This window comes from Crocodylus siamensis, chromosome 1 (assembly GCF_052110815.1).
Source record: "Crocodylus siamensis isolate JL-2025a chromosome 1, ASM5211081v1, whole genome shotgun sequence".
Lineage (NCBI taxonomy): Eukaryota > Metazoa > Chordata > Crocodylia > Crocodylidae > Crocodylus > Crocodylus siamensis.
In genome coordinates, this window is record NC_143395.1 from 182,540,117 (window position 1) to 182,658,263 (window position 118,147).

Sequence of the window (118,147 nt, forward strand, 5' to 3'; positions counted from 1 at the left end):
GAGGAAGAAAAGGTTTTTTTTTTTTCAGAATTAGGGCTGCATAGAGCAGAGACAGAGCCTAATCTTCAACCCTCTCACCCTTCTTTTCTTGCTTAATTAAAGCAGAAACCCAAGCTGCTGCTAAAGACTGGTCTTGTGGTGGATCTAGGATTCTGAAAAGAACTAAAGATTCTCCAAAACTGTGAAACAGGAAGAAAGTAAAAGGAAGAACAGGAACAAGCAAAATTGCCTTAAGGAAGGTCAGCTTGATTACTGGAACATCAAGATCTTTAAAAAGGATAGATGATCATTAATAATTGGACTGAAGAACAATGAGTCAAAAAGTCAACTGATTCCCTGAGCCGCCTAAATTGTAATACAACAGCTGCTGCACTGTAAAGCATTAATTAAACAGGCTGCTTCTATCCTGGTAAGAAAGCCAGGATCCCAGCTTCGTACAAGTTCCCTGATTTTGTGGGGGTTGATTTTGGGGAAAAAGGATTTTTTTGTAGATGAGAAGTTATGGTCATCCTCATCCCACCCCACTATTAAAACATGGCTTTTGGAAAGGATAAATTTAAAAGTTCATTCTTTCTTTGGTTATTATGCATTTTTTAAGAAAGATTTTCCATCTAAGTGTTAGGCCAGGTACAGGCATTATAATTTCACTAGTATAAGTGATTAGAAACCAGTCTATACCCATAACAGAAGTTTGGCAAACAGACTGGTTTAAAAATGGCAGAACCCCGCAAAGGGCAAATGTGTGTTCTGTTTATTTACCAATCTAAACTATGCCAGTTACAAAAATCCCACATAATTTAGATCAAGTCCATCTCGGGCTGTTTAAATGTTTGTTGGAAAGAAACCTATCCTTTAAATTCAGCTTGCAGATCCAGTCTTTTTTTTTTAATCTTTTGGTTTCCTCATTGAAGTTGTCAGTAACTTTAAATAAGAGTATCTCTAATTAGGGGAAATGCAAATATAAGTTTGCAATCACACTACCAACGGCATTAATGTAGTAAAAGTAAGTGATAATATGATCACATTAAGAAAAATATTAAGAAAATTAAGAAAAATAAAATTTATTTAAAGGTGTCATTAAAAATGCTGTCAGTAAAACCCAGGTCATGAAGTGTGGAGTCACTCCTCATCACCCCCTCAATTCCCACTGAAAGAATTGCATTGTCTCATCACTTGAAGTTAATGGGAAGTGTAGACAATCAGTTTGTCACAGAACCAATTCTTTATGAGGCCATTCATTCCACAGAAGTATAGAAAAGCTATACCTCTTGCTTAACTCTTTACTTGATCATATTTCCATAATATCCAATATTATTCACTAGAGAGTGAAGAACATCTACATCTCAGGCCAAATGTAGCTGATTGTAACCTCCTGTGACGTTCACTAGTGCACTTCACCCTTTCTGGTTGTTCGAGAGCAGTCCTTTTGGGTTGACAGCTTGTCTTCCCGTCAGATACCTCAAAAGATCCTCAGGGATTCTCTCCTGCCATGCCTTGCTGGAGGAGGGGCTGTTGGGAGGCTGTTTTTACATTGTTGGGAGGCTGTTTTTAAATCTTGCCTCCCCTGGTTCCCTTCTTCGGCACTCTTCCCTGGATTCCTGTTTCGGGGCTCTGCCTCCCCTACACCCTACCTTGCACCAACCAGAGATGTTGCTCCTTGGCTGTGGCTGAGACAAAGTCTGCTCGCCACAGTAAGGGCTTTAGCCCTTATATAGTCACAGTCCAGTTCGGATGGCGTACCACTCTGTTTCAGGTCTCACGTCAGCCTGGTTTGGCTTCCTATTTGCCCCTGAATGCCTTACTTCCTGGCGTGCACCTTTTGCTCCCAATATCGACTCACAGCATCTGACTGTTTTCTCCTCTCTCTCACCACAGGCTCACCCTTGTTTCAATCTACACTGGCTGCATCTGGGATCCACAGTCTCATCCCAGGTAAGAGTGCAGGCTCCACCAAGCCAACTTTGTCCGGACATTTCCCCACCTGGGGTTGCCACCACTCCCCACTTTTGGGGCTGTTGTACGATTCTGGCAGCACTGGGCCTTCTGAAGGACTCATTTCTGGTCTTCCCTGAATGCTGGCCCCTGAGGTTTTTATTCCTCCCTCCGAGGGTCAGCTGGCAAACCAGTGTCAACACATCTCCATAAAGTGTGCCCACACTGGTGTGGCTGCATGTGCCGGCTCCCCTGCAGCTCCTTTTCTCCCTCTGGTTTCAGCATGGCCCATCCTCCCGTGGCAGCCTCTCTCCTGCTGTGGCTTTGATCCTTGGCAGTGTCCCATCAGCTCTGTCTCGCTCTCCACTCCCGGCCTCAAGGTAAGTCTGGTTTGTGGCGATGTCCCTGCCACACTGATGTAGAAATGAAGTTTGCACAACTTAAATCCAATGTTTCCTCACTTAAAAGTATTCCAAAGGGAAGATTAAAAAAGAAATCCCTGCAGTGCACGTGACTGAAAACCAGTTAATTGTATATGAGGTAAAGCATGACTGATTTAATTGATTTTCTTTACCCAAGTGAGAAAGATTCAAGAGATAATAAACAATGCACTGAAAATAGTAGAAAATGAAGTGGATAGTCTAGGATTTCTTTAATAATGGGGGGAAAGAATCAGGATTTCTGATCAGTGTTCCTTCAACTAATGTCCTATGAGACTTCTGCTGCTTAATTTAATATAAAAAAACAGGTCTTCCTCCTAAGGATTTCTTTCCCTGAACATATACTTTAGGAAGGGGCTAGGCTTTCATTGAGGGCTAGCTTCTCCTTTCCATTAGAAACAGGAAAATAGATAGGTTTGTTGAAAATACAAGGCTATAACTTATTAAAGGGGCCCTGTTACTGTTACATTTCTAAAGGACAGCAGAGGGAAGCTAGCCATACAAATCAGTTTAAGGTTGCCTGCTTACACACACAGGTACACAGAGCAGCTGCAGCGAAAGAGGAAGGAAAACAAAACTAACAGAGGAAACAGATTAATAACTGACTAATGCCCAAGCATTGCTCAGTTTCAGCAAAGGTGCCACTAAAACAGTAACATTCAGAGGTGGTAAAGCCAGTTAATGTAACAGGATGACAGTAATCACCAAGCTACAAAAAGGGCAATATTCGTAAGTACATTCTTAATTCTACAGGCAGCATTTGGTTTGTTACCCACTCTGCTAAAATGACTGAAGCCAGGGAGTTTCAACCCTTTTGACTGGGAACCCCTTTTCCACTTCAGGGCCAACCATCCCCCAAAACACAACTTTTCCCTCCCATTTAACCCCCTGATATTTGCTTGGAATCATGGTCCCAGGTTGACATTCCCTGCTCAAAGCCACAAGGTAGGCACAAAAAAGTAGGATGGGAATCACAAATACTGATGTGCAGGGGCACAGGGCTGAGCAGATGAGAGAGGGGGGTGTGTGTGTGTGTGTGTGCGCGTGCGTGCGTGTGTGCGCGCGCGCGCGCGCTAAGGCTTCATCTGTTTTTGTTTGGGTTTTTTCCAGCAGAGGCATGCCATAATTTACAAATGTTTTCTTACTCTCCCTGGACTTCTGTCCAGCTCTGACCTTTCTTGGAATAGGAGTAATTCCATTGCCATGAACATTTTAATGCTGTCCCTGTGATTTCCAATTACTCCTCAGCCCATGAGCACATCCTCAGATGGCGGTGTCCGATCAACTGCTTGTCTGCTTCCACACAGCCACAGCTGGGTGAGACAAATGGGGAGATGGGGAGATGGGGAGGCAGGCAGAGGTGCTTTTTCATGTGTTCCCAAGAGGGTGGTTGCTGAACAGATCAGCATCTGCTTGGGTCAAGTACAGGTCCTGGCCCCATAGAGAAAAAGAGCAGACAATGTATGACAGACCAGCTGAGAAGAACATAGGAACTGAGTCAGAAATAGAAAGGATCAGGCACTTATGAACATGACATTCCACAATGATATGCTTGTATGTGGTCCAAGGCCACATTTCCACAGTTATTGTTCATATCAAAGCCTTTGCAATTCCCCAAAGACAACAATATGCTGGCACTGGGATATAGCTAATATTGGGTATTTCTAACTCCTTTCAAAGCTCTATTTGCAGAATAGACCCAAGTTTGTTGATTAGTGAAATTATTTTCCCATGCGTCATCATCTGTAGCACACGCTGCTATTGTCTGTAGTGATGACGCACCAAATGGGTTTGGAGCATTTGGTGTGGGAAAGATCTAGCATTGCTTATGGGCACAAACACAAGTGGCACAGTACAAATCCTGCTGTTGCATGAAATGGGAGTCCTGATACAGTGTTTCTTTAAGGGGGAACACATTGATCCTGGCAGCAAAGAAACATTTCTGCTAAGGGACAGCCCACTGTATCGCTGAAGACAGCACTGAAGTCCCTGAACCCTTGTTGGCTCTAGTCACTAACCCAGCATGCAGCCATCACATAGCTACCCAGCACCACACTGTTTGTAAAGCTGGATGTCATGGGAAGGTGACCAGGCTTACAAGGTGACCAGCTTTTGTGCCAGTGTCACGTGCATTTGGAGTGAATGGACCATTCCTTGTTTCCTTAGGCTGCTACCTTTCTGAAGAGGAAACTAGGAAGGGGACGTAACTGCAACTCAGAACACCCAGCACCAACAAAGAAGCTAATGAATTGGCTGTCAGAGGGTGGCAGCGAGCAGGTAAGAAACATACTAGCAGCAAACATCAGTGTGATTCATTAGCAGCCCCTTTCCTACTCTGCAAGCATTTGCTAACAACGGATGTCAAGCTGCTGCTTTCCACCACTACTGACTCCATCAGCTTTCTGAATCTGCAAAGCAAGCATCAGGTGTAAAAATTCCCACCCCACCTGGAATGTCGCAGAACACAGAAACTACCACCTGCTGCCAACTGACTTTCTGTAGCCTGTAACCTTAGCTATCCTGATTAGGCAGCTGGAAGACACTGTTCTTATGATGCAAACCATCACAGATCACTTTCTAGCCTAAAATGTGTGGACCTTAAAGGCTGCTCATTCCCAGGAACATCCTTTGGCAATTTTACTGCAGAAGCATGGTCTTGTGGCACAAACTCATGCTCAGCTTCAATGCTTCATAGCTTCCACTTGTGGTAGCTTCGGGCAATTTGCTCTGGTCACTACCATTTGTACCTACCTAACATGGGAACCAGGGATTGACTTAGGGGCCCAACACGGCAAATGGCACTAACTGCCTTTGACCAACAAGGGTCCCTTGGCTGCAGCTAACAAATGCATGTCCAAGCAGATCACATTAGGAACCAAGAACCCAGGGGGAAGCTTGAAAAACTGCTTAAGTGACTTAATCATTTAAGTCATCAGATCTTTTCTGTAGTTGGGGTAAAGACAGGGCAGAGTGGCACATTAAAGTAACTGATTCAGAGGGATGAACTTTTGTAGGCAACGACCAACTTCATCTGATGCTACAAATGGACAACAAAAGCTTATACCTCTCAAAAAGAATCACCCTGCCCTGCTTTACATCAGACTAACATCACTAACTCAAGTTGCTTTTGAAAACAGGACTTGAGCGCTTTTAAATACTTTACCCCCACCTATTGCATTCTAAACCCACATTCATTTTACAACTTGATCATGAAGTATGTGAAACTTTAAATCAAGTGTGTCAAACGTAAGGCCCATGGAGCCCTGATCCCACCCATAGGTCCCAGGCTGCCGCATGGGCTGGACACAGTGCTGTAAGCACTACACACAGCAAAGGGGAAGGGGGTGTCATTTGGGGGCATGTGCCAGATTGGCTATGTGAGCTGTGTCCAGGGCTGACCTGAAGCATGCTGCACTGGAGCCAGTGAAAAGGGCTGGCCTAACAGGGTGCCCTATGCCATCCCTGAGTGACACCTGCAAAGCGAGCCCCAGAATGGGACTAGTGCAAGCTGCATGTGGCATGCAGGCCTGGACCGGGCACATGTGCTGAGGCCCTGTGCTGGACCAGCCCTGCATGCTGACTCCAGCACAATGCAATCCAGCCTGCAGAACAGCTCAGTGACTTTCATCTGGCGTACTGGGCTGAATGAATTTGACACCCCTCCCTTAGATTAGCAGCCATGTAATTTACAAAGTAAGATCAGGCCTTAAGACAGGACTCGGAGATAGACCTCATTCAAACCTATCTTATCTAAATTGCAAATAACCGAACAGGGCTTTGGTTCATGATCATGCAGTCAGGCAGCATCCATCAGCTATATCAGTTTGCTTCAGAGTTCTGAACAAAGAAAAATCCCAGCTGGGAAGGAGCAGGATGCTTCTATGTTCCAACATCTCGCCTGCTTACAAGAAAAGAAGTGGCAAGCAGCAATAGAGCCTAGAAACACGTGCCATAGGAACCCATAGCATCTTATAAAATCTAATCTCAGGCCTGTGTACATTATTAACATAATGAGGCTCAGTGACTCAGTTCATTCTATGCAGGCTGCAGTTCTTGTTTTCCTTCTGAAGTGTTCCTCCCCTCCTGGAGCCCAGAGGAACAGTGGTGATAAAACATGAACTTCATAAAAGATACGGATTTCTAGTATCATCTGAGGCCATCATACAAATGCATTGCTAAGTGTGCTGCATGCATATGCATCACAGTGACTATAAATGCTGCTTCATGGCAGCTTTTCCACAAATTCTGTTCTTAATTCTTAAGAGTGTGCTTAAGTGAGCACATTCCCGCCCCCCCCCATTTACTATAGTGTTGAATGGCTTTAAAAGTCAGCTGTAAAAAGCAGATTTCTCTTTAACTGGTTCAGAAATGTACAAGTGTTCATTGGTGACAGACTACTTTGGCAGAAAGCACTTGAAGGTAGACTGTCATTTGTGAAAGCTTATGCATCTCTGAACCAGTTAGACACTAAAGGTGCCACCCTGCCCTGCCTTCTCCAATACTGGTCTTGTTGCTGGCAGTAAAGTTAATCTCCAAAGTGCCACCCTGTCCTGCTTTCTGCCTGACTTCAGACCATCATAGCCATGGGCATACTGAGGATTTTGTTAAGGGGAGGGGGGGAAGCTGCATGTTGCAGTAGTTGTATGCCCCTCACTCCCAGCCATCCTCCTCAACACCAGGATGGGTAGACTGCACTGTGGGAGCAAAAGCTGAGGTCTCAAGTCCCTCAGTCTGGTATCTTTCCTCCCCACCTCCCTTCTCCTCCAAGCACAGCAGCACATTACCCTCCCTTGTCCACCACTGCTGCTGTGCCCTGCTGACTGAGGGACAGGAAGGGGGAAAGCTCCAGAGCCACTCCTGCTCCACTCCAGCTAAGTTGAACATGGAGCCAGGTTCTGCCAGAGACAGCCATGGCACCAGTGGCAGGCAGGTTCCCTTCCCCAGGGCCTGTTCCCTGGGCTAGCAGGGAACACTAGGGGACCCAGCAGGGAAGAGAAACCCGCTTGTCACTGCTGCTGTCCCAAGCTGAGCCTGGCTCACCACAGAGCCCACCTGGAGCATACAGAAGCAGCTCTGGAGCCTTTTCCATCCCTGGGACAGCCAGGGATAGTGGCAGCATGGGGAGAAGATGTGCTGCTGAGCACAGAGAAGGGGGTGGCAGGGATTCCTACTTGCTTCAGGGATTAAGTTCCTGCCTGTTGTTCTCATGACATTGTAGACCGAGGGGGGGGGGATGCATCCATGCCATTGCACCCCAACCTCTAGATCTGTTCTTGACTATAGCTAACTACCTCTCTCTACTCAGGCCTGGAGAAGAAACTAATTAGCGTTACTGGATTGTGTAGAAGATTAAGTCAGAGATGTTTGGTTTTTTGTTTGCTTTTATGTTTTGGATGTTCCTTATGCTTCAGTTAGAGAATACTATAGTTTCTACTCGCATCATATTGCTTTTTACTTACCCAAAGGCCAGAAACAAGAGCAGCGGGACCTGCTCAGGGAGCACTAATAGCCAGGATTTTGTCCATCTGGGAAGAGGGCACCATTTCTGCTGGGTGAGAATCTTGCCTTATTCATCTGTGCTTTGTTGCTTTGAGATTAAAATCAGGACCAGAAGACTGGAAGGGACCAGCTGCATCAAACCTAGACCTCTAAACTTGCAGATAGTATCTTCTGTATATTGCTTTCATGAAAAGTTAAGTGAACAGTGGTTGGTTTTTTTTTTTACTTCTATTTATGCTGAGAGGCTGTTTCAACACCAAAATGCTCTAACAGTTAGGAACCTTCTTCCAATTTCCAGCCTAAATTTATTCATGGCTACTTCATACCCATTTGTTCTGGTGCCAACATTGTTGTTTAGCTTCAATACTTTTTTTTCTCTCTCCCTGGCATTTAGTCTCTAGTGTATTTATAGAGAACAAGTCATGTCCCTTCTCAGCATTCATTTTGCTGGACTACATGAGCCAAACTCATTTAGTCTCTTTTCATATGATAGGCGCTCTGCTCCCATCATCAGCATATTAGTCCTTCTCTGCACCTGTTCCAACTGAGTTTAGGGCCTTGTACTATGCTACCAATACTTCTTTATCTCTCCTGGAAGTGGCTCTCCTGATGCACACTAAGACCACGTTTGCCTTTATCAGGGCTGCAGCAGCAGGGTGGCACATAGTCATGCCATCACGATAGTACATCCTGCTCCATCTTCAGTCATCTTCAACTGATGGGTTTTCAGCCAATGATACACTTGGCCCCTAACCTAAAAAGCTCTTGAAGTCAAAAGAGGTGCCAGAATTGGCAGCTTTGAGGGGGTTGTGGAGAAGAGGAATGCTCCCTTTTGAGCAGTCTGGATGCAGCACAAGGAATCCTGCAGTGAAGAGCAGTATTACCCCCTGCTAACCCTGTTTGGATTGAAACTCTATGCAGAAGTGGACACAAAGGCTAAAGAGAAAGGAATGGGAGTACCACTGTCCCAAATTTGGAGGGATTCCTTTCACATGGGGGTAGTCTGTGTCATCATCATAACTCCATTACCCAAAGATTGTATCATTGGATTTTTGTGTTCTAACCAGGGAGAAAAAGTATCTTTCCCACTTCAGACATCTTACAGAGACAGCTCAAATAATACTAATAATTCTTTTGAACTCTGCTAAACCTTTCCCATCTGAGCAGAGATAAATCAAACATAGCAACAGACAATACTGTAATTCCTATTTTTGAAAAGTGTTTACTCACATAGTTTGAATAAATTAATTTGCAAATAAAAATTAAACTACAGTATAATATAGTCTTAATATAAATGATTAGAACAAGTACAATACAGGGGATCCTTGCTGCATAAGTCTCATTACTTAATGCATATAACAATCTGAAAAATGTCAAAATCAGTTATATTTCTATGAAAGGGGTGTAACAGCAGTTACTTGTACATGACAGCTAACTAAACTTATAATACAGACTTCCTGACATGCATTTCCTGAGTGAACCAAACAATATATACTATTTCTTTTTAAAACGTAGAAACAATTCTTGAGAGTCAAAATAAAATCTGTGACTTAAGCAACACAGGTCATTTTGTTTTTACCAGGGGAAGTTTAGAAAGGGTGTGAAGGGGGGGGGAGGGGGAGCTATGCTACAGAGTACAGGAATTTGCTACTGTCAATTTATGCAGTACATATTTCCAAACCAAAAAAAAAAAGTTTAATAGCTGATTAAAAAATGAAACAAAAACACAGAGCTCAACTCAATCCTTAAATATCAGGTTGTACATTTGTCACAAAGTATGGTGGGTTAGCATCAAGCTGCATGTAGTGCACAGCCTCTGCTGGTAAGAGATGGAGGAGGGAGCAAAGACAGGAGAGCATTTTGGGTGGTTATTGAAAGCGAGACTAAGCACTGACTTGAATCAGCTGTAGTGTGAATAGCCTTCATGCAAGCTTCCCACACGCAGCTCTGCAAATCCAACTCAGTCTCAACCTGAGCTTTTCCTGAGCAAAGACTTCCAATTGAGCCAAATAAGTCAATGGCCCTGGGATGTAGCCCATTAGGTACCAGGCTGTTATTTCCTATCACTTGTGGTCTAACTGCATATGTGCACTCACCTCCCTGGAGCTGAAAGGTAAATGTAGTAAAAGCAAGTTGGCCTCCTACCTGCCCTTGTAGTTTTCAACAGAGATTCTGCAATTGGTCAGACCCAATTTAAAGGGGGAAAAAAATAAAAGAACAAGGGGAAAAAAAAAAAATCACACCTTTTTGGCTAATTTGCAAGTTTTTCCAATACTGAAAAAATGGCTGAGCCGTGTTTTAGGGGGGTTTCTATCTGCTCTGTTACTGTTTAAATTAAAACCCCACAAATGTTACTAATACTAAATAAAAAGGATTTTTCTCCCTTAGTATTAGTCTCAAATTTAGATTAAATTGCATATTCAAAGAATTAGGTAAATGCTTTCTTGTTATCAGTACTTTTATTATGTTCCTATCCAATGGAGGGACATTTCAAGAGGTCCATCTTAACTTTCATGTAGTTAAGCACACTTTAACAACAATTTAATTTGCATTATTTTTAAAAAAGTTTTCAGCTATTCTAGGAACTCAGTATTATTTTAAATTAAAAAAAACCTCTACTTTTTTTCTTTCCTTACTTTCCCCACCCAGAACTAATCTACACATCCAGTCGATGGATGTAACACACTACTACCATGCTACTCTAAAACGCTCTAGGATATTTTCAATAATAAAGATAAATAGAAAAAGTTAATATACAGGTTGCTATATTTTACAATGTTTGCATCAAAGCTGTAAACTAATGTCAACTGAGCTGACCATTTTACCTTCTGTTATACAAAATAACTTTTAAGCTACCAAGGGCATGTCATCCAAAAACATTAAATTGAAGGCATCGTATTTCTCTCTGCATAACTCCTTTCCCCACTTTAAAAGTAGTCACTAAACAAAGAGGCAAAAACCCTTGCCCCATAAATTCTCTTTTTTTCTCCAGACTTTTCCTGATGTAGAGAGGGATTTAGGTGCTCTAACAAAAACAAAACAAAACAAAAATCTTAATTTTAATGCAAACTGTCAAAGCCCAGAGAATGAGACAGTTGGTTTAAAATCAGAGCTTAGCTTATAAGTTTAATGCAGTTCTTGATGGCATGTGTGTTAGTCAAGAGGTCCTTGGAAAATAAGTCTGATGTAACCTTGTTCACCAGCCAGCTGATGTGCGCAGAATGGACAGGCTGCATGAAAAGTATGAGTACCATGAGGAAGAGGAATTTGGGACCAATATGCTGTTGTCTTTTCTGAGCACACGTGTCCACATGGGCTGAATGCGTGAGTTGGAGGTCCTGCATCCACATAAAATCCAGCTTCACATCCAAGCCACAGAGGCACGTAGGGGCCAACAGAGCGGCACATGGGACACTCCCGATCCTTCCCGTCTCTCTCCTCTTTGTTTCCCCAGTTGTGATAACCATGTACATGGCCACAGTTCAGATACACCCAAGGCTGCTTTTCATCGACAACATCCTTCCTCTTCATGCTAGGAAATGCCAATGTGTTAAACCCCACTGGACACTGAGGCCTGGCTGCATTTATTTCCTGTCTTAGGGCCTCCAAATGCTTCACTGTAGGAGTGCGTGAAAGGCCTTCTGCAGTGCGCCATAGCAATGTAGCTCCACACAGATCAATCAGTGAGCCATCTTGGAGTTGGTTGGTTTCATTCTCAACCTTTGGAAGGGGATGGAAATATGCAGATGTTACAAAACATGGGATTGAAAGAAAATGAACATAATCACCAAACAACTTAAGAGTCAAATCTTGTCAAGCACCTCCAGCCAAAAGCTGAGTGACTACCAATAGTGAGTGTCTAACTAAGGATGCCTGGAGAGGGCCCTGTGTGGATGATTTCAGAAAAATTCAGGACATTTAAAGACAGGATGACCATCCATCCTGGTTTGGCCAGGACAGTCCCAGATTATGGAGAATGGTCCCAGCCAGCTGGTGAAAAGTAAAATGAGTGTCTCAAGCAGAGGGTGGGAAAGCAGAGCAACACAAGCTATGAAATAGAAAGCTCTATCAGACAGCAAAATTGCCCTAAGAGAAATTATCCTGACCAGTGGAATGACCATTAGAAAGAGATGACTGTTAACATCTTTGCAGTGAAGAACAATGGGTCACTAATAGGCCACTGACTCCCTTAGTTGTCTGAATAGTAAAACCAGAGCTGCACCACTGCTGCCTTGCCTGCAACAGCCCCACTGACTTGAGATGGGCCGAGGAGGGAGAGGGGGGGTCAGTGTCCCACATTTTCCACTGTCCCTTATAGTTATCCTATTTAAAAGAGGTCTCAGATAGGACAACCAAAAGCTGAGACCTTCACAAACAAACTTGCTTATAATCATCTTTAAAGTCCTTCCTGATTATGTTTCTAACTAAGCCAGTTGAACTGTCAGAGAAGAAAGAGCTGCAGATTGGCATGGGACCATGAAAATAAAACTTACTTCATACTCCATTATGCTTACAAAATTGTGTGAAATAAAATGCACACTAATCTCAAATCACAAACAACAAAAAACCAAAAGTAGCCAACATTCCTAAACAAATACACCATAAGAACATAAACAAGTTAGGGGTGCACTGATAAAGATTTTTTTGGCCAACATTGATGGCTAATTATTAACCAGCCATGTCAGTTGATACCTATCCAATAGCTGATATGCAGCCCAGCAGCTTAGAGAGCAGCATCTGGCTGGTAAGTCTGGGGGTAGGGTGGGGAGAGTGTGTCGGGGAGGGAAGGAATGTGAGGGGGGGGCACATTGAGGCTGCTGTGGTAAGGGAGGAAGTGGGACTGGGGCACACGCTGGCCAGCCAAGGTGGGGCATGGAGCAGAGCTGTGGGCGATACATCGCTGCCCTCTAAAAACAAATGAAGCAGCTTGGTCAAAAATAAATAATAAAGACAATGTAATGTCATTCCCTCAGGAACTGTTTTTGAATGGGGCTTACATTTTAAAGAAATCTTGGCAACTTCTGAAGAACCATGAGAAAATTATTCTGGAAAACCATGGAAGTCTTGGGAAAAGTATAAGCAAGAGAGGAAATGCTAGGAGTAATTTTTGCATCACAGGGTAGTAAAGCTTTCTCTGCTCATAGAACACCACTCAATTCAGCAGATCAGTTAGATACGCAGTAAAACAACTAATTTAAAAACAGATTCTGCCAGTCTTACTCACACTGAGTCAGCCCCTATCAAATGGCTTCACCATTCACAAAAAATGTCAACATGAATATGGAGTAAGGCACTTTAGCAAAACAACAGCTAGAATCTGCCTCACTCAGTTCAAGCCAAACCTTTTATGGCTGTATGTCTCAAACATGATGCATAAAACGCTGCTTGCAACACTTACCATTTTTCCTCTCTGTTGAGCAGATCTGGTTTCACGCAGACTGAATACATTCCCACACACAGATATCTCCCTCCACACCCCTGGTTTGGAGTCCTCGGTAAACCCATTGCGTGGATGCATAACAAGAACTCCATTTGTGGTTAATCCATCCATCTGCCCATCTGACGTCTTCCACTTGGCAGCCTTCTCCTGTGAGGAATGACATCAATGAAAGAACTTCCATTCACCTTTAATTCTGAGTTAAGAGCTAGTTGAAATATAAGGCTGCACTGAGCCAGGAAGAGAAAGTGGCTCTTTACCCCAAGAAAGATGTTTTTGGATGAGTCGAATCCTGCAGCATATATTCTTGCTGTGAAAGGAGGGTTCCGTTCACATATGATTCTGCAAGCAAACCTTGATATAGTGCTCTGTACTGACTGTGTATCTGAATTACTCTGACTTCCAGGAACTGTATCCGTCACAACAAAGTCAATTGGGCTTTCTGTTGACCGGCCAATCTGAGCAAGAGAAAATACAAGATTTCAGAAGATAGTTATGACATAATTTTTAAACCCAACAGAATTAGAAACCACCAGGAATAAACCATGACTTCCTGGACACTGAAGGCATTTTTCGACTTGAAATTTAGGTTTTTGACTATTTTGTACTATTCTGACCTGATGAATTACAGAACTCCTAATTGGTCATTCAGGAATCACAATACAGGTAAAAGAAGGGACAAATAATTATGAAGAAGTCAGATCTGACATGGCTTCCCACTGGAAGTCATCTCATCCAGAAAATTATAATTAAGTTAGGCAGACAGACTGTTACAGTGCCACGACAGCCAAAAAGAAATCTGTTCATAGAAGATGACAATTAGTTGAGCTCTTGTGGTTATACAAGCCTAACGTACGTTTTGATACCAAATTTTGGAACCTGCTGGATGTACAAACATCAGGAAAGAACACTTGGAGTATTATACCTGGCATTCCTGTTCTGAAAGAATACTGGAATCAAGATGATACTTGTTATAAGAGACTAGGCACATGAAGCTTGTATTTTAGTAAAAATATCCCTGCCACAGCTCAGTGCAACCAGGAAAAACAGTAAAATGCTATAAACACACCCTTCAGAAAACATTCTTCTGTCTGGCTGCAGAGAGGCTGCCCACAGTGTTCTCTTTCAGTTGCAAGCCATAGGGAATTCTCCCCTAAATTCAGGCGCTTTGAACCCTACTAGCAATTTCAAAGCTGCAGTCATACTATAATGAGCCTGAAGGGAGCACTTTTACAAGCAGCAACTGATACATTTACGTTATTGTAGCCCTTTTGTAGCTATCCCTGATTGCAGAGAAGCTTCCGCTACTGTCTTCAGGGGTTGCCACCTCCTTGGATCTGGCAGTATCACCACAGCCATTAGCTGAGACAGAAAAACATGCCATAACTGATGCAACAAAATCAATGCAGCTTTGGTGCAAGAAGAGACATGAGAAGAAAAATAAAAACTAATTTCTTCGGAAAGAAAAATCTTTAAGAATAAAACAGGAAATAAGATAAGATAAAACCCCCCACTAGGGTCCACTTCTACTCATGGTCCACATGATGTGAACCCAAAGTACATGCTAAACTCACTGGAGTTACAGCACTGCATCACAACCGAGTCCACTGTTCCAACATTTCCCCATTGCTGAAGTCACTTGCATTTAGGTTTTTTTTCTATATCATAAAATAGCAATTAGTCCAAACTACTTGCACTTTGTATTTCTACTTCACTAATTAGAATTCTGTAAGAGTTCAGGAAATCAGTATACACTATATCTTTCAAAAGAAGAAAAGCAATAGGCAGGCTGAATGATCTGCACAAGTAGTTTACAGAAGAATCATGAATAAAATCCTACTCCTGAAATGACCAATCTCTTCTAATCAATTCTCCCTTGGGGCTCTTAAGCAATTTAAATAAACAGCAATTACAAAGATTGCAAGCTGAGGATTGAATGCATCCAGTATTAAACTCCTAAACTGCATGAATGCCACAAAAAGGTATCTTGTACTGTTTTCCGATACAGGAAATGTCTAAAACGTGACGTACCTGAAACATGTCAGTGTTGCTGTCATGTGTATATTCAACCACCACAGTCTGGGCCCGAGATAAGGTATATGATATACTATGTTGGTCCTTGTTGCTTATTGCCTATGGAAAAGAATAATATTTAAGCATCACAAATACAACAGATCAAAGATTAATAGTCATCAACTAATTAATGAGCAACTTAAACATATTGGCATCATAGCAGTTAGCATGACAGGAAAGCACTCTTTATAAGTTCATTTTCAGGCCTCTGTTTCTTAGCACAAGATGTGACACATTCACTTAAACACCATCTGAGCTCAGGTTTAACTGTCTGAGTTTAGCAGTCTAAGACATCCTTGGGATGTCCTGGGAATGACACTTCTGTGTTGTGGTCCACTTCTCCCCAGCACTCAAAGGAAAGTCAACTGGGTGTAGTATCCTGCAAGTGCTGTTCACAGGATGTGGCACATTCAGCATAAAGGATGGCAGTGGGGAGGGTGGCACTAAATATGAATCCCCCCCAAACACACACACAAAGTCTGTTTCACCATCCCCAGTAATAGGCTTATTCTTTTCAATACCATGTGTTTTTGGACCAAAAAGGAAAAAAAAATAAATGTATCCAACTTATTCCCAGGAATAGGAGTAAAAGGAACAAGAAATATGCAATAAAGTGCCACCTTTGTTATAAATCTGTGCAAGATGCAAACATCTAGGCTAAGTGCAAACGTGGGAAGTTAAAATGGGTTCAAAATTGCTATGTCATTTAAACTTAGCTTGTACCAGTGCTGACCTTACACTTAGGCTAGGGAAAGATATTACACACAAACCGGTTTAAGTGATCAGAAACTGGTTTAAACTTGTAACAGAAAAGATGTTCAGTGCACATAAACCAGTTTGAAAATGGCTGAAACCAATTTGAGATTGGTTGAATGTAGTATCAGACTTAACTGATTTGGGTCAAACCAGTTTATGCAATGTCTGTCCCAGACCCCTTGCTGGTTTAAGATAAACCAGACACCCCCAGCTTCCTGGTATGCTCTGTAGGCTGGGTGGCCCTCTCTACTCCACAGCAGCGCTGGCCCCTCCTCCTTGCTCCCTGGTTGCAGCTCCAACACAGACTGTGGGCTGCTCCCCACCCCCACTCCCTGCTAAGCAGGAATTCCTCCCTCCCCTCTGCCTTGCTGAGAAGGTGTCTGTATATTAGCTACTAGACCACATGCTGGTAATGTCCCTCTGTTGTTTTCTTAATGGGTTGATAAACACTTATCAATTCCCTGCTGGGCTAATCAAAGCGTCCTGCCAGGGTCTGGCTATGTCCCCCCTCAGCTCAGTGCTGTGAAAGGGATGGAAGAGCTGCTCTAGCATTCCCCACCCCCCCCACAACCTCCCGCCCCTCCTGCCAGCTTCTAGCCTGAACCACTGCAGGATGTCTGTGCAATTACAAACCAGTTCAGCCCACCCAGGTTAGACTAACTTCCAAAGACTGAATCAGTTCAGGCTCAGGCTTGTTGAACATTTGTCCCTAGCCTTAGAGACCCAGGGTCAGTAACCAGCAATCAGTCTAAACACACACGTTTCATGCACAAAAAACTGGTCTAAAAATTGCAGAATCCAGTTTAAGATAAACCTGGATCTATGTAGTATCAGGCTCATTTAATTTAGGTCAAACTGGTGCATGAAACTACTGTGCACATCCTCTGCCAGCCTTAGGATTGGCACCTAGAGTACTGCGTCCAGTTTTGCCCCCCCACGCAGGAGGGAGGTGGATAAGCTTGAAAGGGTTTAAAGGAGAGCCAACCGCGTGATCAAAAGCCAAGATAGCAAGTCTTACAAGGACAGGCTGAGGGATATGGGACTCCTTATTCACTACTGTGCACATCCTGTGCCACCCCTGGAGAAGAGAAGGCTCGGGGGGGACTGGTGGCAGCCTACAAGTACATATGGGGTTTGCACCAGGATATAAGAGAACAGTTGGTCACCAGGGCTTCCCAAAGGATAAAAAGGTCTAATGGCCATAAACTTCTGGAAGGCCAATTTAGACTGGACATAAGGAAAAACTTCTTTACAGTCTGAGTGTCTGGAACAGACACTCCCCACAGATGTGGTGCAAGCAACTACTCTGACTCATTCAAAAGGCATTTGGATGCATATCTTGCTGGGATCATTTGACCCCAGCAGACTTCCTGCCTATGGCAGGGGGCATGGACTTCATCTCATGAGGTCCCTTTCAGCTCCTAATGTCTTTGAAATCTATGAAAACCCAGCCACTGGCCCTAGCCTTGGGGCTGCTCTTTTCACCCCCCCCAGCCACTCTGGGTGTAACCACTTTTATCTGTGTTCACTGCTGCTGAGTCAAGCAAGTTGGTCCTGGTGGAGGGAGGGGCAGCAAGGATGGGGGGGTGCAGGTTCGCTGGGGGTGAGTGGGGGAATGGGATCCCTCACCCCACCCATGACTTGCATCTGCCCCCTACCCCACCTGTGGGTTGCATCTGCCTCCAACCCCCTGATACCTTTCAGCCTGCTAGACCCCCAATTTCCTCGATAGCCCCCTTCAACCTGATTTACCTGATATTGGTCAGCCATATTGAATTGATGTAACCTCCCCCTAATACTGCCAAATGTTTGTACTTAGCCCTAGAGTTTAAGTCAATGGAAGCCAGCTCCCAAAGTAAAGAGCGGAATGTGCACAGAGCCTCTTGTTTTACTTTTCTACAGGCCAGCTGGTAGTTGCAGTTCCTGCACTCTCCTGAGGACAAGGACCATTCCCAGGTGCTTCTATGAATTGTCCAGTGGAGATGACAAACTGTGAGAGAAAGTATACTTCCCCCTGCAAGGGAATGCTTATTCTACAGGCTGGTAATCTCTGCAACACACTGTAGCTACCTGACACTGGCCTTAATTGCAGCAGTCTCTATTTGTAGAAATGAGAAATGAACGGAAAGATGTATAATGAATGTGAAGTGCCATGTTATCTTAGGTTCTGGTATGAATGAAGAGATAGATACCTCAAAGGAGACTCACAATAGGTCTAACATCACATGTTCTTGTGATGGGGGATTTGTCAAGCCTGCTTCCTCCTAGTATGTGTCTAGGAATTATGCACCCCAGAACACAGTGCTCTTTGGACATACCTCATGTGCACCCACAGAGCTCTAAAGACTGTACCCCCCTCCTCCCCCACCAAATTCCATTCTTGGGCTGGGTACAAACATGCTCTACCCCTTGAGATACAAGTCAACCTTCTGTTGTGCTCAATTAATCTATGAACTCACCAACAATAAGCTACAGGTGTGTGACTTCAACACAAAATTATACAGAAACCAATTCAGCTCCTTCCTGACTGAATCAGAAATAGATCCAACTGGCCCCTTCAACACTGCTACAAAACATGTGTTGCTATGTGACAGACATATTAGTCACGTCTAGTGTTAGACATATGTTAGCCTAGACAAAAGATCTGCAGAATGTTTAAGCGCAACAAAGTTACAAGAATGCCATGTCCCCATAACTTCTGTCCTGAACTTATGCAACACTAAAGGGGAAAAAAAATGTATTTTATTTTAAACCCCCTTGAATTCATGCTGATATTAGCAGTGATGGATAAGCTACACATACAAATTATAAGAAGTGCTGCTAGCAAAACAAAGGAAATGGAAATTTACTTAGTACAGGATGCAGAAGACCTTGCAAAACAGATTAAGCTTTCAGTTTGTCAGCCTGGGGGCTGTGTAGTTTTTGAAGGTTTGTGCCATCTTTGTCTGGCAAAACAATGCCTAGTTGCCTGTAACTGAACAAATGCATCTCCCTTGTTCACTTCTGAATAGAGCACTCATGAGCCTGGAGAAGCAGGGAAAGCAGAGTAGGAACTGAGAGCAAAGGAACTGAGTTAGAGCACCTGAGTCAACCTCATTTTCAAAAAAACTTTGCCTCTGCTACTTTATGCAATTCCCTGATCTAAAAATCTTAAGAACCAATACTCTCCATTATCAGGGCATTTAGGGAAGACAACAAAAAGCCAGAACCTATGCCTGCAAGAGTGATCACACTGGGTGCAGACAGACATGGGAACCCCTTCCTTCTCCCACTCAAAAACACAAGCAGCAGTGCACTATTTCAACCCAGATCTGCAGCATCTGTACAGATTGGGTCCTTCAGCAGGACTTTTGGGCATTTATTTAAAAGCTGACTCAATCAGCTTTTAGATAAAAGCACCAAAAAAGCTCCACTAAAGCACCAGATCTATACAGATGTTGGGAAAGCTGGGTCCAACTAACGCGATGCCTCTTTTGGGCATGTGCTGGGTTCAGTACAAGAATTTACTGAGTTTAAAGTCAAGCACCATTTTTGAGGGGTTTTTTCATGTCTGCAAGCTGCCAATAGTTGTAATGGATTTACTTATGGGCCTATCCTGAAGTATGCTGATATGCTCTCATCAGTTCCCATGGACTTTAGTGGGAGCAGAGGGCCTTGACAGCTCAATGCAAGCAAATACAGCACATTTTACTTAATTGAGTCAGGTACTAAATTCAATCCAAATGCAACAGGGATTCTTGTCTCAATAATATTCTCTGTTCTCATCAGTCCTGTTTCACACAAGTCTTCCCCAGGACTTAAATGTTCCACTGCCCCTTCCTAACAAGAAACTTGATTTTGAAGCACTAGAGGTAGTCTCACAAAGCCCAGATTCTTGAATCACTTCCCTGACCCTCTAGGTGGGCAAGTGGCTTCCCTCCCTGTTCAACTATGCATCTTTGAGAGCTTCACTGGGCAATCATATGTCAACCATTTGACATGAAGACTAGACCTAGCCCTAGACCAGTGTTTCCCAACCTTTTCCAGTCCAAGGCACACTTACATTGATAAAAATGTTCCGTGGCACACCTGTATAAGAATGGGGAATGCTTTAACTTATTGTAGCTCATTACCATGGTAAAATTCTGTGGTGCCCCTGTTCATTTCTGATGGCACACTTTTGTGCCGTGGCACATCGATTGAAAAACACTGCCCTACACTAAGAGTGCCCCTGGGGCTGTATCATCCAGCTCAGAAGGCTTCCTATAGACCTACGGGGAGCCCCACAGGCTGTGGTCCTGTGCACTAGATCAGGCATGCATGGTAGCATGGGGCTTGATCCTGGTTTGCAGGGGCTGAGTGGAGGTGGCACAGGGGCCTTAGAGCCCAAATCCTGGCTAGGCAGAGCCAAAACCAAGAGCACCACTCACTGCCTTAGAGCACGTATGGACTGTAAAACTGGAGAGCTGAAGTACAAGTTTGTAACAAGTTGTGGAGAAAAAACAATGTGTATTATGTGTTCAGCTGACTCCTAGGACCTAGAAGTTCATGTTCCAGACCCACTTATGTTTCTCACGTGGTGCTCAGGACAGGATTTAAATTTTTTCCTGGGTGGCTTGTTTCTTGCTATGTGTGAAAGGCACCAAGACCTGGGACATCAACCACTTTTCCTCCCCTCTCAGGGCCTGATGCTTTCTGACAGCAGTAGGAGTGCAAACGATACACTGAAATTAACTCCAGCTGTTCATGGTACCAAAAAGGCCTAGGCCAGTTTCTGCTCTAACAACAGCTGATTAATCAAGCGTACCTTTGCTGCCTGTGGGGTGCAGGCAATATGTACAGTGCTGGGTTTCACCCCATTTGCCTTGGTTCTTTTAAATAAAGCAAATCTACTTTTCCTTCTTCCTCTATCTCCATTTGGCAGAGAGCCATTGTATCTGTGAAAAAAGCCATAAGGAAACATATTATAGTCCTATATTTATTTTAATATTTATTTATTTTATATGAATTTATTTAAATTAAAAAACCACATCATATTGCAAATAAGTTGTCTAGTAATTAATATATATATATATATATAAAACTAGACAACTTATTTGCAATATGATGTGGTTTTTGGTTCTATAGCTTTCAAGTAATTGCATCAAGGAAAGCAAAAAAACTCTGACACACATGGTGTTCCACACTGTATTGAAAATAGGTTGTCTAGTAATTAATATACTAGGTAAAAAGGAGCAGCAACTTACCATTACTTAAGTCTGAGAACTGATGCAAGTGGTAGTTGGGCACCACTTGGACACATGCACGCAGAACTTAAGTGTGTGATGACAAATCACATTTGGGGTAGATGATGCGAGGGTAACCTGGGCTCATCCTGACCATACCAAATGTAGCACCCCACCACTTTTGCACTTAGCCTCCCTTCTAGGTATGACACACTTACCCTAAAACAATCAGTTCACCATATTTTACTGGTGCTTTAGAAGGATGATTTTCTTGATCAGGAGAAAACATGAGCTTGGTTAGTGACTTCTCAAATTCCAGTTTCTGATCAAGATTGCTGGCACACTTTTTTCATTATTTCCTATAAAAACAAAAGGTAAAACAAATTAGCAGAATGTCAATAAAATTATTTATGCCCATTAAGTCAGCTCTACAAAAGGTTTAAAAGAACCTGTAGACCCACCATATTGTTACGCATGTCTGTCCTGTGGTCTCCCTGTCTGGATGCTCTAGTTCTAATTGCTTCACGTATGCTGTTTTTTCCCCCCCAGGCTTTTGACTTTTCTTGTGAATTTCAGCCATATATGCAAAATAAATATGCATGTATCATACCTTCCTGCATACAGCACATGCTATTTCCCCCCGCCCAACACCCCCCCCCTCCAAATTGAGGCATTAAACAGGGGAACTGATGTTTTGCCTGAGATAAAACCACCATGAAAGCATTAAAAACTTGTGCCAGCCACTTGTTCTGTTTTTTTAAAGCTTTCCGTTAGCCAGGACTAGAACATTCCTCCCATCACACTGAGATAATCTTGTTCCACAGTGCAGCATCTCTGGTATTATTATATTATATTGTATTATACTATTCAGGAAGTTGAGGAAAATAATAGGCCATTTTTCTTCACTTCACAGGCATTAACAAGTATTTCTCCTTTTTAATGGTCATTCCACTAATCAAGCTAACTTTCATTAGGGCAGTTTTGCTGTCTGGTACAGCTCCTGGTTTCTTCTCTTATTTCACAGCTCTTTAGCTCTTTTTAAGATCACAGATCCACCCATGGAGACCAGTCTTCAGCAGCAGCTAGGGTTTTAGTTAAGCAGGAAAGCATGAAAAGATTAGACTGTTCCTGCCTTCTGGAGCCCTAACCCTGGGGGTTTTTTTGTTTGGAAATGCCTTTCAAAAACAAGTTGCATGTTATATTTTGGGGGTATGTTATATGCGAGAAAACAGGGTATGTACCAAGTCAGGTTGGAATTCCTGCAAGTCATGTCTGAAATTTCTATATCCTAGAATATAGGATAGAAGATAGATTTAAGTACAGTAACAAGCATCTGATGCTGCCTTAGAGCAGTGTTTTCAACCTTTTTTCATTTGTGGACCCCTAAAAAATTTCAAATGGAGGTATGAACCCCTTTGAAAATTTTGAACAGAGGCATGGGCCTCTTTGAATTGTAAGTGTGGGTATTCACATACTTTTGATTGACTGTCGGCATCTTTTGCAGACTCCGTAGACAGTCTGCAGACCCCCAGGGGTCCACAGACCACAGGTTGAGAACCACTGCCCTAGAGAAATAGATCATTAATACAATTTTCACTGATGCTGTCCCATCTAAATGGTGTTGAACTCAACCCACTATATCAAGTACAGCTCTCCAATAAGTAAACCAGAATGGAGGGTATTTAAAAGAAATTAGTCCTTTCTGCTTATTAACGGTTTCTGAACATAAAAGTTTTAATCAGATATATTTGCAATTCAAAATGACTTGCCAAATACTAGTTTGGGGCTGCTGACTGAACTGCAAGGTGCTAACATTCAATATAGGAACTACACTGTGAGTTGTGATTGTTCACAGGGGTTATAGAAAACATGACTCAGAGCAAAACTTCCAGTGTGAATTGTGAATACGTGCAATTATAGTTTCAAGGCCTTTTTCCATGGATTCTCTAGATAGCTGACAACAACATTTCTGCAGAAAGTATCCTGAGGTTTTGAGGTTTTTCAGATTTCTTAGTAAGAACTGCCTCCATGGTAGAGGTTTCATTATATATCTGGTTTCTGTGTTTACACTGGAGTTATTCACAATTCCCTTGTCAGCTGTTTAACAGAAACTTTCAGCCACCTCTACCTTGCCTCTTCAGAGAAGAAACTAACAGTTTGCAACTTGTGCCTCAAATAATAAGGCTCATACAATCTGTAGCATTCACCAGGGAGCCTAGGAATCAAAGGCTAACTATCCTGGGGTTTGACCCTGCAAGAAAACCAAAGCATTTTTCACTTCTCTGGGTTGTTGATATTAAGATTGAAAAATCTGTGCCAGCCCCTTGTTATGTTTTTTTTAAGCCTTCCATTAGCCGGGATTAAAACACTCCTCCCATCACACTGAGATAATACTAACTTCTGTTTTTTCATCTTACTGCTAACACTGATATTGTACTCTGTACTTTAAAAAGTGCTGCTTGATAGTTAACTAAATGAAAACCTCTTCCTGGCTCTCTGACATCACCTCATGTCTTGTCATCATTTCAAGTTTAACATGGCTAAAACAGTCTCTCTAAAGCACTGCATCTCAACTATGTCTAGGTCTAAGTCCAGCACATTTTTTTCTGCACAACATCAAAGTTATAGCTTTTTCTATAACTAGAGAGCACATAGCTTTCACCATCTTGTGCCTTATTACTGTAACATCCCATTCTCTAACCTTGATTAATAACATCTTGCCCCATTCAGAGCACTGCCGCACAGGTCATTTTCTTACCGTCTCCTCTTAACCATTGTTATCCTTGTCTCTGCATCTTTCCAGTGGCTGTACTATGTTGAATGCCTGATATGCATCTCTGCTTTCAAGTCCTTTTATGGCCCACCTACCCAATGTCTCTCATTTAATTCGGTAGAGGTCAAATACTTTCTCATGATCAGTTTGTACTGCTAGCCACAACTGCCTGCTTGATAAACTTTCAAATCAGCAATTCACGTTTTTTCCTATGCTGACCCTCCCACTTGAGGTACTTCTCCCAAACACCTGCAGAGCCACTTCACTCTCCTCTTTCAAACTATCCTTTGCCATGAAGACTATAAAGAACTTACACAGGCTGCCAATATGTTGAGAGCACTGCCTATCAAGCTTACCAATACTATCTCCCTGTTTCTTTATACCTTTCCAAAATTTTCAGATGCTATCTCTTGTCTTGAACTATCGTCTCTTGGGGAAGGAAGAACTGTCCTTCTTAACTGTGTTTGTAAAAAGCAGGGGTGCAGTGATTGAGATTTTTGGGGGTGACAGCAATAGCCAATTTTAAGAAGGTATAATCAGCCGATGCTGATCCGGTTTCTGATATGCAGCTCAGCAACTTGAGGAGCTGCGTCCAGCTGGTAAGTCTATTGTAGTGGAAGGGGAGAGGGGAGGGGCAATCAAGGCCCCCACAATGAGGGAGGGAGTAGGGCTGAGGCAGGCACTGCCCAGCTGAGGCGGAGCGTGAGACAGAGATGAGCATCGTCCGGGGGATGCCGGGGGTGGGGAGGGTGCGGATCCCGCTGCTGCACACACTGTGGGTGGGCACATGCCCCCAGATCTGTGGGGCAGGGTGCCACTGTGGGCTGGAGCCAGGCTCTTCTTGGCACAGGATGGGGGGTGGGGGAGGAGGGAAGAGAGGCCAGACCGTGCGACTGTGCTTGGGACGGGCAGCAGCACTGAGATGGGGCTATGGGGTGGGGGAGGGGGCTGCAGCCACCCCAAAATTAAGTGTAGCCCCCCCCAACCTCCCTCCCAGTGCTGCCACCACCTGCCCTGAGCGCAGCCCCAGCCCAGCCCTCCCCGTGCAGATCTGGGGGCACGTGTCCCCTGTGGTATCCTGGGGTGCATGCAGCAGTGAGCCGCACCCCCTCCCCACACTCCCCTGGATGAGCCGGAGCTCTGTTCTGGGCCCCCTGCACCTTGCCCGAGCAGTCCTGGCCCCAACCCCACTCCCTCCCTCACCATGGGGGCCTTGATCTGCCCCCCCAACACACCTTCCTTTCCCCCTCCCCTTCTACCACAACAGATGCATCAGCTGGACACTGCTCCCCAAGCTGCTGGACTGTGCTCCTTGCCACCTATGTGCTGCGCTGTGGCTGCCTATGTACATGGGCCATTTATCAGCCAAATCAGGCTGATTTCGAATACAGTCAATTATCTCTATGTTGGTGCCGATCTGACATCAGACAGATGCATTGGTGCACTTCTAGTAAAAAGCCTAATATGATAAGTCCTAGATGCCTCTTAACTCTGAATTGGGCAAGGACTGGTCTATACTTGAAAACTGCACCAATATAATTATGTCAACGATGCAGACTGTTTTCTTTTTTTCTCCCCCCCACCCCAGCTAAGCTGCTTATACGGATGCAAGCCTTAATGTAGAGGGTGTGGAAGCAGAACATTTAAAGGGTTTTGTTATGGATCCAGAGCAAACTGGAGCCTTGCTGTGGACCTGTACTGAAGATCAACCCCCATCAACTCAACTTTGAATAGTCACAAGGCTGGAGAACCAAAGGCAGCTGGATGTGATGCAGGCCATATCACTCCTTGCACTGTTGGATACAGATACTAGGATGTCTTGCCAATGCTAGGCTGATGAGCTGCCTTTGTTTGGGATGGACACTGAACACCCTATTATTGTGGGCAGTTACGCTGGTACAGTAAGCATGTCAGCCTGGTACAGATGCTCCCCATTCCATATGGAAAAAGTAACATCAGTATGAAATTGCATAAGTAGTACAATCTGTTGGTGTAGACAAAGTCTCCCCTAATATTTACCTCTATCACAGAAGTGTGGAAGGAAAGAGAAAATTTGACATGTTTAAGGCAACACTACATAAAGGAGGGGTCTGAACTGAGGAATTTCTAAGACTAGCTTGCCTTAATCTCTTACATGGATTATAACTACAGTATTTTTTCCTTCGCTTTCTCTGTTTCTCCCAAAGGGAAAGAATAGTAGCACAGTGGTAGTAATGCTCAACAGAAAAAGGATGCACTTCCCAGTCTGCATAGCAGCTTATTACAAACAAGTATTTACAGTTTTGAATAAAACCCCCCTCCTTACACGTCTAGTCTCTTCACATGCCAAACCAATCTTCAAAATGCATACTGGTCTCTCACCAGTCTCTGCCCCTTCAGTTCAATCTTCTCTGCATGCCACCACTTTTGCCTAAGCCATCAAAATAATTTTCTGATGTGAAGAGGGGATGTTACTAAAATTGACACTTTCTTCTTGCAGTTATTTAACTGTCATGGAATCAACAGTACTGCTCACTAAGAAATACCCGTGGACTGGTAAATATTATTAGGCAGTAAATCAGAAGACCTGAATAGTACTCATTGTACCTTTCTCCCTGGACAAGGGCTGAAGATCTCTTTAAACTGTCTTACTGCTAGCAGAAAGACAGGTGAGAGATGGGAATTTTTGGCCTTTTTGTGTGGTGTAAAGAAGGCTGGCATGGCCTCTCTTTGTTATTATTCAGGTAGCAAATTCTCTATGTGGAGAGTTCAGGAAAATGCAGCTGCTGGCCCCCAAAATCAGGGTCTCACCCCAACTCTCACTAACTTTGAATGGGAATTATATATGCATACTGAGAAACTAGACCCTGAACTACCTGAGCAGATGGCCAAGTAATCTCTTGTGGGGAAGACAACCACAGAATAAATGACCAAAGAACTGTAACCATGGACCAGAAACTGTAGATGTTTCATTCTTAACAGTAGCCCAGCAAGACAATAGGTACCCGATGCAACACTTTAGACTTTAAAAACATCATTAACTCTGAAACCACAGGCCAAAACTCATGAATTTTCAAATCCAAGTGCCACATCATGGGAACAGTTTGCTCCTCCACTGTCTAAGAACTTTGCATGACTTTTAAAAAAAGAAGTTTTCCAGCTTTTTCTCTCTTTCTTTGTTAAATTCAAGCCTAAGTATCTAAACACCACACCCTGATTTTCAGAAGTAATACACAGTCAAAACTCCAATGTAAGCCAGGAATGCTACTTCTACAACATAGACAAGTGCGACAAATCCAGAACTGCCTTGCATGTTGACATTAAGTTACACACTGTGACTTACTGGTACATGTACTACAGCCACTTACAAGGAAGGCCAAAGGGAAGGCCCTCAAGCTTTTTCTTCCACCATCTTGGCTATGTTTCCTGCAGGACTCTCCCTTCCATGCCTTTGCTATGCATGTTACACTCACTTAAACTGACATGCAACTCACACCACTGCAATCACTCCAAATTTCACCCTGCATATGCAATTAAACTTGAGCCTGTTCTGCATGAGGATTTTATATTTAACAGAGCAAGCCTCTGCCACCTCTTGAACCTCCAGCTGAATACAAGACAATGGTGTGCTCTTGTTGTAAAAATACAACAGTCTGGTGTCAGCTTTAACAGGAGTGTCTCATGCAAATCAAGAGAAGTGATTCCACCACTCTTCAGGACTAGTGTGACCCACCTGGAATACTGTGTCCAACCGCAAGAAGGAGGTGGACAGATAAGAAAGAGTCCAACAGAGCAATAAGGACTATTAGAGCAGGGATGGGCAAAATGCAGCCCGCCGGGCCATTCTATCTGGCCCGTGGGCCCCTAAAAAATTTAGAAAATTAATATTTTTCTGCTCCTAGCTGCCTACCATGCAGCCCTCAATGGCTTGCCAAAACTCAGTAACTGGCCCTCCACTTGAAATAATTGCCTGCCCCTGTATTAGAGGCTTGGGAAGCATAAATTACAAAGGACAGGTTGAAAGAACTATGGTTATTTAGTCTAGAGAAAAGAAGACTGAATGAGATTTGATAACAGTCTTCAAACACTTGAAGGGTGATGGAAAGAGATTGTTCTCTGTGACTGTATGGGACAAGACTAAGAGTAATGGCTTTAAATTGCATCAGAGGAAATTTATGTTGGGGAATAGAATGAACTTCCTGACTACAAGGTGGTCAAGCATTGGAACAAGCTCTATCAGTAGTTCCCAACCTTTTTTTTTGCTGCGACCTGCTGCTGGGAGCGGAGTGCAGTGGCCTGGGAATGGGGGAGCTCCCAGTACACGGTGTGGCTTGTCCTCTGTGTGCAGCACCGTCGGCATCGCCCCCGCAACCCTCATTTGGGTCGCGACCTAAAGTTGGGAACCACTGGGCTACGTAGACAAGCTGTAGAATTGCCTTCCTTGGAATTTTTCAAGAGCAGGTTAGACAGACACTTGTCTAGGATGGTTTAGTCAGGGTTGATCCTGCCATGAGCAGGGAGCTGAAGTAGGTAACCTTGCAAGGTCCCTTCCAGCCCTACTCTCCTATGATTCCTAAGCTCCTAGTATACACCCAGACTATGCTGAGGTAATACAATTCATACCTGTGCACACTGTTTCTACATAAGAGGTCTGTACCAGCAGCTGAAATTCAACTATAGGCAAAGCCCTCGCATTGTGTTTGTCTTTATATTTACTGATTTTAAGACAATTTAAAAAAAAAAAATGCTTAGAGCATCTCGGTGCCTAACTTGCACTTGAAAACAAAACAAAACAAAACAAAACAAAAAACGTTCAATGATGGAACTGCCACAACTTGCAAAGAATCATTTGCATGTTTTAAAAAAGGAATGCTTGTAGACTCTTCAACAGAATTTGCAGTAATTACATCTCAATGAAATCTTCTAATACAAAGAATAATCCTGCTGAAATTTCACATCACTTGAAAATATTGCTTTCTCAGGGTACTGTCATCAGCTAACAGGCTCTGGAATAACATCCTCTAGGCAGTGGATGAAGGCTGTTTTCATGAATTATTTAGAACTAGACAAAATACGTAAGAATTTACCTTCAGGGAACCCTCCTGAACTGGCAGAGAAAGATGCACTGAATTATCTAATAAGCCCCTTTTGCTTCAAGATCCTGAATTTCTATGATCATCTGTATCATACTTTTAAAAATCATTCATAACCAGACAAACACACCACAAAAAAGAAAAAAGGTCAAACAAGAATAAAAGGCAAAAATGACAGAAACAGAAGTCCTAGAAATGTCACATCAAAAAGATCAATCATCTTGGAACATGGACAGTTAAGATCTCAGCACAGGCACAAGGAAGTTTGGTAGCTGTCTTACTGTTCTTCCTTTTGCTGCATAACAATTCCCAAGCTCAGTTACCAGCAATGTTTTGCAAGTAGCCAAACACAGGTGGCACAATACAGGGGATGTCATTGTCAGGAGTCACTATGAAACTCTTTCTTACAAAGCCCACCAGGATCCAAGCCTGGACGTTTTGGACGCACTATAACATCTTATTTGGGCAGGCATTTAGTAAACAAAACTATGGTATGGGGGCTGGTTTATGCTGATGTTCTAGTTTCCTTTTGGTCCTGGGTATGACTGAAAACTGCACCCTCGTCGGGTTTGGGGTCACTGTGGCAGAACTGCTTGTGGTGGAGTAGCCCTCAGAAAGTGCCACCAGGGTCAAAGCCCAGGGAAGGGCAAGTCTGGGGTGCCCTAAACCCCAGCCCCTGATGCCTTGAGGGTTACCCCTTGGTGAGAAAGGCTAGGGGAGCTAACCCCAAAATAAAAGTAAGAACAGAGCCAGACTGTTGACCAGAGTGGACAGCTACACCTGGCTCTCTGGAAAGTCCTCTCTGGTGGATCAGGTAGCTAAGCAGATATGATCATATCCCCAGCTGTAAAGGCAAATAGCAAGAGCTGTGTGGACAGTGCAGGGCATCCATTTGGGTGCTGCAGGACCTGATGGCTGGCCATCCATCCATCCACGCATTTGTCTCCAGACATCTCAATACCATTGTGCCATTGGATTCAGACAGGCCTAGATGACAGAGCAAGGGTGGCTCTGTACAACTTTCCCTCACTTAAATCTAACTGATGTGCAAGTCATGACATCATCTCTAGACCTCCCATAGACACCCTCAAGTCCTACGGTGATGCGAGCGATGGAGCTGATGTGGATACACTGGGAGTTGTAGCTGCAGACCTGCACATGGCAGCTCAGGGCACAAGGTTGCTTTTTACTAGACTGGAACAGCAGTGGAATTTGGCAGCCCCCTGGGTGAATGAGTAGCCCTATTTAGGATCACACTGCTCACCTATGTAGCCTGAGGAAGGGGCTAGAAAAGGTGCCTTAAAACATTGTCTGCTTCACCTTAACCCTGGTCAGAATACCACAGCTCACTTGGATCCCACTATAGTGGTCAAAAATCACACACAATGACAAAAAAGACAAAGATGACACCACAGGCCATTGGTGGTTGGAATGTGCACACACTAATGGACTGCACAATAGCAGATGGATCAGAGAGAACAGCTCTAGTTGGTAGAGAACTGTCCAGGTTCAACATTCAGATAGCAGCCCTGAATGAAACTCGTCTAGCTGAAGGACAATTCATTGAAAAAGGAGTTGGCAACACCTGCTGGAGTGGCTGTAGTAGAGCAACATGAAACTGGTGTTGCGTTTGCCATCAAAACACAGCTAGTCAGCAAGCATACAAACCTCCCAAAGAGAGTGAATGACAGACTCATGCTAATGAGACTCCCACTGTCTGGGCAAAGATGTGCAACTATCATCAGCACCTATGCACCAACCATGACCAACCCAGATGTGATTAAGGACAAATATTATGAAAAATTTGATTTTATCAAATACATTTTATGAGAAATCACAGAAGTGCTGAAGGCAGACAAGCTAATCATCTTCAGTGATTTTAAATGTTAAGAGTTGCAGCAGATCACCAGGCATCACTGGAAAAAGTGGCCTTGGGAAGTGCAACAGCAACAGGCTCCTCCTGCTGAGGAAATGCACCAAACAATTTCCTCATCACCAACGCAGTCTTCCACCTGCCAAGCTGCAACAAGACATCTTGGATGCATCTGTACTCCAAGCACTGGCATCTCACTGATTATATCATCATCAGGAGAAGAGACAGACAGGATGTCAGAGTGACAAAGGCCAGAAATGCAGAATACTGGACTGACCACAGACTCAGATCTCCAAGCTGAATATCCAGATACATCCTAGTAGACTACCACAAGGCAAAAAAAAGTCAAAAAGCTCAATTTCTCCAAACTGAAACAGGAGAATGTGAGACAGGCATTTGCTGAAGAACTGAGCAACCAGCTAGTAACAACTGATGTCTACTCTAATAACATTGAGGGAAACTGGGCATCTTTCAGAGACTCTCTGTACCCAGTTGCATCCTATATCCTTGGTCCCACCACATGTAAAAAAATCAAGACTGGTTTGATGAAAGTGATACTAACACAGGAAGACTACTGAATGAGAAACACTGGCCATAAGGCCTATTTAGAAGACAGCACTTCAACATCTAAGAACGCATCCTTCAACAACATCAAGAGGTTTGTCTAACACAAACTCAGAGATGCAAAACTCATCGCTGAGTAACAAGACAAATGAGAATCAGTCCTACACAGACAGGAATACTATGAGGAATCTCTATGATGCTCTGAAGACAACAACAGTCATCATCATGAACATCTACAATACTGAGTGCTGATGGCACCACACTGTGCAATAACAAAGGAAAGATACTACAAAAATGGGCAGAACACTTCATCGACATCCTCAATCTACAATTCATCTATTAGTGAGGAGGCAATTGATGGACTGTCCCAGACAGACATTAACATATCTCTTTCAATCAATGTCAGAGGATTAGTGCGTGTGAAAGCAATTCACCAGCTGTCAAATGGCAAAGCACCTGGAGCAGATGCCACACCAGCAGAGGTCTAACAAGACTGGCGGCTCACATGTGGCTCTGAAACTGACTGAACTCTTCCAGTTAATGTGAACTCAAGGAACAATACCCAGGAGTACAAGGATGCATCCATTGTCTACTTGTACAAGCAGAAAGGCAATAGATAATCCTGTGACAACCATCAGGTCATCTCCTTGCTGTCAATAGCCAGCAAAATCCGGGTTTGTCTGAGAGTCAATGTGGCTTCAGGAAAGGACACAGAACCACAGACATGATTTTTGCAGCTCATCAACTTCAACAGAAATGCTAGGAACTGAATTCCAACCTGTATATGACTTTCACCAACTTGACAAAAGCATTTGATAGTCAGTTGGGAAGGTCCTTGATAGATCACAGCAAAATTTGGTTACTCAGAGAAATTCACTGCTATGGTTCAGCAATTTCATGATGACATGCTTGTTTGCACTGTGGATGATGAGTCATCTGAACCATTCCCACTCACAAATGGAGTCAAGCAGGGCTGTATACTGGCCCCAACCCTCTTCAGTATGACATCCTCTGCCATGCTTACAGATGCCTTTTGTGACCGTGACACTGGGATTGACATCAGATACTGAACTGATGGCAAACTCTTCCAACTGAGGAGACTACAGGTGAAGACAAAGTTAAAGGAAGAGACTGTTCATGATCTTCTGTTTGCTGATGACTGTTCCCTGAATGCCAAATCAGAGGTTGACATGCAACGAGTATGGACAATTTCTCTACAAAATGTGACATGTTTGGTCTCACAATCAACACTAAGACAACAGAAGTGATACACCAGCCTGCACCAGGAAAGCCTTACGTAGAGTCTACCATCACAGTAAAAGGCCAAACCCTCCAGGCAGTGGAAAAGTTCATTTATCTCAGCAGTGCACTGTCATGTGTAGTTCACATTGATGATGAAACAAATGCCAGAATTGCCAAGGCAAGCATGGCCTTCGGCAGACTATGTGTAAATGTGGGAGAGTGTCAGTCAACAAACAAAACTGAACATCTACAAAGCTACTGTGTTGCCAGTCCGGAAGTATGCATGCAAAACCTGGATGGTGTATGGACACCATGCTGAACCACTTTCACATGGGCTGTCTGAGGAAACTGATGAGGATAAGATGGCAAAACAAGATCCCAGACACTGAGGTTCTCACGCGGGCAGGCATTCCAAGTATCCACACTCTGTTGATGAAATCACAGATGAGATGGGCAGGCCATGTCACTAGGAAGTCAGATGAGCAACTGCCAAAGATCTATGGCTAGCTAAAGGAGGGAAAGGGCTCTTGGGGAGGCCAGAAATGTTTAAGGACTCCCTCAAGTCCTCCTTGAAATGTTTCAGCATTGACTCAGTCTTGAGAAGATCTCGCTTACGATTGTTCCACCTGACAAAGCCTCATCCATACTAGAGTTGCAGCCTATGAGCAGAAGACAACTGCTGAGGCAGAACAGAAGCTCAAACAGCATCTCTCTCACAACAGCAGTATGTCTGCTGTTAACCAAGCAACTCAAAGCAGCATCTTTTGCTCAGCATGCTACAGACAGTTCAAAGCACAATGTGGCTACTCAGGTGGCTCAGAGAAACCAAACCAACCAATGTCATTGCCATCTCAATTTCAAAGGACAACAGTTTCCTTGTTGAGTTGTTCTGTTTCTCCTGTTTTGTACATTATAAGCCACCCTGAGCCTTTGTTAGGTAGGGTGGCATACATCTCAAATAAAATAAATACATATATAAATACTTTGTTGTTAGAGACCTCCTGATCCACCAACTTTGCCCCTAATTTTTCCACTACAAGGAAGCTTCTGTCAGATTTACCATTTGACTCAGTTCAGTCAGTAAAAACAAGAAAACACCTATTATCAAAGCTTAGAGTACTTGGAGGTAACAGTGTTTTAGACCTGCAGCAATTGAGCACACCCATCCTGAAGCTTCCCCAACGTCTTTCAAGGTCCCCTCCTACACATTTCTCTTTGGAAAGTACAGGCAGAATATACTACACAAATAGCAGAGGATAGATGTGGGCTGAAGGTGAAAACTGCTTCTTTCCCACCAATGTTCATGTTACAGTAGCACCTACTGGCCATAACCAGGTCAGGGTCCACTGTGACAGGAACTCTCCATTAAGCCACATACAAGGCTCTTCATGTGTTCCTAGTCAACTGTACAGAACATAGATCTTTTAAATACAAAAATCAGCAACTTGTCTGCATACATTTTTATAAAGTTAGAAGGGAAGATTATTAGACTGTTCAGAGAGCAGGTAACAGTACATAATTTTTTCATTTAAGAGACCTCTGCTTCAGAGACCAAACCATGCAGACATTTTGCCATATGAACAGCTTTACTTGATTTGATGGGATTACTTATGCCAGTAAAAGTAAAGTCACACACCCAAGTATTTGCAAGGCTGGGACCATGACAATTTAGTACTCACTTTTTCTTTTTTGCCAGCTATACTTCAGCATCAGATTCTCAGTTACTTATTTAAGTGCCTTTTCTGATTACATGGTCCCTTGTATACATATTACACTTCCTTGTGGCTACTATTACAAATCTATAGATTCTGAGTGGCATCTGGCTGGTGCATCGCCTTTTGTGAATTCATTCATAAGTCTACACAACAGCTAACTCAAATGCAGCTTTAATAAATACAAACAAAAATGAAAGCTGAAAGGGGGGGGGGAGTTCAACAGGCCTAAGCAGAGGTTCATTAAATACTCTGCTGTGAGCTAAAAATACTAGAATAAAAGTTTCTTTGTAATAAAATTACCGTCATTTTCTAAACACAGAGCCAGCATTATGGGCTGTTAGCAACTGTATTTAGTGCCAAACTGGCCTTTTCTAAAATCCTGCAAATTGAAAAAAAAAAACAACCTTTCACAGTGTATTCATTGACAGAGTGCTTTAAAGAAAAAAAATGCTGATTCAGTAGCAAAAGCAAAACTAACTGGTATCACTGGGTATTGCAGTATTTTCTTTATGTTCTACATCTATAAAGTCTAAAAATCTTTATTTCTATTCCTTAATAATACAAGGACAGCAGATCTGATGCTTGCCAACTGCAAAATTCTATAAAATGTTAATTCTGCATGAAGAAATAATGAAGTCCTCACAAATCTCATTCCTCATTCACTTGGAACAGGGATCTAGATAGGTGCACAAGAAGCAATTCCAGATAAAAATGCAATTATTTTTACATTTACATGTCTGAGACCCTGGACATGTGACATGTCAACACCAGTATAACTCTGTTTTGCAAGCTGATGCAATTGACATTGGTGTCCAGAGTGGACAGATGATCAGGTCTCTCCTGGTAGCTGCTGCAGTTGTTTATTATATATTCTTTCACCATGAAGTGGTGGGGCACCAGTAATTGAGCAAACAGGTACCCTAGGATAAAAGTGGATACAGGATACCTAAAGTAGTATAACTTCCTTAGTGTTGCTTTGCTTTCCACTCAGTAACTCTAGGGAGTTATCAGGGATAACTCTAGACTGGGTTCCCGTAAGCTACACATCAGGTCTCTACTCCGTAAACAATACATGTTATGCTGCTGGAAGTGCCATGTGTCCAGGCTCTCATTCTTTATTCATTTACATTCAAAGATTTTTACTAGTAAAGAAAAAAAAAAAAACAAGTAGGTACAATCTTGCCCTTCAATTTATACATTCAGTTCTGATAAACTAAAATGTATTTGGTCACAACAATAGAGGTGCTTGTATATTACAGAGAAGTATAAAGAGAACTGCATAGTTAGTGATGTAGTTATACCATTAAAATAGAATTAGACCCTCATTTTGCAAAACAAGCGTATGCTTAAATTGACAAATAGTCCCATCAACTTTCACAAGACAATTTGTGTGCTTGAAGTTCATAGGATCAAGAAGCTATGCTTTTCCAATAATTCATGTATACAAGTACAACACTACATTCTCCCTCACATTCCTATCACTCTGAAGCAGGTGTCTTGTTTCCAAGGGCAGATTACTATCCACAAAAGCACACTTGATGTCCCCAGTTTCTGACATTCCTATATTTTTTCAGGTGATACTTTACCTCCTGGACGAGATTACAGACCTGATTTACATTACTGTAACTTCATGGAAGTTGCAGTTACTTCTGAATTCTTGAATAATAGATAGAAGATCGAGGCCCTACCTAGTATGAAAGTTTTTCAATGCATTAGCTTATACTCTTGGCTTTGGGTTCTGTATAAATGATAACAAACCACACTAATTGGAGAGTTAAATTCTAACAACTGATTATTTTCCCCCATTTTTATTGTAATATCTTTCTCAAAAAAAAAAATCACTACAGTACTGTTTTTACTGAAATCATTACCTGGCTTAAACAGTAGGTAACAAACAAACACTATTGTACAAGGCATACATCTATTTAATCTATTGTTTCAGTATTTCTCTGTTTTTTTCTTAAAACAAATACTTGTATCCGCAAACATATTCAGAGCTTTAAATTCTGTGGACTGTATATAGCACCTGGCTATTAAATTACTTGGGGGTCAGTAAGCACAGTACAATGATAAGACTGACTGTTAGGGTGCTGTGATATCAGTAGTAGGAATTCAGCATTCTAAAAAGGAAGACTGTTTTATTTTTTGTCTCCATAATTTTTCATTACTGAAAATAGAGTCAAAGTTCGTTTTGTATTTAAGATCAGTGGTGGTGGATTGGCCTCACACAGTTTAGACGCTGAGAAAGGGAATATACTACATGTTCCATTCCCTCTATGTACATAGCCAACAAAAAAAGCTTTGGAACTCACTGTATGCACAAGATATTTTTATTTTATTTTCAACATTTTTATGACAGAAAACAGAAAAAAAAAAAGTTTGGATACTGAACTAGAAAGGACTGCTCATCCACTGCCATAATGCATACCAAAAATGACAGATGGCTTGATCAAGATCTACCAACTTCTGTGCCTTTAGACTCTGCCAGTATTACCCCTAATAAATGAAGAGCAGAACTAACATATTCTTGGTAAAAATCCTACTGTTAGCAGGCCGTTAATCTTAAAAAAAGCATGGAAGTCAAATCATGAATGGAAGGCCCTAACCTGGTACTGTTTATGAAGGGGAGTAACTTTATGCATGTGAGTCAGTCTACTGTCTTGCACTGAAATATAGATGGTGAAGTGTCAATACAACTGGTCACTTTCATAGAGTTGACAATCAGTGTGGCCTCACCTCCACATTTTGTTCAATTAACGTAAGTACAATACAAGTATTGTCAGTTACTCTTTGAAACTTCATAAACTAGAGAAAGCATGAAGTAATAGTTCTGTCCAATGAACCAAACATTTTAGCAGATGTGCTGCTAATTTACAAACTATGGTAAAAATTTCTGCTACAATACAACAAAAATCAGTTCTCTTTGGGAAAAGGGGGCAAAAAGACACCTATGTATACTAAAATAGAATTTGATTGTGGTTCTACTGACTTGAAATGTTGCACTGAACTGACAACGATGAGATCATAATCTGGCCAACTGTGCTAAACCCACACACAGGAGAAAAAAAATGTTATGTAATAGCCAATGCACCAGCCTAAGAAACTGATAAATCCATTTGCATTTGAAAATATTTACTGGAAAAAAAATTCCAGCATATTTTTCTGTTATGAAAATTAACAGCTGATCCTCCTCTGAGGAAGCCACGATATACTCCCACGGATTATAAACGATATAATTCAGATACCGTGTGTGGGTAGCTGAAAACATCTATCTTCTAGCAAAGGGTGGCTATTTTAAAGCTTCCACTGTGTTATTACCATATAACCTTGTTAGTTGGGAAGTCCTAGCCAGTCCCAAAGTGGGATATTAACTAGTAGTTTAGCCATCCTTGCATCCAGGTCAGTTTTACGATTAATAATACAAACCATAGAATTTTGCACTAAGCCTACAATTGAACTATAGAGCTTTTCCTGCAGCACTAGTGCCAAATGTTGCAAACTTAACTCAGTTAAAATAACTAACTGTGATGAACTGGACTAAAAATTACTCATAAGCTACTTGCGAAGGTTCTTAAATTTTCAGGTTTCATTGTGCTCACGATTTTTAAAGAAATTGGGATAATCTCTCTTTGGAGCAGTCACTCAGACTTAACATAAGCTGTGAAAGTGGTATGTAAACCCGTGATCTAAAGAAATGGTTTGAGAAGCAGAAAGTACATAATGACGACACAACAACTCTCTTCATTAATACAGTACTGCATGTCTACATCTTGGGTTCTACATTTGTATTACAAAGCTACCAGCCAAAAGTACAGCTTCTCTGCTCACACAGTTACCTATGGTTAAAGACCAGCTTCCCAAGGGGCAAAGATCAGGAAGAATCTAATTCTGTGCAGAACAAAGGTCCATTATATGCTGCTCTGAGTTCTCAGTATTGAAATAAGAGAAAGGCACCCAGAAATTTTAGTGTATTATCATCTTAAAAATGTTCTCAGATTTGATGCTAGTATCAAACTTTCATTTCCAACACTAAGGAATTTTGGACAGGGCTCTGGAAAGACTGCCAAAATACAGAAAAAAAAATGATAAAAAAAAAAAATAATAAAAACCTTCACATTTCATTTTAAAACTTTTTTTTTTAAAGTGGATGGAGAATTCAATGGGTTGTGTAACATGGAGATCTACTGTACAATCCACAGAGGTCTAATGTGCAATATATAAGAATATGTGGAGAAAAGAAAAGAACCCACCCACTTTATGGTCTTGAAAACCTTCCTCCCCGCAACTTGCATTTAATGAATAGGCAGTGTACAAGGTTGTTGTTTAGATAACAGATGCTCTTATGACAATAATACATGTTCACATAACCACTTTATACTAATAGATGGAGAAACCAGCAATCTGCCTTATTTTTAAATGTTAATAAAGAAGTTAAATATTTAACAGCTTTCTCTAAAAGACTGTGCTTAGTAATCCTTTCATTAGAGAATACTGTTTCAATCACTTCTCATTCACAAGCTGGAATGCCCAGTAAATACCTTCACATACTTTCAAAGACACAGGCTGTTCACCATTTAATATGCAATTTGAAAGCCTCTTGCTACTTACTTTGGATGGAAAACCTACAAATGCACACCACCATCTCATATTTTGCTGCATCACTTTGAAGAAAAACACTGCTTTGAATTTCTCACAGAAGGCAACACTTTTTTTTTTCTTTTTTACAAGGCTCTCAAATCAACCTGAAGTACAAGACAGAAATGTGACATTAAAACAAAAAAAGAGAGACTGCTGAGACACCACCTCCAGATACTTACCAGCACTTCTTTCTTCTTCCTGTATTTCTCCACAGTATAAAAAGCAGGAGACTAAATCAGCCTTTTAATTAAAATTAGATCCACCAAATTCCAGGCGAATTCTTTATAAACCCTAGCAACTATCAGACAGAGCCTCTGCTCTGTGTGCTTTTACTTAAGCATTTGGTAATGCATGCTAGCTGAGATGGGGGCTGGCTCTGTGTTACGCAAGCAAGGTAAACACATGATGACAGCAGACACCATTGGCTGGTGTCAAAGCTCGCATCTTGCCTGCTCTCCACAAATCAATCAATCTGTGGCCCCAAAAGGAAAAAAAGGAAGTAGAGGGTGTGTTGAACACTATTTTACCAGCCTGACTCCCAGCAGTTCTCTTGGATTAGTCTCAGAGACACACTGTTCTATTTCCTTGTCAGCCTGCCTTACATAACTGTACCAATACATGCTACATACTGTGGCCTTCAAAAAAAAATTAGAACTTATTAGCCCAACTAGCTTTCCTTGCCCCCAACAGCAAAAATAATTCCCCAATACAGCAGACATTAAGATAGCAAAGGTGAAAACTCCTGAGGCACAGCCACTGCTGAGATCTGAATGAGGCATATTATGACCATACCTGCTCTAAACACATCTGCAGATACCAGTTGTGCTTATTCTCTTTCAAACATGCAACTCCTCTGATCAGCAACTTTTCAGCAGTTCGTTCCTACAGATTATGTTTGAAAAGAAGGAATCTGTACATACCAGGTCAGCTTCTGATCTCATTCCTTTTTATTTCACTAAAGTTAAGGCCACTTCAGTTTAACCAATTAGCTTAATTTGTTATTATCTTGCATCTCCCCATGCCTACACTGCCAGATGGGTCACAAATCGGCTGAAGGGCCGCACCCAGAGAGTGGTGGTGGATGGGTCTTTTTCGACCAGGAGAGATGTGGGCAGTGGGGTCCCCCAGGGCTTGGTCCTCAGGCCCACACTGTTCAACATCTTCACCTGCAGCTTGGACAAGGGGGTGAAAAGCACCTTGTTCAAATTCATGGATGACACTAAGATGTGGGGAGAAGTGGGCACGCTAGAGGAGAGAGACAGGCTGCAACTAGATTTAGACAGGTTACAGGCGTGGGCGGATGAGAACAGGATGGGCTTCAATACCGACAAGTGCAAGGTACTGCAACTGGGGAGGAAGAACCAGCACCATACTTGCAGGCTGGGGAACTCCCTTCTAGTCAGCACAGAGGCAGAAAAGGATCTTGGCATCATTATTGATGCTAAAATGAACATGGGCTGCCAATGTGAGGACGCGGTCAGGAAGGCCAACCGCAGCTTGTCATGGAACCACAGATGTATCACGAGCCGGTCCAAGGAGGTGATCCTCCCCCTCTGTTACACTGGTCAGGCCACAGTTGGACTACTGCGACCAGTTCTGGGCACCACACTTCAGAAGGGATGTGGACAGCATCAAGAGGGTCCAGAAGAAGGCCACTCGCATGATCGGGGCAGCAACGCAGGCCCTACGAGGAGAGGCTATGGGACCTGAACCTGTTCAGCCTTCACAAGAGAAGGCTGAGGGGGGATTTGGTGGCCATCTACAAACCAGACAAGGGAGACCAGCAGGCTATGGGAGAGTCCCTGTTTCCCCAAGCACTACCAGGAGTAACAAGGAATAACAGCCATAAGTTGATGGAGAGTAGATTCAGGCTAGATATCAGGAGGCACTACTTCACAGTCAGGGTGGCTAGGATCTGGAACCAACTTCCAAGGGAAGTGGTGCTCACTTCTACCCTGGGGGTCTTCAAAAGGAGGCTCGATAATCACCTAGCCAGGGTCGTTTGACCCCAGCATCCTTTCCTACCCATGGCAGGGGGTCGCACTTGATGATCTGTTCAGGTCCCTTCTGACCCCATCAACTATGAAACCATCTTTGTGGTCATCTACACCTAACAAAGGAACTAGGGGACAAACGTCAGAGGGGAGAGCAACAAGGTGGTGGGGGTCTGCTACAGGAGGTTTGGGCCAACAGAAATCTCATGAGGTTCAACAAGGACAAATGCAAAGTCCTGCACTTAGGAGAGAAAAACCCCATGCAGTGCTACAGCCTGGGGACTGACTGGATAAGCTGCAGCTCTGCAGAAAACGACCTGGGGTTACAGTGGACAAGAAGATGGATATGAGTCAGCAATATGACCTTGCTGGAAAAAAGGCTAATGGCATACTGGGCTGCATTAGTAGGAGCATTGCCAGCAGACAGAGGGAAGTGATTATTCTCTCTATTCTGCACTGGTGAGGCCACATCTGGAGTATTGTGTACAGTTTTGGGCCTCCCACTACAGAAAGGATGTGGACAAGTTGGAAAGAGTCCAGTGGAGATCGGTGAAAATGGTTCGGGGGCTGGGACACATGACTTATGAAGAGAGGCTGAGGGAACTGGGCTTATTTAGTCTGCAGAAGAGAAGACTGAGGCGGGCCATAATAGCAGACTTAAATTATCTAAAATGGGGGTGCCAAAGAGGATGGATCTAGACTGTTCTCAGTGGTGGCAGATGACAGAACAAGGAGCAACTGTCTCAAGTTGCAGGAAGGAAGTTTAGGTTAGATATTAGGAAAAACTGTCACTAGGAGGGTGGTGAAGGACTGGAAGAGGTTACCTAGAGAGGTGGTGGAATCTCCATCCTTAGAGGTTTTTAAAACAGCTAGACAAAGTCTTGGCTGGGCTAATATAGTTGGGGGTGGTCCTACTTTGAGCAGGGGGTTGGACTACATGACCTCCTGAAGTCTTTTCCAACCCTAATTTTCTATGATTTTAAGTGTAATAGACTGCCAACCAAATCAAAATGGTAGCATCTAGCACTTACTTTGCAGTCACTTTACTCAAGTGTAAACGACAATGCAAGATGCCAGATAGTGGTGAAGATTTAAACCCTATGGGTTAGTTGGATTTGCAGAGTGAGAGTTGGAGCGCAGACAGACATAACTGAACTGTTCCAAAACATCACTGATTTGGAACTGGTTCACAACTCTCTGAAAATACTCTGTGGCTCCAACACCAGACAGCAGGAGTGCACAACCAGCCCAGCTTGCCTCACAGTGGGTGAGGGGAAAAAGATTGCACTTGTGCTTCAAGTCCCAGGGGGTGAGTGACCTGTGGCCGGGGGCATTTTGTCACGTTTCTGCTTTCACTTGTTTTTTAAGCATAAGTTCAATAAACTGAAGCAGGCTACAAAGGACTGAAGCCTGATTTGGGGGGAGAAAGAAAGTGCCTGGATGCCTACTTTTTGGTTCCTAGGGGCGGTGAAGGGGGCATGATGATAAGCTTAGGGTGCATAAGAATGAGGGCACTGCTGGTTGTTAGAAAAATACCATTTACTGAACAAGCAGTGCAAGGGTAAGAAATATACAAAGAGGGGGAGAAGGGGGGAGGGGAGGAGAAAGGGAAGGGCGGAGCAATGCCTGCAGAGCTGACCAGGCTGATGTCACTGAACTTAGGGCACACGTCTACATGTATTGCCATGGCGACACTGTTACTGCACCATGTGCAGGAAAGAGCACTGGGGTTAGATGACCCCAGCCAGATCCATGTCTAGCCTCCTCTTAAAGACCTCCAAGGTAGGGGAGAGCACCACCTCCCTTGGAACCCATTCCAGCTTCACCTCCCTTGGAACCCATTCCAGTTGCCGGAATAAGGTCTTCCAGATATCCAACCTAAATCTGCTGTCCATCAGTATGTGGTCGTTATTCCCAACTATTCCAAGGGGTGCCCTGGTAGACAGAGCATCTCTTATTCCTTGCTGCTCCCCCCCGCAATGAATTTGTAGGTGGCAACAAGATCACCTCACAGCCTTCCCTTGCAGAGGCTAAAGAGCTCCAGGTCCCTCAATCTCTCCTCATAGGGCTTTGCCTATACGGCCCCTAACCACATACGAGTGGCCTCTGAATCCTCTCAAGGTTGTCCACATCCCTCTTGAATTGTGGTGCCCAAAACTGGACACAGTACTGCAACTGCAGCCTGATCAATGCCGCATAGAGGGGACGTATCACTTCCCTGGACCTGTTCTTCATGCACGATTTTACACTTAGGCCTGATTTATACATAGAACAGCTTTACACAGTTATTGTACTGCTTTGGTCTGGGCTGAAGTTTGTTTCAAAAAAATAAAACACACAACTGTACCACCTCAGCCTGCAATATTCAGCAGTTCCAACATAAAGAAACTTTATATAGGTATTGCTTATCTATGGCAGTAATATAGGTCCCTCTATACTGGTATAATTGTGTCCACACAGGGATTTATTAATTTTCAGCTGCACTGTTTTTAAACTGATATATTGTATTTACTCAAATCCAAGACAAGATCCCATTCCCCCCCATTTAACATGGGGGGGGGGGCTCATCTTGGATTCAAGTACAAGTGTGATGAGGGAAAGTGACTGTTGTGACTCTGCTCCTGCCTCCTCAATCCCTACACCCCATGTGGCTGCTTACCCTGCAGCTCTGGCCCTGCTCTAGCCCAGGGCATGGAACACATGGTTTCTCTAGCCCTAGTCCAGCCATGCAGTAGAGCTGCTGCCATTGCAACCACTGCTTCATGGCCTGGCTGGAGCCAGAGCAACCATGTGTTCTATGCCCCATGTCGGAATGGCGCTAGAGTCAGAGGGTCAAGTGGCACCAGAGGTCCAGGGGCTTCGGGGAGCAGAGGCTGAGGGAAGGGCAACGGTTGGGGGGGGGGGGGGGGCGGGGACAGGGACAGGCAACTGGGGCCAGGCCACTCAACTCCCCCACTGCCTGACCGTCACTACTTGCCCTGCTGCAGCCATGGTGAGGATAAATTCGAGATGCTCCCCCAATAATTAATTTATATACATGGCAAATTGTAACAAATTTATTTTGGGGGTCATCTTAAACTCAGTCATCTTGGATTCAGGTAAATATGGTAATTAAAGTGGTATGAGAACTGTTTTAAATCCAAGGGTAGATTTAATTTGGCACACACTAAAATGAAGCTGTCAGTAGCACTGATTATAGTCTGGCTTAACACAGTTGTGGGTACACCTACATAATGGAGACATACCCAAGTAAACTGTGGTACTGGTAGCAGTCTTGCTGTGGGAATCAAGAGCTCAGCATAGCCATCTGCTTTGTTAAGAAGCAGGGTAACATAGGCAGCACAGAGCTTCATGTTGCCAAAGTTAAATGCCTACCAGAACCCTAATTAGCTGGTTTAAAGCTATAAGCCTGGTACCGCTACAGGCCTGCAACAGCAGCGCACACATACTATGTTCTATAACTTTACTTCCCACTAACTGTAACAACAGTGGCCTTTACTTCCTTCTCCCCACCCCTTTCAGTCCAAACACAGGCCTGGAGGGGTCAGAGTCCAGGCTCCTTTTTTCACAGGTGTCAGCTGATACAATCCCATTCATTAACTGTTCAAGAGTAGCTTAATTTTCCAGCCCAGCTACTTCCGAGAGGCTATTCCAGGATATTACTCCTTTCCTAGACAACTTTTCCCTTTCCCAGCCAAATATATTTATTCAGTGCCAGTTTATTCCTATTTGGTATTGTGCCAACATTATCATTATTCTACAGTAAAGCAGCACAGGAATTTTTACTCCACCTGCTAGACGAGAAACTGGACTCACTCCTACCACTACACCAGCAGTTCTGGACTCTTCCCTAAGCAAAAAGAATTGCTGCCAATCATGCCAGACTCTGCAGGTTGTTTGCTGCAAGGACAATGGAGTACCTTTCCCTGCAAAGTACTGCACCAAATTTCACAAAGTGGAGTATAAGCAAAATAAATGGTCCTTTCCTTGAAGTTGTACAACCATTCCCTTTTGTGTTCTTTGACATGGTAACACTAGTACCTAGCTCCTGGGGAAAATCTGCTTGGTTAACTTATGAAGATGTGCATGACATTCAGTTGTGAGCTTTCATTTCAAGGGTACCTAATTTATAGACACTGCATTTAAATGGAAAACACCTCGTAGATGTGAACCAAGTACAAATGAATGCAGCAATATCCTTTCTGGTGCACCGGCAGCTAGAAACAAATCTCTGGGAGGGATGGGTTCTCTTTTTATCCAACCATTAATCTCACTGGAGTGTTAACTCTCAGCTTTCAGCAAAACAAATAGGTGAAAAGTAAAAGACAAATCCAAAGCGCATAGGAATTTGGAGTTCTTGCATGGCACGAAACCCACAGGAAAGTGGTGCCAGAGTGAGAAGCACCAGAAGCCAATGACCAGGGAAGTTTGAGTGTGAATACTTGTTTAGGAGAGGAGCAGAGAGCCTTGGCTGCCCTGTGAGAGGGTTCATTAATGTTAGTGAGTGAAGGCTGTGTATGTTTTGGGCTTGGTGGTCTAGGTTCTGTTTGGCTGCCATTTAGCAAGGTTGTTTATGGCCAGTGTGATAACAGTAGGAACAAGGAGACAAATAAGGAGGCAATGTTTGCTTGATTGTATGCTAGCCAGAGAGCCAGCAACACCAGAACAACAACAACAAAAAATATCAACAAGACAGGAGTTTGCCCCAGCTGCTTCTTAACCTTCCTTCACTGTAAGATTACTGAATAGAAGCAGGCAAAAGAGGAAAAAGGAATTTCTAAAAGGGAAACAGGAGCAGAACTGGGAGAAGGCAGAAGAAAATTCAACTATATTGAAGATATTGTAATGCCAAAGCCACTGCCAAAGCCTCTTCCACATGCATCTGTACAAGCTCTGTCTAGGGAAGTGAAGGAGGTAGAGACCTCTAAGGCTCTCGAACAGGTTGAGGGGATTACAACCTCCATGTTCCTGCCAATGACAGCCAGGTCTGGGAGTGTTTATGGCATGAAAGGTGGCTCCTGGTGGATTCCCTCAGGAACTAGGCAAGGGAGTGGCAGGACATGTTGATGAGGCTCAAAACCATCTGTGAGCATGAGGAGATCCCCAGGATCATGGAAGAGGGATAGCCAGAAGACAATCAAAGACAAAGATGACCTGAACTTTCAGGAAGGTGCAAATTGGCAGGTAGTCACTTCTAGCAACAGACAGTTTTTTTGAGACATGGTGGCTGCTCAGCTAGAGGGGGATCCGGGAACAGACCATTCAGTCTGACCTCAATACCTGGTAAGATTATGGAGCAGGTAATCAAGGTCTGTGTTTCTAAGCACTTGAAAAACAAAGTGACCAGGAACAGCAAGCATGGCTTGAGCAAGTTATGCCTGACCAACCTGATTTCCTTCCATGACAGACTTTATAGATTGTTGGGAGGCAAGGGGGTCAGGACCAACGGATGTGACATGACTTAAGCATGGTCTCCCACAACATTCTCATTAACAAGCTAAGAAAATACAGACTAGATTAAAGTACTACAAGGTGGATACATGCTTAGTTGCATCATTGTGCTCAACAAGCAGTAATCAATGATCTGAGGTCTACTTGGGAGAAGGCATCAAGCAGGGGTCCCCAGGATCCAGATGTCTTGGGTCCTATGTTATTTAATATCTTAATTATTTAGATCATGGGACTGAACATACACTTAGCAAAATTTGCAGATGACACCAACTTGGGTAGATCTTTAGACATTCTGGAGGGTAGGGTTAAATCCAGAACAACCTGGATAAACTGGAAAAGTGATCTGAATATAATCAATTAAATGAAATTCAATAAGGACAAGTGCAAAATCCTGCACTTTGGATGAAACAGTTGTATGTACAAATATACAAACAGACTGAGCAATGACTGGCTAGGCTGCAGCACAGCAGAAAAGGATCTGTAGGTTATACAGGAGACCATAAGATGAATATGAGCCAACACCACACTCTTGTTGCAAACAGAGTCAATAATATACAGGGCTGTTTTAACAGAAGCATCACTTCCAAATGAAGCAAAGTGATTCCCCTACTCTATTCGGCACTGGTAACACCTCACTTGGGATACCATGTCCAGTTTTGGACCCCTGCTTCAAGAAAGATGTGGGCAAATTAATAGAGTCCAATGGAAAACAAGCAACATTGTATTAAGAGGCCTGAGAAACAATACATGAGAAAAGACTGAAAGAACTAGGATTATTTAGTCTGAAAAAGATTAGACTGAAGATTCATCTGACAAGTCCGAAGGCTGGGGAACTGGCTCTGTGGTAGGACCCAGAGAGTGATAGTTGATGGAACCAAGTCAACACATTGCACGGTGACCAGCAGTGTCCCCCAGTGTTCAATATTCGAACCAGTGCTCTTTAATATATTAATAAATGATCTAGATCAGGGGTGCCCAACCTTTTTGAATGTGGGGCCAGATCACAAACTTTTTATCACCCAGTGGGTCGGCAAGCCAGATTCAAAGACCTCACAGGAAGTGGCATCACATCAGGAAGTGATGTCACGTGACCTTTGACACCAATGAAGGTCTCAAGAATATATGAAAGGGTCATGAGCAAACTTTAAAAATGGGTTTTCCTTTAAAGGAGAAAAACATATAACTGTGGCTTTTCTCTTATGGGCTGACAGAGTTCCAGCCTGCAAGGGGCTACTTAGGCACCCCCCCCATACCCCATACACTGGGGCACTCGGGTCTGGAGGCAGGAGCAGTGAGGAACACTGGGTCAGGACTGTGAAAGGCAGGGACCCCCCTGACACACAGGAGAAGAAGCAATGATCTTAACTAACAGTTAACTAACAGTTGAAAAAAAATTAAGTCGGATATTATGAAGAGCTCTCTCACTATGAGGCTGGTTAAGTATCAGATCAGGCTACTCCTTGGACAGTTTCAAGAAGTTAGACACTTGACTGGGATGGTTTAGATAAAGATGATCCTGCTTTGAGCAACAGGTTGGACTAAGATGACTTCCTGAGGTTCTATGAATAATTCTAAGAAGAGAGGGAACATGAAGCGACAGGAAGGAGCAAGAAACTGAAACAAAAGGGCAGAACCTGAAGTTGTCCTAAGGAATCATTTTAGAATGTAGTCTTAAAGGGGAACAGGGATAAAAGTACTCAGAGAAATAATAAAGAATGGTAATGATGAAAAAGGTGGCAGATAGAGAAGAGGATATTCTAAAGCAGGGGCAGGCAATTATTTTGGAAAGACGGCCACTTACTGAGTTTTGGCAAGCCATCGAGGGCTGCATGACAGGCAGCCAGGGGCAGCTAAATATTAATTTTCTAAATTTTTTAGGGGCCCCGGGAGCCAGATAGAATGGCCTGGTGGGCCACATCCAGCCTGCGGGCTGCATTTTGCCTACTCCTGTTCTAAAGCTCTCTGCACACGTTCAAGCCTGTTACCACCAAGTAAACAATGCAACTTTGACTGAAGACACTGACTCCAGACCTAGGGCACCACTCAGAACCTGTAAAAGTCTCACTGTTAAGTTACTGTGAAAAAAGGCCTTTGTCCTTTGTTTCCTACGCACCTCTTTTAGGTACAGCAGGACCTGAACATCAATAGATGTTTTAACATCATAGTAGTTTACCTTATATCCATACCATAGGTCATATATTATAATTAAAAACAAACAAAACCAGAATTTGGTCTACTCTACTGAATGATTTCCATACCTTTGTATTAGATATATTCAGGCTTTTTTAATACCCTGGAAGTATACAGATGCCTTGATAGTCTATGTAGTAGAGAGGAAGCAAGAATAGAGTAGAGAGTAGGCAAGTCTTAAGTGACATTCTGATTTCCATTATCTTTCTAATTCTTAAGCAAGAGACCCAGGAGAGAGCTTAGCTTCACCCATAATGTAACACCTTAAGCATGAACTGAGGAACTCATAACCATCCTTTAGCTTCCTCCTAGTGGCACTATTAACCACCAAATACAATTCTGTAGGAAAAACACTTCTCTCTAGAATCCACAGGCATACTTAAGACTACTAGTGCTAGAGAAAAAAAAAAGTTAATTCTAGTCAAACAGCTCTATAAAAAAAGAAAAGTAAATCTGAAGTGAAACCATTTTATTATCTTAAGGGGTCACTAATGACCACTGGTCCACAGTACTGTTCAAGGCCTCTATATCAGGAAAAAAAACTCTGTACCTTAAGAGACTTTAATCCACATCACCCTGAAGTAATGCAGTCCCTATTACAAGGCAGAGACTTCCCTTCATTGGCCGTGCACCAGAATCAGAATGCTTCCCACATGTTTCTCAATGGCTGTCAGAATAGGCCCTCCTTCTCAGATGGGACCTTGCCAACGTCAAGCTCTTACTGTGTGAAGTTAGGAGTTTGTACATGTAAGTGGACCACAAAAAAAGACATTGATTCTCATAGGAAACAGGAAGGGCAGGGCTTATGTCAGAGAATTCCGGGTACCATATAATCTTTTGAACTGGCGGGGAACATGGTGTTACTGTTAGTCCCTTTTGGCAATTTCTTTAGGTATTTGTTCACAAAAGAAAAAAAAATAATCATGGGGGGGGGAGGGGAAGGAGTATAAACCCAGATGAGAATCTCCTAGGAGTACAAGAGAGTTCCCACCCAGAGATCTACTCAACAGCTGAAATCTACTTTCCTCTTCATTGTACAACAGGAACTACCGGGAAACCCCTATTCTGGAAATCTGCAATAGATGAAACACTTGCTGGAGAGTAAACTGGTGTTCTCCCCAACCGATTAGGGCTCACCTGGGCAGCTTGAGGCTTTCAAGGTCACAGAGTGCCACAAGTTTCCTGTCCACCTGGGCATAAGCTCTTTGTCTCCCTCTCATCTACACTCACACCCAGCCCCGAAAATCATTCAGTCAAGCTACCATAGTGTCATTGCCTATTTGGGTTCTGAATACATTGCTAACCAAGGATTAAAAAACAAAATATTCTTGCCATGTTGTACCAATACCATGCCACTCTGCTATGGTCCCTAATAACTTAAGAAAAGGTTTCTCTGTCAAATTAAAGTACATGAACTATCTAATGGGTACTCATGCTGGAGTGTTATACCCAAGTTGATCACTGTTCAAACATGGCAGTCCAAAGGAAACTCACTTAAATAAAGAAATCATCATCAATCCCCTGAACTATGGTTTGAAGGGACATGCCAGCTTAACATCCCAGACTGCAAAAAGACCATTGTCTTGGGGAAGGCAATGCCCAAAGAGGCCACACACAGAAAAACAACAGGATCAAGTTAATGAGAGCTGCAAACGAGCACCTACTCAGACCAGCTGCTTTTGAGACTCAGAATTTGAGGTTTCCTCAATACCTGGAAAAAATATTGTCAAGGACTTTGTAGTTTTGCTGATGAACCATAGGAATTTGTAAAAAGTTCTAAGACAAATATGGTATCTGCAGTTCAATGAATACAAATATTCCAAGACATCCTACTTGTTAGTCGAGTAAACTACACAAAACTTGGAACATAATGGATCCCAAAGAAGCAACTAATACATTACTTAAGCCACTCCAGCTACCCTAAACATAGAGACAGAAAGAAGTCCAATTCAAATCACTTTCAAGCTTTGGTCTCTTTATCAGAATAACTTGAAAGATGGCTTTCTGACCCATTTTTCTACTTTAGTAGCTGTATCTGCATTATTTGAAATTTTGAACATTTCTGTTTTTAAAGACCTAAAAATCCCTGATCAGGCTAAAAAAAAAAAAGAAAAAGACCAGGCACAAAACAAGTCTGCAGAAAAATCTTAAATTACTGCTGCACCACTAATTATAACCTAAAACATTTCACATAGTTTAGCAAAGAAATATTAGCAAGTGCTGGCCACACCCACCCAGTTAAAATGTATTGCTGAAATTTCCAGTAGGCCCAACTTTACCCCATTTTCTTCTAAAATCCTCAAAAAGAGCCTCACATTGACTAAAAGTTCAGTTTTTTTCCATAATACCTGAAGTGAATTAAAGATTTCTACAACTATAACACGCTAACCAATTTGATAAACAGTAGCAAAATCTTGAATATTTTTATCTGGCTTTCTACAGGGGGAAAAAAAAGAGAGAGATATCACTGAGTGGCAGTTTAGCTTCCCAACACCCAACACAAAAAGGACATTAAATGAATAGAGAGTACTTTAGGAAGCTGAGAGATATTTTGAGAGGAAAAAACGAGTTGGGAAATTCCAAGTCAAAATTATACAGAACAGCCTTCTTTCTCATCCCTAAATCCTTGGCCACCCTATTCTAAAATGCTCTCTTAAATAGTAGGGTTGATTTAAAAAACTTCACTGCATGATCCTCAAGCTTTCTCCTATTTAGTTCTCTTGCAAGACAGAACTGTTCTTCCTACCTTAGTCAACAAACAACATTATAGCACATCCTTTCTAGATACCATTATGTGAGAGGCAAGGATTTCTTAGGGTGGTCAATCTTTTATTGGACCAACTGCATAGCTATGATAGAATTAGGTAAGCTTTCAAATGCCTAACTCTATGTAGCAAACCTCTTATCCAAATAACAAGAGAAATATGCAAACAACTGAATTTTGTAGGAGGATACATTCACCACTCGTTCGTTTCCACATGAATTATAACACTGAATAAAAAAAGATTAAACTGTTGCAAATAAATAAATAAATAAAAATATTTTAAGAAGTCAGTGGAGGGGGGGTGCACACACATGTGTGTGCGTGCGCACACTGCACTAGCCTCACCTAATGTCACTTACTCCTTGTGCTTAGGGAAAAGCAATTCTTTATATTAGGTTACTATCAGTAATTGTTTTTTTTCTACTTAGGGTAGAGGAGGGGAAAAAAAAAAAAATATCAGTGTACTGATTCCTAGCCATGAAAAATGGGACCACTTAAATTGAAAGTAGCATATACAGGCACCAGACTCTACACTTCTATACAGGACAGACCAGTTTTCCTCCAGCCTACTTCCCAACTATACTATCAAAAAAAAGGCAGAAAACATTTTCTACACAATCCAAGTCACTGTTCTGAACTCTGGCACACAGGATTGATCTGAAAGTGTGTGGAATATCATCCTGCCAAAGTCCCATACTCAGCTACTCCAGGTTCCCCAAACTCTTCCCAGACACTGGATAGACTACGTGTCTGTGAAGCAGAGATCTGACCACTTGCGTCTGGAAGTTGCGTATTTCACCTTCCACTCCTACTTCTACTTGCTCCAAGCATTTAGGAGTGAAGGAGATCTACATCTTGGACAAAAATGTCTCTGAGTACCTACAACTGTTCACCCTGCTTGGGACAGGAGAAGAGAGACTGTGCGCTCTCAAGGGTTGTATTTGAGGCTACTCAAATCTTGGCAGATGTGTGCACAGTATGTAATGCACGTTAAGTAACTGTTGCTTTTCTCTTAGGTATGACTAGGTTCATGTTAAACAGCCAATGTTTCTGGAAACTAGGACAGAAACAGCCCCAACGTATCAGAGAGAATTTTTTTCTGTAGAAATCAGGAGACCAACTTTTCCCCTCTTTGTTAATCACTGGTCTAACTGTACCACAAATCAGTAACTTATGGAAATGACTATCTAACTGTGGTTTAATCACCTGCATGGACTATAATGAACAACCAATTCTAATCCCTAATGGGGATGTGACTTCATAACTGATAGCTACATGTCTGTGCTCTACTATGGGTATTCCAAATGTGTCTAAGCTTTGCTGGTTGCTCCATGGGCTAGGAAGGATCCCCCAGCCCCCACTGTTGCTACATGTCAAAGGTTTTTTTTCTTTCTTTTCATTTCCCTTCCACCCTCACTTCCCTCAGAAGCACTGAGTACTGGCAGCAGCCAAGATTAGGAATTTTGAATGGAGTGTACCAATGCTTCTGCTGGAACTTAAATCTTGCCCCTCTGCTCAGGGTCAAAACAAGCACCATATTTGTGGTCAGGAAGGATTTTTACCCCATTGTCAGACTGATAAAGACTGTGGGAGTTTTTACCTTCCTCAGCAGCGTGGGGTGTGGCTCTTTTCCCTCGGATCTCTTGAGCATATTTTACCATCCCTCATAGCATCAGGACGTTGGTCATTGTCCTCCTGCTTTTCCTGTGGCAGGTTAGGGTACTATGGTTTGTGGTAGCACCAGGGCTGACCATGTAGTTTTACTAATAGGTTACACAGTGGATGTGTATAGGATGGTTTGGATAGGGACGATACTGCTTCTGCGAGGGGGTTAAATTGGCTGACCTTTGGAGTTGCCTTCCAGCCCTACTTTTTATGATTCTTACAAATCCTAGTTAGGAATCCAAATGCCTTGAAGACAATGAGAAACATATCACCTCAGGAGGCAAATGAAAGGCTGTGCACTATTCACAGAAACATAGACTCTGATGATGCAAAATAAAGAGAGAATTGAAAGCCTCCTGTAGTTTTAATTTTAAGCATATTGATGGATTATACAGAGGTTATACAATTAATTTAGTGTTTTGTGTTACTATATTGTAAATATATAATTATGCTCAAGTCCTTTTGACCAAACTTCTCTGGAGGAGAGAATTAGGAGTCTAATAAACTTCTAGACCTTGTTGGTCCAAAAATATTTTGAAGTGTTCTACTCACAGAGGACAGGCAAACAAACACTACCATGTATAGGAACACTACCTTGTTGAAACCATACCTTTTCAGTATGTGTAAACTATGGCAGCTTTCAAGGACCACAGAGGAATTGAGTCATCAACCAGCACTTTATCCAGAGAGCTGGAAACTCCACCCAGAGGGCTGTGACAAAGGGTAATAGTATAAGCAGGTCTACATATATTTAGATATACAGGGGAATTTAAATTGCAGTGCTGTCTATCTGACACCTCCATTGAGCATGGGAGGCCCAACCACGAACAAACCTTTTGAGATACTCTATGCCAGGGATGGGCAATTATTTTGGGCAGAGGGCCACTTACTGAGTTTTGGCAAGCCATCGAGGGCCACATGGCAGGCAGCCAGATACACATTAATTTTCTAAATTTATTCAGGGGCCCCACCGGCCAGATAGAATGGCCTGGCGGGCCACATCCAGCCAGCATTTTGCCTACCCCTGCTCTATGCCTATGGAGTTTGAGTCTAACACTAAGTGCTTGCAGGACTGGGAAAGACAACCAGTAGGACAGAAGTGCTAGACTTCAGAAAGGCCAACTTCAATATGCTCAGGAGATTAATTAGTGAAGCACTGATGATCAAGGGCATTAGCAAGATGGGAGTCCAGGAAGGGAGGTCATTCCTAAAGGGAGTGATCTTTCAGGTGCAGGAGACAATCCTATTGTGGATAAAAGGGGGCAAAGGGACCAAGAAACCCCCCTGGCTGAACAGGGAAATCCAGGAAAGCCTTGGGGCAATAAAAGAGGGATATAGGCTGTGGAAGCAAGGGGTAGCTACCAAGGAGGCAGCAAGGGGTAGCTACTTGCAGGGAGGCAGTCAGAAAGGCCAAAGCTGGCAATGAAAATTAAAGACAACAAAAAGTCCTTCTACAGGTAAAACAGAGAGGAAAAAGGTGGCACAAGGTAATACAGGACCCTTACAGGACAGATTAGGGTAACTGGTGACAGATAGGAGGGATAAAGCTGAGCTCTTCAATGAGTTTTTTGCTTTCGTATTCCTGAACACAGATCAGGAAAATCTCCCAACTGGATTACAGATGAGCACAGGAGGGAAAACAGCCCACCAACTGTTAGCCCTGACTTAGTGAAGGGACACTTGGAGGGGCTAGATGTGTTTAAGTCAGTGGGCCCAGATGATCTTCATGCAAGGGTGTTGAAGGAATTGGCCAGTGTCATAGGAGAACCACTGGCATGGTCGTCTGAGCATGCATGATGCTCAGGTCAGGTCCCAGAGAATTGGAAAAGGGCCAATGTGGTCTCTATTTTCAAGAAGGGGAGGAAGGAGGACCTGGGTAACTATAGACAAGTTAGTCTCACCTCTATCCCTGGGAAAACCTTTGAAAAAATTATTAAGGATCATATTTGTGGGAGTCCAGCAGGAAAAATAATGCTGAAGGACATCAGCATGGGTTCACAGCAGGTAGATCCTGCCCGACTAACCTTGTTTCTTTTTATGATCAGGTCACAAAATGCTTAGATGCAGGGGATGGGGTAGATGTCATCTACCTGGATCTTGAGAAAGCCTTCAATACAGTATCTCATCCTATTCTCATAAATAAACTGAGAGGCTGTGATGTAGATGATTACACGGTCAGGTGGGTAGCAAATTGGCTAATGGGATGCACCCAGAGTGCGGTGGTAGATGGGTCAGCATCGACCTGGAAAGATGTGGGCAGTGGAGTTCCCCAACATTCAGTTCTTGTACCAGTGCTGTTCAATGTCTTCATCAGTGATTTGCATGAGGGTGTGGAGAGAGTACTCTGTTCAAATTCACAGATGACACTAAATTATGGGATCAAGTAAACACGCTAGTGGGCAGGGAATGAATCTAGGCGGATCGGGACAGGTTGGAGAAGTGGACAGAACAGAATAGGATGCATTTGTTCGTGCTGAATTGCAAAGTGCTGCACCTAAGGAGAAGGAATCGCCAACAAACTTACAGGCTGGGGGATGACACTCTCTGAGATCCCTTTCTGCTGCAGTGCTGCTGAGTCATAATTGACTCCAAGATAAACATGAGTCATCACTGTGATGAAGTGATCAGTAAAGCTAACTGCACATTATCACGCATTAGCAGGTGCTTGACAAACAGGTCCAGGGAGGTGATACTTCCCCTCTATGCAGCCCTGGTGAGGCTGATCTGGAGTACTGCATCCAGTTTTGGGCGCTGCACTTCAAAAGGGATGAGGATAACTTTGAGACAGTTCAGAGGAAGGCCACTCATATGGTTAGGGGCCTGCAGGTAAGGCCCTATGAGGAGAGATTGAGGGACCTGCATCTCTTCAGCCTCCTCAAGAGAAGGCTGTGAGGTGATCTTGTGGCCATTTACAAATTCATGGAGGGGGGAGAGGGGAGGAGCAGCAAGGAATAAGAGATGCTCTGTTTACCAGGGCACCCACCGGAGTAACTAGAAATAATGGTCACAAACTGACGGAGAGCAGATTTAGATTAGACACCAGGAAGAACTTCACAGTAAGGGTTGCCAGAATCTGGATTGGGTTCCAAGGTGCTTTTTCCTACCTTAGGGGTCTTTAAGAGGAGACTGGACAAGAACCTAGCTGGGGTCATCTAACCCCAGCACTCTTTCCTACGCAGGGCAGGGGGTCAGACTCAATCTGCTGAAGTCCTTTCCAACCCTAATACCTATGAATCTATGACTGGACCTTATATAGACACACACACAAAAGATGTAGTATTTAGCAGACCAGTCCTTATTACCTGAACTGGACAATTGTCCTGTTTTCACTTTTAATTTTACAATGGGACGAAAACCTTCAGATATCATTAGTCAGGAATCCACATGTTTTTGAAGACAATGAGAACATTTTTGCTCAGCAGTGTACATAAGGCACTTTTTTTTTTTTTTTTTTTTTTTTTTTGCAGTACTCAAATTATAATTTTTGTTCCAACATAATGTCACATTGGTTATTTTAAAGTAACCACATTCTCAAATCCACTGTGTTGTTCACTGTCGTTTCTTCATTTGTCTTTATGGATGTGTGGGTGGGAAGAACAGTTAGACAAAATGCTCAGTACAAAATGTTAAGACTTAAGGAAACATATTCTGTGATGTTCGAGGCCAGTGTGTTAGAGCCAAATACTACCCCCATCAGTAGTAGTGGAAACAGAAAGCAAATATCAAATAATTCCAGTGAAGTCAGTGGAATAACACAACATAAAACCAAAACAAGGAAGAAAACAGAATATTAGTAATAATTAAAATAAATAAATAAATCAGCCTTCGACATTAACTGACATTTAAAAAACATTATTCCCAAAAGGCCAAGCCCTGAAGTCATTTTAGTTCACTGAGGTCACTGGAATTTTGCCTAAAAGTGAATTGGACTTCAAATTTGGCCTTGAAGCCACTGGGTTTAAAGAACTTGTTTATTCAGAGTGTCTTCACAAAATAACTGACTATATTACAAAATCAAGAAACAGTAAAGAACAGGTTTGTCCAAAAGCTTCCTTTCACCCAGGCTCTCATGCAACTCTAACATTAACCAATCTACTTTCTGCATGGTCTCAACATCCAAAAGAGTTGCAACCTATATTATCTAGAAAGAATTTTGACGGTGGGGTCTACAAGATGGTCCACTAGGCTCACCATGAGATGATTTCAGTCAAAGTAGCTAGAGTCTGACTGACTCTGCTCCTGGAAGATGTATCAGCACAAAAAATACTTCATAAAGTCTCTGCTCAAATGAGGCAAGACATATTACAGGTTAAGACTGAAGCATCAGGCTTTTATAATGAAGTTTGTGCAGCACTTGCTACATCTCTACATGCAACTTGGAGACACGGGAACACAAGAAATTTTCAACAACACAGTCACACTTTGTTAGACATAAAACTTGGTGTCCCATGTGTGCTTATGCTTGTGGAGAGGCAGGGATCAAACACTGGGGATGTTATTTATTACCTCTCATTTTAAGGAATAACTATTCTTTTGATCAGGAAGCAACCAACATTGCTGGGCAATTACACTGGTATTAAAGTGGGATGGAAAACTCCCTCAACTCTGCTGAGTATAACTGAGAGCAGAGCTTTACAACTGCACATCTGGAAAGAGGGGTGGTGTATTTTTGTAGGGGGGACTGAGGCAAGTAGGGGGCATGCTTCTTTCCATGACTGTAGAATTTGTTTTTTTTTAATATAAATCAGCTACGTGAGGCAATTTGATCTGTTCCAAAGGCAAGAAATTGGCTCTTCACCTGTACATTTTTTGAGATTTATGGGATAAACCACATCTGCCAGAATTGATTTAACAGCAGAGATGGCCGAATGCTGCATAAACAGTATTTATGAACATTTATTTGAATTACAAACAGCTGTTCAGCTTGACCATGTGTGTGCCTCTTATTATTCACTGTTCACGAACATTTGTGCGAAAGGTTGCTTGCAAAATATCTGCTCTTATGAATACCGATATTCACAATTTGTCATCTGCTATTTATTATCATCCTGTTAAAATGTTTCAGATCACCTATTTAGGGCACAGGAAAAATAGCAGGCAAGTTTAGTGATTAATCATGCCTCATGAATAGTGAGTACACTGAAGATAGGCCCAAATCCCAACACTTGGAATGTGTATGTTTGAACTGTTCGGTGAACCATTTGCTAGACATTCAAATTTGTTTATAAATAACCCATAAATAGAAGCCTGGAGTGTGCCTGGTAAATTACTTACACAACTGATATGACCAGCTCCCTTAGCAAGATGCAGTTGTTTCAAAACTCAAGAAAGTTATCACAATTACCCTGAAATATGGCAATAGGATTTTAATCAGGAGCTCCTTGGGAGTCCTCTCCAACAAGCGATACCACCGATTCGTTCCTGAGTGAGAGAGGGGAAAGGAAAAAAATCCCTGGTGAGGCAAAATAGCCACTATGGTGTTTTATTTTTGAATTCCTGTTACTTTCTGTATTTGATAATACAGAGTCTACACCCATGAGAGAAACTAACACAGTCCAGATTAAACACCAACTGGCAGTGGGAACATACACAGCAATACAGATTAGAATACAATATGCACACTCTATGTAGGGGGAACAGGTATATGCAGCAGGTTCGCATATTGGTGTTAGACCTCCAAGAGGATTTGTACCCAAGTTTCGAGTAACAATTTTTAGGGAAAAAAAGGGCTCATCTTATTCTAGACTAAACTGAGATTGCAGTAGCTGCGCTTTGGTGCTAAAAGCACTTGCAGCAAAAAAACCAACCTGGCATTTAGATAACAGATGATAATTAAGGGGCATTGTCACAATTGCCTGGGGACATTTGTAGCGTCTTGCCTGCATCTTAGAGTTTGGCCTTGCTATGCCAGGCATTAACTAGCGGTGTTTTTCAATTTTATTACCACTAAATGGATGTTAAAAAGGATCATACTGATCATACAAGAGTACTAGAATAAAATAACCTGAACAAAACCAAAGTGCAGTACAGACACCAGCCTAACTACGATCGGGTAGAAAGCAGCAGATAAGAACCATGCCTACTGAGCCCTGGTCAAAGCAGTATTTGTACCAGCGTAAACTATTTTGGTTGAGCAGAGATGTAGTTAGCTGTGTTAGTTTGAAGGCAGGCAGAAAGTAGGTTAGAGATGCACCTTATTGATGAACTAAAATAAGAAACGTGTAAGCTTGAGCTCACTTCATTAAATGCTGTGAAAGGACATGCAGAGCAGCGTATAAAATATGCAACTCAAATGGCACATACCCCTAGCACAGAAACAGTTACACTAGTACTAAGTCCCTTACCTTATTTGGCTTATTCCTCTTATTGAACAGAAAAATAAGCCTTCTGACTATAAGAACATATTCCAGCACAGTATGCTGTAAATAGGACCTTGTGTGCGGACAGGGCCAACTGTCCATAAATTTGCACTTAGTAAAAACTTCTGCCCCTAAAAAAAGAAAACCTAAGCAAACAGGAGCTTGACTGAAACGGTCTCTGAATGAGGCTGGATGTTGAAGGACAGCAGAGCAGTGGCAGCAGGTGGCTGAGTGCAAGTGCAGCACCCTGCAGGGAACACTCTCTAATGCAGAGGTTTTCAAACTGTGGGGTGCGCTCCTTCGTGGAGCATGAAGGAACTTGGGGGAGTTGGGTGCAGTGCAGGGGGGTGCGGACACAAAGTTTGAAGGAGCCAGAGCCACTGTAGGCTTGTGGGAGGGATGTGGTGATAGGGATCCCTGGACAGGCTCTGCCAGTGGGCTGCTGCACTTCTGTGGTGGGCACACAGCCTAGAGCTTCAGCGGGGCCAAGGCAGGAGGTGGAGTCATGGCAGGTGGAGCCCACCCCGCCAAGTCGAAGCAGATGCTAGGGTGAGGGGCACCCTGTGCCTGGCTGTGCTGCTCCTATGAGGTGAGGGGCAAGGGGTGGAGGGAGGGGCTCAAAAGGTGGGCTCAGCTCAAAAAGTTGAAAACTGCTGTTCTAATGCAGTGGTTCCCAACCTTTTTAGACCATGGACTGGCAAACCATGGACCAGCAGCCAACCCTTTTTTATACCGAGTAAAAAAAGGGTTGGCTGCCAGTCTGCAGCATGCCAGTCGCTTTTGGACTTCCAGTCCTGCAGCCAGCCCTCCTGTGGACCAGCATCCAACCCTTCACAGCCTAGTACTGGACTGCGGCCCAGGGGTTGGGAACCTCTGCTCTAATAGCTTTGTAGCCCACAGCCTCTTCCTTCCAGTGCTGCTGCTGCATCGCCTGCTTGTAACACTGTTGAGTTGCAATTAGGCAGACAGTGGTAATTCTTTGGGGGTCTGTGCCAGAACATGGAGGCAGAACCAGCAGGGATAAGGCTAGGGGCTGACAGAATGATGCAGGGTGCTGCTGAGAGGCATCAGGGTGTAACGGCAGACGGGACTCCTTGGGAAGAAGGCAGCACTGTGTAGAATAACCACAGTATGAAAGACAGATCAGAACCATTAAAGTAAGACTTCTCAACTCCAACTTTTATTGCGCATCTCATACTCAGTGTTTTTTCTAAAGCCCCTAAAAGCTCCTGAAGTCATGCAGTTACTTGAGGTTTTTTAAGGAGGGGAAAGGGGGAGGATAGAGACAAGTTTTCAGCTGTCATGGTTGCAAGGGAAGGTTCGGGTCAACTCTTAAAAGCCTAAAAGTCAGAACACAAATAAAAGCCACCAATACATTTTTTTTTTTTTTTTTTAAAACAATTGGGTATTTTAAGCCAATCTCACGATTCTCGGAGACCCGATTTATGGGTTTGCAATGCATGAGTTTAGCAATATGCTGTAAAGAAGGGCCAGTTATCTTGTTCACTTCACATTTACCCAAAGAAATTCCAATGGTACAGTATTAGTAAAAATGGCAGTAACTAGACTAATATAACTGAGTCTACGAATCTGACCTACTCCAAATATATTAGGTATCAACTCATATATTAGGACCTAAATGAGATGTAATTAAAGATATATTTAATTTCCAAGATTTTTTTAATATTTGAAAGCTAAAGAATACATGACATAGCCAAACTGCTCAAATGCAGCTGTTTACAGACCAAGTCATAGAACTAGTTTAACCAGAACAGCCAGTCATAATTCAATAGGTAACTCTAATGAAGAGGGCCTGGACTCATATTGCAAAACAGTTCTTAGAAATTAGGCTCCGATTCGTCAAGTAAATATAATATGCTTAACATTCTGTATGAAAGTCATTTTCACTTCTCCTAATAGATATGCTAAGCACAAGCATGGTTGCAGAATTTGGGCTTTAATAGGCCAAATTCTCAATCGTCAGTGGAGCAACTGCAGGTTTATGTTTGTGAGACAAAGTAGAAGCTACCCAAGGAAATAACCCATGCACGTAAGAGTTGCAAACCCAAATATTAACACAACAACCCAATGGTCTTTGATCCTTTCAACAGCCAGAGCCACAGCCAAGCAATTCCTTCTCATCTCCCCCTACGATATGGAAAGGGCAACTTGGTTTGGATTCTAAGACACTCCTTAGCAATTCCTTATGTGGCAATTCACTTGGTGGCAGAGCTCACTATGAAATATAATATATATATATTTTAAGTAAGCATATTGTATATATAATATATTTCTTAAATAAAAACTACAATAGATTTTTACAAGCAGATCTTTGGTAGTGTCTACCAAATGCTACATCTTCCCCATGCACATATTATCTAATCTCTCCCCTCTTCCCCTTAATGGGATACTTAATAAAAATAAAAAGCACAAATTAGGTAAAATCATCAAGGAAAGACAAAGTTAGAGAACTGTAAAGTAGTTGCATATATAGGAAAAATACATGTTTGTTTTTTTTTAATTGGACATAATTGAGACTTACCAAAATTAAGAAAATGGGACTAATAAAAAAAAGGCATCTAAAGACTAAAATCAAAGGCCCCATTCAAGCAGCAGCTGAAAGAAATCAAGAATCACACGTAAAGCCTTTTTGGGATATGGAATCTTTTCTCTCCCGAGCACAGCATAATTTAAAACAGCAAATATGTTGCCAAGATAGCATCCCTTTACAGAATTCCAGTCTTTGCAATAAGTATTTCTAAGTGCAATGTGCTCCAAATGCGAGCCTAACTGTGCCACAAACTGCAAACATTTAATAAAACAAAAGTTCATTCACACCTTATAAAAGTTAGCTCAGACTGGTATACTCTTCCTTTTGGTGATTCTTTAAAGGATGCCAAATCCATTAGTTAAATGCATAAAATAAATAAAGCCATTGTTAAAAAAAAAAAGATAAGTTACATCTCATTATGGCCGGAATAGTCATATGAACCTGGTTACAAGTATGTTTTGTAAAGGGTTGAAAATTCTTGTTTGTTTTTACTTGAGGGCGGAACAAAAAAAAAAAGCTGAAATTTTAGTCCATGTGTTTGGCAGATGACCAATTTTCATCAGCACTAAGGCTTTATTTCTAGTGATACTATCTAGTAAGCTCTCAAATCAGTGTATAGAGAAGGAGAAAGAGTTACAAGCCAAGTTTTGTCCTCCCTCAGTACCGATGCACTACCACCAAGTCAGAGAGTGAACTCAAATATACAGGAGTAACTCAGAAATTAATTTAATTGAAGTAAGTGAAACTGAACCAGTGTAAGTGACATAGATAACTATCATGCCAACTGACATAAGTGAAGTTACACTGAGGCAGATTTGGGCTGTACATAATTTAACTAACCTCTATGGTTTACAATAAATTAGAAATAATTGTAGTGCAAGCATAGAGTTTGATGCAGTATCAGTTACAACTTAAATTTTGTGCACGTCTAAAGACTTAATAGCATGTAGCTTACAACATTTCAAGACACATATTTCTTAAGCAACTGTGCAGCATGCACCTCAGAGCAATTCAGGTTTCTTTGTTAGAATGAATATATTTAAAAAATCCAAACTAAAGTACAGGAAACAACCCTTACTATTCGCAGGTTCAGCATTTGCAGTTTCAAATATTTGTGAATGCTGAATCTGCTGCTTAAATACACTTAAAGGAGCTCCCTGGGAGCTCTGCGCTCGCTGCTGCTGTGCTCCCACCACCACCCGAGCAGCCGTGCGCCCACCCCCCAGCCACTGGGGGCACCAAGTTCATGAATGCAGACAGCGTTCATGAACACAGTGCCTTATTCGTGGATTTCGCCATTCACGGGGATATGAGAACGTACCCCCTGCGAATGGCGAGGGTCACCTGTACACATACTACAGTAGGTACCTGCACTTTTTCCTCTTACTCTACTAATGCTCCTTCGACAAGAAGGTACACAACTGGTAAAGAAAGACTGCTGGAGCTGATATAGCAATGATCTAGCAGCTGCTGCATCATTGGTTCTACCATGTCATCAGTTTCTGGAAATCACTGGGGCCTGCTTAAGTACTGGCAACAATTGGAACAAAGGTGAACAATCTGTGGCACAAGTGGCATGGAGAGCCTTTGTGTGCAGTCTGTGGCAGATCAGGGAGGCAGCACAGAAGAAGATACAGCAGGGAGTAGAGAGCAAAGCAGCAGATATTTAGTCTGCAGAAGAGAAGGTGGGGGGTATTTGATAGCAGCCTTCAACAACCTTGAGTGTGGTTATAAAAGGATGGAGCTAGACTGTTTTCAGTGATGGCAGATGACAGAACAAGGAGCAATGATCTCAAGTCACAGTGAGGCAAGTTTAGGTGGATATTAGCAAAAACATTCTCATGAGGAGGGTAGTAAAGCACTGAAATGGGTTACCTAGAGGAGGCCCACAGCATCTGGCTGGCAGGAATCCCCATGGGTCCAGAGATTTGGCAACAAAGAAACAGTGCCACTGCTCTCCTGCTACCAAATTTCCAGACCTGTGGGGAGCCCCAAAGGTTGGATTACAGTACCAGATGTTGAGCACCCTTGATGTAGAGTCACAGTAAGAGCAAGCTAGCTTAAGCCTAACGGGATGAACAGAGGGAATCACTGCATAGTTTTTAGCTGGCAGTCCCTCTAGAAGCACAAGGAAGTAAAATGAAGGAAGTCTATCCTGTACAGTACCGCATGCCTCCAGGTATCACAGAATTCTGCATCAGGATTTTCTATTAACTTCTATTAGGTATGTTGCAGCTGCTGACACGTTATGCTAAGTATCTGAGAAATGTCTTTTTCTAAATTTAATGAAACAGCTTCCTTCCATCTTCCATTTTTACATGCAGCTATAATATATGAACCATTGGAAGGACACTGTAAAAAGCAGTTAAGATGTGTACCGAGCAAGAGTGAGACAGTGCTAAAAAAGACAAACCCTTAACTTCCAGTCTATATGCAGTACAATCTTCTAATATCCAAAGAAGCAACTGGATAACCTAATCCCAAAGGAGTTGTAGGAGTGCATTTCAAAGCCAAGAACATTACTTCTATATGAACCTGGATTCCACCTAATGTAGACTTTATTCTGGATGAATACAACACACCTATTATTAGGTTAAAAGTGATAAAAGAAAAAAACAACCCTTAAATACAAAATAAAACCCAACTAAGTCTGGGTTGTCATGCTGCAGAACTACATACTCTTAGGCTGCATGAGTATGTAAGTTCACATAGTCCAAGAATACCATGATCCTTAAATGCACTTCCTCATGGAACAGGGGAATGCAACAGGAGTCTCCATCATGTGACCTGATGCTGAAAACAACAGATCCTGTCTCGTGTTGAGATGAATTTGGCTGCTGGTGAAAACAGGAGACAAGAATGTTGAACACCATGATGGTAAGACTAAAGGAAATTAATGTATTTTCTTGTGTACCACATCTACCTCTCTTTCCAAAAATAAGCCCTCCAAAACTAGGATGCACATCTTAAGCAAGGAAGATAATTTTTCTTCACAGAAATAGAGGCAAGGTAGACCAGAAGAAACAAATAGTGAGAGCCCTAAGTCACAAGATGGCTGGCACCTTTTGGGGCTGCAAAGAACAGGGATGGAGTCCAGGGTTGGGTCCAGTGTTAACTCTCACACACACCAGACAAAAAACAAGAGTCAGTTCCTCTCTATCAATACAGCATATGTTGTGTTCAATCAATGTTCTAGTGCAGCGAGAGTCCCACAGACTCAAATCTTAGTTCTTTAAAATGGTTCAAATGAGTAACTCCTGACCTGCTGCAGTTTTAACATGCCAATGATTTAGAGCAGTGGTTTCCAACCTGCGGTCCACAGACCCTTGGTGGTCTGCAAACTATGTTTAAGGGGTCCACAAAAGATGACTATGATCAATCAAAATTATGTGAATACCCACACTTACAATTCAAAGGGGTCCATAAATTCATTCAATTTTTTTAGGGGTCCACAAAAAAAGGTTGAAAACTACTGATTTAGAGACAGACTAAAATTACTAACAACAATGGGAAAGGATAAATGAAAGAGAGGAACTATTATTACAGCTAAACCAACCGCTTAGTGCTTTAGCAGGGCAATACGAGAGCCAGGTTCAATTCACGGGCCTGATCTTTAGCATCAAGGCAATCTTAAGTATACGTTCCCTATAGAAAGGAGCATCAGCCTGTTGAACAATTAGGGAATGACTAGGAGTCACCTGGAAAACAGCTGTTCCTGCAAAAGTGTAATAGCAGGAATATTTCATGTAGACTGCAGCCATAAGAGTACAACAGGACCACACACACTTGTGATGATTAGGCATCAAATAGGCCCTCCTTCTCCCCAGCAGTTACTACAATACCCTTCTACATGGTTTTTGTCCTGATTTAGCCATATATCCTTTTCTAAATACCAGTTAAAAACAAGCAAACAAACAAACTGAACTTAAGTAAAACCACCTCTGTTCAGGTTTGACTGAAGAGAAGGGTAAATAAATAAATAAATAGTCTCCAGCTCCCCTATATTTCCTTTAAATCCACCACGAAAACTTTGATAGTACACCAAAGCCACCAGACATTCACCAAAGTCAGGGCCACCAGCTGCCAAAGCAGCAACATGCTGCAATGGGCATTCCCAGAGAAGTAAGGAACAGTAAAGGAGAGTTAGCCTAGGCCAAGCAGCCACTGCTCTCTTCAGAGCCCCTGTATGGGGCAGTGCTACCCCAGATCTCAGGAGGGATACATAAAAATGCACAAGCATTTTATATTTATTAACAAGATAACATTCAGTTATATGAGCTCACATACCACTATTCTAGAAGACCCCCTCCCTCATTCAGTGCACAGGATAGATTCACTTGAGAGCAGAATCAAGCTTGCTTGATGGATGTGGCATTTCCCGATTTCAAGGGCTTGCCTTTATACTGTAAACATACCTATTTTCCAAATATATGAGGCAACACAGAGGAAGGACTAACACAGCACAGCATCCTTTTACAAAGGGTTAATATTTATTTTATCCAAAAAGTGAGCAGTTAAATTTTGAAGTGAAAGTAAACAGGTGTGAAAGTGTTACAGCAAACTAAATCTTGTATGAAGTCTCCAGGGTACTGCAGCAGAGTCACAAAGATTCCTCAACTCTCATTCTGCAGTTTTCAGTCATCTCCAATAAGCTTTTCCAACATGACAATTACAGTGTTAAAGTTCTGCAATGTTTGGAAACCTATGACTCAGGACAACTAAATGCTCTGAAAGAGGTTTCAATTTAGGAGATGACAGGAGAAGCAGGAGGCAGCAAACTGAATCGCTGACAACATACTCAGGTCCTAAACTTTGCAGCAGCAACAACTCCTTTTGGGGGGCAGCCCATACAAATAACTTCTCAAAATTATTTTGCAGGTTAACAACCATGAAAACTGGTCTAAAGGCTGAAACTGTCCATTGACATTAGTGCTAGATCCTACTCTTCCAGCTTTGTTAGTTAGCTCATTAAAACTGCCTCCCAGCATAGAATGTGGGTGCACACCAAGGGCAACTCTTGGGACCTACGCCTACAACCCTTACTCCTGCCAACATCATGGGCTTAATCCTCTGCCAACTGGGCACACGCAGACCAGCAGGTACCTTCTGCCTAGCCTCTCCCTTCCTATGCACCAGAAGAGAAACAGACGGGGAGTTACGGGATGGCAGTGAAGAACAATGGAAACCTGAGCACTGTTATCAGGGCTTCAGCTGCACCCTCGCTGCAAAACAGCGCCCATCTTAAAAGTAAAACCTGAGCTCAAAACTATACCCCAAGGACTGCATCCACATGAGTGTGGACAATTGTTTCCCCAGGGATAAGTAGCAGTGGCACACCTTGTGCTGCCACTAGGTGTCCCTGGGGAATGCCTGTGTCATGCACTCTGGTGTGCAGCAGGTTACCCCAGGGTGGAGTGGGACAATCTGTGGCCGGTACTGGGCGGGCCCCAGCAGCCTGAACTGGGGTGCAGCAGCAGCTATCCTGCTGTGTGGAGCCTGGCTGGCAGGCGGAGTGTGGCTCCAGCCAGCCAGAATCTGGTTTTGACTGGCATGTGCTGTCCCCATGTGCACTGCTCCCCCCTTTTTTTGTTCTCTTTGCAGCATGGGGAACAGCTGAACATGTGGTATGTGGCACTGCAAACGTGTCTGCAGCACCATATACCACGCAGCCACTTTCATCTGGACACGGCCAATCTGGCCAAGTGAACTCAGATTCAAAGTATGCGAGAGCCCAGGCATGAATGTATTTGGTTGGGATTTTAAGCTAAAACTAGATAAGCAGCCAAACACAACTTGCAAGGAAAACCTAATGTACATGCCCAAGCACACCAACTGCAATAACTAGCATTAATAAGGCTTGTTCCCAAAGTCTTTCAAGGAAACAAAGTTAAAACGATAGCAGTTAGGATGGAGGAGCTCTATGAAAAATCAATTAAAGAAAGTCTGGTTTTGATGCTTTCAGTACAGACAGTACATTAAAACTGGCATAAACCCAGTGGAACATGAAGTACTTGTGGACAATATCTGCCAAGAGCTAGAAATACAGCACTTTGGCTTTAAAGAACAGAGTACCTCATTCTGTTTCCACTCAATGCATTTAAAAAAATTAAATCAAGGTGATCTTTCTGAGGCCATGCTTGTATTAAAGATAATTGGCAGTGTTTATGAAATGCTGAACTGAATATATGCTGATTGGCAGAGAATCAACGCCTGTCATTTTATAACCCATTCCCATCGTTACAAAGGTTATGAACAGATGTTAAACTTCACTACATTACAAACACTGCTCTTTCTTCCTGAATGTCAGGCAGATACTCCACAGTAGCTCAGTGACAACATTTAACTTGCCCCTTGCTCACGCCATCACTTAAAAAGACCACAATAACTGTCTCGTACTGTGTCGAGAAGAAACAGGGAGAGCAAACACACAGCTTGGACTTAAGATTCCCAGTTTCAGTGCCTTATCAATTCACATACCCAACCTTATGTTTAGTTGGTATCTCATTACAGTGCTAAAATATGTAACCTAAAGGACTATACTGAATATCGATTTGCATTTCTATAAGTTTCAAAACATTATGAAATTGAATATCTCATAAGGACATTATTCTCATGCCCCTGCTTTATTTTTTTGATAAACAATGAGCACAAATCAGTTAGCTTCTCTGCACCGCCATTTCCCTACCTGTAAAATGGAGCTAAAATACTTGCTTGTCATATGGGTGGTGTTTTCTCCTTATTTCATTTTATTTCATTAGGATGCTATATGGTTTGTGTTGAGTCAGGGAATATAATCCCTCCCATTATTCCCAGGGATTCACAGTTTGAGCATCCATCCATTAAGAAGTGGCCAATGTAAGGGTCATAACCCACAATTAAAGTCATAACACCACTGTTTTCTGGATTATCTTGCTTCTGGGAGATATTAAGAGGGAGCAGACAAGCTGATCGTTTCAGGCTTCAATGGATATTAGTGTCCAACCCTGTGAGTTGCGGGGGACTGAAAAGTATAGAAGGCATCTACTAAAGCTGACAGTTGTTGCTGGAAGATAGAAAAGGCAAAGCACCCATATCACTTATACATGTTTCCTGTATTCCCTTCACCCAACCTTTACCATCTGAAAGAAAAGGCAAAAATTCACTCCTTATCTTCTTGGAACAGGCTCCTCTCTCTGCTGCTGTTCAGAGATTGAAGGACCCACTACTTAAACGGTTTTAAAAAAAAGAAAAAAAGAAAAAAAAAGAGTTGATTTGCAAAGTAAAGTTGCAGTAACTCAAAGTTCAGAGGAAAATATTTCTGTTTTATTTTTCCTCTTGTATAATCAGGGCTTTCCCCTGCTGATTGTGTGCATCCTTCAAAAAGCAGTAGGTGGAGAGAAAATGTTTTTCAAATAGGAAAAATGATTATGAAACTACAAATATTGGCAAAGAGCCTGAAACAGCAGTGCAGCACCTAGAACACATTTGCTGAAGCTATCTATAGGCTTCCTATAGCTTTCCTCAGCAACCACAGGAAATTTACAAAGTACTATTCTGTGCCACATCTGCTGTTCAGAAACCTATAAGCAGAATTAGTTAAACTAACCAAAAGGAGACATGAAAGTGATTTTACTTAGGTGTATAAAGCCACCCACTCATCCATCTATTTGCAAGAACTGACCCAAGGCTATCATCCACTTCAGTCGGTTGGGGCAGTCAGACACTTGCCAACACACTTCCTCACTTGCACCTAATTTTATGTTATGTGGTATCCAAATGCTCAAACACTTTCTTAACCAAACACTTTCTTAACCAAAGGTATGGGTTGACAGTTTAAGTCCATACCCAGAATGGATCAGTTCTGCTGTAACAGTATTTTACAATCACAGAAAATTATGGTTGAAAGTATCCTCAGAAGTCATCTAAGTCCAAACCCCTGCTTAAAGCAGGACCATCCCCAACTAGATTAGCCCAAATGAGGAGAGAGCTTCTAATCAATCATTACATATTAAAGGTATGTTTACAAAAATTGACATGGGCCATCAGGAGAATAAAACATAACTATAAAAAATATTGCAATAAAAGCACAAGCTGAGTTGTAGCCTCACAGAGTCTGGATCACTAACTGATGACTTGGTTGTACTGGACCTAGAACCACCAGCAAAACACAAGGGAGAGTGATCGAGAATTAAATTAAGATTTTAATGCAGATTCTAACATTCTAACACATTGGAGAGAGTCCAGTGGAGAGCAATGAAAATGGTTCAGGGGCTGAGACATTCTTCCAAGGAGAGACTGAGGGAACTGGGCTTATTTAGTCTGCAAAAGAGAAGACTGAGAGGAGATTTGATAGCAGCCTTTAACTACCTGAAGGGGGATCCAGAGAGGATGGAGCTGAACTGTTCTGTTGTGGCAGATGACAGAAGGAGAAATGGTCTCAAAATAACCAAGGGAAGTTTAGGTTAGATATTAGGTAAAACTCTCACTAGGAAGCACTGGAACAGGTTACCTGGAGGGGTGGTAGAAACACTTCTAAGGCCTGGCATGACAATGCCCTAGCTGGAATGATACAGTTAGGGAAGGTCCTGCTTTGAGCAGGGGGTTGAACTAAATGAACTCCCAAGGTCCCTACCAACCCTAATTTTCTATGATTTTATGATTCTATACCATATATAAACTTGTTCTACTGGCTCCAGAGTATGAAGTGAACAGCATAAGATTATATATTAACTAAATATGAGGATATGCATAGACAGACTATATACAAGGTACCATCTTTATCTTAAAAATTGAAGCATTTTTTTATGAAACCTGCCAAAATATTGCTACTTGCAAAGAAGGAAGGGAAAGGATGAAGTTGCTAATGGCCCATTCTCTTACTGAAAATTATTTTTGATTCCCTGTATGGTCCAGGAGGGAAGAAAGACAATCATCAATAGAGGTGCACTGATATATCCGTATCGGATCAGGACCGATAAAAGGAAGATTACCATTATTGCCTATCGTTGTTTTTTTTTGGCGGGAGTAACCAATAACCTACCAATAAATACAATATGCCTCCTGGCACAGCTGCACGTGACCAGGAACGCAGCACAGCAGCATGCAGAGCAGCACCCTGCAGGTTAATTCTGGGGAAGGGAAGGGAAGGGAAGGGAAGGGACAGGATGGAGGCCCCAAAAGGGAGGGAGAGCGAGGGCAGGGGCACTGCCCAACCAGGGCAGTGAATGAGACGCTGGGGCAGAGAGTGGGATGGAGCCACAGGCAGCTCGTCCAGGAGGCACAGGTGGGGGTCAGAGTGGCTTCCCACTGCTATGCGCAACCCCAGGGGAGGTACGTGCTCCCCCAGATTTGTGCACTGGGTAGATATGGGCTGCCTGCTGTGGGCTCAGGGTTGTCTGCCTTGCTGCTTTTTGCCCTAGGAGCTGTACACTGGCCTTGCACCCCCTGACTGCCCAGCAGCAGCAGGGGCAGCAAGTTGTGCATCCCACCACTGGGCAGGCTTGGGACATGGCACAGCCAGGACATGGCTCCCGGGGCAAAGGACAGCAGGGTGCACAGCCCTCAGCCTTCAGTAGGCAACCTGCATCTGCCCTTGCCCCACTTGGCTCCACCTCTAAAACTGTCCCTGCACTTAAAAATGGTGGCAGCAGCACTTTACTTGATGACCTTTAGTTCAAGTGCCACTACTGCCATTTTTAAGCACCAGGACACTGATCCCTGGAAGAGCTGCATGTAGCTCCATCCTGCTCCCTGCCCTGGCATCCTATTCACTGCCCTCGCTGGGCTGCACCCCCAGTCCCAGCTCCTACCCCACTCCTTCCCTCACTGTGGGGCTCTCGATCTACGCCCCCCTACACATATACACCACTTCTCTCCCCCATGCCCTTCACCTCCCCAGACTTACCTGCAGGGTGCTGTTCTGCACACTGCCAGGCTGTGCTCCTGTAAATCGGTTATCAGATGGATATCGATTGACATACCTGAAGAAACAGCTATCGGTATTGGCCAAGAAAATTTCTACTGGTGCACCCCTAATTATCAAAAATACAATGGCTCACACTTGATAAGACCCAAAAGATTTTACTTTCAAGCATCATAAATATTATCTCCACTGTTCTTACCCATAGGTCTCCCTGGTGGATCAGAAAACTGGAGCTGAAACGCTTAGCCTTTAACTGAAGGGACCTGAGCGACTAGCAAATATTTTCCTCCCAAATGTACACCAGGTGTTTGAGCTCCAAGTGCCAAGATGTCATTTTATGTTGTTTGACTATTTTTCTCTCTCTTTTTCATGTGCGACTGAAAACTGAGCAGCCCTCAAGAATTTCCATATAATCTATTCAACTTGTGCTGGAAGACAAAATATTTTCATAGATTTCATAGACATTAGGGCTGGAAGGGACCTCAGGAGATCATCGAGTCCAGCCCCCTGCCCAAAGGGCAGGAAGTCAGCTGGGGTCATAGGATCCCAGCAAGATAAGCATCCAATTTACTCTTCAAGGTGTTCAATGTAGGTGCTTGAACCACCTCCGATGGCAGACTGTTCCAGACCTTGGGGGCTCGGACAGTAAAGAAATTCTTCCTTATGTCCAGCCTGAAACGGTCTTGCAGGAGTTTGTGACCGTTCGACCTCGTCATCCCTTGGGGCGCTCTGGTGAACAAACGTTCATATTTTATTTCTAATGTAAGAAATAAACTGAAAATATCATTTCCTGAAAAAAGCAATGCCTCTTTTATTTATAAGAGGATAGTTGATTTTTAAATGTTGAAAGAAAAGAAAAAAGGGAATAGGTATGTTGCACTTCCATTTGCTCAAGATTGCAGGGAAAACAAAGGTAGAGCTTTCAATTAAGGCTGAGATCCTTTTTTTTCCTAACTCACCTTTCATCCCAATGCAAAATTCCCTTAGTTATGGACTGCTCATGAGAAGAGGTACAGGTAGGCATGCTGGGCTCAAGCCCAGCAATCTGCCACTCAATCAACCACGTAAGACACGTCGCCAGGGACAGGAAAGTAAAGATGCAATTATGATGGATAACCTATGTAACAATCACATGGGTGGGTGGTGGTGGGGAAAACTCATAGCTTCCCCTGGAACTCTGAAAGAGGCATTTTGCCTCTCAGCTCAATTCTTATAGGAGTTTGAATCATGAACAATGACATAACAGAAATGTTTCATTGGATGCTTGTTTTACATACATAAAAGAAAGCTTTGCATTTCCATGAACAAGATTCTGTCCATGACTTACGTTAAGCCTGACTTTTTGCTTTGACAATATTCTTCCATACCTCAAACAGACAAAGCTGAAGAATACCAAGAACATCATTCACAGTCAGTATGCTAAGTGAACAAAAAGTATACCTCACTTTGAGATACTAATGTCTACTGCCCTAAACACACTGTACACTCACACACATCACTGTTTAAATGTAACATCTTCTTTGATTATACAATGAAATACTGTAGTGAATCAACCACAACATGCATTTATTTCCTACCATGGTTAAGCATTCCTCAGAGTATTTAAAGCAGCTCAGGGAAAAGCAAACTAAAGCCAAATGAAGAAGGGGAAGAAAGTGGATGGTGGGAAAGAGCAAAACTGACATATTTTTAGAATTAGCAACTTATCCCAGGAGGTCCATTACAGAAGGAAAATGAGCTACAAGTTTTCTGAAAGGAAGTGAATGACTTTATATTAAGTCTCCATGTGTGATGCATTTTATTTTTCTCCAAACCTCATACCAAATGTATAGTTTACCTACACAATGACAACAAACAGCTAACTTATTTTTCCAGTTGAACTTAGTTTTAAGGCCTAATTAAGCCAATACTCTTCATCCTATAAATATCATAGTAAAATATAAAAGCATCAGGCAAGTGGAAAGAATATTAAGATGGCATTAGAGATACACAGGAGCAGTGATCAACATGGAAAGAGAATCCACATGTGCATTAACACTTTGAAGAAGAAAAAAATCCCAAGACCCTTCCCTAAGAGTTCTTAAAAGGCTGTTTCTCTGTCCTATGACTTGTTTTGGAATGAAGCAGCTCTTGGACAAGTTTGCTACTATCTTGCATGGAAAGGCTATAAAGCTACTACTTCACTACATATTTAACACTGCTGATTATTACATTTACTGATCATCAATGAATTAGAACAGAAAGATTATGAAAATGGTGCAAAAGGTACAGCCTACAGCAGACTGGTATTTTCAGTATGAAAAGTAAGGAAGCAGAATATTCTACAGGTCTAATGCTGGTCCTGGAATTAATTTAATGGATGGCCTTGGGCACTTGACTAGGGCCTCATTTTATTCTTATGAATGACAAATGGAAAAGAATCAGACCCTTATTCTTTCCACCCATCTCTTTCTTTCCTCTGTAACTTAGGGACATTACCAAAGGGGTAAAGAGAAGGAGAGTAGATTTTTAAATGCTGGTAAAGATTTTTCCAAAGTTATAACTGCAAATGTACTGCATACCTGAAAATAACTATTCATTCAAGGGGATGAATCAGTTCACAGGGAAGGCCATAATCCATTTAGCCTCAGTTACTTTTAGGGAGAATTTGAATTAATTATGGAGTCGTAGATTTTAAGGTCAAAAGGAGACATTGTGACCATCTAATCTTACCTCCTGCATAATATGGAGCATAACGTCTCCCCATGCTACTTTTTCATAAAGTCTATTTAGTGGCTGATCTAGGGAATATATTTTAAAGAAATAGCTAATCCTGATTAAAAGCTTGCTAGATGGAGAAAGCACAACATCTATTGGTAGGATGCTCCATTGGCCACCTTCTACCGTTACTATTTTGCACCTTACTTCTAGCATACATTTATTTGGCTCCGACTTCCAGCAACTGGATCAATTAGGACTTCTTTTCTGCTAAAGGGCTTGTCTACACTACAAAACTATGTGGCCATAAGGAGTTTTTCTGCCAGCATATAGCTACACTAGTTCTTTGAACAACATAAACTGACAAAAAAAAAACCAAAAAAAAAAAACAACTCTTCTTGCAACATAACTAAGTGAAGACCAGCAGTTTGCCAACATAGCTATGTGAGCCAGCAGGCTTGACTTTACTCCGTGCCTCTAGCTGACATAGTTATGCTAGCAAACTTCTGTAGATAGGCTGACCTAAAGAGCCTTTTATTACCAGATTTCTTCTCCTCACATGTACTTACAGACTATGATAATGAGTTTGGTTCCGTCTTCTGTTTCCTACTCCTGTTCCTGGGAGACAGATAACGTGGCTTGTGGGTTCCCAAGAAGTCTGCACGCTGGCAGGAAGGGGAAGCCCTGGCCACTCAGACAGCAGACAGCCCTGCTTTACACTATCACTTTAAGGTAGCTTAGGAGGTTGAATAAGCTATCACAAGGCGGCAAAATGGTAGCCAGGAGTGGTGGGGTGTTGCAGAAGTTTAATCCCTTTGTTCAGGAAAAAAAATTGCCAGGTGTAAAACTAGGCTTGGGTTTGGTCCAAGAATGTTACGTTTTTATCAGACGTACTGACCACACATTGATGCCTCTTCTGAGAGTGATAGGGAGTCAGCAAATAGTGACTATTTCAGCTCATGCTGCCAAGGTCAGCAGGCAATAAATTAGTTTACTATACTCCAGAAAAACAGAGACCCAGATCCTGTTGATCTGAAAATGCCTCCACACAGGCAGAAACAAGCAACTAGAAATGCAGCATTCATCTTCAGCCCTACATTTAAGTGCTCTCCTGTCCCCAAAGTATATCTGATAACATGTTCACCTAATAAGCAACACAATGACAGGATTAAAGCAACTGGTATCAGTACAGTGGTCACGTACCTGCAGCACAGAGTTCCTATCCAAGATGACAGAATATCTTTCTGCAGTGGCCTTGAGATGGTCTAGTCACATTGTCACGGGCACCTTCAATGCCTGCTTGCAGGAAGGGTCCTCTGTTCACTCAAGCTAATGAGGAATTGTCCCATGAAGCTCATCTCAGAAAGCAGTCATAGTCTATATGTTGGTTATAGGATGCGTTTAGAAGTCACGGGTATAAATGCAGGTAAACTTTGGCATTGGCATAGGAATGCCATCACCTTCTCCATTTACACCACTTCTGTTCCTATGACTGCACTCTTGAAAAATCAATAGAACACAATGGATTTTGAGGGAGATTACTGTCCTCTCCACTTTGATGTGTTAATCAAAGTTTTGATGGGACTTTAAAAGATGATGGAAACTGAGGCTTGGCAGGACTTTCTATAAATAAACATACTGTGTAATCCCAGGAGAACAACTTCTAAAGGCTAACTTCTTCACAGAGCAAGAGTTGTACTCTAGTGCAGTGGTCTCCAAACTTTTTTGATCGCGCACCCCCTATCAGCAAAAATTTTTTGAGCACACACCTCCAATATATATACATACATATACACACACACACAGAGAAATAGAAATTCTAATATTTTCTTCCCGTACCCCAAAGGATCATCTTCTTGCACACTCCCTGGGGTGCGTGCACCTCACTTTGGAGACCATTGCTCTAGTGACTTGACTTCCAGATGAAAAGGAAAATGGCCAGAATGACAATGGTATAAGATACTTCCAAGGAGATTGATTAGAGCATAAAGCATTTTTTTAAACTTGTTTTTGTATACATATATATATATAGCTAGCTAGCTAGCTATAGCTAGCTATACACACACACACACACACACACACACACTTTCAAACCGTCTACAATATAATTTTTCTGAGCAAACCATGATTTCAGTTCAAGACCACCATTTTTCTACTAACAAGCTGATGGAAACACATAACCCTTACTGCTTTTAAATGGCAAAGTGGTAACAGGCTAAGGTTCAACTTTTATAAGGGCATTTGAAGCATTAGGACTCGTTTCTGTCCTGTCACAAAACATTTCACTTCTCAAGTTTTCAAGAAGTTTCAAATTCTGTGAAGGTATCAATACTAAGCACATTACAAACTAGGAGTATTGTTTGAAAGCAGGTTGTGTTGAGGAAGGTTTACTGAAACAAATATGGATAACAACATACTTAAATTTTAAGGGAAAATGAAAATACAAGTGTGGCATGCCAATCTGCCCAGTATTCCCTGCTGCCCATTTACTATATTAGAACCTAGTGATAGAGGTAAAATACAGGAGTTTAGGGTCCAATCCTACAGACATATTTTCTGAGAAATGGGGATCACCCTCAACTCCACATAAATTTGATGGAAACCATGGGTGTTTGGCACCTCACTGGATCAGGGTCAACCCTGCCCCCCCCACCAAAGTCTCAACTTCATCACCATTCAGATAAAATGAATTTACTGAACTGAAGACACAAAATACATTTTGGTGAAGCAAAAGGTCTCCTGTCACAGCATATAATATACCAACCAACATATCTTATGACACACAGAATTGAAAGGAAACAGAAACTAGATCAGATGGAAACGTGCTCACTTTTTCCCACTGCCTCAATGGTATTTAGCAGGGCTTGACCTAGTTCCTGCAGTGTCTCTTTGCTGTCATTTCCTTAGACTATTAGTGCAGTTCTTAATCTAGAGACTAATGAAGGAAAGATTGAAGAAAACAAGCTAGCCTTTCTCTGTTAACTTTCACTACCAAGAACTTCTGTGATCTGAGCAATAGGTTTCACAATGCCCAGCAAGTCTCTTTACAGAACAAAGCAAGAACAACTGCTTCCTAACTGTTAATATGATGCAAAAGTTTTAAACCTTAAAGCAACGCTTTACTCCTTTCTAATGAATGAGTACCTGAAGGTAGATTTGATTTCTGACCATCCCCTTAGCCCAGGAGCGGGCAAATATTTTGGGCAGAGGGCCACCTATTGAGTTTTGGCAAGCCATCGAGGGCCGCGTGACAGGCAACCCAGGGCAGATTAATATTAATTTTCTAAATTTTTTAGGGGCCCTGTGGGCCAGATAGAATGGCCTGGCGGGCCGCATCTGGTCCCTGAGCCACATTTTGCCCACCCTTGCCTTAGCCAAAGCATCATTTGTTAGCTATCCACTCCTTGTTTTTTTGGATCAATAAGGGGACCAGAGAGTTTTATTTTTCAAGATAAGTTATGTGCTGCGCTCTCATTTTCTTTTTAAGGAGACTTATTCTTCAATTAAAAAAAAAGCAACAGTAATACTGAATTTGCTGCTCATAAAAGGAAGGTACAAATGCTTTTGCCTTCAGGCAGATGCTGTGCTCCCCTGTCCCTATAACTGTTGTTTCTGGTTCTGGGCTTCCTGATAGCAGAGAACAACATACATATACTGAACTGTATTACTGTTTTCCAAAATACCAAGATTATGAGAAGACTAAACTACTTGCTTTCATCTGGAAACTCAGTACTTATTTTGATCTCAGCTAGCTCAGTCACACAGACACTAACGTTTAACCCAAAGAGAAAGATATCCTCATGTTATTTCTGAGCTTGCTAAGCATTACAATGCTCACTAAGCACTTTCCACAAACATTTCGGTCTGAACATTCAGTCACACTGCAGGCTTTCGTTCTCTGGCACACAAATGCTGAAGAACACATCACCAACAGGTCAGATTTTCTCTGTAAATATGAAGTGTTGCAAAATAGAAACAAGAAATAGCTTTTTTCCTTCCCATCTCTCATTTCCCTGAAAAATTAAAATGAGGAGGATGGGGGAGGAATCTGTTCAAAAGGAAACCCTGGAGTTCAGCCTATTACCAATGACATTTACAGAATGGTACAAAGGATCATATCATTGGGACTACTCCTGCTTTGAGCAGGGGGGCTGGACTAGAAGACCTCCTGAAGTCCCTTCCAACCCTCATTCTCTGTGATTTTAAAAGGTCAGTTACAAGCCCAAACAGGCATCTGGTGGGTAAAGGCAACATGAAACAAAAAAGAGGCAACCTCCCTCCCACCCCTACAACTCCAGCTAAACTACAACCTCCATAAACACACCTGAGAGACTACCTTTTAGAGATCCAGCCAGGACAGATCCGGAGTTGCATGGAGCAAATAGGGAGCTGCAAGTTCTCCAAATTAAGCAATTCATCAAAAATGCCCACCCACTCCCTCACAAAAAGAGGTGTTAATCAAAGAAAACAAACAAACAAACAAAAACTCTTCTCCAAAAATAAAACAATAAAAAAATGCTAGGGGCAAGTGGCGCTCTTGTTTCTCTCTCTCCCTTGCCTTTTAAATGCCTGCCCCACCTCCCTCATGCCTCTCTGCAGTTGTATGCGATGGGGGAGGAGGGAGGCCGGGTTGTTTAGGGGAAAGTTGGGCTGGAGAGATTGTGAGGCGGGGGGAGGAAGGAGACATCTGGCGGGGCACTGAACGCAGCTACAAGGCGGAATCAACGCTGAGCAGACAATAGGGGCCGGCACCTCTCGGCCGGGAGGGAATGGGGACTGCCTGCCGGCGCGGCCGCACGGCCAGCCCGAGGGGCGCAGGTGAGGGCCGGGCCGGCCTTTGTTTTGTTGTGCGGCCTCAGCGCGGGCTGCGGGCACAGCTTTGAGCTGCTAAAGGAAATGAAGTCAGAGTTCAGCGGCAGCCCCTACCCACCACCCCGTACACAGACACACACACGTAGACACACACGCGAGCGCACGTACGTACATACGGATACGGACACGGACACGGACACGGACACGCGCGCCGCGCTGCTCACCGGGGCGGGCGCCGCGATCCCTGTTGTTACGGGTCCCCGTAGCGGCTGGGCCGGGCTGTATGTCTGCGCGCGTACCAGCCGAGGACCGGCGGTGCCGGTGGGCAACTGCCGTAACGGCTGCCTCAGCCTCGCGCCGCCGGGAGGCAGAAGCAGTGGTGGGGTGAAGGGAAGGGGGAGGAGCTGGTGAGTGGAAAGGGGCGGGTAGGCTGTGACATCACGGCGCAGCGCCCCGCCCCGCCCCCCCCGGGCGCCTGGGATCTGTAGTCGGCCAAGGGGCTTCCAGCCACGCCCCCTTCCCCCTTCCCTGTCACCTCGCTTGTAGCGGCGGGCCCATTCCCGCTTTGTCTTGCTTTGCATGTAGTTCCCGCCTCACTTCGGGCTGCCAGAGACCCGCTGCTGAGACACAGCTGGCGCCAAAGGGGCTGGGAGTGGTCCCACACCCCCGCTCCCCTCCCGTGAAGCACTCAGTTTGGAGCTGGCCAGATGTTGAAAGTGCCCCTCCTCAGCCCAGGCACGACAGCTGCTGGACAAAGCTTTCAGGCCGTGCTGTCCAGCGAGCCTGTCTCCCAGCTCAGTTGGGCCCATAAAAGAGACGGCAAAAGGCCACAGCCTCTGGGACATTCCCTGCATCAACAAGGCACCCTGCAGCGCTCATTGGCCTGTGCTTTCCCAGGCGCCAGGAGTGCCTGTGTTTTCAGACTTCAGGGATGTATTTGGTAGCTGTGTTGGTCTGAGACAAAAAGGAATGCTGAACTCCCTCAAACGTGTGGTTCAGAGATGATACCTTTTATCTAACCAACTAAGATAATTTTTTTTGCCATTTCTTGGTTCAGAGATGTTACCTTTTAGACAACCAACTAAGAGTTTGAGAGTTTTACATTTCTTTTTATGTGTTTTCATACTGCTTGCATGTATTCCTCCAAATAAAGGCCTTGTTTTTGGGCAGCCTGTGTCTTTGTCTTCGGCAGCATACTGCACATTGGGAAACTGAGGAAGGGCTGGGGGGGTGCTGACTGGTCCTAGGTCATGCAGGGCATGTGAGGCAAAGCTAGTCAGACTTTCTAGCTTCTGACTCACAGCTGGGATGTAATAGTCATAGAAACAAGGAAGTGCTGTGAGGCAACCTTCGTCATGTGATGATGCTGTGAGAATCCCTGGAAGAGTTGTTTTGCTAAATTATGGCCAAGCCCAGAGAAAACAGCCCAGAATGGCAGTCACAGTTGGCTGATTTTACCTTTCCAGTCCACAGCTCATGGTACATGGAGATAACACTCGCCTGCCTCACAGGGTTATCATGATGCTTGACTGATAAATGTTGCAGCATTGAGATCCCTGGATGAAAGGCCCAGTAGAATACAAACTATTAACATTAGATTTTCTAGTTTCCTCCTCATCTAGTGAATCAGAGCTATTCAGTGGCACAACATGCATCCCACAGACCTGCAGCTCTCCTCATCTTGTAGCTACACAGTGAGCAGAAAGCTGGTCCATGCTAGGATTTTCATCCTGGCTGAGGCAACCCATTAAGATATTCTCTTTGAATTAAAGGAAAAGCAAATAAATGTAAGGACTGTGGGCACATATTTTCGATTCTTAAGTGGTTGTATACACAGAAGAATATTAGGCTTAGCCCTTAGGATCCTGCCATGCATAGTGTTGCATAGGCTGAGCACCCAGTGATGAGGCAGAGAATGATATACTGGAAGAAGTCAGGAAAGAAATCGGCTCAGATCCAAAGGCCACCAGCTGTGATTCATCACCAGCACTTCAGATGCACACATATTTAAATTTTGGAAGATTATTAAAGTATTAAATGGTTTATGAGAATTCCGATGAGATACACTTGAAATGGCAGATTTTTAAGTTATGAGTTGCAGTGACTGTTGATACACATATACATACATATGTATGTATGAGTGTATACTATATAGTGTGTCCACACATATACACACCAAGTATTCTTGCATGTATATCAATTATTATTAATAATCTTTTGTATTTCAATAACCTCCTCTCAGCTGAGATCAGAACTTCATTTTGCTAGGCAATGTATAAACACATAAAAGGGACAGTTCCTTTCCTGGGATCTAAATCCCAGACTGGACAGACAAAGGGACTACAGGGAAAACAGAGTCACAGAGTGACAGAGGTGAATGCAAGTAAATGTAAAAGACTTTTTTCTGATATGGCAGTTTTATACCCATTTTGTTCAGGACAAACAGCTCTACCCCAAGCACCAGGCATGCTGGAACCAGGCCCCTCTACAGAGAAATCCATGTTTAGCAGATTTTAAAATGTTTGAGACCAAATAATTCCTGGTAAAACGAGAACCTAACTGGCATAACTGCAAAAGCATACTGCACATATTGTTAACATCATCTACATCCTGTTATTGTTTCCATTACAAGAGCATAAGCTGGGTAGATAACGAGAACCCTCAAGTCTTGCTGGTTTCCCCTAGCAAGAGGCACTCAGAAGGTTGCAGGAACACTCCCTAAATCTCTCCATCCTGCCATTTTTAACCTGACAAGAATATTTTACACTGAGCTGACATTTCACTTGGACTTGAAAAAACAATCATTCACCCTGAATATCTCAATGTTCTGAAGGAAACGCCTTGCAACCCTCCAACAAACAACAAACTGCAGCATTTATGTATGTTTATTTTATTTCAGCTGTAAATGTGGCAGAATATGAAATGTTTGTTTCATAAAATAAATTACATTTTGAAACATCATATAAATTCTAGATCCTTGCAATCCCTACCATGAGGTACTCTGGGCCTGAAATATTTCCCAGTGAAGTAAATGTCCAAACTTGTTCCCTTCACCAGGAAAAGGGACAGATCTTTTACTTCAAAGGAAAAGAGTGGTAATACAGGGTCTGTCCTACTAGACAAATAGTGCAACAAAGGGTGACAAAAGTGGGCTGAGGCCAGAGCATCAGGACAGCAGAAGCAACAAACAGACGATGAAAGCAGCCAACCATAAACAAATTAGCTTTAAACCATGGGATTTATGGCAGTTTTATTTGATGGGATATAAAACTGCCCACTGTAATGTTCTATTACTTGTCATAACATACAAATCTGCCATTTCAAATATGTCTTATTAGAATTCTCATAAATCATTCAATACTTTAACAATGACAGCTTTAAACCATGGAGTTTAATGCTAGTTTGCTTATGGGCAAAATTATGCCCCCTGGCTGTTCTCAGATGCTGTTTAAGTCACTCAGGCACAGCTGCTCAAAGGCAGGGCTTGCCAACTTGGAGCATGGGTACCACAAGTGGCATGGACAACCTCTGTGTATGACGTGTAACAGCTCAGGGAGTTAGCAGGCAGCACAGTGGCAAATAGGGCAAAAACCAAAAACCAGAATAACAGATTGGGTAGGGAGTACAGGGAAGGAAGCAGAAGACAGAGCAGCTGAACAGGCAGGCATCACAGGGCTAGGAACAGAAAGCAGAGCAGCAGAGCAGGCTGGGGAATGGGATTGGAGTTACACTTGGGGAGTCTGTGGAGCTAATTTGTGGCACTTCTACCAAAAAGATTGCCCCATGGTGCTCAGAGGTATTTAGGCAACTATCATTGAAATCAATAAGATTCTAATGGAAACTTGGCACCTAAATACCTTTGAGGATCTGGCCCTTATAGATTAATCTTTATTAGTAATGGTAGTATTAGGATAGCACATAAGGGCCCTAACTCAAATGAATTGCCCCCAGTGAGAAAGAGCCCAGCTTACACTCAGACGGAGAAAGAGCCCAGTACAGACAGACAGGCTAAGTGCAGACATTTGGGGAGGTTAAATTGGGTTGAAAATGGCTGCCCAATTTAAACTTAGCTTGTCCTGGTGCTGACCTTACACTTATAGACCTGGTCTCAGTGACCGGCAATCAGTCTAAACCTGTAACTTTACAGAAGTTTCATGCACACAAACTGGTATAAAAACTGCAGAACCCGATTTACCATAAACCTGGATCTATGTAGTATCAGACTTGTTTGATTTAGGTCAAACCAGCCCATGGAACTTCTGTCCACTTCCTCTGCGCAGCCCCAGGGCTGGGAAAACCCAGCCACTGGCCACAGCCTTGGGGCTGCTCTTCCCCCCACCCCTGCACTGGGCTAGCTTTTCCCCCCGACCAGCCTTCCCTCTCACCCCCCATCCTACAAGCCACTCTGGATGCAGCCACTTTTATCAGTGTTTGCTGCTGCTGGACCTAAGCAAGTAAGTCCCAGTGGGGGGGCAGGGTAGGAGGGACGCCCCATCTACCCACTGCCTCCCATCCCCAAGCAGATCCCCACCCCCGCTTCTAGCTCCCTCATCTTGACTTACCTGCTATGGGGCAGCCATTTTGAATTGATTTCACCTTGTCCCTGTTCCCCCAAATGTCTGTCCTTAGCCACAAAGTGTATCTGTGCTAAGTTGCTATTGTCCTAAATAGTTCCGGTAATGAAGACAACAGCCAACACTGCCAAACTGCCAGAGCACATGGCACACCTACCAAAGCACACCCTAGGAAGGTACCGACTGCTGAATGGACAGCAGGAACAGAAGTGTCTGCCTTTGCCTTCAGAAAGTCGGAGAAGGTTTACTGCAGCAGGTGGAGGTAGAGCCACCCTGCCTTGCATAACACAGGAGTCTGTTGCCACAAAGGGGCTTTGAGCATGCATGTAAACTAGCGCAGAGTAGCCAGTTAGTGGCAGCCTATCTAAACGCAAACCATGGTTTGGCTGGTATTAACACCTCTGTTAGGGTAACCAGTGCCTTGGGATCTTTGACAACCATAAATGTTTAAGACATCTTGTGTATTTCACATTTTGATGATAAGAAGTCTCTTCAGGAGCTGCAATCTGTTCAAAGCAGTTGCTTGGATTATACATGGTAGAGGGGGTGTGTGTGTGTGTGTGTGTGTGTAGAAAGAGAGGTGAAAGTGTGTGCGTGTGTGTCCGTGTCTGTCTGTGTGTCCAGTGTGTGTGTGGAGAGGGAGAGAGGTGAAAGTGTGTGCGTGTGTGTGTCCGTGTCTGTCTGTGTGTCCGGCACTGCAGGGAGGGGCCAGGCCAGCCTGAAGAGCTTCCATGCGGGGAGGAGGCCTCCAATTTTCTTCTTGCCTCGGGCCCCAAAAATCCTTAATCCGCCGGCCTTCCCCTCCCCTCCGCTGGACTCAGTGCTGCTGTGGCAGCTTTCTAGTGATGGCTCCAAGCCCCACTCCCCATGGGTGGCAGCACCCAGGGAGGGAGGGGCGGTCTTGACTGGCCCAGGGCCCATGACTTTGTTTGCCTAGGGCGCACTAAAGGGTTAATCCAGCCTTACAGTGGGGGAGATCCTGATACCTATGTGCTACTTCCTTGGGCAAACTTCCTTTTCTCCTCTTTCTCTGAGGTTACTGTACAGAACCACAACAACTCTAGCTTCTGTGCATTGTACAGAACTCAGGAATTTTTCCTTATGACCATATGACCATATGAATATGGCACATGTGCCTCTCACAACCCTACCTAACTAGCATTATGTAGTTGAGCTGAGAGACCCTCTTGTGAATAAAATCCACATGCTGAACAAAGCAACAATCAGAAGAAATGTAAGCCTAACTCGGGTCACGTTAATACATAATGAATCGGCACTTGCAGTTTTATATTTTTCTAACCTGACTGCTTCTCATGCGTGAAAAATTCTGCATATCACAGCCATGGCAAGCTGCCAAGATCCTAGCCAACTATATAAGCCTGTGCTTGTATGTGTGTATATAGAGAGACAGATGTTTGTATATCACAAACCTTTATAACTATACAATGAAAAATAAGTATGGCGCACTGCTTTGGCATTATGGCTGATGTTTGTTTTATCAATTTTGCTAGATATTTTGTTCAAATAAAATACATATTTGAATTAAATTACTAGAAATAATATTTCAGCTGATGAACCCTCCTTATGGCAATAGGAAGATATAAGGTATTAGTTAGCTTTATGCTATTTTCCCCCACAGTTTGAAGCCTGAATGTGGCCTCTGATTTTATTTTCTCTTTCTTATATACCATTAAAATAATAAATAACTATATTAACAGGGGAAAATACTAACATATGTAGAAAATGGCTACCAAAATTAGAATGATCTTGAAAAATTGTTTTAAAGGTCATTTTGAATAACTTGTTTTAGTTTTGTTGAAAGAAAACTCCTCCTAGAATAATTAAAGGGGGGAAACTAAATAGCATACAGTACCTATTTATCTCCCACCTTCATGTTAATTACCTTCATTATAACATATAGAAGAGACCATTCATATCATTCAGGCCTGATCTACATTACAGAGTTTTGCTGAGGTACTTGAGGGAGTGAAAAAAATCCCTCCCCCCCAGTCAATGTAGCTGCGCCAGTGAAATTTCTAATGTGGAGTTAACTATGCTGACAGAAGAGGCCTTCTGCCAGCTTAGTTAATGTGGTTCAAGGAGATGCTGTAAATATGCTGGCAGAAAAACCCTTTCTGTCAGCACACACTACATCTTCAGTAGGAGACTGTGCCAACATAGGTATGCTAGCACAGCTACAGCAGCAGAGACTCTATTATCCAGACGAGCCCCAGTCTGACCTCCCATATAAACACAGGCCTAAGGCTTCCCTGAATTAGTTCTTGTTTGAACTAGAATATATGCTTCAGAAAAGCATCCAATCTTGATTTTAAAAAAATGTCTGTGATGGAGAATATACCACAACCCTTGATAGTTATTCCAGTGGTTGATTACTTTCATAGTTAAAAAATATGCATCTTACACTGAGTCTGAATTTGCCTAGTTTCATATTCTAGCCATTTGTACCTTGTACCTGAAGAGTCAATGATCAACGTTCTGTTCCCATGTCAGGATTTATAGGCTGTAACCAAGTTATGCCTTACATTTTTCTTGAAGCAAAATAGATTGTGCTCTGGACTCTCTCATCACGAAGCCTGCTTTCCAACAATAGTAAACATTTTGTTCTTCTTGGAATTGTCTCCAATTTATCAATATCCCTCTTGAATGGTGAACTACAGAAATGGGTGTAGTATTCAAAGCATAGTTACTGCACCAGTGTCAAATACACAGGTATAACCTCCCAAGATTCTTTTGTTTATAGGATCACATGTTAACCACAGAGTTGTGCTGGGAACTCATGCTCATCTTAAGAGTATAATTTCCATACCCTTCTGTAGGTTCACTTCCTGTTCTTTCAGGACTTGATCTTGTTTTCACTGAAATCAATGACAAAGCTCCCATTATTTTCCTGTGTCTCTGCTTCTTATCAGGAAGAGGCACATGTGCCTCTCTAGGGAACAGATGTGTATGAGTAATTGAATGAGCTTGTGAATGTGAGACATAGTAGAGCTGATGATTTCAGTGAGGTTGTGTTGCATTAAGGGCTACTACCAAAGCAGGAGAAAATGATTAGCGACAACATTTCAAATTCACAATTTCCCCCTTACTTTACATTGGGCTATCTGCTTTCTTCTGTGTGGTAAAAAGGGCTAGAAGAGGCAAAAAAATTGCTGAGTAAGTAAGTGTGCGCCATGGGAAAATAATACCAGTGCTATTATAATAGCCATTACTAATACTTAGCACTTATATAATGCTTAACATGTTCAACACTTTTTACATACCTTAACAAATGAATTGCTCAACATACCTTTGAAGCAGGTAGATGGTGTTAATAGATAGTATTATAATCCAATTTATGTAAAGAAACTCAGACACAGCAGTGTGAAAAAGGTGCCCGGAGCAAGGCAGAACCTTAGCTAGAAATTAGGAGATCTTGGGTTCTGGCCCTAACACACAGCTAGACTGCTGCTAGACTATCAGTGGCTGATAGTTGTATCTCTAGATTTTAAAAACCCTGTTGATATTGCGTTGGGGAAGATAAAGCGCTTCCTTTAAAGAGCAGAGCTTGCTGTCTTTAAGATTTGGGTCCCTATGACTTTTGTAGTAGGCAACCTTCTAGACCATATGGTGTACACTTCAGAGATCACCAGGACCATCAACACATATGCTTAGGCAGGAGCATGAAGGAGTGAAGGCTACCCAGATCTTCCATGCCCCCTTTAGACATTACCTGAAGGATAGAACAAGTGCAGAACTTCAACGGCTATAGTGATGTACACGCCCAGGTCTCCCACACGGTAGACAAAGTTTCTACCACTGAGCCACAATAGCAGGTACCCTGGCATTATATCACTCCAAATGACTCCTGTTGGAATTATTTATATTTTGTTATAATGAGTGGGAGTTTTAACCAGTTACAAATTGCTGCTCAGGCCTTGTCCACACTGGGGAGTCTTCTGGCAGCACTTATATAGCAAACAGCAGACTCCATGAGGAAATTGCCAAAGCAATGTGCTACTTGAGGAGCCCAGTGGATGTGTCCACACACACATTTACTTTGTCTTAAATTTACTGCGCAGTAAATTATTATGCAGTAAGCAGCAATAGGCCAGCATCTATACGTGCGACATTAACACTGTGTGGACTGACTTGGGACTAAAGTTAGTCCCAAGTCAGTCCACACACACAGTATTACTGTGCAGTAAGGTGTCTATATGTGCAATACTGCACAGTAACTAATTGGATGTAAATTTACACTCAAGTCAGCGTAAGTTGCCATAATTACTGCACAGTACGGGTATACTCATATAGACACGCACCCATGCTGTGCAGTAAGTTTGGTTACTGTGCAGTAAATGTGCACTTGTAGACACATTCAGTGTGGAGCAGACAGCAGTCCCTTTTGAAGTACCTGATGTGGTTTTACCAGAGTGGTCTATCCACTTTACCTCAGATCATATATTCCCTGGGAGGGAGCGGAGCAGGGAGTTTACAGATTTGTGTGGATCAGGTTTAGACATTTTTTGCCAACTACACCATAAAGAGTCTGGGTGCTGGTTCTGTAGTAACTTTTGTTAGTTTCAGTCCCCAAGCCACAGGAACATGTAGCTCAGTTTTCTTCCCAGTCCACTGCCTTTTTAGATAACAAGCAGTTTATGACCAAGTTTTAGGAGCATCTCATTACTGTCCTCTTTTGTCTACCCCATAGCAGCCAAAAATATTATGATGCTTTGTTCCTGGAAACATTTTGATTCCATTTGTCCTGACAATTTGCTTATCCAGTTCTTGCTTGGAGACAGTTCCAGTTTAGTTTAAGAACGAATCAAATTTGCAAAACTATTCTTGTTCTAGTGGGAATGGTTTGTTTTATTTCTTGAAGGGTTTTTATCTTGTTTTTTTTAAATGAGGACAACCTCAATTTGGCATTCCCATAATTGGGTTTCCTTAAATTATATGGGTCTCTCTAACATGAAAGAAGTCCTTTCAAGTTCCCCTGGAACAAAAGAAAAAAACTTTAATCCAGGGCAAATTTTCATTGAATTTAGTAGAAGCCATTGTTAGAATCCGGTCTTCTTAACTGAGCAACTTGGCAGCACCAAGCCTGGGGGCTGGTTTTTTCTGTTACAGTGATGCATGTCTTCCCATCCACTTGTTCCATTCAGCAGGGTACTGAAATATACAAGAAACTTTCCCATTCAAAAACAAACCAGAGAGGGTGAGCACATCCAGAACCAAAATAAAGCTGGTTCTGGGTGTCTAATTTTAGGCCTGCCCATCTTGAGAGCTCTCTTATATGGAATAGTATGTCTGTTGAGCCATTTCATTTGAGATCTGTTTTCCTCTTAGCATTGGAGCTTCAAGTTGTTACATGGGAAAACACTGCAGTGAAATCATCTTTGATATTTAAAAGAACAGTTTCTGTTTTCTGACAGCTACATACTGTTCTGGCATTTGTGTCTAACAGGCTTTCTGACTCGTATGCAAAACAAAAATGACACATGGAAGCCTCTATTGTTCCCAGCAGACAACGGATGTTTCTATGATCTTCCTGCAGCTAAAGAGGTAAGAAGCAGTAAGGACTTTCATCTAGATATTATCCCTTTCTGAACTTCATTATGGCCCAACTCAGGAAAGTAATTCACTCCCTGAACAGATTGGATACTTTGGTAGGATCCAGATGTGCAGGCATGTGTGATTTGTGGCGCCACAAACCTCTCTGCGGCACCACAAACCTCTCTGTGGCACCACAAACCACACATTGCACTTTAAACAGTGCACAGTGCAGCACTGGGGCAAAATTTGCTACTGGAATTTCCTGGTAGCACCCTCCTCCCCCCCCCAAAAAAAACAAAAAAAAAGTGCTGCAAAGCATGCTAGAGTGTTGCGTGATGGGACAAATGTGGAAACCGCACACTGAAGCACCCTGCATCCTACTCCATGGCTGCCTGGGGCGCAGTGTGCCTTGAGATGGGGCTCCATGTGCTTCAGTGTGGGGGCTCTGCAAAAGAGCACCTGTCCTGAATCACTCGAGACAGGGGAGCAGCCATGCTAGGCCTGCCGACTTCCCCACCTTGAGGCACAATGTGCCCCAGCTAGCTGGGAAGTGGCACAAGGTGCTTCAGCCCTGGGCTGCCTGATCCCCCATCTCCACTTGCCACTCCCTGGCTGGCTGGGGTACAGGGTGCCTCAGCGTGGGGACTGCCTGCCAGCTAGCTCTGTGCTGAGGCACCCAGCGCCGCCTTCCCCCACCTCCCAGCAGAACATGGAGCAGCAGGACAATGTATCCCACTGCAAACTGCACAAGCAGGAGCATGCACTACAGCACAAAGAAGTGGCAAAATTTGTGCCACTACTATTTGTGCTGCTGTAAATACATGCCTCTGCATGTGTGGATTCGGCCCTTGAATCACCACATGCCAGGTCACAGAACTTTCACAACAACAACAACAAAAGAAAACAAATTCATTTTAAGGACTAAAGTGACCCTACAATTTCAATATATCTTCTCTATTGTACCTAAGTCATTTGGACTCACTGGGCACATCTACACAAGATGCTTAATATGAAGAAGGGTGGGCAAAGCCCATGCTAATGCACAGTAGATTTAGTTTAATGTTTGTTTATGTGACTTAAAAAGTGGTTATCTGTACTAATGTGCAACAGTGCCGGTTACAGCACATTGAGTTAGTACCTGTCATTACAGGTACTAAACTTAGTACATCATTAATTATATTTATATTATATTATAATATATTTATATATATATTATATATTATAATTGTGGCACATTAATGAACATGTAGATGCACCCATATATCCTCTCAATCGGCCTAACACAGCCCCTACCTGCTATCCGCTACACCTATACAACACTATTCAAGTTGTTCCCATGGAAATGAACTCTGCATCATGCAGAGACCATTTCCAGGCAATTCTCTCAAGCCAGTCACATTTATGTGCTGTGGAGCCATGATATTTCCTCTGCATAAGGGAACGCCTGTGGCTGAAGAGTAGAGCCCAGAGTTGCCTACCTTATCTTAACTGATCATTTAATTAAAATAGCACAAATTTAAACCTGTCTGAACCAATAACATTTTAAGAGCAGCCAAAACTTTGATCTTAAATGTTTTTGAATAGCATACCATTTGGAATAGCAACTGTTACCATTACAGTATTGTTCTGCAGTATATCCTTGACTGGATAATCACCACAGTTCAACATGGTGATGTGTAATTAAGTCATTAGTCATAGTTCAGTCGCATGAAAATATTTTAGTTCCCACATTAAAGATGAACTCTTAATAAAAGCATTGTCATGCAAATCAACATTTACTCTCCAAGTGGCTGATGTAAGGCCATAGCTTTGTAACAGAGGCTAAAGGACAAAGTAATTATAATAATTAACAGCTATTTGGGGTCTTTATTAAAGAATGATAACATGTACATCATGCAGCATATTATAAACCCAAGGAATATTGGTCTGTGAACATTATTCAACATCAGGTCATCAAACTCATGACAAAGTACACCAAATTAATGAGTAAATCTGTCCTTTTCCATTATTATTTAGTAAATGTGAACGTGTAGTGCACCTGTGGCAGTGTGCGCATGCAGAGTAAGTAGGTGGATGTGTAATCATTGTAGTCAATCAGTCTGATCATGTATGCAGATTAAATTATGTTCTTTTCTACCAGTTAGAAATGTAATTTACTGACAGGCAATAAGCAAATACCTAACATCTTGAAGTATATTTGCAGAGATGTAGATTCAAGGGGCACGTTCCAATGGAAAATGGTAATGACTGAGAGAGCAGTGGAGGAAGATGGGCTGTTGCACCTTGAGTAGCATTTAGCTAGTATTGTGCTTATTTAGTTTATTTATTTATTTATTGAGTTTATTTGTGTTATAAACTCCTAGCTTGCCGAATTAATCATACTTCAGCCATTTCCAAGTATGTTAGGCAAAAAGTTGGGGCATGGAAAAGTACAAAGTTCACTCAAGTTCTTGTGCTCTGCCCAGTGACCAAATTTTGCTGCAAAAATCCTTATTTCCCATAGCAATATTAATTTAGACTGTCCCTATGTTGGGTCCCCTTAACAACAAATCTGAGCCTCCATTGCTTCTCCAAGATGAGTCATAAGAGGAAGACAAAACAATGTTTGCTGTCCCTCTTAACATTTTGCATAGTCCCCAAGAGCAGTGGCTGGCAGGATAGGACAATCAAGACAAACTGAAGATGTGAGAGACCCGCTGTAGAACCAAGTATTCCACAGTGCACAAACATCTGAAAGTCATGCAGAAGCTTCCTCACCAGCACCCAACCTCTCGATGCCACACCCAAGGAGACATGAGTACAGGTGTAGAAGCAGAAGCTGAAGAAAATACCTGACAGCAGAAAAATGGACCTTCTAACAGCTGAGTCCGTAGCACCTGGGGCTGACAAACCATGGGAAAGATGGCCATGTCTCAGTTGCCTATGTACTGGAGCCAGACACTCCAAGGAACTAATGAAGAGGTGAGGCTATACCATTAGTTCAACCACCTGTGAGTATGGCACAGAGCCTTAGACTATGCAACACCTGCTGCAGTGCCTGCTGCTTGAAGGCACCTGTACAATGAAAGACCTTGCAAGGTACAATAAATGAGCACAAGCATGTGTAACAAAATGGTCAAATGTGGTGTACAGACATGAGAAGAAGAAGAATTGCCAAAGGTTGTGATTCAGGGATAGGGTTTGTCATTTCTGCTGACTCAGCACTGCTTATCATAATTGCAATACCTCCAACCTGTTTTCAAGGAGAAAAAAATGAGGCAAGGCGCATTAAAATATGAGGTAAACTTCCTAGATGCTCCTAAGTGTTTTGGGAGTCAACATCCTACTGTCAAAAGTGATTTAGGCACCAGCACTAGTTTCATAATGGTATGTAGGTACTTTGCTCCTTTTTAGGCTCTTAACTTCCCATTGTATGCGTGGAATAGGAGTTAGGAGCCTAACAGCTTGTGGATCTGAGCCCTGTGACCAAATTTCTGAGAGACAGGTGCCTAAATATAAGTAAAACTCCAGTATCTGTGAAGAAACTCAGCAAGTACAGGCTCTGGTGATAGCCCTTCCCATTGCCTGTTCCCTTCGGGTACAAGTGGATTCTTCCTTGGAGTAACTGCATGCTGAACTAAACCTTTGCCTATGGTTAGTGTTCTGGCCTGATGATAAGAAACCTTGTGTGCATACACAAGCAAAGCCTTCACTTGTGCTTAAAGGCCCTGTGCATTTCATTGTCTTCGTAGCATTTGGACATTGATCCAAAGTTCAGACAAGGGCTGTGCTTTGTTTCTAGAGCTGCCCCTTACCTGATCATCTGCCTCATAACACAGCATCAGCGTGTTTCATGCCTTCTGCCCCCTGTATCTCAGTCTCATTACAATATCAATAGTAATTCAGAATGAGGGAGGGGCTTGGCCATCAGTCATCTCACTGGCATGCAGCCGAGTGAGCTGTACATGTGCTACAGACCAGGACAGGCTTCAATTATCCTCCCCTGCTCAAGCTTCCCTGTACAAGTCACCCGGTGATGCAAAGCTTTGTGTATGTTCCTCAACACCCGCCTACTGTCAGGGATAATCTACACGTGAGCATCCTGTACAGTGACAGAAGAAAGAAGCTACGTTTCAGCCTGTCTCACAGCAATCAGAAGTATATTGCAGAAATCAAGAAAGCGAATGCTTCTGTTGTAAGTGTCCAAGGCCTGGGAGCAGAATATGCCTTTAGTGGTGGGCCAAATGAGTCTGGTGTTGCCAATTCACAATACCAAGTGTTTTGTTTTTGTAAAGTCCCAGCTCCTGGAGTCACGTGGCTATTTGAGACTCACCGCTTTTAGAGTTTTTTGTTTTGTTTTCTTTTGATTAAGGTTTTAGCTTTCCAGGTTTCAGAAAAAAAAAGCTTGAAAATAGGGTCCTGAAGGCTGAGAAAAATAAGCAAATAAACACTCACAATTTACTATTATTATTATTTATTATATTTCATCTCATATTTTTAAGTCAGTCTCAGGAATTTTTAGTGCCGACTAACGAATGCTAAATGCACGGGCTGGCAGTATTGAAGTCCTACATACTCCCTCAAAGAACAAGCTGCAGGAGACCAGAACATACTAATATTGCCCTCATACAACCCACAACACTAACAACAGAATGGAAGGGGCAGGTGCTATTTCAGTAAGTCACATGTAAATGTATAATCGGTGAAATGAAAAATAGTCATGTATTAATCATTTGAACTACCATGACTGTCCATTGAATGATTACATAATACTTAACATTTTTATCCAAATCACATTATAAACATCAGCTAATTAACCTGCACAGAACCCACATGAGGGATGCTCACAGTAAGTATAATTCACTTCCTTTTACATTTGGGGAAACCGAGGCACAAAGAAGTGAAATGCTTTTGCCTAACATGCCTCTGCAAGTGAACCTTAGAGTTCGGTTAAGAATGTAGAAGACCTAGCTTTTATTACATGTTCAGACTAATAAGTGTTCCTCACATGAATCAATACATTGTGTGCTATCTGCATTTTAAAATAATATAAAAAGTAATGGAGAAATCTCAGCAGTGTAGGCATCATGGGTAAAATAATTATGCTCCACTTTCTGCTTGCTCTTTGGTTTTTGCGGGGAAAAAATACCTGGGCAAAACCTCATCTGAAGTTGAGGGAACTGCATCCATTTATAGATGTGAATCTGGTTCACAGTCTTTATAATGGGACCCATTATGTGCAAAGTTAATATAAGCAACAAAGCTGCTTTTGAGTTCCAGTATCCCAAAAAAAGCTCATGAAACCATAGACATCTATATTTTTGTTTGCGTTCAACATAAGCAGCCAAAGCTATTTTTTCTTGTGTTTTGGAAAAAAATTCTGTACTCTCAGCCTGAGAAGTCATATGCCAGAAAGCCTGTTTTAACTATGATTCAAGCCACATGAGCTGGCTGAACAGTAACAGTGTAATACCCTTTTTTTTCTTTTTCACTCCAAAATATGATTAAGATGGCGTCTTCAGGCTGGTCAGATTTGTAAAGGAGAAGGAGGTACCATTTCAATTGATCAAAGAAGTTAGTTAAAGACTAGGAGGCACCACTGGGTATGTCAGAACAGAACTAATTAATTTCAGTTCTGACTCCCCTTGAAAACAGAATCACTGTATTTCCTTGGCTGGCAAGAAAGAAATTGTATGATATTAAGTGCTGGCTGCTTGGATAAAATTATGGCCAGTAGTGAACTGACAAGGTTAGCAGAAGATCACAACATATCCAGGGGCTTTAAAGTGCTTATTCCAGAGTATTCCATGTGTTCAAAAATCGAGTCAGAATCCCTCACCAGATCACAAAACTGGCTTTAAAGATCAGGACATTTTACACATAATACATTCTGGGTCTTTTTATTTGCTGTTTTTATTGCGATGTGTTTTATTTCTATGTGCTCGATCAAGTTTGAGCTGTATTGATTCATGCTTTTGCACTTTTCTCTGAAACCATAAAAGCATCCTTTAAGGCATGCCCCTGCTGTGAAGCAGACACAGCTCCCAGCTCCCAGCCCTGGCACAGCTTCTTCTTGTTCAGCCCTGATGTGTTGCAGGCAAAGCTCCCCACTCTTTCTGACATGCTTCCAGAGCCCCCCAAATCTGGGGGCTGGATCTACTAGCTCCATAAACCAGATCCAGCCTATGAGCCATATATTGCTGATCCCTGCTTAAAGAAATGAAAGCTGAGATTCTTAACTAATAAAATGACTTAGCAAGATGAGGTCCTTGGGCCTGCACTGTTCAACAACTTCATCAGTGATTTGGACGAGGGGGTAAAAAGCACCCTGTTCAAATTTGCTGATGACACTAAGATGTGCACACTAGAAGGAAGCAACAGGATGCAATCAGACCTAGACAAGTTACAAGGGTGGGCGGATGAGAATAGGATGGGTTTTCAACACAGACAAGTGCAAGGTGATGCACCTCGGGAGGAACAACCGTAGGGAACTCCCCTCTTGTCAGCACGGAGGCGGAAAAGGATCTTGGAGTCATCATTGACTCCAAAGTGAACATGGGTTGGCAGTGTGGGGATGCAGTCAGGAAGGCCAACCGCACCTTGTCATGCATCCACAGATGCATCTCAAGCAGGTCCAAGGAGGTGATCCTCCCCCTGTATGCGGCACTGGTCAGGCTGCAGTTGGAGTACTGCGTCCAGTTCTGGGTGCCACACTTCAAGAGGGATGTGGACAGCATGGAGAGGGTCCAGAGGAGGGCCACTTGCATGATCAGGGGGCAGCAGGGCAGGCCCTATGATGAGAGGATACGGGACCTGAACCTGTTCAGCCTCCACAAGAGAAGGCTGAGGGGGGATCTTGTGGCCTGTTATAAACTAGTCAGGGGGGATCAGCAGGCATTGGGGGAGTCACTGTTCCCCCGAGCACCTCCAGGAGTGACCAGGAATAATGGTCACAAGCTGGCAGAGGGTAGGTTTAGGTTAGACATCAGGAGGCGCTATTTCACAGTCAGGGTGGCTAGGGCCTGGAACCAACTTCCAAGAGAAGTGGTGCAGGCTCCTACCCTGGGGGGTTTTAAGAGGAGGTTAGATGAACACCTTGCTGGGGTCGTTTGACCCAGTACTCTTTCCTGCCATGGCGGGGGGTCGGACTAGGTGATCTGTTCAGGTCCCTTCCGACCCTAGAAACTATGAAACTATGAAAGGTTTTCAAGAGAACACCAGCTACCACGGGACTTACAATAAAACTACAAGAACAGGTAAGGTTAATTCAAGTAAAGGGACTGTTATCCTTTGGTGCTCTCTTCCTGCTAAGAGCAAAGGCACTGAGGGTGTGGGGGAAAAGAAATTAAAGTATTTGTGGCTGAGCAGTGTGAAGAAATGTGCTTTGGTTAGACAGTCAAACCTTTATGATGGCTGGAGTACAACCTTTAGAACTCTGTTCTGTAGAAGCTCTTCCAGAAAGAACGCTGAAAAAATGTAATACCAAGACTTTACTCATTGTGCAAAAGTTTTTCATTTAGGATCTGACCTCAAGTTCATGGAAGTAATTGAATCAAGTTCTTAATACTTATCAGGTGGGGAGCGTCCATAGCCAAGAGGAGACAAAGAAATAGGAATGACTTCAGGTACAGCTTCTGGCAGTCTCATGTTCAGAACTTCCACCGATTTCAAGGACTGTGGGAGTAGACCAAAATGGGTGTTTCTGCCTTTGATTAAACCCATGCAATCCTATTTGGGATTCTGTTCAACAGATTTTTGCTGGGACTGACATGAGGTTGGGGTGTATGGAGAGACTCACACAAATATAATTTAGGCCAGAATGGAAATTCTCCAACTGACTTCAGTGGGCTCTGATTCATGCCATAAGTGAGTGGTTTGCACTAATTTTCAAATGCAGGTAGGATTAAAAGAATAAAACCAAAAACAAACAAACAAACCCACACCCATCTCCCTTTTCATCATGAAATACCCTACTGTGTGATTGTGGACATGTCACTTCCTCTCTCTGCACTTCTGTTCCCATTTCTACCCTTTGTCTCAAGAGAATATAAGCATTGTCTGTTATGATAACTTGTACAGTACTTAACATTTCTGGGCCCCAGTTGCAGATAGGGGCTCTGGGTTCTACTGGAAGATAAAGAAATAGTAGCCACTGCAGCAGGGATTAATGAGAAAGTGCTCATCACAAGGCCTGAGTTCTGTGGCCTACCCACAAGCACCCCAAGAGGGACCCACCTTCAACTCACCTGCCACGTCTCTGGTCTTATGTAGAAATAGGAGGGTTCAGTGATGACATCAAGGGTTCCCGCAAAGTTATTCACATAGTGATGGGTTAATGGCTTGGGGCTCCACCTCCCAAAAACCCCATTGACACACCAACCACAGTGCTGCCACAACTGAAATTGTTAGTCGAAACCAATGGGCTCATTCAAGGTTGTTGGTGCCAGTAGCATGCCAATGAAATCTTGTTATATGTATTCATAGTTTCATAGTTGGTAGGGTCGGAAAGGACCTGAGCAGATCATCAAGTCCAACCCTCTGCCATGGCAGGAAAGAGTACTGGGGTCAAATGACTCCAGCAAGGTGTTCATCCAGCCTCCTTTTAAAGACCCCCCAGGGTAGGAGCCAGCACCACTTCTCTTGGAAGTTGGTTCCAGATCCTAGCTGCCCTGACAATGAAGTAGCGCCTCCTGATATCTAGCCTAAATATACCCTCTGCTAGCTTGTGACCATTATTCCTGGTCACTCCTGGTAGTGCTTGGGGGGACAGGGACTCCCCCACTGCCTGCTGGTCCCCCCTGACCAGTTTGTAAACAGCCACTAGGTCCACCCTCAGCCTTCTATTGTGGAGGCTGAACCTGTTCAGGTCCCTTAACATCTCCTCGTATGACCTGCCGTGCTGCCCCCTGATCATGCGAGTGGCCCTCCTCTGGACCCTCTCCATGATGTCCACATCCCTCCTGAAGTGCAGTCCCCAGAACTGGACACAGTACTTCAACTGCAGCCTGACCAGTGTCGTATAGAGGGGGAGGATCACCTCCTTGGACTTGCCTGAGATGCATCTGTGGATGCATGACAAGGTGCGGTTGGCCTTCCTTCCCTACACTGTTGGCCCATGTTCATTTTGGCATCAATAATAACTCCAAGATCCTTTTCTGCCTCTGCACTGACGAGAAGGGAGTTCCCCAGCCTGTAGGTATGCTGCTGGTCCTTCCTCCCCAGGTGCAGCACCTTGCACTTGTCAGTGTTGAAACCTATCCTGTTCTCAGTTGCCCACCCTTGTAACCTGTCTAGGTCTGATTGCAGGCTATTCCTCCCTTCTGGCATGCCCACTTCTCCCTACATCTTAATGTCATCTGTGAATCTGAACAGGGTGCTTTTTACACTCTCATCCAAGTCGCTGATGAAGATGTTGAACAGTGCAGGCCCAAAGACCGTGCCCTGGGGGACCCCACTACCGACATCCCTCCAGGTCGAAAATGACCCGTCCACCACCACTCTCTGGGTGCAGCCCTCCAGCCAACTAGTGACCCATTTGACTGCGTAGGTGTTGATGCCACAGTCTCCCAGTTTTTTAATGAGAATGGGGTGAGAGACAGTGTCGAAGGCCTTCCTAAAGTCCAGAAAGACTATGTCCACTGCTACCCCTGCATCTAAGGATTTTGTGACCTGGTCATAGAAGGCCACCAGGTTGATCTGAGAGGACCTGCCTCTGATGAACCCATGTGGGTTGCCCCTAAGCATAATCTCCCCTGCTGGCCCCTCGTGGACATGCACCAAGATAACTCTCTCAAAAAGCTTACCTAGGACTGAGGTAAGATTGACTGGCCTATAGTTTCCTGGGTCCTCCTTCCTCCCATTTTTGAAAATGGGAACCACGTTGGCCCTTTTCCAGCCCTCTGGCACCACACCAGAGCACCATGAGTGCTCGTAAAGCTGTGCCAGGGGCCCCGCTATGACCTCAGCACTCTGGGGTGGAGACTGTCAGGACCTGCTGATTTAAATACGTCCAGTCCCACCAGAATTTTCCTGACTAGGTCCTCACTGACCCTAGGCCTGGGTGCACCTCCCCTGGGACCTATGGGTATCCCAGTGGGGGAGGGTGACCCAGTCCCTGCTCAGAAAAATGGAAGCAAAAATATCATTAAATAGGTTAGCTTTTCTGTCTGGTGCAATGACCAGATTTCCTAGTGTATCCTGCAGAGGCCCCACGTTACCCAGTACCTTCTTTTTACCCCTATGTATTTAAAAAAGGCCTTCTTGTTGTCCTTGATCTGGGTAGCTAGTCCCAGTTCCATCTCTACCTTGACCTTCCTTACCGCCCCCCTACAGTCCCGAGCAACCTAGGTATAGTCCTGGTTATGTCCCCATCCTTCCATTGGGTGTATGCTTCCCTTTTATCTAGGAGACAGTCCCATATGCTTTTGGTGAGCCATGGGGGCTTTTGCACCCTCTTGCCCACTTTGATCAACTTTGGGATTACCTCCCTTTGGGCTTGGAGGATCACCTCCTTAAGGAACGACCGCTCTTCCTGGACACCCGACTCTCTTCCCATTCAGAACCTCAGTGCCTCCCCAACTGTTCTCCTTACCTCATTGAAGTCTGCACTCTTGAAGTTCCGTGAGGCTGTAGAATGCTATATCATTGTTATTAAAACACCCCAGTCTGAGGTATCAAGTGAAATACTCGAGACAAAACAACAAAATAGACAATGCTAAACCTCCAAGGTAGAGGCATGTGATCCCTTACTTCTGAGACTGTTGACAGCTAAGTCACTAGGTAACCCTAACCCCCCTGGGCCAAGATCCTTCTCTTGGTCCGGGTGGCTGCAATTCATCTAGGCCTCTGGCATGTCCCCAACACAATATCCAGAAAACAAAATAAGTTTGATGGGGCTGTCAAACTCCACATCAGCTCAAGGAAATGAAAATCCCTAGGGAATCAGGAAAACTAAATGCAAGCTACTCAGTGCAGTCCTTCAGCCGGACTGAAGCTCTCAGGCTCTGGCACTCAGCTCTTAAGGTTCTTCCTCCCAGAGAAAAAATACCTTGATTACCCCTTACTCAGGTCTGCCATGTTCATGGGGTTGAGTAGGGCAAAATAGCTCTAATCTCTCTTGTGACTCCACTCCCTAAAGACTGACCTGAATACTGTTGGGTCCTCTAGATCCCAGGAGTTGGGACTGTTGGGACCTCATCCTAATCTATAATCATTAGAAATCAGTTTATGGCCCTGAAAGCATGGATGAAAATCCTTTCCAAAACTTTATTTCTATCAAAAGCTGTAATGCTGGGTATTTTTGTTATTTACATTCACTGTGTCTGCATACTTTATGGCCTCAGTAGCGTCTTGTGGCAATTAATTGCATGTTCTAAATCAGGGGTGTCAAAGATACAGCCTGTACAGCCCTATCATCTGGCCCATGGTGTTAGTGGTGTGTCTCAGACCAGGCCCATGGACTGCATCTGGTGCCCATGCCAGACTAACCCTAAATGGTGGGTCCAAGCCTAGTTTGGATCAGGTCCACAGACCAACCCTGTGCACCAGATCCAGTATGCAGCATACACCCCAGAGCAGTCCTCTGCAGGGCTTGTCTGGGATGCATGCTGCATATGGCGCTCATGCGAGACCAGCCCTGTTTGCTGCCTCTGGCACATGGGGCCAGATGAGTTTGATGCCCCTGATCTAAATTATGCTTGGAATTAAAATGTATTTCCTTTGGTCTGTTTCTAATCTGCTACCTTTCTGTTTCAGTTAATATTCTTCTGTTGTGAGACAGGGGAATGGATCTGATCTCTTTTCTCTAGACCAGCTGTGCTCCATTTCCATCCAGTAGAACCATATAATTTGGCCTTCTGCCCTTCCCACAGTTAGAAAATTTGGTGGGGGAGGAGCAGTGGCAGTGTTAAATTGCTGCTCTCATGTTGCCAAATTTCTGGACCGATGGGGAAGCCCAGAGGGCTAGATAGCATGGCCTTGCAAGTTGTAATGGGTATGTGGACCCAGACTCAGGTGGTATGGGCCCAATCAAAGTGCTCCAGACCAGAGAGGCACAAGGCCCAATCATAGCACATGGGATCCAACCCTGCACATTGGCCCCACAAAGAATCTAGCCTATGGACCAACTTTGCACCACTCTGGTCCCCAAGGCCAAAAGCTTGAGCACCACTGCTCTAGACAATTCATTATTTTATATAATTTTATCACATCCACTTCTACTGATCTTTTTAATCATGGCTACACATTGAGCAGGAGTTTGGATGCAGGCACTGATGACTTTGGACCCTTCCTGGCCTGACACAATTAATATAGGACCATGTCAATTGCAGGAGTCATTTAATTTTTTCCCCATGCTTTGCCATATTTTGCATTTATCACCACTGAACTTTATCTGTCCAGTCACCCTCAGTTTGGGTAAGCCCCCTGAAGTTCTTTCCTGTATTTGAGTATACTACGTAACACTGTGACATTGATGGGAAAAGGGAGTCACACAGAGGAACAAGGCAAGTGCTGCACCTAGATTATCAGATTGACCTACAGCCTTGGCATCCTTCTGGATTCAAACAGCTGTGAAACACACCTTCTTCCATCTGCATCAGGCTAGGAGAATGCAGCCCACATTATCCATGCACGACCTGGCTTACATGGCTTTGCCATCTCAAGTCTGGATTATGGAAGCTCAAGGTATGAGGCACAGACAAAAAGAAAAATGGTTCAGTTAATATAGGACACAGCATGCTATCGCCGTAACAAACACCTGATCCTGTGCTCTGCTGACTGTACTAGACCCTCACAGAACACTGAGTTGGATTCAAAGTCTCAGTCCCAATTTCTAAGCCCGCCATGGAACTTGTCTAATTTAAGATTCACCGCTTTGGAGCAGAGCTGACATGCAGTTGTACAAGCAGCAAAATGTGCGTCAGCGCACAAAAAAATTGCAGCAGTGCACTTTTGAAGTAAAGCACCTCCAACATGTTTTAATTCAAAAGCACGCCACTGCCATTTTCTCAGTGTCGACATGCATTTCATCGCTTATACAACTGCAAGCACCGCCGTGCTGAGTGCTTTTCAAAGCATCCTGTGCTGTGGCACCTGCATATGTAAAAATGCCCTTAGAGATCACACGACTCCTGAGCAGTGGAGAATTGATAGAGAAATGGAGTGATGTTGGGAAAGACACAGAAGGAGTGATAGGAAAGGAAGGAGAAGTACAGGAGGAATTGGGAAAGAGGGAAAAGGTAGTATTCAACATACATGTATAGCTCAACTGTGAGGAAAGAAGTAGAGAAATTAAACAATAAAACTACTGGGTTTTTTGCTCATGAGCATTTTGTGAGTCATTCAGATACTAAGGTGTGGTATAAAAAAAACAGTAGCTAGGTTAAGCTGATCCACCCTCTCTGACTTTTCTACATGAGATGAAATAGTCTTTAAGACCAGGTGTTCAAAATGTTTCTGCACAGATCCAATTTCCTGGTATAGAGGGGCCCTTTTACAGGGCCCATGAACTGGCAGCATAGGAAATATCAACATGAACAAACTGTGCTGAAGCAGCCCTCCTACACTCTGAAAGCAACTACTGCTTGGGCACTAGCATGGATGGAAGCTGTCATTTTGGTTGCTTAGCAGCTTGAAAGAGTCTGAAATATGTCAAGCTCTTAAAAAGAAAGGTGAAATCTGAACACAGGGCTAGAGAGCTGTTCTTAAGTTTTAATCCCAGCTCAGTCTCTGTTTCCTGTGCGAAGGATAGGGAGATAATATTTACTAGCTTCAAAGGGACGGTGTGAGAAACTAATTAGTTAATGTCTGTAGAGTGCTTTGAGGAGGAGGATTAAATGCAGCAAGTACTGCTCAGCATGATGATGATTCTTCTGTCTGGAGCCTGCACTCAAGCACACAGATGGACCCATCCTAGTCAGTACACAGTGTACCTTGCATGTTCAAGTGGCTTGCAAGCTGTGTCCTGCTATGCCCATTTTTTATGCAGATGGGGAAAAAAAAGTTGGAATAGATAACACAAAGAAAGAGGGAGAAAATGCAAGCCAAATCTTTCTAAATAAATGCTAGAACCCAGTGCCTAACAAACGTAAGATTTAGGCCTGCCAAAGGACATAAAACATAGGCGCAGTGCCTGGGTTTGAAGCCAGTCGGTATGAGTCTTCCCTACGTAGCAACAGTTGTTATGTAATAATAATAATAGTTGGTGACTTTCAAAGCACTTGAGAAATATTAATTTACCTTCACATTAGCCCAGGGAAGTAGACAGCTAAATATTTTCATCCTTGTTTTATGGTTTAAATTAGCATGACAACGTTTAAATGACTTGTCCAAGGTCTTTGCCCCAGAATTAGGATTGAAAATGCAACAGTCCTGGCTCCTAGGAGTGTATTCAGGTTGTTTCTTCATTCTCTTGTCCTCAAACAGCATGGAAGGTAAGCTTCTTATACTGAGCAGCTGCTGAGACATAATAAAAACCTTTGGGAGACTGAGCCAGAGCTCACTGAATTCTATGGAAATATTCCCATGGACTCCAGGGGATGTTGGATCATAACCCATGAGAGATTTTTACCTTATGTCAAGAAAGGTAGTCAGTTCACATTTCTAATTCCCACTGGAACATGTATAGCCCTGCTGCCTGAATTTCAAAGAAAATCTCAGAACGATGGTATAATTAGCAGAGTTGAGAAATGTTGTATTTCCAAGAGAAGGTGGGGGGAGGGGTAGAAGATAAACCTCACATAGCATCTGTGAACTTTCTCCTCAGAAAGTCTTTGTTTCTCACTTTTCCTGTCAAACAAGGTGATGTTTATTGCACCTTATGGAAAACACATCACCAGACCTCAGCAAAACAAAATCACCCAGCCTTAGGAGAGCAGTCACCCAACACTAACAAGAAATGCTCAAAGACTGTGCCAGCAAAAAACAGTATCCATGCAAGGATCAACAGAAAGACAACAAATCAGGACATGTAAAGACTCCAAGGAAGTAGCCCATTCCCAATGCAGTCCAATGACAAAACTACAGCTATTGCCCAATCAAAGGAATTTTTTCAGTTGACTATGCTGGCATTTCCTAACTTTTCTAATCATATTAATCATTGTGATGATCACATCTAATTTTAACCTTCATAAAAGATTTCTGGCCTGGCTTAGCTGCTTAGATTTCAGAGATATCATTGTCTTCTTTAAATGACCCATGAGTAAAATTAGTTGGGAGGCCCCACATCTTATCAGGCAGAATTCTCCAAAATGATTTAAGCCACAAATCCAACTACACGGTAGAAACTTCATTTTGACACTGCTCCAGGGTGGAAGTGATCCATTTCAGGATGCTTTCATACAATAAGAGCTTCTGCCAGTGGCACAAAATGTAAAAATAGTTTGAAAAGTGAAGCATCTGAAATACTGGACAGTGTAGAATGAGTGAATTAGGAGGGCTGTAGAAAGAGAATTAGATTCTAGAAGGACCTAGTGTGGAGGCAAGTCCTGCACCTAGATTATCAAATTGACCTACGGCCTTGGCAGCCTTCTGGATTCTCACTGTTTCTGTACCCCCCAATACAAACAGCTGTGAAACACACCTTCTTCCATCTACAACAGAGGTCAGAAATGCCAGGTGGTGATAGGCTGCTACCATACAAAGCCTGACACAGTATATCAATCTAGCTTCTCCACAGCATTAATAAAGACCTCTTTTGCTACAAATCTACATGTTGCTGCATCCTATAATGCTAACTTTTTACTCAGTTCTATCCTGTATTCCAAACTCTATTTTCCCCAATTTGGCTAAAATGTGGCTCATGTCAGATCAGCCTTTAAGCAAATATATATCTAACTCTATATACAGGCATACCTCGGAGATATTGCGGGTTCGGTTCCAGACCACCGCAATAAAGCGAATATCGCAATAAAGCGAGTCACACGAATTTTTTGGTTTCCCAGTGCATAGAAAAGTTATGTTTACACTATACTGTAGTCTATTAAGTGTGCAATAGCATTATGTCTAAAAAAACAATGTACATACCTTAATTAAAAAATACTTTATTGCTAAAAAATGCGAAGTGAGCAAATGCTGTTGGAAACATGGCGCCGATAGACTTGCTCGAGGCAGGGTTGCCACAAACCTTCAATTTGTAAAAAACCACAATATCTGCGAAGCGCAATAAAATGAGGTATGCCTGTATATATTCTAATCTGCCACCTACAGGTGCGGGCCAAACGTACATAGTTCTCCTTGTGGCCTATTCCTACCTTCCATTGTTGGTAAGCCTCCCTTTTCTTTTTAAGAAGATCTGTGACATCCCTATTGAGATAGGTTGGCCTCCTGGCACCTGTGCCACCTTTCTGTATACAACAGGTCAGATCTGGCCAAAAGGCCACATGCTCCAGGTAAGCCTTGAACTCACAACCTTGGCATTGCTCTACTGTGCACTGCTATATAAGTACCATGTGCTAACCAATTGCACCACTGGAGCCCCTATGGGTCATTTAGTTATATAGCTATACAACCTTAGGAACAACTTACTTCTGCACCTGCCATGAGCCACATTTTAGCCAAATTGGCTAAATGACCTGCATCTTGCACAGGGGCTCCAGTGGTGCAATTGGTTAGCACGTGGTACTTATATAGCAGTTACACAGTAGAGCAATGCCAAGGTTGTGAGTTCAAGGCTCACCTGGAGTTTGTGGCCTTTTGACATCTCCTGGGAAGAACACTTGGCCAGATCTGACCTTAAGAACACGATTCTTGGTGCACAGAAGTTGTCCATACTTGTATACAAAAAGGTGGCGCAGGTGCCAGGAGGCCATCTTAGCTCAATAGGGATGCCACAGATCTTCTTAAAAAGAAAAGGGAGGCTTACCAACAATGGAAGGTAGGAATAGGTCCCAAGGAGAACCACGTATGTTTGGCCCACACCTGTAGGTGGCAGATTAGAAAAGCAAAGGCAGTGACCGAATTCAAGTTAGCAACCAAAATCAAGGTCAATAAGTTCTTCTATAGGTACATAGGTAGCAGGAGGAAAACCCGTGGAAACATGGGACTGCTGCTCAATGCATTTGGACCTCTGATCAACAAAACCAAGGAGAAAACTGAATTCCTGAATGAGTACTTCACATCTGTATTCCATCAGTCTAAGAGTGATAGCTTTCTGAATGCAAATATGACACAGAATAGTCACAATAAGGATGATCACCTACCAACAGTCAGCAGGACCAGATAAGCTCCATCTGAGAGTGCTGAACAAACTAGCCAAAGTCATCATGGGACCTCTGGCAAACCTCTTTGAGAATTCCTGGCACTTGGAAGAGGTCCCGGAAGACTGGAAGAGGGCCAATGTCATGCGCATCTTCAAGAAGGGGAGGAGACAGGACCAATGGAACTACACACCAGTCAGTTTGACCTCAACCCCAGGAAAAATCCGCAATACATTTCTGAAGGAGTCCATATGTGATAAACTAGTAGAAAGCAAAAGTCTGAACAACAGCCAGCACAGTTTTTTCATGGGTAAGTCATGTCTGACTAACCTCATCTCCTTCTATGACCAGGTTACTCACCACCTGGATGTGGGAGATGAGGTTGACATCATTTACTTGGGCTTTAGGAAGGCCTTTGACTTGGTGTCCTATGAGGCTCTCAATGTAAAACTAGGGGACTATGGGCCCAACAATTCAACAATTAGATGGGTGGGAAACAGGCTGCCGGGTCAGACCCAGAGAATACTAATAGATGGATCCATGCTGACCTGGTGAGAGGTAGCCAGTGGGTTCCCCCAGGTTCGGTACTTGGACCAGTGCTTTTCAACATCTTCATCAATGATTTGGATCTGGGGGTGAAAAACACACTGGCATAGTTTGCCAATGACACTAAGCTGTGGGGAAGTGCGGCCATGCATCAGGTAGGCTGATGATTCAGGAGGACCTAGACAGATTAGTTAGATGGGTGGACCAGAACCAGATGCTGTTCAACAGTGAGAAGTGTAAAGTGCTCCACCTAGAGAGAAAAAATCTGCAACAAACTTACAGGCTCAGCTATGCTACTCTAGCTGGCACCACATCTGAAAGGGACATGGAGGTCATAATTGACCATACAATGAATATGAGCCACCAGTGTGATGCTACGGTTAGCAGAGCAAACAATACACTTGTATGCATCAACTGGTGCATCTCAAGCAAAGCTAAGGAAGTTATTCTTTCACTCTACATGGTATTGGTGACTGCCCCTGCCCCTTCCCCTGCTCCACTCCCTCCCTCACTACAGAGGACTTATTCACCTTTGCAAACAAAAGTCTGCCTGCGATGGTCATTCTGGAAATTGGCTTGAAAGCAGGGTACAATAAGTGTACAATTATATTGGGACATGCTCACATTGGAAAAGAGCATTATATTCCCAGCAGAAAAAAAGAGGCAACAGAATAATTCCTTGGACGATGCAGTAAACAGTATGCCAAAGTTCAGTTTTCCACAAAGAGTTCAACCTGTGGTTGGACATTCCTGCACCACACACCTGATTTTTGACTCAGGGTAAAGAATGGGTGTGAAAGTTTGTTTTTGAGGGGGGTTTTTGCCCTTCAGCCTCAGCCAGCTGCCAACAGCCCCAAGGAACAAAGGTTTGCCTGTATTTCAGCAGTTTCACTTCCCCTGCATCAGCTGAAGTGTCACAGAAGGTGCTATTTTAGTGGTAGGCCAGTAGAAAATCTATCTCCTTTGAGGTGATCTTGTCTCTATTTAATCAACCATAGAACAGAGCAGGACCCACTTATGGGTTGCTTGCCTCTCTACAATTAGGGCTGTGCGAAGCTTTGGTATCTGATTTGATTTGGAGGAGATTCAGCCCAATTCGGCCCAATTCGGAGGCCGAATCTCCAAATCTGAATTGAATCAGGATACCGTTTAATCTCTCCAAATCGAAACAGAGAGATTTGGAGAGATTCGACAATTTGGCCATAGGCACAGCTTTAGATGTTTTTTCTACATACCTCAAGGTACCAGGCCTGTCTCGTGAACACTGAGCTGCTGGGGCGTATGGAGCATCCCACGGGAGTACAGGGGGCCCCCCACCCGGAAGTGGACCAGAAATACTTCTGGTCCACTTCTGAGTCTGCTACGGAGCATGCAGGGGATCCACCCCACCCTCCAGCTTGGCAACTGGTGCTATCCTGGGTTTGGGGGGCACCCAGGGTCCCCCCGCAGCTGATTGCTGAACCAGGGGGCTCCAGGCAGGTCCTCCATGCACTTGGCAGCAGACCCAGAAGTGGATCCCCCCCATGCTCCCGTGGGACGTTCCATTCGCCCTACCATCTCAGGATTCACGCTCCACCCCTGGTACCTTGAGGTATGTAGAAAAAACATGTAAAGCTGTGTCTATGTCTGAATCGCTGATTCTCTGAATCAGAATCGAATCTTCACATTCGACTGAATCAAATTGGGACAGTGATCCAAATCAGCGAACTGAATCACTGTCCCCTGAATCAGGCCAATCGAATACTGTCCGCTTTGCACACCCCTATTTATAATCTATTTAGAAGCATGTTTTTTAAAGCAGTGAGCTAAGATTAATCTGGAAACATCAAGCTGGACATTTTGCTGTTGCTAAGGGGGTACTGCAACACATATTTTTACACTGCTGTAAACAGGAGCAATGCTGATGATGTTAGCCTGGAGTGACACTGCTGTTCATGAGTATCGGGCCCATCATCCTTTAGCAGATAGTGTTTTGTATTGGAGACTGATGCCCCTACTCAGGCTACAGATCAGCCCAGAGAGGAACAGCTAACTGGTTCATTATCATAGACTGACTATTAACAAAAGGAGACTCAGAAAAAAAAATGCCTGGTAAGATCACAAACACAGAGACAGCAAGATATTGTGAGTCAGTTCTTATTTTGCAGTTATTGGTTTAAATTAGTTTATAACCTGTTCTTCTCTTAGTGCTACTTGCGTTGTTAGGCAGAGATCATGGATGCAAAACATTTAATGGTGTTATTTGTCAAAGCAGAAGAATCCTGCATCCACACTGTACCAAAAAAAAAAAAATGGAAGGGAGGACAAGTAGGAGGATGCTGATCTGTAGTTAAAGATACCACAAGAACACTCACTAACAATTGTTAATCTTACCTGGATAATCCCAGTCATAATCCTCTGCGGATTTAAAAAAACGTATGCTGTGATTTCAGTTTGCCTTGTGCGAAATTTTCACAAGTCCTGATTATGATTAAAAATGTTGCTTTAATGAATACACTGCTTATAAATGAGCTTCCACAATAAATCTACTGTGCAGGCCTTGCTAGGAGGGACCGTTCATTATTTAACTGGTACAGAATGTCACTTATTCATTTAACATAGGCAGAGAGGGACTTATAGTTAAGAATAAGTAAAAAGACTAAGTATTTTTCATTGTAGGAATAGCTAACAAGTAGCATGATTAGAGCTCGTTGAGATACTCTTCATGAATAAAATTCTTTGTGCATGTAGCTCCTCTTTTGAGTGAGCAATTAATTTGTAAGTAGACTATCATTTTCTTTAATTGTCATCCTTAAATATACACCAATGAGTTCAGAGGAATTGTTAGCAGACAACGCTTTGTTTGTGAACCGTGTTTTGACAATTGAATGGCCATTTTTGATTCTGGCTACTTGGCCACTCAGGTTTTATATTACCCTTTCCACTTCGTGTTCTGATGACTGACACTGTTTACAAAGGAATTAACAAACAAATAATACCCCTCAGATATGAATTTTCAGATGCAACTCTTCTTAGAATTCACATAACACTGAACATTCACAAACCTTTTCCCATATTCTGAGTTGTTCTTTAAATGCACATAAAAATGCATGGCATGGTTTTATAATTCAAATCTTTCCTTTGCAATAGGGCCCTAATATCACTGTTCTTGTTCAACCATTGAAGATTAGAAAATTCTCCTGTTCTTTGTCTTTTAACTCCGCATGTTTGCTCCCACATGCTTTTCCTATTGTTCATCTCATGTTGTCTCTTTGCAGTTAATGTTTTTTTTGGCTGCAACAGTCAACATGTTCTCTTAGGAATGCACTGGACCCAACACATTTGCCAGAAAGATGTTGTCACTGCAAAATCCTTACATTTAATTGCAGAATTTTTTGTTTAAAAAGAATCAGTTGGTAAGCACATGCCATTTCTTCCAGAACAGACATTCCTGGCCTTGTTTCCTGCCATGAAACCACATTAATCCAGTTCCCTTTGCTTCAAAGGAAGCCTTGGTTTTGGGAGTGGAAGCTGGCTCAGGACTCCCAGGCAACTGTTGGTGACCTCATGTTGGAAGGGTTTGGGAATCTGTTTTAGAAATGGCAGTGTGATTTTCTACAACAGAACAGAGTGAGAGGGAGAGCCATATCAGTGCTGGAAAATTGCTAATCCAAAAAACTTGTTTCTGGATGTTGTTTCAAGGTAGGTGAGAACTTTCCCAGTTCTCACATTGCCCCTTTCCTCCTGCCTCTACCTCCCGCACATGTCACCCGCCAAATATTTCAGGGTCAGAAAGCAGTTCATATGATCCTTTCAGAGACCTTGTGTTTCATGCACAGAGCTCTGTGCAGTAATAAAGAGACTCCATTTGGTCTGCAACAACTTGCATCTTTATTTCAAGTGCACTGTATTCACTGGTGATGCTTACAGCCAGAAGGTGCACTGGGTGCTCAGACCTACGGTGAAATTCCTCAAGCACATGGAACTTCCTGGTGTCACCTTCCAAATAATCCCCACTACACCTCTTGTGCCAACATCTTGTTACACTGCCTCTTGATTTGTTGCCAGCCTAGCATCATGACTACCCAACCCAACTCCCTCTGGGGAGCCAGCATTTTATTTTCAGTGAGCTTTCTCTTTTTTCATGGGTTTTGTGGACATTACCCACTTTTTGCAGGCAGCGCTGGATTTCGCGTTTTCCGCAATATCTGCAAGATTGTTATTTTGGTAGGTCCCTAATTATGACTGTTACGCCTAGCAATGCCACCATCAGATAGCAGAAGCAAGCATGAGAAACTAATGCGGAAGTTGCCACCCAGCTTTTACATGGGAAATGCCTACACATTTAATGGAGTCAACAGAACAGTCTCCTTTGTCTTATCTCCTGTTGTCCCAACCCATCCTTCCCATGTATTACTGATCCCAGGTTGTACACTTCTCACAGAGAGGAGCTTCCACAGACCCTGGTGCCAGAGATGGTACTTAGCAAAGGTGCTGCTCTCTCCTCTGTGTATTTGGAGGCTTTTCTGCTCTGTTTTGCTCCCCACTGCTTTGAGTGGAGACGGGGATCACCAGACCTTCTGTAATATGAGAGTTCTTCTATCACTAAGCAGCAGAACCTATGGTGAATTTTGCTACAGTTTGCAGATGAGTGTTGGAGCTGATATGGATTACATCTACGTGGTAATCTTACCAGCCCTTGCAGTGGTGCCCTCATATACTTAGTACTGCCCAGGATCCTGTGCTCAAACTGATAGCAGGGTTGCTGCCTCTGGATAGGCAATCCAACAATTAAATTGCCCCCGGGCCTCTAGCTAATTAATCTAACTGTGTGGGTATAGCTGCACTGATTGTGGTTCAAGAGGCAGCCTTCATGGAGCAGCACAATGGGCTCCTATACATGTGCACGGAGCCAGCTCTGACGTGCTGGAAATCCAGTGCGTTGGAGCAGACTCAATTACTCACATCTGATGCGGCATGAAAATAAACACACTCCAGCAGAATCTGGTGTCACATGCATTACACATGACACTCATGCATTACACATGATGCTCAGGTGCTTTTAATTAAAAGCATCCGGTACACATGACACTTGAGTGCTGATACACGTGATGCTTGGGCATTTCTAATTAAAAGCACTTGCTAATTAAAGCACCCCCCCACACACACACCTTCCGAAGCATGTGTAAAAATGTCCAGTGTGCCAGGGGGTGGCATCATTGGGAGGGGAAGTTCACCATACAGTCACAACTGCAGAGCCACAAACAGAAGGACCCCGGATACGTTCCTTGAGGTTGGGGCTAGCATTCTGTGGTGGGCCCAGAAATTGTTAGATGCAAAACAAGGAGGGAGTATGGGAGAAGAAACACTTGAAGCATTTTGTGCTAGATGCTCCATGGCCTTGCAGCTTGCATAAGTCATTACCCGAGTCAAATGGGTTTTGGACAGCTGACCTTCTACTCTGTTACCATGCTACAGCCGGTTTGCCTTGGTTTAAATGACTAAAGAAGGTGTTGAGCAATGAAGTATCTGGCCTAGGGCTTTTCAGGCAATGGCATTTAATAAAAATAACCATTTGCAGGTTCCTTTTCAGGAAAGCTGATGGAGGCTCACAAACTCCTGTTTTATGTACGGCTGTCTGAATATGTATACATATTTTGATACAACAACCAAACTATTTTTAGTCTCCTTTTGGATATGTTTGTGAGCAAGCCCTTAACTGTTGCTATGCTGCTATGGAAACAGTATCCATGTATACGGACATGTTTACAATTGTTTTAAATACCATAAACTTTCAAGGGCAAAGTCAAGCGGTTTATTTCCGTTAAAGTCACTTCATGGTGCTTTTTTTTATTATATTCTTTAATTTAAGACCCTTCTCAGCTAACACTGGCTCTATAAAGATTAAAAAAAGACATGCATGTGACATCTATATAGGTTTTATGTGTTGTCATGTGAAATGAGTGGAGTGAGATACGAATAGTTGAGAATCTAGCTTTGAAAATAGAAATAATTTGTAACTTCCCCATCTCTTCCCAAACAAAATATTAAAGGGATTTTTATTGGACACTGAAATGCTTATTCAAGGTGAGGTTAGCAAATCATAGGAAGTACTGGAGATGGAGACAGCTGAAAGCCAGTTTGTCTCACATCCTGCGCTCATGCTATAAACTGTGTAATTATTGGAAAGCTTTGTTCAGAAGGATTCCCTCAGCACTGGCCATCTGTATCCAGCGTGTGTCTGCAGATCGGTTTGCATTACCTAACAGTAATGAGCTGGATTTTCAAATTGGAGTGTGCCTAAAGTTAGGCATCTTAATCCATATTTAGGCACCCAACAGAGTATGCAGGATGGGTTAGTGTCCTAGTTCTTTCTAGCTGCCAGTCAAAGCTGTTGCTGACTCTCTTTCCTCACTGGCCAGGGCAGAGCTGGTCAGGACAGAAAGAACATCCTGTGCTGCCTCAGTTCTTCAGTTCCCTTGCTAGCTCATTCTTGGAGATCTGCAGCCCTCATCAGAACTGTTTCTTTGACATTTCAACCTTTCTTACGCAAAAGGAAAAAGACTTCCACCCCCCAAATGTCAGGGTCAGGAGGTGATTTATTTGCTTCATTTCAATTGCATCATAACTTAAAAACACTTCCCCTGCCCCTGAAACCAATGCATCCAAACCTTGGCAGAAAAACTCCATCCCTGTCTTGTTATGAGCTGCAGTGCATGACCACAGAAGGATTAATATCCTTGGAAGGAAGTGGTGGGTATGAGGGACCATGAAGGAACTAGCTTCAGTGGCAGCTTTGGTGCTGCCCCTGTCACACACTAATAATAGGAGTGAACAAAATCCTACCAAAAAAAGGCAAAGGTCCTCCCGAGCTTAACAACCCATTGGGCTGGCATGGTTAAGGCATGCATGGGATGGCTAGCATCACATCCAGCTGGTTTCAGCTCTCCAGCCTGCCTAACAAGATCTCCATTTACAGGTATATCAACAAGGGGAGGCCTTGTGTACCAGTCCAGAGCAGGGATCGCACTCATGACTTTGGAGCTGCGGCATTATAAATAGCTAGTTTGCCATCTCAGCCTGGCAAAAAAATCCTAGCAAGGGGATGGAAAACTGTGAGTCCCCTTGCATATAACATACCAGTCTGCAGTTAGCTTGAAAGGGCATGGAAGAGAGTAGCAAGGCACTGGATGGAAGCAGCCATCCCTGCCACTTTTCTCAAGGGACAGCCACCAAAAATCTTGGTCCTTGTTCCCTTCAGACCAAGCAAATCCACCAAAGTCCATATGGGCCCCACCATTGTTACTGATGGGAGGGGATCTGGCCTCTGGCATGTAAAGGGTGGCAGTTTCTGATTCCAAATATATCACTAGATCTTCCCTTTCACTCCCACAAAATGGGCACGGTAAGATATGAGGGAAGCTCATTTTGGAGACAATGTCAGCACAGGGTGCAGAAAAGGGTAGAAGACACAGAAAAGAAAGTACCTGGAGCATCTGAGAGTTCCTGCTAAGCATGTGCTCCTGCAGAGACTTCCTGACTCAAGCAAAATTTCTCTTGATGATTGTGGCTGAACCAAAGTTTCCCCATACTGCCCTAGCACAATTTAAGACCATAGCATAGCCCAGTACTTAGGTAAGTAAGTTGTTCAAAGGGGTACCCACACAGTACAGTGGCATATGGACCCATATGGACTTTGGTGGATTCACTTGGTGTGAAGGGAGCAAGGACCAAGATTGTTGGTGGCTTTTACTACCTGTAATTTTCCCTTTCCTATAGTGACTCCTGGAGACAGCATACTTTTAACTTTGTTCCTTTCCTTTCCAAACCTCTGCGGAGATGCTTAATTCATATTCAGCCTGGTGTACTCTGTTTTCACTTAAATCAGTGTAAGCAAGTTTAAATTGAATTAAGACCCAAGCCAGGTTTAAATGAAATGAAGAGTGTCTTCCCAGGGTTTCTCACTGTTTTATTAGATTGGATTTTAACATGATTTAAAGTAGAACTACTATAATTTTGAATATGGACAAAGTCTTAGGTCTAGTTTGTCAGAGAGGGAGAGAGAGAGAATGCAGCATGTTTGTACTTTTTTGTAAATATGTTTGCATTTAGCTAGTTATTATACATAATTCCTCCTTATCGTGCTTAATTGTTTCTTTTTCATTAGTTCATGTAAAACTAAATACAAATGAACAACTCAATAAGTAATCACTGAAGTAGAAGTAAAAGATCAAAACAAATATCAGTGTTGAGGGGACTTGTATATGACTGTGCCAAAAGTGACTTGGCAATCCCATGGGCTACTGTCTGGAGGGACTTGTCTGTTTTGCTTGGAAGTTAGTTTCCCAGCACCCCTGGCCTGCAGAAGTCAGGAGCCAGATATGTGTGAGGAATGCAGGAGTGTTTCATGCTGGTACTATGTGGGCCGACTGAAGTCGATGGAAGTTGCCAACAGATCCTTGGAAAGAAGATGCTGTTCTGTACAAGGAGGTGGGGCTTTGGTGGCAGTGCCAACTTCATGTTGTGAGGGCTGAGAAAGGACAGTGCTTCTGTGGAGGGCTGGAAAATGACCTCCCATTCCAAAGTCCACCCATGCTAAACATTTTGAGGAATTGGATAACCCAAATCCAACTCCATCTTTAGATGGGCAAGAAGCACTTGTGCAGCTAAGTTAGCTGTGTAAGTGATAGATATGTCAGGCCACTCCCCCTGGGAAGGCATGTAACTTCTTGTCAGTCACAGAAAAATGGAAGAGGAGAAGAATGCTCCCATCTTTTAGTGTGTCTCAGTGAGATGGGCACTGCCCTGGAAGGGACGATGCCTTGGATTCCAGCCCCTGCTCCTACCCCCAATGTTTTATCTGCGTTTGAATTTAACAGTCTTTAGATGGACAGACAGCACTTGGATGGTTTCTGCCGCACTGTGGACAGAACCCTTCCAAGGCAGTACCCACCTCACTGAGATGCATACGTTCTTGCTTGCTCTCTCAGACCCACATATCTTCCCCTTTTAACTGTCCAATGGATCAGCCTCAATAGGAGGGTGTTTTTGGCCCCTTGCCAGAGACTTAGTGGTCAGCTAAGGCACTGTTTCATAGTTTCATGGTTAGTAGAGTTGGAAGGGACTTGAGCAGATCATCAAGTCTGACCCCCTGCCATGGCAGGACAGAGTACTGGGGTCAAACGACCCCAGCAAGACATTCATCTAGCCTCCTCTTAAAGACCCCCAGAGTAGGAGCCTGCACCACTTCTCTTGGAAGTTGGTTCCAGATCCTAGCTGCCCTGACAGTGAAGTAGCGCTTCCTGATATCTAGCCTAAATCTACCATCTGCCAGCTTGTGACCATTATTTCTAGTCACTCCTGGCAGTGCTCAGGGGAACAGGGACTCCCCCAGTGCCTGCTGGTCCCTTCTGACTAGTTTGTAACAGGCCTCTAGATCCCCCCTCAACCTTCTCTTGTGGAGGCTGAACAGGTTCAGGTCCCGTAGCCTCTCCTCATAGGGCCTGCCCTGTTGTCCCCTGATCATGTGAGTGGCCCTCCTCTGGACCCTCTTGATGTTGTCCAAATCCTTCCTGAAGTGTGGCACCCAGAACTGGACGCAGTACTCCAGCTGCGGCCTGACCAGCTCCCCCAAAGAGGGGGAGGATCACCTCCTTGGACCTGCTTGAGATGCATCTGTGGATGCATGACAAGGTGCGGTTGGCCTTCCTGACTGCATCCCCACACTGCCGGCCCATGTTCATCTTGGAGTCAGTGATGACTCCAAGATCCTTTTCCGCCTCTGTACTGACAAGAAGGGAGTTCCCCAGCCTGTAGGTATGGTGCCGGTTGTTCCTCCCCAGGTGCATCACCTTGCACTTGTTGGTCCTCCCTGGTGATGGCCCCTCCCTTCCATTGAGTATATGCCTCCCTTTTAGCTAGAAGACATTCCCGTATGCTTTTGGTGAGCCTTGGGGGCTTTTGTGCCCCCTTGTCCCCTTTGATCCGCATTGGGATTACCTCCCTTTGGGCTTGGAGGATCGTCTCCTTAAGGAACAACCACTCTTCCTGTTGAAAGAGAGGAAATATGTTCAACATCTCCTGGGTGAGTGGGGCCTAAAACATAGGCCTCCCACCCCCTCAGTAAGTGCCATAACCCAAAGCATGGAAGGACCCTCTTCCATCATAGTATATTTATGACTAACCTTCCAGGGACACGTACCAAGTTCATGCAGCTTCACAAATGGCATAGGATCACAACAAAGCATGAGTGGCTGAAGCATGTCCTTCTGGCCGTACAGGCAGTTCTTGACTTACAATGTTTTGAGTTACAGTGTTTTGCACTTACACCATTTATAAATTGACACCTGTTTCAACTTGATGACATCACTTTTGCCTTTACAATGCTTGATCCGATGCAAGGCCACACCAGTGAATAAATTTGCTGTGTTGCTCATCTCCCTGGAGAACATCTGTCCGAAACTTCCTCGGGCATTTTCTTTAAGAAAGCAGACAAGACTCCGGAAAAACCTGCAGCCAAGATTCCTGAGGAGACTCCAGCTAAGAACCCTTCAAAAAGGGTTTTCAGGAACCAATTGTGTCGTAAATCCAAGGATTGTCTGTATTCACGTAAACTGTGAAAGTGCCACTTATCTACAAAATGGGGGATGGAATTTGGGACTATGACTCTATAGGCATAAGGCAAATATCTGTGGACCTTGTTACATGATCTTTTTAGGT

The 118,147-nt window shown here is 43.2% G+C and overlaps 1 protein-coding gene and 2 non-coding genes across 7 annotated transcripts; 1 reads left to right on the plus strand and 2 right to left on the minus strand.

Annotated features, from left to right (window-relative positions):
* Nucleotides 1-9,073: 9,073 nt before the first annotated feature.
* PELI1 (pellino E3 ubiquitin protein ligase 1) lies at nt 9,074-79,997 on the minus strand. Of its 5 annotated transcripts, XM_090050532.1 has the most exons (8): nt 79,827-79,997; nt 58,627-58,703; nt 21,560-21,700; nt 20,924-21,053; nt 15,340-15,441; nt 13,569-13,766; nt 13,270-13,458; nt 9,074-11,591 (listed from the first exon to the last, which is right to left on the minus strand). In XM_090050532.1, exons 3-8 carry the CDS (start codon nt 21,628-21,630, stop codon nt 11,025-11,027), a joined length of 1,257 nt encoding a protein of 418 aa, XP_089906658.1. In that variant the 5' UTR covers nt 21,631-21,700; nt 58,627-58,703; nt 79,827-79,997; the 3' UTR covers nt 9,074-11,024. The 5 variants fall into 5 exon arrangements, with proteins under 5 accessions (XP_089906658.1, XP_089906638.1, XP_089906648.1 ...); XM_090050512.1 differs by lacking the exon at nt 58,627-58,703 and having other exon boundaries at nt 79,827-79,996; XM_090050522.1 differs by lacking the exon at nt 58,627-58,703 and having other exon boundaries at nt 79,775-79,996.
* A 26,091-nt stretch (nt 79,998-106,088) lies between these two features.
* TRNAI-UAU (transfer RNA isoleucine (anticodon UAU)) lies at nt 106,089-106,182 on the minus strand. Its single transcript has 2 exons — nt 106,145-106,182; nt 106,089-106,124 (listed from the first exon to the last, which is right to left on the minus strand). It is a non-coding gene; the product is annotated as a tRNA-Ile (tRNA).
* A 114-nt stretch (nt 106,183-106,296) lies between these two features.
* Nucleotides 106,297-106,391, plus strand: TRNAI-UAU (transfer RNA isoleucine (anticodon UAU)). The gene is made up of 2 exons: nt 106,297-106,334; nt 106,356-106,391. It is a non-coding gene; the product is annotated as a tRNA-Ile (tRNA).
* The last annotated feature ends 11,756 nt before the right edge of the window (nt 106,392-118,147 follow it).

Bases quoted from the DNA above. Each gene is read 5' to 3' on its own strand.
- PELI1 (XM_090050532.1), bottom strand. From the start codon at position 21,630: ATGTTTTCTCCTGATCAAGAAAATCATCCTTCTAAAGCACCAGTAAAA. The intron at 21,054-21,559 runs GTAAGTGTGTCA...CTTTTTTCACAG, and splicing joins GGTGAACTGATTGTTTTAGG to ATACAATGGCTCTCTGCCAA. The intron at 13,767-15,339 runs GTACGTCACGTT...TCTCTTGCTCAG, and splicing joins GCAACACTGACATGTTTCAG to ATTGGCCGGTCAACAGAAAG.